The sequence below is a fragment of the Zingiber officinale genome, chromosome 9A, assembly GCF_018446385.1.
Source record: "Zingiber officinale cultivar Zhangliang chromosome 9A, Zo_v1.1, whole genome shotgun sequence".
Taxonomy (NCBI): Eukaryota; Viridiplantae; Streptophyta; class Magnoliopsida; order Zingiberales; family Zingiberaceae; genus Zingiber; species Zingiber officinale.
Genome location: NC_056002.1, coordinates 116,521,044 through 116,665,222, shown reverse-complemented (window position 1 = coordinate 116,665,222; position 144,179 = coordinate 116,521,044). Strand labels below are relative to the sequence as shown.

The following is a 144,179-nucleotide window of genomic DNA, read 5'->3' as shown; positions in this document are numbered from 1 at the left end:
TGACTTCACGTAGCGTTGACTTCCCTCAGAGGGGGGTCCCTATTCTTACTGCCAGATCACATATCATTTGTTTTGAGTGTAGGGAACATGGACACTATAAGAGCAAGTGTCCAAAATTAGCCAAGAAGAAGGGCCAAGTAGTACACAAGGGCAAGGAGAAGCTCAAGGAGATTGGTCCCGTAGAACGCAAGAGCAAGGAGCACATTGTGTGCTTCTCATGCAATCAAAATGGGCATTATCGAAGTCAATGTCCTAAAGGGAAGAAGCCAATCAAAGTTAAAGGAGAAAGCACAAATCAAGGGGGAGCTTCTAAAAGCAAACCCAAGGTAACCTTTAATAGTGCAATTCCTTTTAGTCATGATGAAATGCATGTTAGAAATAACACTCATCATTTTAATGTAAATTATCATGAAAGTAGGAAGCATGATAGTGTTAAGGGAAAATATATTCCTCCTCATGCTAGAACTACCACACCTAAGTTTAGGAAGGTGGATAGTAACTTAGGCAATAATACTAAGGACTTTAGATATAAGCCTAAGGCTAGCAATGCTCATAGGAGTCAAGAAAAATCCAAATTTATAGATTTAATGACGGAGAACCAAGTCTTGAGGTCAAGACTTGATAACTTAGAAAGGACTCTAGCAAGAATGAAAAATATTCTTAAGGGTCAAAATGGGCAAACTCTAGGGAGAACTAGGCAAGAGCCATCCAATGGCTATAGAGGTTTAGGATACAAACCTAAAACCAAGAAGGATGTGACTTCCTTTCATAGGGTTTCATATAGTTATGAGACCAACCCTAGGATTAGAGGTCAAGTCAAGGATACTAGGGAAGGAATCCCTAAAGGTCCTTTTGGCAAGACTAATGTGACTAAGACTTCTAATAAGTCTAACAAAGTCACAAAGAAGGTCACAAGGGAGGTCATACCTAGAGTTGACCTAGTAAAGGTGACTAAGGCTCCAAAGAGGCCAAACAAAGTTACAAATAAGGTTACAAGGGGAGTTAGCCCTAGGAGTGACCTAGTAGAAGTGACCAAGGCTTCTAAGAAGCCTAGAAAGGTCCTTAGGAAGGTGTCTAGGGAAGTTATCCCTAGTGAGTACCTAGAACATCCAAGGAGCACCAATAGATTTTGGGTTCCTAGGAGCATATTCTCTACACCCTAGATGAGTTTAGAGAGTGTCAACTCAAATTGGAAGGGTAGTTAACCCAACCTTATTAAAGTTGACACTTAAGAGCATTTTCAAGGTTATTGTTAACCTTTGAAAATGAAAAGAATTGTAGGGTTACTCTTTGAAAGAGTAATATATGTGCCAAAATTTGAAGAGTTGAACTTAATCTAACTTGGCACACTTAAGAAAAGTATAAGAAAAATTAAGTTAGAACTTTGATACTTTCTTAAGGAATTAAGAGAAAATTCATGCTTTAATCAAATGTGATTAAAGCCTTGAAGAGCAAAAATGTGTCAAAGTTTGAGAAATTAAATCTAATTTAAATTGACACACTAGAGAGAAGCAAAAGTAATGTCAAATTTAGAATTCGACATTTTCTTATGGAATTAAGGGAAATATAAACCTTAATCCAAAATGTTCACTCTTTGGAAGAGTAAAATGTGTCAAACTTTGAGGACTTGAACTTAAGTTAAATGGACACATTTAGAAAAGGATAAGAAATGCTAAGTTGGGGGGTTTTGGCATTTTTCTTAGAAGGCTAAAGGTGAATCTAAGCCTTAATTTGATTTCATTTACTCTTTGAAAGAGTAAAATGTGTCATACTTTGAGAAATTTGTTTAATTTAAAATGGTACAAATTTAGAAAGGGAAAAAGAAATGTCAAAATTGGTTTTGACATTCTCTTAAGGAAGGCATAGGCAATCTAGGATTAAGTTTAAGGCTTAGCTAAGGTTTAAGGATTCTTAGATAGATTATCTAGGTATATGTTATTTATGCTAAAATGCCATGATTGCTTGCTCTTCACAGGTCATGACATCATGTGTTGCATTCATGTTTATTATGAAAAATATAAAAATACCATGTCATGCTATACATACATCATGTAGTTATAGCATGTTTTTCTTTTGAAAATTGCTTATTTTGATGTATGTCATGTAGCATCATGCATTAAGTTAATTTCTTTGTGATTAAGGACAAAGACATTTATTATGAATGGTGAATATCCCAACAAGTGGAATTCTACTAAAATGACATCCTAGGTGGATGATCATAAGTCTCATAATGCCTAGATAAATATGCATGATCCCTTAGTTTAGGACAAAACCAAATTTACATCTCACAAAGAATCATAAGGTGACTTGTATGTGTTTTAGTACACATTAGATATAGTGAGATGTTAGGATGGTGAACAAAACTCAAGATGTTGATTTAGTGCATCTTGTTGAGTTTTAGGTTCATCAAAACACATAGTTATGTGTTTTCCAATCATTGGGAAAGCTAATGTACAAGTTATGTGCATTGAGCCCAAAGAATATGATTGAATATTGGTTTTGAAAATGATTTTAAATGTACTTTGGAAAACCTTGATGAAGGCTATCTTTTGATAGTAATCATCATTGAATAGTTAAGCACAAACTTGGAAGAAAATACTAGAGTTTTTACAAGTTTCAAAGTTTGTGTCAATCTTTGAAAATAGGAAGTATTTTCATAGAAAACTATTTTTCCTTGATAATATATACCCTAAGTAGTGTCTACATGAATTTTCATGTTTTTTTAGATTTTTTTAGAATTTTTGGGGAGTTTCTGAAGTTCGCTGAAATTGAATTTCAGGAAATCAGAAACCCAATCGATCAGCCGATCGATTGGATTGGGTTCAATCGATCAGCCGATCAATTGGAAGTCATTTCCCGTGAACAGAAGAGTATTGAATTGATCAGCCGATCGATTGACCCGGTCTGGATCGATCAGTGGATCGATTCAGAGGGTATTTCTATGAGCAGTAGCTTGTGGAATCGATCAATGGATCGATTGAAGTGATTTCAATCGATTGAGTCCCAACTTCAATCGATTGGAAAGTCTGATTTTGGCCTGAAAAGCTTGATTTCAGCACTTCAAGTCACTTCGAGTTCCAATAACCATTCCAAACCCCTTGAAATACATTTATAGACATTTAGGGGGAGTTTTCATGATGAAAACAAGACTGGATTGGTTAAAAGAAACCAAAGTAAAGTTTAAGATAATGTTTAGTTTCAATTCTGAATTTTGGAACCTTAAAACTTCAATTTTTGATTTTCAAGGGTCATTAACCATTCCTAACCCTTTGGCATACACTTGTATCCATTTAGGGGGAGTTTTCATGTTGAAAGTAAGTATGGATTGGTTAAGGTAGACTTAGGTGAAGTTTAGGTTGAGGTTTAGCTTCTTTATTGAATTTTGAACCTCAAAACTTCGAGTTTTGATTTTCCTAATTATTTAGGAACCCCAAGTCATTGTTGGTGCAATGATAGAAATTTGACCATATTTTTAGGGGGAGTTACTCTTTGAAAACATAAAAATATTTTCAAAGACCTTGGAAGGTGGGCCAAACCTTCGTGATGAATTAATACTCAGGGTCGAGTATTGGAGAGCAATGGAACGTTGGTTATCTTCATTGCTAGGATGTTAAATAATGCTCTTGGATGAGCATTTTGGAGTAGATGTTTGCTCAAGGGGGAACATTGGGTTCAATGATGGGGATCAGACCTTCATTGGTAAAGTAGAAAATTCTCTTGGATGAGCATTGAGAAGAAGATTACTGCTCAAGGGGGAGCATTGGATATAATGAATGGGATTTTCATTGGTCAAATGGTGAATGCTCTAGGTTGAGCATTGTGGAGTCAAGTAGAGCTCAAGGGGGAGCTTTGGAGACAATGAAGGGTAAGTGATCTTCATTGTGAGGTTCACTCTTATGGGGAAGAGTTATGTTCTATTTTTGATGTGTGACAAAGGGGGAGAATTGAAGGTTAAGTTAGGCCTTCATTCATACATTGTCATGGAAAGGTTAAGACTATGATATTTAGCCTTGTGATAAAGAAGAAGTTAAGGCTATGGGATTTAGCCTAACTTAGAGGTATTAGCTAAGAAGGATTGTTAAATATCAAAAATGGGGAGATTGTTGGGGCAATTTTCCTAGGTCAAGTTTGACCAGTTTGACTAAGCTTGAGTTGAGTCAAGCTTGAGTCAAGATTTGAGTTTTGATGTTTGACAATATATGGAGATTGCTAGGGCAATCGTCCGGTTGTGGAGATGGTCAAAGAGGTGACTAGGTTGAGAAAAAGACAAGTCAAGTAGGTCAGGGATGACAGGAGACTTGACTGGGTAAGTCCTAACTGGAGGTTAGGTGTCTGGAAGTCCTAACTAGAGGTTAGGCAGTGGAGAAGTCCTAACTGGAGGTTAGACAGTGGTGAAGTCCTAACTGGAGATTAGACAATGGTGAAGTCCTAACTAGAGGTTAGGCAATGGTGAAGTCCTAACTAGAGGTTAGGCAGTGGTGAAGTCCTAACTGGAGGTTAGGCAGTGGAAAAGTCCTAACTGGAGTTTAGGTATCTGGGAAAGTCCTAACTGGAGGTTAAGCAAGAGAGAAGTCAAGTAGGTCAAGGTTGACAGGAGACTTGACTGGGAAAGTCCTAATTGGAGATTAGGCAAAGGTAAGTCCAACAGGAAGGTTGGCAAGAGTGAAAATCCAAGTAGGTCAGTGTTGACTAGACTTGGTGGTGAAAGTCCTGATAAGTGAGATCAGGCAATTGAAAAGTCCTAGTATAGCTAGGCAAAGGGAAAGTCCTGGTAAGGAGTCAGGCAATTGGAAAGTCCAAGTGTGATCTTGGTAAAAGAAAAGTCCTGGTGAGGAGTCAGACAATTGGAAAGTCCAAGTGTGATCTTGGCAAAAGGAAAGTCCTGGTGAGGAGTCAGGCAATTGGAAAGTCCAAGTGTGATCTTGGTAAAGGTTGTAAGTCCAAGCATGTGATTTTGGCAAGATAAGTCCTAGTGTGACTTGGCGAAGAGAACCCGACAACTAGGATGAGGCCGATGGAAGCTCCAGAAGGCAAGACATGAAGGATGGGGAGATATCCGAGGGACGCAAGGCTGATGGAGGAGGCTAGAAGGCTAGTTCGAGGTTGGTCGGGAGTAGCCAAATGCTAGGCATGCAAACTAATAGGTCACGGTTAACCGGGAGTTAGGTTTGGGAAGCTGGACTTGAGTTTGAGTCAAGTCCAGGATGTTCAATCGATCGGGCGATCGATTGAATAGGCTCCAATCGATCAGCCGATCGATTGGAGTGTGCGCGATTGTTGGAATGACCCAATCGATCAGCCGATCAATTGGGGTCAGGAAATCATGAGCACATAAGCTCTCCCAATCGATCGAGTGATCGATTGGGAGCTGCCAATCGATTGGTCAATCGATTGGGAAGGGGTGTTCTCGCGCGATCGCTAGAAGCACAGAATGCTTCTGGATCGATCCACCGATGATCCAGATGTTTCCCAATCAATCGGTCAATCGATTGGGATTCAACCGTTGTGCAGGATGCAGGTGGTGGACGGCTGGGATTGTCCGGATGTGACGTGGCGATCGATTGGGGATGAATTCAATCGATTTGAGCTACTGTATAAAGCCCAGACGAAGCTTTTTCTCAGCAGAACTCTTGCGATCTTTTGCGGCGTTCTTCAACGATTAATAGCGAGCTTCTTCGATCTACTCACGCCAGTCCTTGAAGGCATTTGGGGAGTTTCTCTAAGGTTCAAGAGGCGACGACAAGCACAAGTAAGCAAGAAGAGGAGTGTGTTGCGTTGTATTTTTGTTTCCTCTTGTTGTATTTGTGTTGTGTTGTGTGTGAGTGTTGTACGAGGCTTCTCCGCCTCCGGCTGTGACCGAGAAGGAGGTTTTCATAGTGGAGTGAGCATGTAGTGTGGATCCTTGGATTAGTCACCTCATCTTGAGGTGGATACCAAGTAAACCGTAAGTGTTAGCATTGGTTGTTTTTGTCTTTGTATTCCGCTGCATATCATCAAGACGCAACCGACGAACACGCGACGAGACGCTATTCACCCCTCCTCTAGCGGACATCAAGGTCCTAACATTTGATTTGCGATGAAAATTTTTGTATTTTTAGAACACTCTCAACAGACCTTTTAATTAATCAAACACTTTGAACACTCAACAAGTGTTGGACCGTTGCGGACCGGTTTGAAGGGGGGTTGAATAGCATGAAAATACAAAAATAAAAACCAATCCTTCTCGAACTCTCAACAGAACACTTACATAAATAAATTAAATAAATAAACTAAAAGTAAGAGACAAAAGAGATTTACTTCGTTACAACCGGGGAGGTTGTTAATCCAATGAAGATGAAGCGCACTAGAATATTTTCTTCAGGCGGAGAAGCCTCTTACAACGTTTAAGCACAGAAATAGAAGCTCAACTCTAAAATTAAAGCACACAAGCGTTGGAATTACAATTCTTGAGTTCTGATTGTTGAAAAAGCTTCTGTACCAAAGCTATATTTATAGCCTTGGTCGGGGGGCCCTGAGGGTTCCGAGCTCCTTGGGGTGTAAACTTTATCTCCCAACGTTTAGATCGAGTCAAAACTCAATCCGGTCAAAAAGTCAATTCCGGGCGCTCAAAAGGTTCCGGGCGCCCCAAAGGGCTCCGGGTGCCCCGTACTGTTTCGGGCGCCCCGGAGGGAAAAGTCAACCTCATTGACTTTTTCCAACCCGGGTCTTCTGCTCCGGCTCCATTCGCCTCAGACCGAGTCTTCTACTCGCTTGGGTGATCTCTGTTATCCGGAATAGGGCTCACTCGAACCCAACTTCCGGTCTTCTTGAGCAGGCTTCTGCTCCGGCTTCTGGTCCCTCGGAATCGCCGCGTGCTTCCTTCTCGTCCGCTAGCGTACTCATCCGCAGTCTTCGTCCCTCGGTCGCACCCCGTGCCGACCGTCTCGCTAGCTGCGTCTCTTCCTCCTCGAGCAGTCTTCCGTTCCAGCTTCTCGTCCCTCAGAACCACCGCATGCTTCCTTCTCGTTCACCGGTGTACTCTTCCGCAGCGCCTCGTCCCTCGGACGTACCACGTGCCATCCTTCTCGCTAGCTGTGTCTTCCGCTCGACTACCTGTGCTCTTAAGCTCCTGCACACTTAGACACAAGGTTAGAAACACACAGGGCCTAAATTAACTTGTTGATCACACCAAAATAACCTTGGAGTTCCAACAATCTCCCCCTTTTTGATGTGAGCAACCCAAGTTAAGCTAGGGTAAAAATAGACATAAAAATAAACTAAGTAATTTTGCAATTAAGTGTTAGAAGAAAAAAAATTTGTCTACCTCCCCCTAGACTTATACTTTCCTTCTCCCCCTTTGATCATATAAAAAAAATGGGGTTATAAGAAAAAATCTAAGGGTTAAGACTTAGAAAATTTTGAGAACTTTGAAAATTTTTGCAATAATTTTCACAGAAGCAGTCTCAAAAAAATTTTCTAAGTATCACTTTAAGTAAAAACAATTCTGAATTAGGTAATTTTGTAAAAATATTTTTGAAAATTCTAAGTTAAAAATTTAAACAGAAATTTTTAATTTCAAAAAAACTTTTAACTTCGGAAAAAATATTTATTTATTTATTTTAAACAAAATTCGTTCTCAAGTTATTGTCATTTCTTTAATATCATTATGATATCTAAATTTTCATTTTAGTCTATCATAATTTCTCAAATCATAATTTTCCAGATTTAAAACAAACAATATTAAGCATGCAAAAAATTCTTTCGACAACATAATTGGTAAAAAATCTTTCGGCAATGTTTCTAATTTGCAAGATTCGTTCGACAAAGTATTTTGTAACTTACAAGAATCTTTTGGCAATGCTTTTAATTTGCTAAATTCTTTCAACAAAAGATTTTCTAATCTGAAAAACTCTTTCGACGATTTAATTTTGAATTTGCAAAAATCTTCAGGCAACTTTTCAATTGATTTAATCAATTGTTCAGAAGGTAGAGACCATACCTGACTTACCTTGTCAGCTGTTGATTCTCCCCCTGCTATGTTGCTTTCTTTCGAAGTCTCTCTCCTTTCATTGATGCTCATCTGGGATGAGCTTTCTGTGTCCTCAGAATGGAGTTCAGCTGTCTTGGCAGTTTCCTCATTCTCGGACTGTTCTGATGGTGACTTGGTGTCCATTGAAGAGTTGGATTCGACTTCAGCTGGTTCTTCATAGATCTTTAAGAACTTTTCCCAAAGTTCTTTTGCGCTTTTGTATTCTCCGACTCTGTCGATATCTTCATCTGGTATTACGCTTAGAAGTTGAAATTCAGCCCGAGCGTTTGCCATCGATTCTTTACGTTGCTTACCACTTGTTGGACCGTTGTTGACCGGCTTGAAGGGGGGTTGAATAGCCTGAAAATACGGAAACAAAAACCAACCCTTCTCAAACTCTCAACAGAACACTTGCATAAATAAATTAAACAAATTAACTAAAAGTAAGAGACAAAAGAGATTTACTTGGTTACAACCGGGGAGGTTGTTAATCCAAGGAAGATGAAGCGCACTAGAATATCTCCTTCAGGCGGAGAAGCCTCTTACAGCGTTTAAGCACAGAAATAGAAGCTCAACTCTAAACTTAAAGCACACAAGCGTTGGAATTATAATTCTTGAGTTCTGATTGTTGAAAAAGCTTCTGAACCAAAGCTACATTTATAGCCTTGGTCGGGTGCCCTGAGGGTTTCAGGCGCCCTGGAGGGATAAACTTTATCCTCCAATGTTCAGATCGAGTCAAAACTCGATCCAGTCAAAAAGTCAACTCCAAGCGCCCAGAAGGGTTCCGGGCGCCCCGGAGGGAAAAGTTAACCCTGTTGACTTTTTCCAACCTGGGTCTTCTGTTCTGGTTCCGTTCGCCTCAGACCGAGTCTTCCGCTCACTTGGGTGATCTCTATCATCCAGAATAGGGCTCACCCGAACCCAACTTTCGGTCTTCTCGAGCAGACTTCCGCTCCCGCTTCTCGTCCCTCGGAATCACCGCGTGCTTCCAGCGTACTCATCCGCAGTCTTCGTCCCTCGGTCGCACCCCATGCTGACCTTCTTGCTAGTTGCGTCTCTTTCTCCTCGAGCAGTCTTCCGCTCGGGCTTCTCGTCCCTCGGAACCACCGCACGCTTCCTTCTCGTTCGTTGGTGTACTCTTCCGTAGTGCCTCGTCCCTCAGACGCACCGCGTGCCGTCTTTCTTGCTAGCCGCGTCTTCCGCTCAACTACCTGTGCTCTTAAGCTCCTGCACACTTAGACACAAGGTTACAAACACGCAGGACCTAACTTAACTTGTTGATCACACCAAAATAACCTTGGGGTTCGAACCCTATTCTGGATGACAGAGATCACCCAAGCGAGCGGAAGACTCGGTCTGAGGCGAACGGAGCCGGAGCGGAAGACACGGGCTGGAAAAAGTCAACGGAGTTGACTTTTCCCTCCGGGGCGCCTGGAGCTGTCCGGGGCGCTCGGACCCCTCCTGGGCGCCCGGACCCCTCCGTGGCGCCCGGAACCCTTCCGAGCGCCCAGAGTTGACTTTTTCACAAGATCGAGTTTTGACTCGATCTGAATGTTGGGAGATAAAATTTATCCCCCCTAGGGCGCTCAGAACCCTCAGGGTGCCCCGAACAAGGCTATAAATATAGTCTTGGTCCATAAGCTTTTACAATAATCAGAACTCAAGCAATTCTTTCAACACTTGTGTACTTCGTCTATAGTTTAACTTCTTTTTGTACGCTTCATCGTTGTACGAGGCTTCTCCGCTCGAAGGAGTTTTTAGTACGATAATCTTCCTTGTATTAACAACATCTCCAGTTGTAACCAAGTCAATCCCGGTGTGCCTTGTCTTTTCTGATTTATTTTCTTTTAGCTAATTTATGCAAGTATTAGTTTAAGAGTTCGAGAAGAGTTTTTTTATTTTTTTATTTTTAGGCTATTCAACCCCCCTTCTAGACGGCCGCCGTGATCCAACAAGCTGTCTTTTGACAGTAATCATCATTGAAAAGTTAAACATAAACTTGGAAGAAACATTGAAGTTTTTGCAAGTTTTCAAGTTTGTGTCAATCTTTGAAAATAAGATGTATTTTCTTAGAAAATTATTTTTCCATGATAGTATATGCCCTAAATAGTGTCTACAAGAGTTTTCATGATTTCTAAAATTTTGTAGAATTTTTAGGGCATTTCTAAAATTCGATTGAAATTGGATTTCAGAATTTCAGAAACTCAATCGATCAGCTGATCGATTGGGAAGCCTCAATCAATCGTTCGATCGATTGAGAAGAGATTTTCCGTGAACAGAGTGTTGTGGAATCGATCAACTGATCGATTGACCCAAGCCTAGATCGATCAGTGGATCGATTCACATAGATTTTCTGCGAGCAGAAGCTTGTGAAATCGATTAGTGGATCAATTAAAATGGTTTCAATCGATTGAGACCCAACTTCAATCGATTGAGAAGGATGTTTTCGACTATAAATGTATGATTTCAACACTTTAAATCATTTTTAGTCTAGGTAACCATTCCTAATCTCTTGAAACACATTTGTATACATTTAGGGAAAGTTTTCATGATGAAAATAAGGATGGATTGGTTAAGTACCACTAGATTGAAGTTAGGTTGAGGTTTACCTTCAAATATTGATATTTGAACCTCAAAACTTCAAATTTTGGATTTTCTAATGGTTTAGGGATGCCAAGTCATTGTCGGTGTAATGACAGAAGTTTGGAGCATGTCTTTAGGGGTAGTTACTCTTTAAAGACATGAAAACTAATTTTTCATGCACCTTGGAAGGTGGTTAACCTTCTTTAGAGTAAATGCTCAAGGTTAAGCATTAAAAAATAATGGAGAGTGGATATCTTCATTGTTGAGTTGTAGATGCTCTAAGATGAGCATGTTGAAGTGGATTAATGCTCAAGGATGGACATTTGATACATTGAAGGGTATGAGACCTTCACTGTTGGAATGATGAATGCTCTTGGATGTGCATGGTGAAGTGGTTAATTCTCAAGGGTGAGCATTGGATACAATGAAGGGTATGAGACCTTCATTGTGGCATTGTGAACAACATGATAAGTTGTGAACAATGTTGAGCAACTCTTCAGAGGGAGAATTTTTGATGTGTGCCAATAGGGGGAGAATGTAGGATTTAAGTTAGGTCTTTGCCCCTCTAGAAAAGTTAGGAGGAGAATGCAAGGTCTAAACTATGCCTTCATTATCCAAATGGGAAGTTTGCCCTCTAGGAAAGAGAGAGAGTGAAGGAAACCTTCATTCATGCATTGGCATGAAGAAGAAGTTGAGGCTATGGGATTAGCCTAATTTGAAGGTATTGTCAAATATCAAAAAGCTGGAGATTGTTGGTGCAATATCCCTAGGTCAAGGTTGACCAGGTTGACTAAGCTTGAGTTGGCTCAAGCTTGAGTCTTGATGTTTGGATTTCGATGTTTGACAATACATGAAGATTGCAGATGCAATCGTTTGATTAAGGAGATTGTTGATATAATTCCCCTTTGGTCAAGAACTGACCAGTTTGATGTGAAGAAGAGTCAAGTAGATCAAAGTTGACTGAATATTTGACTGGAAAAGTCCTAATTGGATGTTAGGTAAGAGAATATCCTGGTGAGTGAAGTCAGGTGAAAGACCTAGTGAGTGAAGCTAGACAGTTGGAAAATTCTGGTGAGTGAAGCTAGGCAGGTGAAAGTCTAGATGAGTGAAGTCGGACAGTGGGAAAATCTGTTGGTGCAATCGACCTAGGATTGATCGGGGTTCGATCATTGTTTTGATTTGTGTGTCAAAGAGTTTAAATTATATTTCATATTTGTTTGATATGTGTTTGAGTCATGCAGGACTTGGTGAAACACACATGAGGAGGTTGGTGCGGTTAAGCTTGGGAAGCTCATCCTATGGCTTCCATGAGATCGATGAAGGATGTACATTCGAGGGACCGTGAACGAGGAGCAACGGAGTGAAGCCGAAGGAAGCGGACTTCAAGGCAACATGAAGGATGGCACAGAGAGGAGCCGTAGACTCAGGTGCATCTGAGGGATGAAGGCCGAGGAAGAGGGGCTTCAAGGGGGACTTTGGAGAGGATGAGTGTGAGTGTGTAACCGGGACCACTCGACTGCTGGAAGTGACAGTCGACTGGTCCAGTCAACTATCGACTGGAAGCGAACAGAAGCATTCTGTTCGCTCAGCCAGCAGTGACCAGTCGACTAATACTTTTACTAGTCGATTGGTAAGTAACCGTTGGTGCTGCGAAGTAGCCATTGGCTATCTCTAACGGTAGCACCAGTCGACTGATGGGAGTGCCAGTTGACTGGTGCCGAGATTAGTTGATATGATGATCAACTCTCTCTTCTTATTTATAGGAAGCTTTGGGGCATGAAGGAGGGTTCTGATACTTGTTGAAGAACTCCTTAGTCATTGCTCAAAGCTTCCAAAGCCTACTCTCTTCCTCCCAAGCCTAAACTTCATCTTGTAAAAAGGGAGAGGTCTTTTGTGAGAAGTTTGATCCACTGAGAAGGAGAAAGCTCTACCCGGAGATTGCCGGGGGCTGATCCACCGAAGGATCAAGGGTTCATCCACCTCAAGGACACATCGTAAAGTAGGAGCAAGCAATCTCCGAACCACGTAAAGGAATTGTGTTAGCATTTGTATTCTTGTTTGCCTTTATTGCTTTAGTTTTTGTATTTCCGCTTACGCACTAACATTTTATAGAGAAGCAATCGACTTGGGGGTGACCTAGCTATTCAACCCCCCTTCTAGCCGGCTACTGATCTCCTACAAAATCTTGGTGAGTGAAGCTAAGTGAAAATCCTAGTCAGTGAAGCTAGGTGAAAGTCCTGGTGAGTGAAGCCAGGCAGATGAAAAACCCTAGTGAGTGAAGCTAGGCAGAAGGAAAGTCCTAGTGAGTGAAGCTAAGCAGATGGAAAGACCTGGTGAGTGAAGCCAGGCACGTGGAAATCCAAGTGGGTTAAGGTTGACCAGATACCTGGTGCTGGGAATCCCAAGTAGGTCAAAGGATTGACTGGATACTTGGCACGAGGAAATCCAAATGGATCAAGGGTGACCAGACATCTGGTGGAAGTCCAAGTGGGTCATGGAGGACTAGACACTTGGCACGAGATGATAAGTCCAAGTGGGTCAAGGTTGATCGAACACTTGAAACGAAGGAAAAAGTCCAAGTGGGTCAAAGAATTGACCGGACACTTGGCAAAGAAATCCCCGCAGGTCAAGGTTGACCGAATGCTAGGTACAAGGAGTCCCAACAGGTCACGATTGATCGGATGTTGGGCTTGGGGAACCTTAAACTTGATACGGGCAAGCTAGGGTTGGTCAATTTTACCAAGTGATCAAATTGAACCGAGCCCAATCGATCATCTGATTGATTGGGCACAGTGCTACGATAAATGCCAACCCAATCGATCAGTTGATCGATTGGGAGCAATTGTTGTGGGCATAGAAGCTTCTCTAATTGATTAGCTGATCGATTGGGCTCCCCAATCGATTGGTCAATCGATTGGGTCCAGGTTTCTCGCACAGATGTGAGAGAACAAAAGAAGGCTGAATCGATCAGCTGATTGATTCAGCCTTCCCAATTGATCAACCGATCGATTGGGAGACGATCATTGCGCAGGATGAAGCCGTTGGCGAGCATCTTCCTCTCCACTCCTTGCGATCATTCTCACAGGCACACACCAGATCTTGGAGGCTTAGAGAGGAGTGTTGATGCACTTCCAAGCAAGTCAAGAGGTGTATTCAAGCAAGCAGAAGCAAGCTAGGGTTTTGTAAATCTTGTAAGATTTGTATTGTATAAGCTTGTTTTTCTTTCTTCTTGTATTGTGAGTTTGTACAAGGCTTCTCCACCTTCGGTAGTTACCGTAAAGGAGTGTTTTCATAGTGGAAGAGTGAGTGAGGGTCGAATCCTTAGATTAGTCACATTTTTTTGAGATGGATACCAAGTAAATCCTAGCGTTAACATTGTGAGTGTGCTTTGTGTGTATTTCCGTTGCATATCATCATCATCAAAGCAATACAATGAAGCACGACGAGGTACTCACCCCCTCTAGCTACAAATCGACCCTAACAATTACCTTGTCGGAAATCGCCACAACGAAATCTCCTACATGCATCGCTGCCAACCAAGCAAAATTAGGGCAAAGGGGAAAAGGAATCGAGTGGATTAAAAACTTAGGGGTTTTTTTTGCGACGAAAGTAAATTCATTGTAAAATTCATCATAAATCTACAACAAATCCAAAAATTCGTCATAATTTTTTTAAATTTTTTTTTTTTGAAACTGGTTGAGGTACCTAAAGAGTCGGAATGAGATGAAATCAGTTCTTATGAGTTCTAATAAATACTCTGATCATATAGATGCCCTCAAATATTAATTTTTTTGAGCATTTGGATATTTTAAAATAAGTGTACCTTATTAAATTATAATTTCTTATAGAAATTTGACTAAGTCTTATGTGTGCACGTAATTGATTTAGCAATCGAAAAAAAATAATTTAAAATAACAAATTTTGAGATGAATTTTCTATTTCGATAAAAATAATTTAAAAATTAATTTTGAACTAAAAATAAAAAATAAAAATAACAATCTGTAATGAATTTTGAAATTTATCGCAGAATCTGCGACAAATTTCAAAATTTGTCGTATATTTGAGATTTTTTATATATAAAAATTTAAATTTTTTGAGGTACTTAGAGAGCTCGGAATGATATGAAATCAATTCCTATGAGTTCCTATAAATCCCCTAATTTTATAAATCTCTTCAACCACTAATTTTACCCAACCGGTGATATTTTTACCGTGAATGTGGCCAAAAATGGTAATCACATTCATAAAATCAATGATCTTAATATATTGGGTACAATTAATATTTGAGGACATCTGTATGATCAGAGAATTTATAGAAACTCATATAAACTGGTTTCATCTCATTCTGAGCTCTCTAAGTATCTCAATCGGTTTTGGAAAATTTATTTTTAAAAAAATACACTCTGCAACGAATTCATCGCAGATTTTGTAACGAATTTTGAAATCCGTCGCAGATTTGATATTTTTTTATATATAAATTTGAAATTTCTGAGGCTAGTTAAGGTATCTAAAGAGCTCAGAATTACATGAAACTAGTTCCTATGAGTTTTTATAAATCCCCTGATTTTATAAGTCTTCTCAACCACTAATTTTACCCAACCGATGATTTTTTTACAGCAAATGTAACCCAAAAATGTTAATCACCTTTATAAAATCAATGATCTTAATATATTGGGTAAAATTAATATTTGAGGGCATCTAAATGATCAAGGGATTTATAAAAATACATAGGAACTAGTTTCATCTCATTCCAAACTTTCTACGTACCTCGACCGTCTTCAAATACTTCAAAATAAGTGTGACATGATAAATTATAATTTCTTATAGAAATTTAACTAAGTCTTACATGTATGTAACTGATTTAGCAATTTAAGAAAAAATATAGTTGGTAAAATTATCTTTTAAGGACATTTTTATAAGTAGGGGATTTATAGAAACTCATATGAATTTGTTCATGTCATTCCGAGTCCTCTAGATATGTCAACCGACTTTGAAAAGTTTTTTTTTAAAAAAAAATAACAATCTGCAATGAATTTTGATATTCATCATAGAATCTGCGACAAATTTTAAAATTTGTTGCATATTTGAGATTTTTTTATATAAAAATTTAAACTTTCTGAGCCCGATTGAGGTAACTAGAGAGTTTGGAATGATATAAAACTAGTTCTTATGAGTTTCAATAAATCCCATGATTTTATAAATCTCCTCAATCACTAATTTTACCCAATCGGTGATTTTTACCATGAAGGTATCTAAAAAATATTATTCACCTTCATAAAATCAATGATCACAATATATTAGGTAAAATTGATATTTGAGGGCATTTATATGATCAGGGGATTTATAGAAACTCATAGAAATTAGTTTCATCTTATTCCGAGCTATTTAGGTACCTCAACCGACAATGAGAAGTTTATTTTTTAAAAAAAAAATTATAATCTGCAACGAATTTTGAAATTCGTCGTAGATTTTATATTTTTTTTATATATAATATTGAACTTTCTGAGGCCGGTTAAGGTATCTAAAGAGTTTGGAATGACATGAAATCAGTTTCTATAAATCCCTTGCTTTTATAATCTCCTCAGCCACTAATTTTACCTAATCGATGATTTTTTTACAATAAATGTAGCCGAAAAATATTAATCGTTTTCATAAAATCAATGATCTCAATATATTGGGTAAAATCAATGATGTTGACCATGTGGACTTTGACCTCCATGTCAGACGCTCTCCGGCTTTGACGCATCTTGGCCGAGTCCCCCTTTACTACTGTATCACAAGCCTTACCTTCAAGTCTAGTCGAAGGAGGTTGCAAGTCTAACTGACTGGAAAAATAGTTTACCATACCTTCACTGATCGGACTTGATTAGGTTTTACAGCCGCCGCTCGGCTTTAGTCTTCATTAATTAAGGGTTTATACTTGTCACTCAACTGTAGTCGTCGTTACTCTAGGGTTTATAGTCGCTGCTCGACTTTACTGGGATTTAACGATGCCACTCGACTTTCTTCTTACTGCGCAAGGGTTTAGAGCCGCCGCTCGACTTTACTGGGATTTAGAGCTATCGCTCGACTTTCTTCTAATTGCACAAGGGTCTAAAGTCGTCGCTCGGCTTTGAGGCGGGCGATGCTTAATTAGTCTCCCATAAGTCCCTTCCTGACCTTGTTTTCGATTGATCGATTCTCAATTGGAGATCACTACTGATCCGGATGCTTGTGGACAACACTTAGCTATTTTTGAACTTCTGCCATCTTTCCTGAGTGCTCACCCTCACTTATGGTCTTTTAATGGCTGTCGATGTCATTTTGATTTCTTGGAGACCGTGCAAATCTTCAGTCATTAATGCCAATAGTGCTACCTATGCCTTTTGATTATATTTCACTAATGCACCCTGCAACGAGATGCACGTGTCCACCTTTCTACTGTCGCACGTTTGATGTGACAATTGGATTTTCGAGATTGACGCAACAACTACTTTTTGAAATTAACGGCTGAGATTACTCCTCATTTTTTGAAGCCCTCGATTGGACGGTCTCGTTCAGCCATCCTCAAGGTTTTTATACCCTTAAGTTTTTCGTTTCGATACCCACAGCTTGCTAATCTCCTTTGACTCTCCTTCTTCTTCTTTGTTCATCGTCGGTGAAGTTCCTCTCTTCGTAAGTTCTTATCCGTGTTCTTCTTCCGATCTTTGCTTTCCATATGCTTCTCTATGGTACGCTCTCTCTCTCCTCCTCCATCTGTCATCGAACTGTGGTATACTTCCATAGGATCCAATTTTAACAGCGATGAGATTGTGCAAATGCAAATGACCTACCAAATCCCTAAGGACTATTAAATACTCATCCCCTCGACTTATGCTCGACCCCACATGCCGTCGGATGGCTTTCTCACTTTTTTTCAAAGATCAATTCTTAGCCGGCCTGCGTTTTCCGATCCATTCCTTTTTTTCTGATGTATGTAGATACTTCCATATTTCATTACTACAACTAGTGCCAAATTCGTTTAGGCTACTATGCGCGGTGGTAATACTATTCCACTTATACAGAATTCCCCTTTTGCCCTGCATCTTTCATTATTTTTACTATCCCAAGTTGTCCGAGGTGGACACCTTTCTCCTTCAAGCCCAAGTGGGCTCTATGTTTTTTGATAAAATACTTTCTTCCAACAAGCATTGGAAGGAGCATTAATTTTTTGTCCGTCTTCATGAGCAGCCAACCTTCCCGACTGGCTGGCAGATAGAGTTAATGAAACCTCCCTCTCTACACAAGTACCATTGGGAGCCAACCTACCTTCAAGTTACTGGTCAGCCAGTCGGTCAGAAATATCATATCCACAAGCTGCTGACAGAAGGTGTTCAATATATTTTTGGACTGAATCCTATCCGATCACGACTGCTCGACTCATTAGGTAAACTTTTTTCCTTTTTGTTGCCTTAGAATTTAACTGATTTTAATTCCATTTTTACAGCCTAAGTCATGCTGGAATCCTTGCTGAGTGGCAAGAGCGACCTTTCTGATGTTGAGATCAATGCTAGCAGAGCGATCGAGTTGGAAAACCACGGACTTTCGCCGGTCAACAACTTGGCTGATCAAACTGGCGAAGTGAGCCAAGTGGCAATGAGCAACGTCACCGCTTCCACAGAGGAGATTCCTCTCGCATGATCCACCATGATTCCGGTGGTCATGCCCTCTGAATCAGTCTTGACAGAGTCAACCGGCTCTGGCGAGCCGCTATCTCAGCCCCAGCAAGAAAGAGACTCTGCTTGGAGGGCACCTCCCGCTCGGGAGCATCAACACCGGCACCAACTGATGTGCCTTCCCGACCCCCTTCCAAGAGGGGTGAAAGCTCTTCTTCCGCTGTCCCTGACAGGATGGTTGGTTTATCGACGCCACCTTCATTTGACCGGACTCCCTCTGTGCTCGAGCTATCGACTGACACAGTATTGGCGCCACCCATCTCCTTCCTTCCATCGTCGGCCGATCCAACGGCCTCGATGTCTATCATCTGTTGTTCTCCAAGGTTCAAATCTAAAGGAAAAGCTACCTTGGAGCCCTCGGAGCCCTCGGAGCCCTTGGATCTAGCGGTCCCAGTCATATCACGACCATCCTCAGGCTACCGACGAACGAGTGGCACAATTCGGAAGACAATGTGTCGCGCTTGCTAGAGCACCAAATAAAGATATTGGGCCCTCTAGCCCATACCTGAGCCAATGCGAGGTCTCAAGTGGCTACTATCTCGCCCGGGGAACTAGCCAATGGCTTCTGCCATAAGTCTATGGGGGTAAGTTTATCCTTTCCATTACTTTTCTTGGGCGGCTGAAATTGATATTTTTTCTTTTTGTAGTTCTGGGTAGAAAGTCTGACCCTGTGTCAGAGGTTGGCCTTACTTGAGCATGAAAATAAACAACTGTGGGCCTCGGTCGAAGAGTAAAGTGCTTCTTGAGCGACCCTTAAAATGCTGACTACTGAGGTTGCTTGGCTAAAAGAAGACTTGGAGAAATCCTCCAAGCAGCTTGTTGACTCCAAGCGGGCGATGACGCTTGAGAAGAGTAAGAGCCAAGATCAGGCCAAATAGCTCAAGCAGCTCAACAAACGGGCCCAAGACTTCGACTCCAAGGTCAAGTTGGTGAATGCCTGAAAGCTATAGAGGACTTGGACAAAAAGAACGAGAAATATCGGGCCTTAGCCAAGAAACTCAAAGAGACAGAAGCAACTTTGGCTCAAGAACAATCAAGCTGATCAGCGGAGCAATAGAAAATCATCACCCAAGACGTGGCGTACAGTCTCTCAAGGGCGAGCTGGAGACATCCAAGGTCTAGACAACTAAGTTCCAAGAAGATGAGCCTGTTCAGCTAGAGGACTTCTGGGTCAGCAGCTGAAGGAGGGTGATCACCTGTCCGCCAATGTTTTGATCTCGTCCATTCGGAAGGAGCAGCTTGTGGACTCACTCCAGAGGACGTCGTTGCTGACTAGGCGTAGCTTTCCCTTACCTTCCTCCTATAATGTCGTTGAAGCTTTTGTAAATGTCTAAGTATTAATGAATATGCTCTCGGTCACCCTTTCAGATTTATTCCCCCCGCCCCCCTCCTTCGCCCCATACTTAGGCTTTTATCACCTTCGAGCGATAGTTTTAATTGATCGAGCGACCTTAGAATCGCGAGAGCATAGCTCGCTTTCAGCTAGGTCGATCAGGTCAAACATCTTCGGCACTTAGCATTTTTACCGCCACGTTTTATAGAGTTTACTATCGTCGCTCAGCTCAAGTTACTTTGCTTTATCGAAGATGTTGGTGTTTATAGCCACTACTCGGTTGTTGACTTGCATTCTCCCTAAGTTTATAGCCGTCACTCAACTTTTAATAATTTCGTAATGAGAGTTTATAGTCGCCGCTCGACTTTTGATAATTTCATAACGAGAGTTTATAGCCGTCACTCGGCTGTTATTTTCGTCATCTCCCGGGGTTATAGCCGCCGCTCGACTTTTGATAACTAACAGGTTAGAATTTATAGCTGCTCCTCGACTATTATTTTTATCACCTCCTTAGTTTATAGACACCGCTTAGCTTTTGATAACTAATAGGTTAGGGTTTATAGTCACCGCTCGACTGTTATTTTTGTCACCTTCTGGGTTTATAGTCGTCGCTCGACTTTTGATAACTAACAGGTTAGGATTTATAGCCGCCGCTCGACTGTTATTTATGTCACCTCCTAGGTTTATACCCGCCGCTCGGTTGTTGATTCTTTGTTGGTCCAGGATTTATAGTCATCATTCGCTTGTTGATTTTTTGTTGGCCCAGGGTTTATAGTCGTAGCTCGACTATTAATTTTTTGTTAGCCCAGGGTTTATAGTCGCCACTCGACTATTGATTTTTTGTATGAAATCGGGGTTTATAGCCGCCGCTCGGCTATTAATAATTTCATATCATGAGTTTATAGCCGCCATTTAGCTTTCTTAAGTTATTTGACGCGAAGGCTCTACTTGCTCATAACTTGGTCGAATGGCTCAAGAATCTAGGACACTTGGTAAATTTTCATTCATATTCTCCTAGATTCACGGAACAAATGTTTCTACAAATTTATCCTAATCTAACCATGAACCTCTCACCCAGCCCTATAGGGATGGAGATGGTTCGTACTCCAAGGCAGCTTGAGATTTTTCCCATTTTTAACTTATAAATAATAAGCTCTCGAACGGAGCTTCTGAATAACTTTGTATGATCCTCCCCACGGGGCCTCCAGCTTAGTGATGTCTCCGACTGATTTTACTCTCTTCCATACTAAGTTGCTGACCTGGAAGGACCTAGGGATCATCCTTCGATTGTAGCTTTGCTTTCTTCTCTGTCGGTACGCCATTATCCAGACGACGACCTTATCCATGACTTTGTCTATTAAGTCGAGCTCCATGAGGCACTCATAGGGGTTCTCCTCATTGTAGAGATGCACCTGATTGGATTCCACTCCTACTTCAACCGATACCACTGCTTCACCCCCGTACACAAGATGGAACAGGGTTATGCCAGTTGCTTCCTGAAGCATAGTGTTGTATGCCCATAACACACTCGAGAGTTTATTGACCCAGCTGCATCCAGCATGGCCAAGCCGAGTCCGTAGCCCTTTGAGGATTTCCTTATTGGTGACCTTCGCTTGGTCGTTGCTCTACGGATAAGCTACTGAAGTAAAAGTCTGCAAGATTCCATAGGCAACACACCATTCTCTGAGCATTCTCCCTTGAAACTGTCTTTCGTTATCCGAGAAGAGCTTGCGGGGGATGTTGAACCGACATAAGATATTTTGCTATATAAATTTGATAACCATCTGCTTGATTATTTAGGTGAGCGATTCGGCCTCCACCCATTTCGAGAATTTGGGACACTTGATGAATTTTCATTCATATTCTCTTATATTCATGGAGCAAATGTTTCTATAAATTTATCCAAATCTAACCACGAACCAAGAACCTAGCCTTGTAGGGCTGGAGATGGTTCAACCTCCAAGGTTGCTCGAGAATTTTCCCATTTGCATCTTGTAAATAGTAAGCTCCTGAATAGAGCTTTTGAATAACTTTGTATGGTCCTCCCCATGGGGCCTCCAGCTTGGTGATGTCTCCGACTGACTTTACTCTTTTTCATACTAAGTCGTCGACCTGGATGGACCTAAGGATCACCCTTCTGTTGTAATTTTGCTTCATCCTCTGTCGGTACGCCATTAGCTAGACGACGGCCTTATCCCTGACTTCATCTATCAAGTTGAGCTCTATGAGCCACCGATCGGGGTTTTCCTCATTGTAGAGCTACACCCGATTAAAATCCACTCCTACTTTGACCAACACCACTGCTTCACTCCCGTACACAAGGTGGAACGGGGTTATGTCGGTTGCTTCTCGGAGCATAGTGTGCTACGCACATAACACACTTGGGAGTTCATTAACCCAGCTGCATCCGACATGGTAGAGCCGAGTCCGGAGCCCTCTGAGGATTTCCCTGTTGGTGACCTCCGCTTAGCCGTTGCTCTGTGGATAGACTAATGAAGTGAAAGTCTACAGGATGTCATAGCCAACACACCATTCTCTGAACTTCCGTCCTTGAAACTATCTTCTGTTATCTGAGACGAGCTTGTGGGGATGCCAAACTGACACAAGATATTTTGTCATATAAATTTGATAACTATCTGTTTGATTATTTGGGTGAGCAGTTTGACCTCCACCCATTTAAAGAAATAATCAACCGTTATAAGTAAAAATCTTCTCTGTCTTATCACCATGGAAAATGGTCCAACGATGTCCTTGCCCTACTGGTCGGACAACTAGGATACCATAGATGTCTTCAGCTCTTCAGTGGGTCGATGCGATATGCTTTGATATTTTTAGCAAGACATGCAAGCGACCATCGTCCAAGCGACATTGTCTTGCAGAGTGGGCCAGAAATACTCGGTTAGTAGGATCTTGCGAGCCAATGACCGACCGCCCAGATGACTACTATAGGAGCATTAGTGAACTTCTTGTAGGATGTACTGAATGTCATCCGATCTGATACACTTGAGCAGCGGTCTAGAGAAAGCTCTCTTGTACAAATGGTCTCTGATTAGCGTGAACTGCCCTACTCTCTTTTTTAACAATCGAGCTTCCTCTTGATTAGCCGGTGTAGTGCCCGATAGAAGGAACTCAACTAGTGTGGTCCTTCAGTCGCTCGATATTCATATTCCAGTCGTCCTATCTATATAAGCCACCACAAAACTTGCTCAACCGGCTTATCTAAAACCACCGGACTTAAGGAACTCGCTAACTTAGCCAGCTCGTCCGCATACTGGTTGTCCACCCAGGGCACTTTCTGCACAGTCACCTCTTGGACACCTGTCTTTAACTTCTTGAAAGCTTCAGCATATAACTTTAGTGGCATTATTTATCTCGAACGTTCCTAACAGTTGCTAAGCAGCCAACTGAGAGTCGAAGTGGATAAGGACTCTCGTGGCTCCCACATGTCAGGCTGCTTGCAAGGCAGCTATCAAGGAGGGCCTCATACTCCGCCTTATTATTTGTGGCCTAATAGTCTAGCCACATAAACAGCCGCATCCTGTCCTCGCACGACAATATCAAAAGGATGTCTATTCTACTTCCCTGTTGTGTAGACGAGCCATCCACGTAGATTTTGCAAGTCATATTTGGCTCAGTGTTTTGCACCTCTGTAACGAAATCGACTAAGGTTTGATCCTTGATTGCTGTTAGGGCATGATATTGTATATCAAACTCATTCAGCTTGTTGTCCATTTGATAAGCCGCCCGAATGTTTTAGGGTTGAGAAGGGCTCTTCCAAGTACAACCTCTGAGCGGCGAGTACTAGCCCGTATGCCAATTTCTCAAGACAGGTGTAGCGACATTCTGCATCTTTCAATATATAAGTTAAGAAATACACCGGCTGCTGTTGAGCACCATTCTACTCACTAACGCCAAGTCGACCGCTCGCTTTATGGATGACAAGTATATCTAGAGTGGCTCGTCGGCGATTGGCTTTGTCAGTATAGGTAAGGAGGTTAAGTATTTCTTAAGCTCTTCCAATACCTTATCGCATTCCGCGTTCCATTGAAACTTTGTCGCTCGACCCAGAATCTTGAAGAACGAGTGGCTTCGATTGGACGGTTTGGAGATGAATCTTGATAAAGCTGTGATCCACCCGGTCAAGCACTGAGTTTCCTTTAAGTTATGAGGCGGGGGCATGACCTTTAGCGCCTTCACTTTGTTCAGATTTGCCTCTATCCCCCGCTCGATCACAATGTACCCGAGGAAATGTCCACTCTTAGCCCTAAACAGGCATTTGCTTAGATTAAACTTGATTCCATACGCTCTCAAGGTCTGACAGGTCTCTTCTACATCTGCAAACGAGGTCAGCATCTCCGAAAGATTTTATTAATATGCCATCAACATATACCTCCATATTTCAGTCGAGTTGGCATCGAAACACTTTGTTCATCAACCTTTGATAGGTAGCTCTAGCGTTCTTCAGTCTGAATGATATGAAATTGTAGCAGTGAGTTCTGTCGGCCATGATGAAGCTGACATTCTCTTGATCCTCTTTGGCAAGCAGGAGCTAATGGTAGAATTGGTATGCATTGAGCATGCAAATTAGCTCACAGCCTGTTGTGGAGTCCACCATTTGATCAATGCATGGCAAGGGACAGAAGTTCTTTGGGCATGCCTTATTTAAATCATGGAAGTCAATGCTGACCCGCCACTTGTTGCTCGACTTAGAGATCAGCACAACGTTGGCTAGCCAACTCAGAAATTGAACTTCGAAATGTGGTCGTCTCTAGTAGTTTTCTACTTTCTCTTGGATGATCTGGTTCTGCTCTGAGCTAAAATCCCTCTTCCTTTGTTTCACTGGACGGGCATCCGGTTAGACGTGCAACTCGTGCTATACCATGCTCAGTGAGATGCCAGGGAGCTCATGGGTTGACCAGGCAAAGACATCATGGTTTTGCCTGAGACATGCCACCAGTTCAGCCATCCTTTCCTCGAGCAGATCGACCGCAATGAACGTGGTGGTTTCTGGCCGAGTGGAGTGCACTTGGACCTCCTCCTTTTCATCGTAGATCAGCGCGGGAGGTTCTTCCATAATCACTTTGACCTTCAACCACTGAGTCTTCTGAGCAGCTCTCGCTTTAGTCTAACCATCTTAACGTAACACCGTCGAGCCGCCAGCTAGTCCCCCTTGACTTCGCCAACCACGTTGTCGATAGGGAACTTGATCTTCTGACAGAAAGTGGACATGACTACTTGAAACTCATTTAGAGCCGGTCGACCCAATATAACGTTGTAGGCGGGCGACGCATCGACCAAGATGAAGTTTGCGATCCTCGTCCACTTGAGTGGCTCCTCCCCGAGCGATATGGCTAGTCGAGCCTGGCCGATTGACAACACCTCGTTGCTAGTAAACCCATACAGAGGAGTCGTCATAGGCTGCAACTCGCTCCAATCGATTTACAATTAATCGAATGCCTTCTTGAATATAATGTTCACCGAGTTACCTGTACCTACAAAAGTCTGATGAATATTATAATTAGCGATTACCACCTTGATGATCTGGGCGTCATCATGAGGGACCTCCATCCCCGCTAAATCTCGAGCACTGAAACTAATCTTCGATCCCTCGGCCTTTTCCCTACTGCACGCGACGATGTGTATTTCCAATCGTCGCGCGTGTGACTTCCTCACCCTATTGGAATCACAGTCGGTTGGCCCCCCGGTGATCATATCGATGTTACCTCAAGTGGCATTACTTCGATTTTCCTCCTCCCATGCTGATGGGCGAGCCCGCTTGGCGGAAGCACAAGAGGGACTTGCGTTGCTTCTACGTTGAGGTTGATGTTGAGACTGCTCGATCGTTGGCTTTTCATCTTCTCGTCATCCACCCGATAGACACTGATGATGATGATTAGGAGATGGAGACCGATGGTAGTATCTTTAAGAGACTGATCGACTTGATCCTGGCTTCAGGTCGTAGTAGTCCCTGGTATTGTGCGTCGCCGAGCGATGGTACGAGAAAAACAATGGCGTCTATGGTCAGGCCTTTGCAACTCTTGGTTGCTCTACTTCCATATGCTGCACAACATGGGTTCAGGTTTCTTGGTGTTGCTAGCTCATTTCCAATCGGGGCCTATTTGGCGGCTCGTTGGTGTTGGCCGGATGACGCTTCGAGGTCAGCTCGGACATCACTTCCTTTCTTCATGCTGCTTCGGCCTCCTCCACGTTAATGTACTTGTTGGTCTGCCCGAGCAACTGGTCAAAATCTTTTGGCGGACTCCGGATGAGTAAGCAAAAGAATTCACCCTCTGTAAGTCCCTGTAAAAAGGCACTTACCAAGATCTCCGGGGTGGCTGATGGGATGCCCATGACCACTTGGTTGAACCTCTTGATGTAGGCCCTCAATGCTTCCTTGGGCTCTTGTTTCACTACGAACAAGTTAACGTTCATCTTTTGGTATCGACGGCTGCTAGCAAAATTTGCAGGAATACTGTTTGAAAGTCCTTAAAGTTGTGGATTGATCTAATCGGCACGCATCTGAACCACCTCTGCGTCTATCCAAAGAGGGTGGTGAGAAAAACTCAGCACTTCACTCCGTCAGTGTATTGGTGGAGTGTGGCTATGTTATCGAACTTGATCAGGTGATCTTCAGGGTTGGTTGGCCTAGTGTACTCCCCGATTGTCAGTGGTCTATAGTGTGGCGACAATTGATCGTCAAGGATTTCTTGGGAGAATTGTCGGTTGATCATCTTGGGCGAGTCGTTGAGTCAGAGTGTCTTGCCTTTTCTCCCATCCCAAGCGGGCACGCTCTCTGAGGAGGATCCTTGTGTCCTCTCTGTTGGTGCAACATCCCTCAGGTCAAGGTTGACCTAGTTGACCAAGCTTGAGTCTTGGTTTGAGTTTCGATGTTTGACAATACAAGGTTGATTGAAGAAGAGTCAAGTAGGTCAAGGATGACCGGATACTTGACTGGGAAGTCCTAACTGGGATGTCAGGCAGAAGAAAGACTTGGTGAGTGAAGCCAGGCAGAAGAAAGTCTTGGTGAGTGAAGCCAGGCAGAAGAAAATCCTGGTGAGTGAAGCCAGGTGAAAATCCTAGTGAGTGAAGCTAGGTGAAAGACCTGGTGAGTGAAGCCAGGCAGAAGAAAGTCCTGGTGAGTGAAGCCAGACAGAAGAAAATCCTGGTGAGTGAAGCCAGGTGAAAATCCTAGTGAGTGAAGCTAGGTAAAAGACCTGGTGAGTGAAGCCAGGCAAAAGAAAATCCTGGTGAGTGAAGCCAGGCAGAAGAAAATCCTGGTGAGTGAAGCCAGGTGAAAATCCTAGTGAGTGAAGCTAGGTGAAAGACCTGGTGAGTAAAGTCAGGCAGAAGAAAGTCCTGGTGAGTGAAGCCAGGCAGAAGAAAATCCTAGTGAGTGAAGCCAGGTGAAAATCCTAGTGAGTGAAGCTATGTGAAAGACCTGGTGAGTGAAGCCAGGCAGAAGAAAGTCCTGGTGAGTGAAGCTAGGCAGATTGGAAGTCCTGGTGAGTGAAGCCAGGCACAGGGAAAATCCAGATGGATCAAGGATGATCGGACATCTGGTGTTGGGAAGTCTAAGTAGGTCAAAGGATTGACTGGATACTTGACATGAGGAAATCCAGATGGGTCAAGGTTGACCAGACATCTGGTGGAAGTCCAAGTAGGTCAAGGGAGTGACCGGATACTTGGCACGAAGAGAAAAGTCCAAGTGGGTCAAAGGGATTGACCGGACACTTGGTGGGGAGACTTGGCAGGTCAAGGGAGTGACCAGATGCTAGGCATGATGTCCCAACAGGTCAAGGTTGACCGAATGTTGGTTTGAGAGGCTTGGGACTTGGTTTTGGGCAAAAACCAAGAGCTGGATCGATCAGTGGATCGATCTAGGAGCTGGATCGATCAGTGGATCGATCTAGGCTTTTCCCCAGCGAACAAAAAGCCTCTGGATCGATCAGTGGATCGATCCAGGCCTTTCCCAGCGAACAGAGAGCCTCTGGATCGATCAGTGGATCGATCCAGAGGTCCCAATCGATCAGCCGATCGATTGTGACGCTATTGGTTCGTGCGATAAGCGCTGGATCGATTCGTGGATCAATCCAGGCGTTTTCCCAGAGCATAGAGGCGCTCTGGATAGATCCGTGGATCGATCCAAAGCCTCCCCGATCGATTGGGAGCTTTCGAATCGATCGGGATCCGACCGTTGTGTCGTATTTGAGCTGCAGGCGTGCGATGGCTGCGGAAGAACTTCACCGATTCATCTCAGATCACTTCAGTGCTTCCACAGCTCCTCCACAAAGATCAGCTCGCCAATTCTTGAAGGTTCTTGGAGGTTTTCCAAGTCAAGAGGTGGATCTACAGCTGAAGAAGAAAGCTAGGGTTATGGTTTCTATACTCATTGTAAGCTTTTGCTTATATTTGTGTATCCTTTCCCTTTCTTCTTGTAGTGTGAACTTGTAGGGCTTCTCCGCCTTCGGTAGTTACCGAAAAGGAGTGTTTATTAGTGGAGGTGTGTGTGTGCGTGGATCCTTGGGCTAATCACCTCTTGTGAGGTGGATACCAAGTAAAATCTCAAGTGTTAGCGTTGTATGTTTTTGTTTTTTATATTTCCGCTGCATATCTCTGAAGAAACGAGCAACGCCGCCGACGAGCACGCGAAGAGCTATTCACCCCCCCCCTCTAGCTACTTTTTGGTCCCAACAAGTGGTATCAGAGCGAGGTTGCTTTTCACCGGAATCATCGCCGGAAGGGGAAAACAAAACAAGCAAAGCTAGAGGGTGAAGAAGTTGAAGCAAATTCATCAAAAGTCAAAGATTTCAAGAAGCTCAACTTCAAGATGCAATTCCAAGTTGGACTTGGATTTGACACAAGGGTGGCTCCACCGTACACATCCACAAGCTTCAATTCTTGGAAATCAAGAATCGAAAATTTTCTTATGATGGAGATAGAGCAATGGTTTGCTCTCATGGAAGGATTTGAAGCTCCAACAAACTCCAAGGGCAAGCCTCTCAAGAAAAGCAAATGGAGTCAAGAGCAAGTTCAAAGGAGCAAGGCAAACGATAAAGTGACCAAGCTTTTGGTCAACTTATTGCCAAGCAATATTTTGGCTCAAGTTGGGGAATTCAAGGATGCCAAGGAGCTTTGGAGCAAGTTGGCATCAATTCATGAGATCCCCTCCACTTTACCGAATCAAGAAGAATCCAGAGAGGGTGACTCATTGGAGCAAGACCAAGAGGAGGACTCCGAAGTTGAGAGATGCTCAACTTCCGAAGAAGAAGAAGTCCAAGAAGAAGCTTCATCTTCAAGGGAGTGCAATGAAGAGAACAAGGAGGGAGCATACTTCTTGTTCCATGTACAAGATGATGAAGCCTCCACCTCTAGGATTGAGGGGGAGTGTAGATCAATGAACCCGGAGCAAAAAGAGGCCTCCACATCCGAGTCAAGTGAAGAAGAAGAAGATGGTGCCACCTCCAAAATTCAAGAAATATCAAATGGAGGAGCAAGTGTCATCCCTACACAAGAAGGTATAAATGTTTCAATTAAAAATAAAAATCATATAATATGTTTTGAGTGTAGGGAAAGTGGGCACTACAAGAGCAAGTGTCCCAACTTGGCCAAGAAGAAGGGTAAAGTGACACAAAAGGGCAAGGAGAAGCCCAAGGAGACCACCCCCGGGACAAAGAAGAGCAAGGAGCACATTGTGTGTTTCATGTGTCAACAAAAAGGGCATTACCGAAGTCAATGCCCCAAGGGGAAGAAGATGATCAAGGCTCAAGGAGGCACTATTCAAGGGGGAGCCTCCAAGGTAAAGAAGAAGGTAACATTTATTGAGCCTACCCCGTTACGTTATGGTAAAAAGCATGATAGTTCTAATTTTTATCATTTTAATGCAATTTACCATAAGAATAGAAAACATGAGGGCATTAAGGAAAAGCATGTGGCCCTACATGCCAAGACTACCCAACCTAAGGTTAGGAAGATAGATAGACATTTGGGCAAGAACACTAAGGATAATAGATACAAGCCCAAGAATAAAAAAGCTCATGGATCAAATGAAAAATCAAATACTAAGGACTTAGTAAGGGAAAATCAAGTCTTGAGGTCAAGATTTGATAAATTAGAAAAGACCCTAAAAAGATTGGAAAATATCCTATTAGGGCAAAATGAGCATAACCTAGGTTTAGGGGTACAAAAGCCATCCAATGACCATAGAGGGTTGGGATACAAACCCAAAGCTAAAAAGGATGTGCCTAGTTATCATAGGGTTCCATATAGGTATGGAACAAACCCTAAGTCTAGAGGTCAAGTCAAGGATACAAGAGAAGATATCCCTAGAAGTATCTTTGCAACCAAAGTGACTAAGACTTCTAAGAAGTCTAAGAAAGTCACTAACAAGGTCACAAGGGAGGCTATCCCTAGAGTTGACCTAGAAAATGTGACCAAGGCTTCTAAGAAGCCCAACAAGGTCACTAGGAAGGTATCTAAGGAAGTTATCCCTAGTGAGTACCTAAAGCATCCAAGGAGCACCAATAGGTGTTGAGTTCCTAGAAGCATCTTCTCTACCCCATAAATGGGTTAGAGAGTGTCAACTCCGATTAGAAGGGTAGTTAACCCAACTTTGAGGAAATTGACACTCAAGGAGCATTTTCAAGGTTTTTGTTAACCTTTGAAAATGAAATGGAATTATTATTTACTCCTTGAAAGAGTAAAATGTGCCTAATTGTGGAAATTGATTTTATCTTAAAATGGCATAAATTGGGAAAACCTAGAGAAACACCAAGTTGGGATTTTGGTATTCTCTTAGAAATTTAAGGCAATCCGGGCCTTGATTTATGTGATTATTCTTGAGGAAAAATGGAATATGCCAATATTTGAGGATATGCTTAATTTTTAAGTGGCATAAACAAATCAAGAGAAATATAAATGTCAATTTAGGTTTTGACATTTCTTTGAAGCATTTAGGGCAATCTAGGTTTAACGTTTTAAGTTAAAACAAGTTGTATATTTTGAGTTAGCTAAGTGGTTAAGGATACTTAGATAGGTAATCTAGGTATATTTTATTTATGCTAAACCTTGCCATGATTATTTGCCCATCATATGCCATGACATCATGCCTATTTTTTCATTCATGACTTATTATGAAAAATACAAAAATACCATGTCATGTCATACATACATCATGTAATTATAGGAATCTTTCTTTTGAAAGCTATTTCATTTTGATGTATGCCATAATATTATCATGCATTATGTTTAATTCCTTAAAAGCAAGGACAAATGACATTTATCAACAAGTGTTTTCAACAAGTGTTGTCAACAAGTGGTATTAACAAGTAACATCCTAAGTGGATGTTCAATATTCACAAAATGCCTAGATAGATATGCATGATCCCTAGATTAGGGCAAAAATCAAACTTTATATCTCACAAAGACCAATAAGATGACTTGTATGTGTTTTAGTGCACATTAGATACAAGTGAGATGTTAGGATGATGAACAAAACTCAAGATGTTGATTTAGTGTATTCTTTTGAGTTTTAAGTTCATCAAAACATATAGTTATGTGTTTTCCCATCATTGGGAAAGCTAATGTACAAGTAATGTGCATTAAGCCCAAGGAAAATGGTGGGATATTGGTTTTGAAAATGTTGTTAAACTAATTTTGAAAAACCTTGGTGAAGGCTATCTTTTGATAGTAATCACCATTGAATAGTTAGACACAAACTTGAAGAAAACACTAAAGTTTTTACAAGTTCTCAAGTTTGTGTCAATCTTTGAAAATATGATGTATTTTCATAGAAAACTATTTTTCCATGATAAATTATACCCTAAATAATGTCTACATAAATTTTTACGATTTTTGGAATTTTGTAGAATTTTCTAGGGGTTTCTGAAATTGGCTGAAATTGAATTTCAGCAATTTCAGGCCTTCAATCGATCAGTGGATCGATTGGAGTGCCTCAATCGATCAGCCGATCGTTTGAGAAGACATTTCTCGCGAGCAGAAGCTTGCTGGATCGATCAGCCGATCGATCCAAGAAGACTGAATCAATCAGTGGATCGATTCAGCAGGGTTCAATCAATTGGAACCCAACTCTAATCGATCAAAGATGCTGATTTTGGCTGGGAAGGTCTGATTTCAGCATCTTTGAACCTATTTTAGTCTAGGTAACCATTCCAAACCCCTGAAAATACATTTGTATACATAAAAAAGGTGTTTTCGTGTAGAAAACAAGGATGGATTGGTTAAGGAAGGCTAAGTTGAAGTTTAGGTTGAGGTTTGTTTCAAATTTTGAATATTTGAACCTCAAAACTTTTAAAATTGGGTTTCCTAAAGTTTTAGGGATTCCAAGTCATTGTTGGTGCAATGACAGAAGTTACCACCATGTTTAGAGGGAGGGACTCTTTAAAGACATGAAAATTATTTTTCATGAACCTTGGAAGGTGGTTAACCTTCCGTTAAGAACATGCTCAAGGTTGAGCGTTTGAACTTTAATGGGGAGTGGATATCCTCATTGTTCAAGTGGTTTCAAGTGGATAATGCTCAAGGATGGGCATTTGCCTACATTGAGGGAGAATGTAGGGTTAAGGATAATGAAGGGTATGGGATCTTCATTATCGTGTTGATCACAACGAGTGAAGTTGTGAACAACGATGAGCAACTCTTCAGGGGGAGAGTTTTCAACAAGTGAATTTGTTGATGTGTGCCCAAAAATGAGGCATGGTTTGATGTGTGCCAATAGGGGGAGAATGAAAGGGAGTAAGTTAGGCTTTCATTACCTAGAGGGAGTTTGCCCTCTTAGGGGGAAAATGAAGGGCTTAACTTATATATTCATTACCTAGTGGCATGAAGAAGGTTTAGGCTATGGGATTAGCCTAACTTACATGTGGTATTGTAAGTGATAGTGTTGGTATTGTAAAACATCAAAAAGGGGGAGATTGTTGGTGCAATATCCCTCAGGTCAAGGTTGACCTAGTTGACCAAGCTTGAGTCTTGGATTGGGTTTCGATGTTTGACAATACAAGGTTGATTGAAGAAGAGTCAAGTAGGTCAAGGATGACCGGATACTTGACTGGGAAGTCCTAACTGGGATGTCAGGCAGAAGAAAGACCTGGTGAGTGAAGCCAGGCATAAGAAAGTCCTGGTGAGTGAAGCCAGGCAGAAGAAAATCCTGGTGAGTGAAGCCAGGTGAAAATCCTAGTGAGTGAAGCTAGGTGAAAGACCTGGTGAGTGAAGCCAGGCAGAAGAAAGTCCTAGTGAGTGAAGCCAGGCAGAAGAAAATCCTGGTGAGTGAAGCCAGGTGAAAATCCTAGTGAGTGAAGCTAGGTGAAAGACCTGGTGAGTGAAGCCAGGCAAAAGAAAGTCCTGGTGAGTGAAGCTAGGCAGAAGAAAATCTTGGTGAGTGAAGGCAGGTGAAAATCCTAGTGAGTGAAGCTAGGTGAAAGACCTGGTGAGTGAAGCCAGGCAGAAGAAAGTCCTGGTGAGTGAAGCCAGGCAGAAGAAAGTCCTGGTGAGTGAAGCCAGGCAGAAGAAAATCCTGGTGAGTGAAGCCAGGTGAAAATCCTAGTGAGTGAAGCTAGGTGAAAGACCTGGTGAGTGAAGCCAGGCACAGCAGAAGAAAGTCCTGGTGAGTGAAGCTAGACAGATTGGAAGTCCTGGTGAGTGAAGTCAGGCACAGGGAAAATCCAGATGGATCAAGGATGATCGGACATCTGGTGTTGGGAAGTCCAAGTAGGTCAAAGGATTGACTGGATACTTGGCATGAGGAAATCCAGATGGGTCAAGGTTGACCAGACATCTGGTGAAAGTCCAAGTAGGTCAAGGGAGTGACCGGATACTTTGCACGAAGAGAAAAGTCCAAGTGGGTCAAAGGGATTGACCGGACACTTGGTGGGGAGACCTGGCAGGTCAAGGGAGTGACCAGATGCTAGGCATGATGTACCAACAGGTCAAGGTTGATCGAATGTTGGTTTGAGAGGCTTGGGACTTGATTTTGGGCAAAAACCAAGAGCTGGATCGATCAATGGATCGATCCAGGCTTTTCCCCAGCGAACAGAAAGCCTCTGGATCGATCAGTGGATCGATCCAGGCCTTTCCCAGCGAACAGAGAGCCTCTGGATCGATCCAGAGGTCCCAATCGATCAGCCGATCGATTGGGACGCTACTGGTTCGCACGATAAGCGCTGGATCCATCCGTGGATCGATCCAGGCGTTTTCCCATAGCACAGAGGCGCTCTGGATCGATCCGTGGATCGATCCAAAGCCTCCCCGATCGATTGGGAGCTTTCGAATCGATCGAGATCCGACCGTTGCGTCGTATTTGAGCTGCAGGCGTGCGATGGCTGCGGAAGAATTTCACCGATTCATCTCAGATCACTTCAGTGCTTCCACAGCTCCTCCACAAAGATCAGCTCGCCAGTTCTTGAAGGTTCTTGGAGGTTTTCCAAGTCAAGAGGCGGATCTACAGCTGAAGAAGAAAGCTAGGGTTAGGGTTTCTATACTCATTGTAAGCTTTTGCTTATATTTGTGTATCCTTTCCCTTTCTTCTTGTAGTGTGAACTTGTAGGGCTTCTCCGCCTTCGGTAGTTACCGAAAAGGAGTGTTTATTAGTGGAGGTGTGTGTGTGTGCATGGATCCATGAACTAGTCACCTCTTGTGAGGTGGATACCAAGTAAAATCCCAAGTGTTAGCGTTGTATGTTTTTGTTTCTTATATTTCCGCTGCATATCTCTGAAGAAACGAGCAACGCCGACAACGAGCATGCGAAGAGCTATTCACCCCCCCTCTAGCTACTTTTCGGTCCCAACACTCTCCGCTCGGCCCCGCTCCTCGGATGGTGTACGGAATAACACCCGATGATATGGAATTGGCGCATTCGACGCTTCACGGGAGACACCCGTCGGCTTATGGTTCGACCGTCAACCGTCATGGTCTTCCGCTCAACCCATTTAGTTTTCTCATTGGCCAGTCATTAATGTTGTGAGGTCGTTTGCTCAGCGATTGACCGCTACTTGTTGCTGCTCCAGTTTCTTTGCAGATCGCGCTTGGACCAGCATGTCCAACTCTTCTGGTGTCAACGTCACTGTGGTGAGTCATTCAGCGTCCTCCATCTTCTCACTTCGGATGCATGTAACCTTCTCACAAATGACGCCAAATATGATTATGTCCGGAAGTAATGAAGATAGCTGGCTGGGGATGTGGCTCCACGGTTGACTATGTGAAGACTTCACTCCACTTTGCAAAACCAAGAACGTAAGTGTTGGGCCAGGGAAGGGGGTCTTTGGTATTAATTCTCCGACGCTCAAGTCAGTCACTGACAATAGTGAAGAACAAAGAGAACTATAACAACAACAAGAGCATAATCACAAATAATGCATACCTCCATCAGTGTATGTACCCTCCCTTTATATAGTACTGTAGCATGCGTGCATGCTTTCCAATGCACGTGCTCACTTTCCTAGGCATCCAAGGAAAAGACCAGTCAAAAAATGTTCCTGACACTTTTCCTTAACAGGACATGCAAATCCCTCATGTGACAGTGAAAAGCTTCCACCGTACGATTTGCCTACTAGACTTGTTCTGCTATCAGCAACGCTTACTCCCAAAAGGATATGTTGACGTAGACTGTGTGCCCCACTTAAGGCCGAGTGGTTTTCGCTCGGCCTGGGCGACCCTCTCGGCCACTTGGGCCACCCCCTTTTTGTTGGCGTGATGTAAGAAGATCACCTCCCGCCCGACCGGAGGGGCGATCCTATCGACTGAACCTCTGACTGTGATCGCAGCTGCAAACACCTGCTTTCCTTCTCTTGGTCGTCCAATTGGCGAGGCCTTGCTTTGGCCTCGTCGGACGGGCGGTCCGCTCGGACGAGCTCCTCAATGGATTTAGCCTGGCCAGACAAGTAGTCTGCTCGGACAAGCTCTCCTCGATGGCCTTGGCCTGTTCGGCTGACCTCGACCAATCGACAATTCTATGATTTTGATCGTGTTGACTTTGTGATGTTGACCATGTGAACTTTGATCTCCACGTCAACCGCTCTTCTGACTTTGACTCATCTTGGCTGGGTCCCTTTTTATCGCCGTATCACAATTCTATGATGTTGATTGTGTTGACTTTGTACTGTTGATCATGTGGACTTTGACCTCCATATTAGCTACTCTTCTAGCTTTGACCTATCTTGACTGGGTCCTTTTATCGCTGTATAGTTTTATTAGTTAATTTATAAAATTTTAATTTTAAAATATAATAATAATTTTATATCACGACGAACGTCGTATGAAAATCGATAATTTTAAACCATGAATCCTTTGGACGGTTAAGGTTATCATCAACTATTCTAAATCATCCAACCGTTGAATCGTCATCGGATTAAGTTCAGGCCAACTCTGAGGAGGGCAGATCCTTTGGACCGCTTTTTGCGGTCCAAGGGATGGTCCCTTGGCATGAATTGGTGAAATGAATGGTCTCCATTCATAAAATAGGCGGGGACCATGTTGGGTGATCGGCCGGCCGGTTTGAAGGCGGGTTGGATAGACGACACCCCCAAATCGTTCGCTTCCTACGTTGTTAGCTTGCACAACGAAATAATACAAAAATAAACAAGCTAAACAAAATACAAGACAAGAAATTTAAACCAAGCTACACGATCATTTACGTGGTTCGGAGATAAAGCTCCTACTCCACGGCGTGTCCGTAAGGTGGACGATCCCTATCCGTCGGTGGATTACTCCCCAGAAGATCTCCAGCTAGCTCAAACCTCCTTGTGGGTGGAGAAACCTCACCACAAACTCACCAAGACCTCTTGGACACAAGGGCAACTCTTGAGCACTTGTAGACTACTAATTAGACCTTAACCAAGTCTAATTTCGTCAGCCTCAACCAAGCTTCCAATGCTTGGTTATATAGGCCACGGGTTGGAAAACCCCGCCTACCAGTCGACTGCCAAAACATGCAGTCAACTGCCCTCTGTGAAAATTCGACCGTTACATCTCAATAGCTCGATACCAGTCGATTGCTAAAACTAGCAGTCGACTGCTCCACACTGACCAAACGAACAGAACCATTATGTTCGCACCCAGTCGACTGCGCCAGTCGACTGCTAAAACATGCAGTCGACTGCTACATTACTACTACAGTAACGCTGCAGTACGCTACATTACCCTAAAACTAGGATTTTACTCCGAGTACAATCTCTCATGCACTCGTACCCTCACCCTTACGACTCATTTGACGCTTCCTTTGCAGCTTTGACCTCTTGCCTTCAAGCCTACTTCCTTTGGCTCTCGTCCCTCGGATGCATACAAGCCCGTGGCTTGTCCCCAATGCCATCCTTTGTGTATGCCTTGAAGTCGCTTCCCTCGGCCCTTGTCCTCGCTATCTTGTCCACGGTCCCTCGGATGCTCCATCCTTCACCGGACCCGAAGCCATCAACCTGAGTCACATATGTATCCTGCAGTCCTGCACAACTCAAGTACACATATCAAATACAAGGGTGAACCTAACTTAAACCTTTGCCCAAACACCAAAACACATAGTCCCGCGGACCATTGGGATTGCTCCAACAATCTCCCCCTTTTTGGTGTTTGGCAATACGTTTAAGTTAGGGAAAACATATAGCAAATAAACATACTAAAACAAATGGACTTACGTTGCCAAGGCTATACACTTGGACTTACATCGCCGAATGGACTTACGTTGCCAAGGCTACACACTTGGACTTACACTGCCGATTGGACTTACGTTGCCAAGGTTACACACTTGGCAACCGCCGTAACAATGTATCATGCATTGGAACCTATCCTAAGGCTCCCCCTACATCTATGCTCCCCATTGAGCTAGAATTTTACCACAGGCTTTTTAAGGACCTATTCCAAGGCTCCCCCTTTACCTAAGCTCTCAATTGAGCTAGGATTTTACCACAGGGCTTTTTAAGAACCTACAAGGCTCCCCCTACGCAAAGGCATTAAGGTTTTCCCAACTTAACCTTCTCCCCCTTTGCCTAACATCCAAAAAGTTCTCCAACAATATCCCAATTGTTGAAAACTTGTCATCCAAATTTACCCTAAACTCATATATTAATTCCTCATGGATTTCATACACCTGTATGAGTTGACTTGGTCAAAATCTAATGCTGAAAACAATTTTAGACTGGTATTAGTCGACTATAAGAAGTACCAGTCGACTGCCCTTATCGAAACAACACATAGAAACATTCTGTGCTCAATTTTCATTCCTGCCAGTCGACTGCTAAAACATGCAGTTGACTGGTGCAGTCGACTGCTAAAACTAGCAGTCGACTGGCACAGTTTTTCAGCCTTTTTCAACATTTCTGACTCAATTTCAGAAATGCACAAATAATTCCACAGACCTCCAAAAATCCTCAAATTTTGTGGAGAGGTCTGTTTTACCCATGTATACTTGGGAAAAATACATTCAAAAATGTATCTATCACCAATCCCAAGATTGACACAAAATCCAAAACTAGCTTAAATGGTTCAATAGAACCTTGACCTAAAGTCCTAGTTTTGGCTTCCTCTTGATGTATTTGCCCATGTCAACCCACAATGCATCCCTAGCATTGATTTATATGGCATCTATACATCCAAAATCAATTATCATGTTATATGACCCCAATGTCATATTTCTTGCATGAAACACAATCCAATTGTGTCAAATCCCTAGATTTGAGACTCAAGTCCGTCTCCAAACCACTTGACACAATCCATGACCCAACCTAAACTCCCAAGTAAAACCCACCTGAGATCCATTGGACATGGGTCCCAAATTGACTCTTAGAGCTCCCCCTAGAGCTCTTAGCCTTAGCCACCTCCCTAGGTGACTCATCCACAATGGCTAGGCCACATCGGTCCACCCCCGGTGACACTTGGCCTACAAGCGTAACTTTCTTAACCTTGGACACCTTGTCCTTGGTTAATTTCTTCTTACCATTAAATGACTTTCCCTTGCCATTTATTGACTTCTCCTTGCTATAGTCATATGCAACCCTAGCATAAGACTTTCCCTTAGCCTTGGAGACCTCTCCATTGCCATGATCATTTGCCACCCTAGCATATTAACTCTCATTGGCCTTGGAGGGACTAGATCGGTATCCCAAGCCCGATCTATCATTGTTGGGTCTTTGGCTACCCAACATCATCCTTAATTCCTTAGATCCAACATTGAATCTCTTAAGGAATTGTTCTAACTTATCAAGCTTTCCCCTTAAAGCTTGATTCTCCTTCTCTAGGTTTCTAACCCTAGAGTTAATTTGTCCAAATTGGACATTCCTAGACTGACCCTTCCTAGGCATGTGTCTCCCCTTCTTGGGATTAATGCCTTGGGTCTCCCTAGGTCTATTGTTTCTAGATTTTTCATGCATAGATTTCCTAGGATTTTGATCGATAATTACCCTACTTCTATCATGATATCTAAATCCAAAATTTTTCATTGTTACATAATAACAATTATTCCTAGCATGCATGGAGGAATTTAAATTTGATTTCAAATTTAAATTTGGATTTACCTTACCCTTTACCTTTGGAGCTCCCCCTTGACATGAGCCTCCATTCTTCCTCCACTTCTTCTCCTCCTTCTTCAAATGTGCCAACCTTTTGATCTCTTTCTTCTTTGGGCATTTGGTGTGGTAATGACCCCGCTCACCACACGTGAAGCACACTATGTGCTTTTTCTCCTTCTTCTTCCTACAACTCAAATTAGATTCAAAATGAATTGAATTGAGTTTAGGAGCTACGTTCTTCTTACCCATAGGACATCTACTCTTGTAGTGTCCCTTCTCATTGCACCCGAAGCAAGTGATATGATCCTTTGACTTCACTTCGGTGGAGGTGCTTGCTAGGTTGACCACTTCCAAGACCTCTTCTTCATCCTCTTCACTTGTCTTGGATTCTTCTTCAATTCTTGAGGATGTTGATGATGACTCATCTTCCTCATCCACACTTGTGGATGGCCTTTCTTCATCCTTCTTCTCCTCGGATGTTGAGTGCTCGTCACCTTCCGGTTGCTCCTCCTCTACTCGAGCTTCTTCATCCGTTTCTTCATATTTTTCTTCTTCTTGTGTAGGCAAAAGTTCTTCCCATTGAACCTTCTTTATCTTGCTCCACAAATCGTGAGCATTCTCGTATTTTCCTACACAGCTCATCACGTCATTAGACACAATGTCAATCAAAATGGATATTACCTTATCATTTGCCTTTGATAGTGTGGTTTGCTCCTCCGTCCAATGTCGTGATCGAAGCTTCTTCCCTTTCTTGTCTTTAGGGACTTCAAACGGTTCTTTGACCACCATCATGGTGTCCCAATCCGTGTTGAAGAAGACCTCCATCTTCATCATCCAATACGTGATGTCCCACAAGCCTCTACCTTCAAGCTTTGGCGGTTCAATTAAGCCGGTCATCTTTGCTTCCTTGGCGGTTAGTCCAATGGAGAGCGGTCTCGCTCTGATACCACTTGTTGGGTGATCGGACGACCGACTTGAAGGGGGTTGGATAGACGGCGCCCCCAAATCGTTCGCTTCCTACGTTGTTAGCTTGCGCAGCGGAATAATACAAAAATAAACAAGCTAAACAAAATACAAGACAAGAAATGCAAACCAAGCTATACGATCATTTACGTGGTTCGGAGATAAAGCTCCTACTCCACGGCGTGTCCGTAAGGTGGACGATCCCTATCCATCGGTGGATTACTCCCCGGAAGATCTCCGGCTAGCTCAAACCTCCTTGTGGGTGGAGAAACCTCACCACAAACTCACCAAGACATCTTGGACACAAGGGAAACTCTTGAGCACTTGTAGACTACTAATTAAACCTTAACCAAGTCTAATTTCGTCAGCCTCAACCAAACTTCCAATGCTTGGTTATATAGGCTACGGGTTGGAAAACCCCGCCTGCCAGTCGACTGCCAAAATATGCAGTCGACTGCCCTCTGTGAAAATTCGACCGTTACATCCCAACGGTTCGATACCAGTCGACTGCTAAAACTAGCAGTCGACTGCTCCATACTAACCGAACGAACAGAACCATTTTGTTCGCACCTAGTCCAGTCGACTACACAAGTCGACTGCACCAGTCGACTGCTAAAACATGCAGTCGACTGCTACAGTACTACTACAGTAACGCTACAGTAAAATTCTAAAACTAGGATTTTACTCCGAGTACAATCTCTCATGTACTCGTACCCTCACCCTTACGACTCATTTGACGCTTCCTTTGCAGCTTTGACCTCTTGCCTTCAAGCCTACTCCCTTTGGCTCTCGTCCCTCGGATGCATACAAGCCCGCGGCTCGTCCCCAATGCCATTCTTCGCGTATGCCTTGAAGTCGCTTCCCTCGGCCCTTGTCTTCGCTGCGTTGTCCACGGTCCCTCGGATGCTCCATCCTTCACCGGACCCGAAGCTATCAACCTGAGTCACATGTGTATCCTGCAGTCCTGCACAACTCAAGTACACATATCAAATACAAGGGTGAACCTAACTTAAACCTTTGCCCAAATATCAAAACACATGGTCCCACGGACTATTGGGATTGCTCCAATAGATCATTCATCTTCATCAATCCATTTCAAAGGACCATCCCCGGGAAAAAAAAAAAAGCGGTAAAGACTGAGCCTGAACAATAACAAGCTGTTGATCCGTTTTGACACGTGGACTTGTGTCTTCTACTCATTTCCCCAAGTGGTTAGGCACCCTGATGAAATACCTAATGTCGAGGGATTGATCCATTTAGACCTGAAGAACTGTTTAACATGTCTGATTAGTTGATAACTGCTCCTGCAACTGCATGCATTGGAATCTATCTTGCTCTCCTGCATCAAGTAATAATTTTCAAAAGGTCACCTGCTTTTGTCTTTCCTTATCAGATTTATGGCTACATCCCAAATGTATGACCCAAATTGAACTCCGTTTTTTTTTAATTTTATCTAAAAGATTTCTTTGTCCTAGAAGTGTTGCATCTTGGAACATCTTGGGAAATATTGGCAAAAAAATTAGTACAGTCATGATGAAAGGTCTCCTTCATAACAAAGGGTTGTAGTATGCAGGAGATCTTGCACAACAATGCTCGAATCAGAAAAGTGCGGATACTGCAAACCATACAAGTAGTATCAAGGTATTGGAAAGCTCGAATTGTTGGGACCTTGCACATTCTTGCTCATGCAAGTTGTGTGTACCATCCTTAACCTAGAGTGCAAGTCTTCAAGTTGTTTACTTTAGGAATCACCAATCGCTGGCTTAGGTATGAAATTTTTAGGTACACGAGCTTGCTATTGTGGACCCACAAGGGTTGTGCAGATATTTGGTCATCTGTATAATTCTTCTACTTATGTTGATTATTGGCTCATTGGATAAAGTGAGAATTTACTGGCCTGACATCTAATACTCAGTTTTTGGGGAAGTTGATATTTCTTCCTTCTTCCTAATGCCTAGTGTGATGTGCTCTATGTATTAGAAAAAGATAGATCCGTTATCTTAACGATCCCCTAGTGCTGGTGCTCTATGTATTAGAGTTACCATTTTATTTGGCTACATCTATTATATAGCTTCTTCTACTGGATCTACTCTGTAACAACTACATTTCCTTCATCCAGGGATGGATTCAGGACTTAGAAGTGGGTTGGGCTGATCTTGAGTTGGTCTAGTCCACCATAGAAGAGGCCCAAGTTCACTTCACGCGAGCACGTTACCAACTCGTTTTCACCTATATTTTCACCAAATTTTAATTTTTTTAATTTATCAATAATGATATCTAATTTGCAGATGTTGAAAATTTAGGGACTATGACAGAAGTCTTGGTTGCCGATTTTAGAGCACACCGTCGATGGTGAGGTAGAAGTAGTCAATCCATGAGCTTGGCGTGAGACCATGCTCGAGCATCTCGTGCAACACTTCAATCTATAGCTGCTTGCCTCCTGCATTGGCGTGACTATAAGGGTACGCTAATGTAAAGGACAAGTCGGTCTGATCCTGGCAACTACAACTGAGGACGGCCATGTCGACGACTATGCCTCCGAGGGCGAGGGCGAGGGCGAGGGCGAGGGCTTGGCCATGAAGAGAGTGGTCATAACCACGAGCGGTGACAGGACAAAAACATGGGGATGAGTAAGTAAGGCAAACGTTAGAAGTAATATCGTCGAGGAAGGACGGATGGAGGAGCAAGGCTAGTCAGGAGGTTAAAGTTAGAAGAAAATCAAAGTATAATCTTAGAGTCAAATAACAAGGGCTATCATTCATGGCCGGAGCTGGATAATAGCTGAGGAAATAACATATATAAAAGGTGGTAAGTTAATGGTCCGTATTTATAATTAAAATAAAATAGAAAGTTAATTAAACAAATATATAATTAAATTAAAAATAAAAGTATTGGGTGATATCTTGTCAAATATATGGAGATAAGATAAATATATGTGTCTTCAATAACTAACCTCTTGATTAAAAGATTTTGAATTTTAAAAAAAAGACGGGCACTCCGTCTATTTTTGTTTCTTTGACTTGGCACTCCGTCTAATTTCTATTTTTTATCACAGCAACAGGCCTTGCTTCAACCTAACTCTAATATGTATATTTAACAATAATAAAAGGGGTTGGGCTACAACACAGCACAACCCTTTAATAGATCTGTCCATGCCTGCATCCATTATGTTCGCTAGATAATCACATGTACACTAGAGTTCACTTTACTCAGTATATAACCACTGCATCTACTATGTGACCACTATGCTGTTGGAATTATAATCCGCCGGAGATATTTGAAAATTAATCGAATTTAAATTACACTGAATTAAATTCAACTTATGTGTCGAAATAACCTAAACGGATAATCTCAGACTGTCAGTGGGGACTTGTTTTTGTCAAATGCCGAGTGCAGGTTAGTTGAGAATGCAGAGAGGCAGAACGGACAGATCAGACGAGCGGGTTGAGAAGCTGAGCACTCTGAGAGGCTGAGCGAACGTGTGATCGGACGAGCGTGCAGCTGAACGGACGAAGAGGCTGAGCGAATGAGCGGCTGAGCGAATGAGCGGCTGAGCGAATGAAGAGGCTGACTGAGTGAATGACCAAGCAAATGAAGAGGTCGATCACGTGAACAAAGAGGTCGACCAAGTGAACGGCCGAGCGAATGAAGAAGTCGGCTGAGTGAACAACCGAGTGAGTATTCGGCCGACCGGGCAGAAAAATTGAGCGGCAGGGTGAGCAAGCGGCTGGGCGAGCGTGCGGCCGGACGAGCAAAGCAGGCAAGTGGTCGGTCAGGCAGAACAACAGAACGAGCAAAAGATGCACGACAGACGAAAAAAGGAATGAAGGTGAAGAGCTTATGCTTTTTGTGTGCATAACCTTTTATATATAGGAGCTCAGAGCAATGTGTAACGTCAATGTTTCACTCGACCTGTTCGACATTCGGCGTGCGCAAGTCATGTTCATACACCAGTCAACTTAGTTAAGTACTGCAATCCGAGCCCTAGATTTACACACCCTGCAGCTCCTATGCACCCATGCGTGAGAGAAAGTTTCTCCCTATGTATTTGTTCACATTTTCAATGCATGTGAATTAATATAAATCAACCAATATACCTTGATACTCCCAATGTGGGATTCAAATCCCATTCACAATGGAGCTTCATGCCTCTTCCACCTCTTCTCCATTCACATATATTCAACATATGCCACTAAGATCCCTGACATATATCTATCTATATATATATATAAGGTAGTCTGGTGCATGATTCTCTAGTCATGCGGTCCTGGGGAATGATTCATTGTACGTAACTTTACCTTACTTTTTGCAAGAGACTATTTTCAGGATTTAACCTCGTGACTTTTTGCTCACAAAATAATAACTTTATTGTTACACTAAGGCTCCCCGTCATCCTGACATATATGTTTTGAAAAAACTGTGATGATCTTTCAAGTAGTTTTTGAAGTGTTTCAGTGAAATATTAGTATGATGTGTAGGCTTATATGCATTTTCCACAAGTCACTTCTCTGAAATTAGGATTTGTGTCTGCTGTCAATTTCTTATATTAACATCATGTGGTATTACTTCTCGTCTAGGATTACTACAAGATATTGGAAGTTGATTATGATGCTACTGAAGAAGCAATTCGCTCCAACTTCATCCGTATGGCATTGGTTGGCATTTTTAAATAAAATGTTGTAGATTTCCTTGGACATTTTGTGCAGATCTGAACTGCCATTAGTTAAAGCATGATCACTGTCAGATGAGGTCCCATTTATTATTTTTCCCATTTTGATCTCTATTAGAAATCAAAATGTAAAACCGTTTTGGAAATCTAGTTTGATATATTGTTTTCTGATTTCTGCACAAGTTTGTTAACTTCTCATTATCATTATTTGAAAACATCTGGTTTAAGAAATCACGAAACCTAGACAATGAACCTTTAAGCCTTAGATTGCAGCCTTCTGTAGCCATTTACGTCCTTTATCTTCTGCTTCTTTGCGCTTTATTATTCATCCAATATCTTTCCAATATTTACACCCTTTCTCCTCTGTTTTTTCCAAGACCTCCCTTTTCTTTCATCGAGAAGAATTTGATTTTTTTTTCTAATTAAAACCGTGGCGAAAAGAAAAAAAAAATCCTTAAGTTAAACTTGCATCCCACTTTAAAATTTCCATGTTAGTTGCCTTATCGTTCTCATGTGGCAAATTTAAATGCTTAAACCGAAAAGTTTCAAAAAACAATCTTCATGCAAGGAAATAAAATGAATATAAGGTGATTAACTTTATTTCTGATTTTGTTAATTTGATTACCATGTCCTAATTAGGGATTAGAGTAAAGATTTTGGTTTTGTAATTGTCAAATGGAAGACACATCATCAAGGGTATATAAGCAACCAAATCTTATTCTTTGTATTGTCATTATCAGTCCCCAGGGCCATGGTGTCGTGGTAGGATATTCAGGTTGTCTCCCAAGCACCCGCGGTTCGAACTCCAGCTACGACGTATTTGTCGGTAGTTTTGAGAGCATGAAAACTAAAACGAATCAATTGAATAAATGATGCGAAAACCATAAACACTCACATTGATCTCCCGAAGAACCGCAACCAAAGACGTCGGTTGATGAAGTTGCTGATGAACCGTCGGAGACGTCGCTGCTGCTGTGCCGAGAAGATCACCACACAGAACCTTCTCGAACTCTTCCACAAACCAAATCCCACTCTGGATGTTCTTCCTTTGATCGACCAAATCACCTCACAGCTCTCTTCTCTGAACACCTTCACAATCCCCCTGCTCACCTTGATCACACACCCTTTTGATTGCCTTGGACGCCACCATTTATATCAAGCAAGACATCAGTTACCAACCGATGCCTTGATGACAGCTTTCAATGGAGGAAGATGAAGGATCGACACCCCTTCATCTTCCCGACATTGCAACTGATGCAACGCCTAACATCTCCCACTCGTCTAAGTCAATCCATATGGTCACATAGACTACAAGGTGATCAAGTCACGAAGACCGGAGTGAAATTAGTCACAAAGACCAAATAAGTCACGAAGACTTTATGAGGATTAAGTCACGAGGACCAGAGCAAAATTTAGTCACAAAGACCAAATAAGTCACGAAGACTTTATGAGGATCAAGTCACGAAAACCAGAGCAAAATTTAGTCACAAAGACCAAATAAGTCACACAGACTTTATGAGAATCAAGTCACAAAGACCAGATCAGAACATCCATTCCATACATTAGGGAAAATGATTCGTGCAACAGTAAGCACAGTGAGCATTCAATTGCTGAGAAAATTGTCACACCTTACTTAGCTGCTCCATAGAACAAATTAGAGACATAAATGTCCACAAAACGAATCATAGACATAAATGGCTTGCCTTTACCCCAGATTAAATTATTTACATCATCTGAACATCTCTAATTCCTCATATTGACCATATGTCAAGAGCATGTTCAACACCTCCAATCAAACAAATTATTCACAATTACATTTTATGTACTGAACTAAAAATGTAACCGGTACCAGTGAATAAATGTCGCAGATGTAAATCAATCTTAGTCTTCCTTTTTAGCTAGAATCCATTCATTCTAATCAATTGCTTTCCTAGTTATGCTCCATAGACCGAATCATCCATAGCCAATAGGAAACATGCTAAAGTAGCAAACACTGATCAAAACTTCAAGTAGACAGCTAAATAGTCACTTAGGGTAAAATCGAGATTAACTTATAATCTCAAGGGTCTCACATAGTAGAGAAGCAGGGATCCATTCTCCTACAACCCTTCTTGTCGCCATAGCACATGTGGTATGAATCACATGCTACGATGTTATTCTCTTTACCAAAAAGTGCGCATGTTTTTTTTTTCAATTTTAACATCGTACAGATTTCGATCTAGACATTCCCAATGTCTAATCCTGAATTCAACATATGAATTCTAATCTGGCTTCAAGCAGATTCAGTAAATGGTGGGTGCATTTACTCCAATCATTACACAAATGATCTCATCTTGACACAAATATCAAGACGACCTTAATTTATGGGTATGTCTCTCTTCACAGCTACAAAAGCTTTCCCATAAGCAACGGTCTTACCTCTATTCGTACTTAACAAATAGAGATCATTGTCCATGTGAGTGGACCAATCCCAATCTGCCAACATGCTTATCGAGACTTTTATTCGAATGTAACCAAGACATATACACTGAATAGATCATGGAATTTTTCATTTATCAAAATGTCTTTATAATTGTTACATTCTCCGAAGTCCCAAAGACTTCATATGCCCATGAAATGACTCTTTAGTCAATGGCTTAGTAAAAGGATCAGCAAGCATTTTTCGTGTAGGGATGTACTCAAGAATAATCTTTTTCTTGTCAACAATATCCCTTACAAAATTATACTTAATTTCTATATGCTTGCCTTTGCTGTGATATTTGGGATCCTTGGAAAAAGCTATCGCAGCTTGACTGTCACAGTACACAGTAACAGGACTCCCACTATCCTCAAATGCTTCAGGAGCTGCTGCACAAGCCACATACTCAGCTTCCATTGTCGACAAGGCTACACAAGCCTGCTTCTTGCTATTCCATGAGTTGGCGCCATCATTCAGCAAGAAGACATAGCCAGATGTGGATTTTCTGTCATCAAGGTCCCCTGCCCAATCTGCATCTGAGTAGCCACTTAGGCTCATATCTGATCCTTGGAAACAGAGGCAATAATCAGCTGTTCCTTTAAGATATCTGAATATCCTCTTCACCGCTTTCCAGTGTCTCGATCCTAGGTTTGACTGGAAACGACTAACTAAGCCAACAACATAACTTATATCGGGACGAGTACACAACATAGTGTACATTAAACTACCAATAGCACTGGCATATGGTTTCTTCTTCATTTCGGCTATTTCCTCAGGAGTCTTGGGATACATACTTTTGCTCAAGACAGTACCTTTCGCAATAGGCGTCTGTTCAATGTTGCAATCTGACATATTGAAGTGTTGTAGCATCTTAGTGATATAAGCTTCTTGAGACAAACCCAAATGTAACAACCCACCCTTCTTACTACTACTACCCTCTAAGGATGACCGTTACTTAACTACTAACTCTACTTAACCGGTATGATTAAAAATCACATGGAAACCCTACCGAAAAATTTCGGCAAAGTCTCCCGTGTACCGGTGACCAAATCTATAATACACAAGATATACGCAGCCATAGGCGGCTGGAACACATTTTATTCATAACCACGCAGTAATAAATCAACAGTAAAAGAAAGAAACTACTCTAGCAAGCAACCAACTACATCACTCCACCAATAATACAAGTGAACTACTTACAAGTGCGGAATAACTTAAATACAGTCTCAACTCAAAATAACACTTAAGGCAATCTAAAAGAATTAAATAGAAGGTCTTAACAGGTTTGTCAGCTAATCCTGGATCTCTCCATAGTCCAGACATCACACACCTTCATCACCACCACCATCCTGTCGCCTCTCTTTCATATCTTAGTTTTTTTTTTCCTTTATCTGCAGTAGGAGGAAAGAAAATAGATCTATAAGCGAAACGCTTAGTAAGTACTAATCTATCTCACAAAAACTCGAAGTGCATAAAAAAGTAATGCAATAATACTGAAACTGAAATGTTAAAGCAAATTTGCATGTGCTCATGGTATACAGAAAATGAAACTGGATACTAAACATGCTCACTATCTAACAGGATAATAAGAAATTAACACTGTAAGCTTAGAATTAAAGAAACTAACTTTTATTTATTCTAAGCATAAAACTTGTTTCAATTTCCTATATCCTTGTAATAGAAATTAATCTTTTAATTTCTATTTTACTTTCTTCTTCTTGTTCTTTTCTTTCTTCTTTACTTTTCTTTTTCTTTGGGCCCAGGCTTAGTACCATCTTTGTTTTGCGCGCTCTCTAATAGTGACTGGGGTAGCGAGCCTCCAGCCCTATGAGAATAAAGACCTAGGTCTTACCAGGGCCAAGACCTCGGAATTGGTCACCTGGATTTGTTTAACGACAACCTCGGAAGTCGGGTACTAGCCTCTTACTTTAATTTACTAGTTATCTCTTTTTAACTAGACTCTAGTCTTTTCTTTACTTATACTTCTCATACTCCTTTATTAGAACTTATTAGAATCCTGTAAATATTTCTAACAAGTATGAGATTACAACTAACCAAGCATGCTATATGAAAATACACAAGGGAAGAAGATCTGAACTCTCTAAGCATGTTATTAAACAAAGCGAAGGAGAGCGACTTTGAACTTACTAATCATGCTATAAAATAGAACAAAAGAGAGTTAATTCAAACTTGCTAATCATGCTATAAAATAGAGCAAAAGAAAGCTAATTTAGACTTTCTACACATGCTGTAAAATAGAGCAAAAGAAAGCTAACTTGGACTTACTAAACATGCTATAAAATAGAGCAAAAGAAAGCTAACTTGGACTTACTAAACATGCTGTGATAAGAGCAAAAGAAAACTAATCTAATCTTACTAATCATGCTACAAAATAAAGCAAAAGAGAGCAACTTTGAGCTTACTAATCATGCCATAAAATAGAGCAAAGGAAATAACTTTAAGCTTACTAATCATGCCATAAAATAGAGCTAAAAAAGCAACTTTAAGCTTACTAATCATGCCATAAAATACAGCAAAGGAAAGTGATTTTAGGCTTTCTAAACATGCTGTAAAAACAGATTTAACTACTAGGCACGCAATGGAATCAAGTTATGCATACTGTGAAGATCAAGCTGTGAAAGTAAAACAAATTCAACTACTGCTCATGCTTAAATCTATAGCAAAAGGAAAAACTAGACAATACTGCTCAAGTTTTACTAATAGCATAATTAGAAATCTGCTCATTGAAATAAAACTATACTGCTGTGAAAAGAAGCTTTCATGCCCGGTTACTGGAAACAAACAAGTTTAGGGCTGCATATTAAAAAAAATACCATTCCTACTTAGTAAACCAACAAGAAGAAGAGTCTAAAGATGATCTGAAATCTATGGGCTGTTCTTATTCGGATCTTAACAGGAAATCTGCAGCTGAAATGCTAAACTAAGCCACAAAAATATCTAACTATTTCATGCTCATGGCTTGGAAACAAAACTAAATTCCGAGGCTATTTATATATAATCCGAAAATGGCATCTCAACACAGCAAGGAAGAATTGAAGAATTCAACCTACCTAGCACTACACGGCACATAACATTTCATGTTCATTGTGATAGCAAGGAGAGGAAATTGAGCAACAATACTAACTATGGCAAATCAACACAACAGGAACAAAACTTAAGAAATCTCCTCCTTCTATTTCCCCAACCCTTCTCCTTACGGCAGTATCATCAAACAAAAACCCCAATCCTTTCTCAAAGAGCTCACGGCAGCAATCAAAAGACTTCAAAATCCATACAACTTCAATTCCGAAAGCCAAGACATCAAAGCAATACTCGGAACTACTCCTACTACAGGTGAGTAGTACTTACTGAGGGTTCTTGGACTTACAACCAAGGGAAAGAGGCGGCTAGGGTTCCGGATGGAGCTCGAACTCGGCGGCTCCTTTATGCTTCCGAGCTCCCTTCGTCGGGATGGCCACCCACGGATGAAGGCTGGCCGGAAGAAAGCTTCGCCGGTGCCGGAGGCGTGCCCTAAATTCGCTGTGTTTCTGCCCGAGAGAGGAGAAGGATCGCGCGGCGTCGAGAGGGTGTCGGCTCGGGAGAAAAGAAACCTAGGTCTTTTAATAACTAGGATTTTATTTACTAACTATACTATATCCTTAATTCTTTCTACATAGAGTTAACAAAAATCTCCTAGCTCAGTTGGTCAAGCCGGTTTTGGCTTGGGTCATTCCGACCCGAGGTCGTGGGTTCGAACCTCGCCTTCAACAATTTTTGCCTAAACTTCTTTTATTTTGTAAAAATACTAAACGACCTCCAAAAATTACGTAAAAATACTCTAAAAATTTCTAAAAATCTCTAGAATATTTTAAAAGCATTTCCAAATGTTTTTATGGACATTTGGAACTCAAAATAGGAAAAATTGGGTCGTTACACCAAAAGCCTCTTTGATCGGTCTCCAACGATCTTCACTCCTAAGATGTACTCTGCTTCTCCCATATCTATTATGTCAAATTGTGATGAAAGCCAACTTTTGTCTTCTATCACACTCTTTATGTCACTTCCAGCTATTAGCATATCATCAACATATAATGATAAAATGACAAGCTTTCCTTTTTTCCTTTCTTAGGTAGACACAATGATCCTCATTGATCACTTCGAAACCATAAGATAATATTACTTCATTAAATCTTATGTTCCATTGTCTTGATGCTTGCTTTAGCCCATATATAGACTTTCGAAGTCTACATACTCTTTTCTCTTGGCCTTCAGCAACATAACCTTCTGGTTGTACCATATAGATTTCTTCATTAAGATTATCATTAAGGAAAGCCATTTTTACATCCATATGATGTAATTCCATGTCATAGTGTGCTACTATAGCTAGGATGACACGTATTGATACAAACTTTACAACTGGGGAGAATGTCTCTTCAAAGTCAATACCCTCCATTTGGGTATATCCTTTTGCAACTAATCGAGCTTTGTATCGGTTAATCGATCCATATGCTTTCCTCTTTACTTTGAGAATCCACTTATCCCAATAGCCCTTCGGCCCGGAGGAAGATCGACTAAATCCCAAACTTGATTCTTCCTCATTGACTCCATTTCTTCATCCATTGCAATTTTCCATTCTTTTCTAACTGAGCTTCTCAAAGCTTCCTCGACTGTTCGAGGTTCCTCATCATCAACTGGGAGAACTCTCAATATCAAACCTTCTCCGAGGAATAATCTGACGACTACTTCTTCGAAGGTTAGACTGTTGAGAAACTGACTCATTCAGTGGCAAATTACTCCCACTCGGTTGACTAGATTCAGGCATCTCCTGATTTGTTGATAAAGGAACATTATCCTCCTCCTCTATCTCATATAGAGGAATTGTCTTATCAACTTCACCTCGTGTTGGGAACTCAGTTTCTAGAAAAGTAGCATCTCTTGACTCTATTTCAGAGATGATTCCATCTTGTCGCTCACCAATAAAAACATAACCCTTAGAGGTCTCAGAGTACCTTATAAAGATACACTTCTTACCTCTGGGTCCTAGTTTTCCATATTCGTGAGTCTTATCATGAACGTAGGCAGTTGACCCCCAAGGTCTCAGATTATTCAAATCCAGTTTTCTGCCTGTCCAACGTTCATGTGGGGTAGATGGAACTGACTTTGAAGGCACTTTGTTAAGTATATAGGTCGCTACTAGTAATGCATCTCCCCAATAGGAGATTGGCAAATTAGCTTGCGCCATCATAGACCTAACCATTTCAAGAAGAGTCTTATTTCTTCTTTCAGCAACCCCATTTTGCTGTGGAGTTCCAGGAATAGTTAGCTGTCTAATAATCCCTTTCTCATTACACATTGTCTTGAACTGATCAGACAAATATTCTCCTCCACGGTCAGTGCGCAAGGTTTTAACCTTACGTTCTAATTGATTCTCAACTTCGTTCAAGTAACAAATAAAGTAATCCAATGCTTCAGATTTGTGAGAAATCAAATACACATGACCAAAACGTGTGAAATCATCGATAAATGTAATGAAATAAGAACTCCCATTTCTAGCCTTCACATTCATTGGACCACAAATATCCGAATGAATTAATTGCAATGGTGATTCAGCCCTAATAGCCTTACCAAATGGTTTTCTAGTCGTCTTTCCAGCAAGACAATGCTCACATATAGACAAGTTAATCTTAGCATGAGTGCCTAATAGGCCCTCCTTAGCTAATTTATTCATTCGTTCTTGTCCTATATGTCCTAATCTAGCATGTCAAATTTCATCATTAACATCAGCATTACTAGTAAGGGCAATGTTTGAAAAACAACTATTATTATTTGGTTCTACATCAAGAACCATAAAACCATTTGTTACATAACCATATCTAATTAACACAGAGTTAATTCGAAGTTTGACACAACGGCTATAAAAATTTATATTGTAACCTAAATCAAGAAGACAAATAACGGAAACTAGATTCCGTCGAATCTCAGGAGCATACAGGACATCATGTAGAAACAAGGTGCCTCCACCACGTAGGTTGAGCTTGCAAGTGTCAATTCCTTTGACTTCAATTCTTGCATTGTTTCCTACATATATCCATTTGTTGCCAGCTGGTACCCGACGATACTCCACATATGTAGCTCGATCACGAGCTACGTGGTTCGTTACTCCTGAATCTACATTCCACAAAGGATACGAATCATCTAACAACACTGTACTTACAACATATTGCTCATGGAAAGAAGACAAAAATGGATCTACCTTTTTAGGCTCAGTACAATCCCGACCAAAATGACCCTTCTTGCCACAGTTGAAGCAGGTCAACTTGATCCTAGGTTTTTGTCCATATTTCTTTCCTTTCTTCTTGATTTGGTTTTTCGCAGCAACAGCATTAGCCTCCTTTCCTTTCCCCTTTCCTTTCTTGAACCACTTGTTCTATTCTTGGAACCAGAACCTTCAGCTACAAAAGCTTGACCCAAAATTCTTGCGGATTCAATCCTCTCCGCCTCAAGTTCCACATGGCGTGAGACATCAGTGAAAGTCTTGATACTCTCACTATGGGTCAGGTTCTGTTTCATCGTTTCCCAAGAATCAGGAAGGGAACGGATAACTGTTTGAACTTGTTGTTCATCGGTCAACGTATAACCTGCAGTCTTAAGCTCTCGAATCATGTTACCCATCTCCCTGAGATGTTGAGCCATGGTAACATTCGAGCGCTTCTTACAACTATCAAACTTGATAGTTAGCTGACGGAGCTTACTCAGACTGACTCCACTGTACTTCTCTCTAAGGGCTACCCAGACAGCATGAGCCGATGGTAATGGCTCATACTCAAATACCAGGTCATCCACCATTGAACTAATCAATATACCCTTAGCAATAGAGTCCTTCCTTTTCGATGCCTTATAGGCATCAAGGTCACGTCTGTGCTGTGTTGTGGAACCCTCAACCGGTTCCTCCATGATTTGGTTTACAGCCTGCAGAACTTCTTGTTCCTCAAGAACATATTGTATCTTGAGGTGCCAGATTTTGTAGTTATCCCCATATAATTTATCACCCTTATTGAGTTCAGCTATGATGTTTTTAGTTGCCATGATCTACATAAATAAACAAATTATTTATTATTTCAGTGTAATTCATATATGTGCAACTATTTATTGACTCAGTGTAAATTAGAGTTAGTTTACAAAATCAAGTGATAACATTGTTTCCACTCATCATTTGTATGTTCTAATCTAATCAACACTGATCAATTATATTACACATATCCCAACTAATGAACAAATCATTTTATATGAACGAATCATATTTATATGAACTAATCATATCATGAAATGAACTAATCATTTCCAAGTTAGTTAACATATAACTTAACTTTTATAATATAATTATGTTCGTACAAAACAACAGAAATTATTACATGACTCAAAAACTAGATGAGCTTACACTGTTCGTACATAACGACAGTAACAGAACACTAATAAACTAGATAAGCTAGCACTACTCCCACTAGGATAAATGCTAGAGCAGTGGGTAATTACATCCCGTTTATCCCAGATTCTATGATAGGTGGATCAGCCTCAGATGTATCCATCAGATCCATCTCTGGATCTTCTACACACTCCTGAGGATCCTTCTCTAATCCTTCGGGATCCATCTCTAGATCCTCCTCAGGATCCATCTCTGGATCGTCCTCAGAATCCATCTCTGGATCTTCCTTAGAATCTTCAGGATCCATTTCTGGATCCTCTTCAAATTCTTCAAGGTTCATTTCAGGATCATCTTCAGATTCTACAGGATTTGGATCCTCCTCTAAATCTTCATACTCCATTTCTGGATCCTCTTCAGATTCATCAGGACCCCATTGTAGATGAAATAGTTGTCTGCACATCTCTGAGTATGAGATGTGCCCATCAGAATCATCCCAAAGTTGGAATGCTATCTGCCTCAGATGTTCCGATAATGAATAAACCAGAGAAAATCTTTTTTCTGTTTCCTGAACTGGATACCCTTCTTGCTCGAGATTCTAGAACAACCAATCGAGCTGACCAATAAGCCTACCGACTCCGTGATCCGGGTCATATTCCAGTTTCTTAATCTCCTCCCACAGCTCATGTTGTCGTTCATAGCGACCAGTCATCGTGTATATCGTTCTTTGTATCTGGAATTGAAAAACATGATGTCAGTACAAAACCGACTGACCAGTACAAAATCAATCAAATTCAATTCCCACATATAGAACAAAATATACAGTATACACAAGCAATTAAGAAAAACAAATTTCCTTATTTTGGGGAGTCTCATGTGACTGACACATTAGATTGGTCGATTAGGAATCTGAATCTTAAGCTTAATCTATTGTCCTCATTAGAACTAATCTAATTGGACCTATGTTCTGTTATTGTTTAAGCCCAATTGAGTCAATCTCAGACTTATTGATCAAACTTAGGTCCATTTGATTCATCCAATTCCCCATTGGATTAAGCCTGACTCATTAGAACAAATCTAATGTTTTTGATCAAATCTGACACAACGGAACTAATTCGGTCATATTTGATCAGCCCAACTACTATAATCAAGATCACCCTTATTAATTCAATAATAAACTGAGCTGATTAAACCAACAAACAATTTGAACCAGCTTTAGATATCATTGAATCAAATTGGTCTGCTTAAATTAACTAATAATTTAAATCAGACCTGGGTTTAATTGGACAAGTTGGTCTGGTTCAATTTTTAGTAAATTGAACCATAAATTAATTAAATATCTATTTATTAATTAATAATACATTTTCTTATGTATTTAATTAATTAATAAATATATTTAATTAAAGTTTAACTCATGCACTTGTTTATTCATCAGATTAATAATAATAATTAATTAAATCTTTAAAACAGTGCTGCATGCAACGAACACGATTTTATTATTTTTTTTAAAACAAAACACACTGTTCACTACAGCGTTTTCGAATCGATCAAAAAACTCATTCAATCGATTCAAAAATAGCTTCATCAAAAGAAAACGATCGCGTTTTTTTTTTCTCTAATCAATCCATGAATCGATTCATTCACTGTCCCGTGAATCTATTCGATTCATTTTCCTTCTCAATCGATTCAAAATGCATAAATCGATTGAGTAATCGATTAAAATAACAAAATATGCACTGTTCGTGTTCTTTAATTCCTGTTCAATCGATTCATGAATCGATCAAGCAATCTGTGTAATTTTTTGATCGATTGGTAAATCGATTCAATTGCACTGTTTATCTTCTTCTTCGCGACAGAAGAAGAAAAAACGCGAGCTTTTTCGCGTCGATTTCCATGCTTTCAAAAACATACACGCTCTGATACCATTGTCGGTAGTTTTGAGAGCATGAAAACTAAAACGAATCAATTGAATAAATGATGCGGAAACTATAAACACTCACATTGATCTCTCGAAGAACCGCAACCAAAGACGCCGGTCGATGAAGTTGCTGATGAACCGCCGGAGACGTCGCTGCTGCTGTCGCCGAGAAGACCACCACACGGAACCTTCTCGGACTCTTCCACAAACCAAATCCCACTCTGGATGTTCTTCCTTTGCTCGACCAAATCACCTCACAGCTCTCTTCTCTGAACACCTTCACAATCCCCCTGCTCACCTTGATCGCACACCCTTTTGATTGCCTTGGACGCCACCATTTATATCAAGCAAGACATCGGTTACCAACCGATGCCTTGATGACAGCTTTCAATGGAGGAAGATGAAGGATCGACACCCCTTCATCTTCCCGACGTTGCAACTGATGTAACGTCTAATAGTATTTTGTAGGAATTTTTCCTTCAAATGGGGGGCGTAATCAAAGGATGCTAAGTTTCTGGGCTGGCTGGTGGTCGATGGGATCGGACCGGTCATCCCAGACTCGATGTTACCTAGCCTGACTAATCTTTTTTTTTTTATTTTTTTATTGTCATTATCATCATTATCAAGTAGGTCTATTTCAATTATTTGGGGTTAGCTATGTGAATCTTATGTCTCCATTGAGCTCTATGCAACGCTGTGTTTGTAGTAATATTCAGAATAATTACACCTTATTCTTTATATACACAGTATTTAATCTTTTGAGGAATGGCTTCATAGGCCATAGTTGTGTAAAGAAAAAAAAACTCTTACTTTGATTGGTTCTCTGAGATGCAACGCATGAGATGCAAATTGCTTTATTTATTATTATTTTTTGTCAATATTTTAGTAACCAATGCCTTTAATTTTTAGGGTCATCAAGGAGATGACTACATTTTTTCCATGTGTCTTAGCTACTCCTTGCGCTTGCTCATGGGTCATGGCTTCCTTTGTTTCAATTTTGAGCTAGTTTTGTTGATGAAAATATCATTAGTTTTCCTAGTAATTCATATGGCCCTTGGTTGAATCTTGATAATGACTTGATCAATTTCGACTTTATTCATGGGTAGTCTGTGCCTGCTCATAAGCCATCTAAACTAACCCCAAATTTCACTGTCCTTGTTTCTAAGATATGGACAGGTTGCTCACATTTAATTGGATGCTCATAGATGAATTGAAAGCTAACCAATGGCCATATGTGTCTCTTTTCCATCATGCGAATCATACTGATGTTGTTCCCTCCACTCCCAGTTTGTGTTTCTTACTTATGAATATGTTTGACAGTTTTAAGTGATCCTGTCAAAAGGCGAGAGTATGATGAAAAGGGAGTTCTTATAATCCAAGACTTCAATGCCATCGTAAGCGTGTCATTCTTATGTTTAAGTGCCTATTAGATGTAGAACGTTTAGTTTGCTCTTCCTTTTTTACGGTTGCTAGTGGTAGATTGTTTGCATCTACTGTCAAGTTTGCTAGTACTAGTGTTCCAAACTGATCGAGCCTTTCTCTAATTGCATAACTGTAACTTCTCGAAATTTTTGGCGCATGGATTTGAGTTGCTCGCAGTTTGCAAAAAGTTTCTGCTTGTGCTTAACATCTATGCAGAGACTTGTACAATATGCATCCTTTTTATTCGGCCGAGAGATTTTAGTTATGCTTTAGAATAGATATTGGAAGCCAATACTGAATTGCCAAGGTCCCTGTCGAATGGATATTGAATGATGAAAATTTATTATCGGAGTGAAGGTCGATTGATGTGTGATGCGGTGACGAAAAGAGACCCCATCCTGTGGAGGATAGCGGTCATGTTGGAGGTTAAAATCAAAATGATCAACGCACAGATAGTATCGGCCTATTGGGCAAGTATGCCCCGACCGGGGGCAAAAGATTCCAGTCTGATCCCACCTTCGACACGGGGAGATCAAATGGCCGACGCTTAATGGAGTATTGGGCGCCGGACGGAGGAAGAGATGATGTGCAGAAGCCGGGCCGAGCGGCTACCCCGCTCCGCTAGGCAGCAGAGCTCGACATTGGCAGAGCGGAACTTCGGCCGAGCAGACGAGATGGACGAACAACGAAGTTACGGCCGAGCAGACGGGATACGAGGGCAGCGAGATTCCGGTCGAGCGGCCAACATGTTCGGCCTAGCAGTACACTCCCTCTGATATCCATCGACATCCTTTTGTAAGTTGGTGTCACTGACACCGAACATGGATAGCCAGAAGATCGTACGACGGAAGCTTCCACTGTTACTTCAGAGATATGCTCGACCCGTTAAGGTACTGTGTCAGAGACACTTTACTGATAAGTCTTTTCAGGGAAAACTTTGGGAAGCGTGCTCGCCTTGGGGAGCATACACGCGCACTACAGGAACTATATATAAAGGGGTCCAAGAATTGACGGAGGTACGCAATACGCGATAGACACTGTTCTCGCTACTGTTCATTTTGCTCTGCCTTCTACTTCATCGCCGGTGACTAACTTGAGCGTTGGAGGGCCAACGCCGGGGACCCCTTCCCTGGCTCGGCATTGACGTAATCTGTGTTGCAGGTCCGAGTGGAGTATACAAGCGGTCAGCAGGAGAGCCACATCCCTAGCTTTCTATCTCATCGACTTTCGGACAAAATTATATTTGGCAACGTCTGTGAAAACTTAACCTGCATCCGAGTTGAGAAGATGGAGGATGTTGGACGACTCACCACTATGACACTCACCAAAGAGGAGTTCGACATGCTCGTACAAGCCCGAGCAGCGAAGATGTTCAAGCAGCAATAGCAGGCACTAACCGATCAGCTAGTACAACAGCCAGCGACGTCGGCAGTAGAAGGGCGAGCGGGATTGGAAGACCGACCGGAATCTATTTCCATTTGGGGGTAGAATAGAGGTCCAATTGGCACGCAGGAAGCGCCGCCCGTGCCCATCCCATTTTATCGCGCATTGTTCTAAACTCCCTCAGAAATAGCTCAGACGAACCAGGAAAGGGGGTCATCTTCGAACGACGCTCTTGTTCGGGATACGCGAAAAGGAAAGGCACCTAGAAGTCACGCTTCACCAGAGCGGATCAATCTGTAGTTCTCCCAGGCGATCTTGTGTGACCCTCTACCCAAGCACTACACTCATTGGCGATCGGGGAATACAATGGAACAACCAATACAGATGATCATCTGGATAAGTTTGATAATGTGGTCACGCTGCACCAGTACACAGATGGAGTGAAGTGTCGAGTCTTTCTCACTACTCTATCCTGCTCGGTGCAGCGCTGGTTCCGAAGACTGTCGGACGGCTCAATACGTAGCTTCAAGGACTTCCAAGCAGCGTTCCAGCACCATTTCGCCAGCAGCCGATACTATCAAAAGACAAGCGTCAACCTCTTTGCCCAAAAGCAGGGGCCCAAGGAAGCGCTCCGAGCGTTCATAAGGCATTTCAATCAAGTAGCCATGCATATCCCCTTGGTCTCATCCGAGACGATGATGAATGCCTTCACTTAAGGGTTGGTTGAAAGAGAGTTCTTCCGATCGCTCATCCGGAAGCCGCCCAAGGACTTCGACCACCTGCTCAGGAAAGCCAATGAGTACATAAATATGGAAGAAGCCCAGGCAGCAAGGAAGAAGGAAATGCCGGTCGAGCCCGCGCCGACACCCGAGCGGCGACCGTCAAATAGCCACCAGCGGCCCAAAGGGCCAAGAGCAGAGGGAGCTCGGCTGCACCAAGAGGCTAGGACACATGCCGTGCAACATGTGGCCTCCAGTCAGCAGAAGATGACAAGAGGCAAGGTGTGGACGCCAATGTTCTGGTCCTTCCACCAGTCGACGATGTACAACACGTGTGATTGCTACGATCTGACACCGATCGATAGTCGATCGACATCGAGAGGATACCAGCGCTATCTCCAACTCCCGATCGGCGACATAGACAACGATCGGGCGGGCGATGAGAGGACAAAAGGAGAGTGCCTGAATGGCCCAATCGGCATCATGGGAGGGATAATGCTGATCCTGCTCGAGTCCTGGCTGAGCAAAATAGACTCTCCGCTCGGGAAGAAGAAAACAGAAGCAACGCCGCCTAGGAGAAATAGGCATGATCGTCGATGGGTCGACCGACGGCGACTCCAACAGAGCCAGGAAGTCATACGCTTGGCGACTGGAGATCCACGTTGTGGAATGTAGCAGGGAGAAAGCCAAAGGGCCAGAGATCAGCTTCGACCCCAGCGATTTGGAGGGAGTGTAATTGCTAATTACACTATTCACCAAACATTCGTTGATACAGGGAGTTCGGTGAACATCATCTTCAAGAAGACATTTGATCAATTACAAATCAAGCGAAATGAGTTGCTCCCCATGACGACCCCACTATACGACTTCACGAGCAACGAGGTACTGCCGCTCGGATAAGCCCGATTGTCCATCTTACTCGAGAAAGAGCCACTGAGGAGAACCAGGACCACCAACTTCATCGTGGTGGACGTACCGTTGGCCTACAATGTCATCTTAGGCCGATCGACCCTCAATGAATTCTGGGCGGTGGTGTCTACCTATTGCCAAAAGATCAAGTTCTCAGTAGACGATCGAGTGGGTGAAGTTAAAGGCGATCAGCCGGCCACTCGGTGATGCTACGTCGAGATGGTCAAATCTGAAGCAAGAAGTGCTCAGAAGAATCCGCGCTTGGAGGTGAACACAATCACTGAGAAACCTCCTACATTGGTGTATGAAGAGAAGGAGGAGGTTTAAATCTACCCCAGCTGAACGGAAACAACCACCTTTATCGCGGCCGACCTGGAGGTGGAAAAGAAGGCAGAGTTGGTCGCCTGCCTTAGACAAAATCATGATGTGTTTGCTGTTGGTGCAACCTTAGGTCAAGGTTGACCTGGTTGACCAGACTCGAGTAGACTTGACTCGAGTTGTGTTTTGATATTTGACGAGTTATGTTTGACAATGTTTGACGTGAACATAAAAGTTGTACCTTGATGTTTTATAAGGATACAAGCTTGGGAGATTGTGGGTGCAACCCGTGGTCAAGGTTGACCTGGTTGACCCGAGGTGAGTTGACCTGACTCGGAAAAGTCCAAGCAGAGAGCTTGGCACGGGAAAAGTCCAAGTATGGAGACTTGGCACGGAGAAGTCCAAGTATGGAAGCTTGGCACATGGGAAGTCGGAGAGAGCTCAGTAGCTCGTTCTCCGGACTGTGGTCAGAGAGGGCTCGGGAGCTCGTTCTCTGGACCGGATGGAAGTTAGAGAGGGCTCGGTAGCTCGTTCTCCGGACTGTGGTCAGAGAGGGCTCGGGAGCTCGTTCTCTGGACCGGATGGAAGTCGGAGAGGGCTCGGTAGCTCGTTCTCCGAACTGTGGTCAGAGAGGGCTCGGTAGCTCGTTCTCTGGACCAGATGTGGAAAGTCCTGGTGAGTGAAGCCAGGCAGACGGATAAGTCCTGGTGAGTGAAGCCAGGTAGTGGGAAAGTCTTGGTGAGTGAAGCCGGGCAGATTGGAAATCCTGGTGAGTGAAGCCAGGTGAAAACCCTAGTGAGTGAAGCTAGGTGAAAGTCCTGGTGAGTGAAGCCGGGCAAGGGAAAATCCAGATGGATCAAGGGTGATCGGACATCTGGTGTTGAGAAGGTCAAGTAGGTCAAGGGAGTGACCGGATACTTGGCACGAAGAAAAAAAAGTCCGAGTGGGTCAAAGGAATTGACCGGACACTCGGTGGGGAGTCTTAGCAGGTCAAGGGAGTGACCGGATGCTAAGCATGATGTACCAACAGGTCAAGGTTGACCGGATATTGGTTTGGAAGGCTTGGGACTTGGTTTGGGCAAAAACCAAGCTCTGGATCGATCAGTGGATCGATCCAGTGATACACTGGGTATCTGGATCGGTCTGGTGACCGATCAGTAACCAAACAGTAGCCTACTGAGTGTTATCTGATCGGTCTACAGACCGATCATGAAACAACGATCAGAAGGCAAGAAGCTCGGGAGAAAAGGAAGAGGATCGGTCCCTGGACCGATCAGAGAAAGATCTGATCGGTCCCCAGGACCGATCAGGATGAAGCTGGACCGATCAGGAGCATGCCTGATCGGTCCAGACCTAAGCAGGCTTAGCCTGATCGGTCCCCATGACTGATCAGGAGCTCTGTGAACCGATCAGGATGAAGCCTGATCGGTCCACATCCTAGCCGTTGTGTAGCAACGGCTAGTTTCTTCTGTGTCTTCTTCACAGGTTATAAAAGGGATTGAGGAGCTACTGTTACTCTTCTTCCTCTTCTTTCTACTGAGCTGCTGGTGTGCTCTTGAGCTTTGCTGAGTTCCGAAGCTTCGCGTGAGCTTCTTCGACTGGGTTCCTGCTGTTGTAGGCGTCTCGTGAAGTTGCTGCTTCAACCAGTCGATAAGAAGGCAAGCTAGGGTTATTACATTTGTGTATTGTACTTAGTTTCTTGCTGTATTCTTGTACTCCTGTTCATCTTGCTGTTGCAAGATATTGTGGCGAGGTTTCTCCACCCAGAAGGAGTGATTATTAGCCGGGTTTCCGGGGGCTCATCCACCGACGGATTGATAGGCTTCGTCCACCTTATGGACACGCCGAGGAGTAGGAGTTTCATCTCCGAACCTCGTTACATCGCTGTGTGTTGAGGTTTGTCTTCTTCCTTTTCGTTTCTACGGTTTCATTTCCGCTGCGCTAACCCTAATCGTAGGAAGAAAAACGAAGATTTGGGGTCGGCTATTCACACCCCCCTCTCTAGCCGAGTACATCGATCCTAACATTTGCATGGTCGACACATGAGCTTCTCGGTATCTCCCCGAGTGTGGCTCAGCATGAGCTTCATGCCCTACCGGACGCTCGGCCGGTGAAGGAAAGAAAGAGGGACTTTAGTGCGGAGCAAAATTTGATCATCTAGGGAGAGATAGATAAGTTGCTGGAGGCCGGCCATATTAGGGAAGTTTAATTCCCAAGTTGGTTAGCCAATGTCGTTTTAGCCTCCAAGCCAGGCAATAAATGGCGGGTCTGCATCGACTTTCCTGATTTGAATAAGGCGTGCCCAAAAGACTTCTATTCGTTGCCCAGGATGACTAGATCGTGGACTCGACGGTGGGTTGCGAGCTGATCTGCATGCTCGACGCATACCAAGGGTATCACCAAGTGTCGCCTGCCCGAGAGGACTAGGAGAAGGTCAGATTTATTACGACCGATGGAATGTACTACTAGAACGTTATGCCATTCAGACTCAAGAATGCCGAAGCCACCTACCAGAGGCTGATGAAAAAGGTGTTCCGATGGCAGATCGGCCATAACATGGAGGTATATGTTGATAATATATTAATAAAATCCCTCCGAACTACTGACCTATGCACAGATATCGAGGAGACCTGTCGAATGTTAAGGGCTTATGGAATAAAGCTGAACCCCGACAAGTGTCTGTTTGGCATAAAGAGTGGTCTCTTCCTAGGTTACATCGTCACTGAGGGGGGCATTGAAGTCAATCCAAGCAAAGTCAAAGTGTTGCAAGGCATGCTGCTGCCTCGAAACGTGAAGGAAGCTCAACGGCTGACAGGTCGAATCACAGCATTATCCATATTCATATCCAAGTCATCCAATTAGAGTCTACCTTTCTTCAAAGTGCTTTGCCGAGCTACAAAATTCCAATGGGACGCCGAATGCGATCGGGCATTGGAAGAGCTTAAGGAATATCTTAACTCCTTGCCTGTATTAGCCAAGCTAATTGTTGGTGAGCCGCTTTGGATCTATTTATTATCCAAAGAGTATGTGGTTGGGTCGACTCTAGTTAGGCAGAACGACCAAGAGCAACAGTCTGTATACTTTTTAAGCCATATATTGATGGATGCAGAGTCTCGCTACATCGATCTGGAAAAACTAGCATATGCTTTGATTCTCACCGCTCGGAGGCTTCGTCCATATTTCCTCGCACACTTGATCATCGTGCTGATTAATAGCTCCTTGGAATGAGTTCTTCTCAACCTCGAGGCATTAGGAACACTGATCAAATAGACGACCGAGCTGAGCGAATTCGACATACAATATTAACCCCGAGCGGCAATCAAGGCTCAGGCCTTAGCAGATTTCATCATAGAGGTCCAGAGTGATGAGCCGAAGGCAACGTGGAGAATATATGTTGACGGCTCATCCACTTGGCAAGGTAACAAAATCAACATATTCCTCATCTCATCACGGGAAGACCGGATGCAGCTATCCATTCGGTTGAACTATAGAACCACCAATAATGAAGCAAAATATAAGGCATTGATAGTCGACCTACAGGTAGTCCGGCATGTGGGAGCCGTTAAAGTCCTCATCCACTCGGACTCTCAGTTGGCTACTCAGCAGCTATCCGGAATGTTTGAGATAAGCAATGCCTGACTCAGGCTCTATGCGGAGGCTTTCGAGAAGCTGAAGATCACCTTTCAAGAGGCCATTATATAGAAAATCCCCTGATCGGAGAATCAGGTAGCAGATAAGTTGGCAAAATTAGCCAGTTCGTTATCGTTGATCGTCATAGGGTAGCTAATCGAGCAGGTCTCATTAGTGGTGCATATTGACCGAATGGAAGGAATAACCTTCCAGAACGATTGGAGGACAGCTCTGACAGAATTTCTACGATCGGGAGTAACACCTGCCGATAAGGAAGAAGCTCACCTACTGAAGAAGAGGCTCAGACGGTTCACTTTGATCGGGGACCAGCTTTATAAGAGAGCCTTCTCCAAGCCCCTACTCAAATGCATCGGATCGGAAGATGTCGAATACATTCTGCGGGAGGTGTACCAAGGTTCTTGCGGAGGCCATCTGGGTGGCCGTGCGTTAGCTCGTAAGATACTACTCGCCGGATATTTTTGGTCGACCCTCCAAGAAGATGTTGCTCGGACGGTGGCCACCTACTTGTCCTGCCAAAAGTATTACAACCTTCTGCACCGACTGACCGAGAAAATGAAGGCATCCACAATATCTCGCTCGTTCAACCAATGGGGCATGGATATCATTGGGTCATTCTCCATGGCGACCGGTCAGCGAAAATTTCTACTAATCACGGTCGACTACTTCTCGAAGTGGGTAGAAGCCGAACCGCTTGCAAGAATAACTGAGCATATGGCCATTAAGTTTGTTTAGAAGAACATCATATGTCAGTTCGTCATCCCATGTCGGCTCGTATCAGAAATAGGAGGCAATTCATCGGTCAGGGGATCAAAGAGTGATGCGAGGGCTATGACATCCAATAGACCTTCACCTCTGTGGCCTACCCCCCAGGGCAATGGATAAGCCGAAGTCGCCAATCGGGATATTCTCAAAGTTCTACGTGCTCGGCTCGACCACGTCGGAGGCAGCTGGGTCGATAAGTTCTCCAGTGTGTTGTGGGCCCTTCGCAAGAACCCGAAGGAGGCGATTGGCGTAACCCCCTTCCACTTGGTATACGACGGTGAAGCTGTCGTCCCCGTGGAGGTTAGAGTAGAATCCGATCAGGTACAGTACTACGATGAGGGAAACGCCAAATGGAGGCTCATGGAGCTCAACTTGGAGGATGAAACGCGGACGAAAGCAACTGTTCAACTAATGACATATCGGCAACAGATGAAGCAGAACTATAACCGGAGGGTGATCCCGAGATCCTTCTAGGTCGGCGATCTCGTATGAAAGAAAATGAAGCTGGTCGACGACATCACAAAGCTCGAAGCACCATGGGTGGGATCTTTCAAGATCATCCAAAAGTTCCGTTCGGATGCTTACTACTTGGAGGATGAGGGGGGAAGGCAACTCGAGAGGTCATGGAGCGTGAATCATCTCCAACTCTACAGGGCCGAATAAGAGGTGTGTGAGTGAATACATGTATTTTTGTTTGTTTCTTGAACGCAGAGCAAATATGAATAAAAGGGAAGAATGTCACTCTTGAGATGCGTCTTCCCCAACGGTGGAGCGACGACCTTAAATCCTAGTATAGATCAACGGTCGAGCGACGACCTTAAACCCTGGTCCACATCAATGGTCAAGCGGCGACCTTAAACCCTAGTCTACGTCAACGGTCGAGCGGCAACTTTAAACCCTAGTCTACGTCAACGATCGAGTGACGACCTTAAACCCTTGTCGACATCAGCAATCGAGCGGTGACCTTAAACCCCAGTCTCACCTAGTCTACATCAACGGTCGAGCGACGACCTTAAACCCTGGTCTACATCAACGGTAGAGCAGCGACCTTAAACCCTAGTCTACATCAACGGTCGAGCGACGACCTTAAACCCTTGTCTACATCAATTGTCGAGCGACAACCTTAGACCCTAGTCTATACCAACGGTCGAGCGACAACCTTAAATCCTAGTCTACACCAACAGTCGAGCAACGACCTTAAACCCTCGTCTTCCCCAATAGTTGAGTGATGACCTTAAACCCTAGTCTACACCAACGGTCGAGCGATGAACTTAAACCCTCATCTTCCCCAACGGTCGAGCGGCGACCTTAAACCCTTGGCCCAATGAGCGAGCAGGCGACGATCTTAACTCAAGAAAAATGAACGATCGACTAGGAAACACAGTGACCATTTGGGATTATTCTTCAGAATAGTTGCGTCACCAATCGAAAGGTCACTGAATCATAATGAGCAACTTAAAAAATGTAACGGTTCGATCAGCCAGATAGAATAGGCACTGCCGATTGGAGGAGTCACGAGGCCACGAGTTTATGCAATGTTTGAAAGACGAGTGCAAAAAATAAATACTAGCAGAAGATAGAAGACTGCCGAACGGACGATCATTCGTTAATACTTCAAAAGATTACAAATATCGTGTAGGAGGGTTACAAATGCTCACTCGAGGGAGGCTCACTCTAGATAGTCCAGGGCATCATCGGGTAGCGATTCGGTCAGCTTGTCCCGACTGATAACCTTGCTTGATAAAGCAGCAGAGATATAGCCGTCTGCCTAGAGTTGTCCGAACATCCCTTCGATTGCCAGATCGAACAAGCGAAGGGTCCGATCAGTGACCTTGTCGTTGAAGGCGTCTGAGCGGATGTAGTTCCTCTTCATAGCCTCGAACCAGCTAGACTCAGCATCTTGATAGGTCTTCAAAGCCGTTCGGGAGGCCTCCAGCTCATCCTTCTCATTGGCCAGCTCATTATTCTTCGCGGTGAGTTGACCTCGAAGGGCGGTTTCTTCAGCCGACTGGCTGTTCTGTTCAGTAACCAAAAAATCTTCAGCTTCTTTGAGATTCTTGGCGAGAGCTAGAGCCTCTTTATTCCTCAGGTCAAGGTCTTCGATGGCCCGGAGCTTCCTTGCATTGGCCGATTCGATCTTGGCGTCGAAGGTGGTGACTTTCTTGTTAAGCCGAGCCAATAGAGTGGCCTGCTCTACACTCTTTCCCTATTCGGCCTCGAGCAATGCAGTGCTCTTCCCCAGGTCGGCCTTCAGCTTCGCCACCTTGACATTTGTCTGCTCTTGAGAGGCAGAGGATTGACCGCTCGACACCTTCATCTTCTTGACTTCCTCCACCAAAAAGGTGAGCCTCTGGCACATGGCCTGGCTCTCTACCCAATACTGCGAATAACTAGGAAAGTATTAGCGTCGACGGGGAATAGATTGAGAAAGTACAATAAAATACAACACTTACCCCAGTAGACATCTGGGTGTGGTTGTCCGCAAGTTCCCCAGGAGGCATCACTGTCGCATGGGCTCAGGTGTCCTGTTAGCATGTATACTAAAAGCCTAGTTTTTTGTATGAACATTTATTTTTAAATGAGAATCACATTGGTCAAATGTCTGCATTTAGTTAAATGCAGTTGTCCATTTAATTTATATTGTAGATAACATGGTGTGTGGTGTCACACAGAAGATCATGTTATCAGTTCCTTATAAATTATAAATAGTAGCTCGCAACCAAGATGGATTGGGGCATACCATTGGAATGGTTGTAGTGTAATTTGGTATTAGTTTATCTTGATTATAAAATAACACTAGTGCACTATGTGTGTATTGAGCAGGACCATTTGAGGTTGTTCCTTTTATACTGACTGCATAAAAAAATAGAACCTCTGTTATTATGGATGTGCGCACTCTTAATCTCGATATAATAACAAGTACATGTACTTAGTATTTATTGTTGGGACCGAAATGTAGCTAGAGGGGAGGGGGGTGAATAGCTCGTTGCGTGCTCGTGTGCTTCGTTGCTTGTTTCTTCAAGGATGTGCAGCGGAAATACAAAGAAATAAATGCATACAAAGCTAACAAATGGATTTTACTTGGTATCCACCTCACAAGAGGTGACTAGTCCAAGGATCCACGCACACACATACACACCTCTACTAATAAACACTCCTTTTCGGTAACTACCGAAGGTGGAGAAGCCCTACAAGACTCTCAATACAGAAAGAAAGGAAAGGAAACAAAAGTATAAGCAAAGCTTACAATGAATACAAGAAACCCTAACCCTAGCTTTCTTCTTCTTGCTTTTGATCCGCCTCTTGACTTGGAAGAACCTCCAAGAACCTTCAAGAACTGGCGATCTGGAGCTTAGAGAGAGCTGTGGAGTTGCTGTCGAGGATCTGAGAAGAATCAGTGAAGCGCTCAGAAGAACTACCGAAGAAGAAGCACGCCAACTGCCTTTATCTACGCCAACGGTCGGATCCCGATCGATTGGATTGCTCCCAATCGATCGGGGAGGCTTTGGATCGATCGGCTGATCGATCCAGAGCACCTCTGTGCTCTCAGGAATTGCCTGGATCGATCGACTGATCGATCCAGGGCTTATCGCGCAACATCGCTATCTCCCAATCGATCCATTGATCGATTGGGAGCTCTGGATCGATCGGTCGATCGATCCAGAGGCGTTCTGTGCGCTCTGCGACTTGCCTACTCTAGGCTTGCCGTGGGGACCTTCCCAATCGATCGACCGATCTATTGGGCATCAGCCAATCGATCGGCTGATCGATCCAGAGGTTGGTTTTTGCCCAAAACCAAGTCCCAAGCCCCCAAACCAACATCCGGTCTATCCATGACCTGTTGGTTCATCATGCCTAGCATCCGGTCACCCTTGACCTGCTAGGACTCCCTCACCAAGTGTCTAGTCAATCCCTTTGACCCACTTGGACTTTTCTCCTTTTGCCAAGTATCCGGTCAATCCCTTTGACCTACTTGGACTTTTCTCCTCGTGTCAAGTATCCGGTTAATCCCTTTGACCTACTTAGACTTTCCAACACCAGATGTCTGATCAGCCTTGATCCATCTGGATTTCTCCCGTGCCTGGCTTCACTCACCAAGACTTCCCTTCTGCCTAGCTTCACTCACTAGGACTTCTCTTCTGCCTGGCTTCACTCACCAGGTCTTTCACCTAGCTTCACTCACTAGGATTTTCACCTGGCTTTACACACCAGGATTTTCACCTGGCTTCACTCACCAGGATTTTCCTCTGTCTGGCTTCACTCACCAAGACTTTCACCTAGCTTCACTCACTAGGATTTCCTCACTGCCTAGCTTCACTCACTAGGTCTTTCACCTGGCTTCACTCACCAGGATTTTCCTTCCGCCTGACATCCCAGTTAGGACTTCCGAATCAAGTATCTGGTCAACCTTGACCTACTTGACTCTTCTTCAACCAACCTGATCAGACCCTGATCAGAGGGGAATTGCACCAAACAATCTCCCCAAATGAACAACTGCACCTGCACTTGTCTACATCATCGAAGTCTTGTATTGTCAAACATTGAAACCCAAACCAAGACTCAAGCTTGGTCAACCAGGTCAACCTTGACCTGAGGGATATTGCACCAACAATCTCCCCCTTTTTGATGTTTGACAATACCTCATTTAAGTTAGGCTAATTCCTATAGCCTCAACTTCCTTCATGCCACTAGGTAATGAAAGCGTAAGTTAAACCCTACATTCTCCCACTAAGAAGGCAAACTCTCTCTTAGATAATGAAGGCATAACTTAAACCTTACATTCTCCCCCTATTGGCACACATCACAAACATTCCCCATCTCTGGGCACACATCAAAACAAACTCTCCCCCTAAAGAGTTACTCACTGTTGTTCACAACTTCACTCGTTGTGATCAACTCGATAATGAAAGTCCCATACCTTTCATTTTCCTTTAACCCTACATTCTTCCCCCAATGTAGGAAAATGCCCAACCTTGAGCATTTTTAACTTAAACAATGGAGATATCCACTCTCCATTGTAAACAAATGCTCAACCTTGAGCATTTCTACGACAGAAGGTTAACCACCTTCCAAGGTCTATGAAAAATAATTTTCATGTCGTTAAAGAATAACTCCCCCTAAAGACATGGTCGTACCTTCTGTCATTGCACCAACAATGACTTGGAATCCCTAAACCTTTAGGAAACTCAAATTTAGAAGTTTTGAGGTTTAAAAATTCAATATTGAAACCAAACCTCAACCTAAACTTCAATTTAGTCTTCCTCAACCAATCCATTCTTGTTTTCAACATGAAAACACCCTTTTTATGTATACAAATGCATTTTGATGGGTTTGGAATGGTTACCTAGACTAACCATGATTCAAAAATGCTGAAATCAGGCTTTCCCAGCCAAAATCAGCAGCTTCGATCGATTAGAGTTTGGTCCCAATCGATCGAACCATGCTGAATCGATCCACTAATTGATTCAGGAGGGTTGGATCGATCAGTGGATCGATCCAAGAAGCTTCTGTTCGCGAGAAGCTTGCTCTCAATCGATCACCTGATCGATTGAGACCCTTCAATCGATCGGGTGATCGATTGAGGTCTGATAGTTGCTGAAATTTCATTTCAGTCAACTTCAGAAACCCCTAGAAAATTCTACAAAATTCTAAAAATCATAAAAATTCATGTAGACATTTCTTAGGGTATATACTATCAAGGAAAAATAGTTTTCTATGAAAATACATCATATTTTCAAAGATTGACACAAACTTGAAAACTTGCAAACACTTTAGTATTTTCTTCAAGTTTGTGTTTAATTATTCAATGGTGATTACTATCAAAAGATAGCCTTCACCAAGGTTTTCAAAAGTAATTTTAAAAACATTTTCAAAACCAATATCCCACCATGTTCCTTAGGCTTAATGCACATGACTTGTACATTAGCTTTCCCAATTATGGGAAAACACATAACTATGTGTTTTGATAAACTTAAAACTCAAGGAAATGCACTAAATCAGCATGTTGAGTTTTGTTCATCATCCTAACATCTCACTTGTATCTACTATGAACAAAACACATACAAGTCATCTTATAGGTCTTTGTAAGATGTAAAGTTTGGTTTTGCCCTAATCTAGGGATCATGCATATCTATCTAGGCATTTTGTGGATATTGAACATCCACCTAGGATGTCACTTGTTGATACTTGTTGATAAATGTCATTTGTCCTTAATTTTAAGGAATTAAAATCATGCATGATATGTTATGGCATACATCAAAAAGAAATAATTTTCAAAAGAAAATTTCCTATAACTACATGATGTATGTATGTCATGACATGGTATTTTTGTGTTTTTTCATCATAAGGTATGAATGCAAAAATAATCATGATGTCATGGCATGTAATGGAAAAATAAAGCATGGTAAATTATCATGAATAAAATACCTAGATTACCTATCTAAGTATCCTTAACCCTTAGCTAAGTTAAAAATTAAACCTAGATTGCCCTCTAAACTCTCCAAGAAAATGTCAAAACCTAAATTGGCATTTCTAGTTCTCTTGATTAACTTATGCCAATTTAAATTAAGCTTATTCCTCAAATGTTGGCATATTTCGTTCTTCCACAAGAGTAACACTAAGAAAATACCAAAATCCCAACTTGGTATTTCCTTATGTTTTCCCAATATGTGCCATTTTTAAAATAAAATCAATACTTCTCAAATTTGGCACATTTTACTCTTTCAAAGAGTAAATCATAAATCTATTTCATTTTCAAAGGTTAATAATAACTTTGAAAATACTCCTTGAGTGTCAATTTCTTCAAAGTTGGGTTAACTACCCTTCTTCTTAGAGTTGACACTCTCTAACCCATCTATGTATTAGAGAAAATGCTCCTAGGAACCCAAAACCTATTGGTGCTCCTTGGATGCTCTAGGTATTCACTAGGGATAACTTCCCTAGATACCTTCCTAGTGACCTTGTTTGGCTTCTTAAAAGCCTTGGTCACACTTTCTAGGTCAACCCTAGGGATTTCTTCCCTTGTGACCTTTTTAGTGACTTTGTTAGACTTCTTAGAAGTCTTAGTCACTTTAGTTGCAAAAATACTCCTAGGGATAACTTTCCTTGTACTCTTGACTTGACTCTTAGACCTAGGGTTGGTTCCATAACTATATGGAACCCTATGGTAAGAAATTTCATCCTTCTTAGCCTTAGGTTTGTATCCCAAACTTTTATGGCCATTGGATGACTTTTGTTGTCCTAAACCTAGGTTTTTACCCTTAGACCCTTGTGTTCCATTTGTGATTTTTCTAAGGGTCTTCTCTAATTTATCAAGTCTTGACCTCAAGACTTGATTTTCCTTCCATAATTCCTCAACCTTAGATTTTTCACTAAAATCTTGATTTTTCTTTTTCTTAAGCAAAAACCTAGAATCCTTAGGGTTCTTGCCTAAATTCCTATCTACCCTTTTAAACCTAGGTTGATAGGATTTAGCATGAAAAGCTACATGATTTTCCTTAACCTTATCATGCCTCCTATTTTCATGGTAAATAGCATTGAAGTGATATAAATTAGAACTATCATGCTTTTTACCATAATTTAAAGGGGTAGGCTCAATAAAAGTTACCTTTCTTTTTACCTTGGAGGCTCCCCCTTGAATTGAGCTTCCTCCTTGAGCCTTGAGCGTCTTTTTCCCCTTAGGGCATTGACTTTGGTAATGCCCCTTTTGATTGCAAGAGAAGCACACAATGTGCTCCTTGCTCTTCTTTGTATTAGGGATGGTCTCCTTGGGCTTCTCCTTGCCTTTTTGTGCCACTTGGCCCTTCTTCTTGGCCAATTTGGGGCACTTGCTCTTGTAGTGCCCATTCTCCCTACACTCAAAACATATAATATGATTTTTATTTTTAAGTGAACTATTTATACCTTCTTGTGTAGGGGTGACACTTGGTCCTCCATGTGATGTGGATGTAGAGGCTTCCTCTTGATCCGATAGTGATGCTCCTCCATTAGATTTGACCTGACTTGTGGAGGTGGAAGCTATTTCATCCTCTTCTTCTTAGGATTTCAAATGTCTTTCAATCATTTTACTATTATATTGAAAGAAAACAAACTTACTGGTCCCAATTACATTGATTGGAAACGAAACTTAAACATTGTCTTAACTGCTGAGAGATATAAGTTTGTACTTCTTGAGGTCTGTCCTAGCATGCCTGATAAGGATTCTAGTGAAGAGAAGATAGAGAGACATAGGAAATGGGTCAAGGAAGATGAGATGACACGGTGTTACATTTTGACTTCTATGTCAAATGTGCTGCAACATCAGCATCAGGCCATACCCACTGCCTATGACATGATGCTTAAGGAACTCTTCGGACACCAGAATCGGGCTACCAGGCAGGAGGCCATGAGAAATTTAATGACGACCACCATGACTGAGGGGACAATGAAGGCAGATAAGATGGCGCTCCTGTATCATATCTTCAAGATGATGGCTCATTTGACGAACTGTCCTCACAAAAACGAGAATAATGAAGGTGTATCTTATTTATTAGTCGTCGAAACATGTTTAGCGGTGTTATCTACTGGTACCTAGTGTGTAGATACAGGAGCCACTGATCATGTCTGCAGTTCATTGTAGGGTTCCAGGAAACTCGACGACTACATGAGGGGGAAATCACCGTCTACATGGGCAATGCTACGAAAGTGACGACTGTTGCAGTGGGAGATGTTTATTTATCTTTTGGTAGAAATAAAATATTGATTTTGAAAAATTATCTTTACGTACCATGTTTTAGAAAGAACTTGATTTCAGTTTCAAAACTATTTATGGATGGATATTCTATTTCTTTTGATGACAAAGTAGTTGTCAAGAAAAATAGAGTAGTTATCTGTTCTGGTACGTTGGTTGGTAATTTATATACTCTAAAATCCAATAACACTCACGATACAACAAATAAAAATTAATAATACATCTTCTAATTCTAATAAGAGAAAGCAACCTTCGGAAATAAACTAAACATATCTTTGGCATCTAAGGCTTGGTCATATTAACTTGAGTAGGATTCAAAGGCTAATAGCTAATGGACCTTTGGGTTCATTAGTGGTGGAAAATTTTTCAACCTGCGAATCTTGCTTGGAAGAAAAAATGACCAAGAGACCCTTTAAGACCAAGGGGTATAGAGCCAAAGATGTGTTGGAATTGGTTCATTCTGATTTGTGTGAACCTATGACTATCTAGGCAAGAGGTAGTTTTGAATATTTTGTCTCTTTTATAGATAACTATTCAAGATACAAGTACATTTACTTGATGCATCGCAAGTCTGAGTACTTTGATAAGTTCAAAGAATACAAGACTGATGTGGAGAAATGTCATGGTAAAGGTATCAAGACACTACAGTCTGATCGTGGTGGCGAGTACCTCTTAGGAGAGTTTAGGAGTTTCTTATCAGAGGTCGGGATTCAATCCCAACTGTCTGCACCTGGTACACCCCAACAGAATGGTGTGGCAGAACGAAGGAATAGGACTCTTATGGAAATGGTTAGATCAATGATGAGTTATTCAGAATTACCAAATTCATTTTGGGGATATGCTTTGGAAACGACAGTATACATTCTGAACTTGGTACCTTCTAAGTCAGTAACCTCTACTCCCACAGAATTGTGGAATGAGTGTAAGCCTAGTCTGAAATATATTCGGATTTGGAGTAGTCCAGCACATGTGCTGAAGGGAGACGCTGATAAGTTGTAATCACGTATAGAAGTTCGCTTGTTTATGGGTTATCGTAAAGGAACGAAAGGTGATTTATTTTATAGTCCTAAAGATCAGAAGATCATTGTTAGCACCAATGCCCGATTTTTAGAAGAGGACTATATAATGAACCACAAGCCCATAAGTAAAATTATTCTTGAGGAAATAAGACAAGACATGTCTATTTTAGTACCAACGGTACAAGATGAGATACCACAAGAAACTGTAACACGTGTCACAAATGATGCACAATTACAAGTAGTGTCTCATCGTAGTGGGAGGGTTGTTAGGCAACCTGATAGATTCATGTTTTTGGGAGAATCTTCAGACTTGATCCCTGGTGAACATGAACTTGATCCTTGGACATATGATGAAGCGCTCCAAGATAAAGATGCAGCATCTTGGCAAAATGCAATGAACTCTGAAATAGAATCTATATACTCTAATTAGATCTGGGAGCTTGTAGAACCACCAAATGGTGTAAAATGCATTGGATATAAATGGGTCTACAAAAGAAAAAGAGGGACAAACAGGAAGGTGGAAACCTTCAAAGTAAGGCTTGTTGCAAAAGAGTATACTCAGAAAGAGGGAATCGATTACGAGGAAACCTTTTCATCGATAGCCATGCTTAAGTCTATCCAGATTCTTTTATCTATAGTCGCTCATATGAATTATGAGATTTGGCAAATGGATGTCAAGACAGCATTTCTTAATGGAAGTTTTGAAGAAAATATCCATATGAAGCAACAAAAGGGATTCATTGTGAAGGGCAAAGAGCATCTTGTATGTAAGCTCAATCGGTCTATCTATGGACTGAAGCAAGCTTTGAGATCTTGGAACATCCAGTTTAATGAAGTGATCTAGTCTTATGGATTTATTCAGTGTCCAGATGAGTCTTGTGTATACAAGAAGAGTGACGGAAACATGGTGGTATTTCTTGTACTATACGTAGATGACATTTTGCTCATTGGCAATAATGTCAAAGTGTTGTCAGACGTAAGGGTATGGTTGTCCAAGCAGTTTGATATGAAGGATTTGGGAGAATGTGGCCATATTCTTGGGATCAAAGTAATAAGGGATCACAAAAAAAGAATGTTGTGCTTATCCCAAGCTTTATACGTCGATACTATTCTAGCTCATTTTAGCATGCAAAACTCCAAGAAAGGTTTTCTACCTTTTAAGCATGGAGTACCTTTATCTAAAGAGATGTGCCCTAAAACATTAAAGGAGATAGAGGATATGAAGGCAGTTCCTTATGCTTCGGCTGTAGGAAGCCTAATGTATGCGATGCTATGTACGAGACCGGATATCTATTTTGTCATGGGCCTGGTTAGCAGATATCAAAGTAACCCAGGACAAGGACATTGGACTGTCGTAAAACATATATTGAAGTACCTGAAAAGGACTAGACATTATATGCTAGTTTACCAGGTAGATGATTTACTTCCTGTGGGTTACACGGATTCAGACTTCCAATCAGATAGGGACAATAGTGTTGGGATTTTCGAGCCGTGAAAATCGCTTTTTTGCATCGCAGAAACCCTGAATCACCCATGCCACTGGATCTCGTGCGAAGAAAAATTTCTAAAACTACGAATACGAGTTTCACACTCCAGATCTACAGTAGATAAGAGTTATACCTTGAAGCGTGCCCTCGCAAATCCTGCTCGTCCAACGGTACGCCGGATCTCGAAGTTGTCAACGTAGACAACTCTCTAGTGATATCCACACGAATAAGAAGTGTTCTCTAACACTCAAGGATGGAGAAGAAAGCACCACAAGTGTGCTAGCACTTCTTGGGCTCTCGGGTAGGATTTAAAAGAGAGAAAAGAGAGAAAGCAAAAAGGAATCTTATACACTCACTAGTAGTATCCTCCCTTTGTGACCTTCACTTTCCCTTATTCTCTTGGAACACAACTCACACCTTCTCCTTCCATGAAAGCTCACAGCAACAGCAAGCAAAGAGAAGGAAGAAGCTAGGAAGAAGGAGAAGCAATTTACCACACATAAATGCCACAAAAATGAAAACTCCCTTTTCTTTATGTGGCCGGCCACACATGAGTAACTCCTCATTTAATGTGGCCGGCCACATTAAATGGAGGAGTGTAACCTCTTGATCTCCCTTGATGATGTGGAGATGATGTGGCAAGATTAGTCATGCCATGTAGGATGAGTCAACCTTCATGATGTGGCAATACATCAAGTCAAACTTGATGTTTCAACTTTCATTTGGTCAAGTCAAAATTGACCAATTCTCTTCCTTTGTGAGTTAAATCCAACTTTTGATTCAAGTCAACTTTAATTTAATGAATCTTAATTCATTAATATAAATTGACTCAATGAATCAAATTTAAATTAGACTCATTCAACAATTGAATCTAATTGAGTCTAACTCAATAAGTTTAATTTGAATTAATCCAAATCCAATCTTTGGTGCATCATATGAACCTAATCCAATTGGTTCATCATATGAACCTAATCTCCATCCACTTGTTCTTTGTGTGTGACCCAATAGGTTCTTGTAATGTTGGCAATGTTTCTAAACTCCTTTAGAAACATAAACAATGAGCGGCATCTAGCAATACATCATTGCTACCCAAGTTACAAGAATGTTGAGATCCAACATCACCTTGTGACTACTAATTGTGACTCCTCACAATATGTGACATTGTCCTTCTATCCTAGACATTTAGATTGATCAATGTGAGGCATAGATCGTGTCATCCTCTAATCAATCTAAATCTTGAACTCCAAGTAGACTCACTCGATCAAATGAGCTCAACATCTCATGTTGACTCATTTGGGCATGGTCATGCACTTCGTGGTCTAACTCTATCAAGAATACCGATGTCGCTCCCGTCATATGGGAGGGATAGATCTCATCTACATCACTCACATCCCTCTGCATAATTCGTTATATACCCAGTAATCGCCTTTATAGTCCACCCAGTTACGGGTGACGTTTGACGAAACCAAAGTACATAACTCCTTATGTAGGGAACCATGGTGACTTCAGGTCTAAGGACCAATAGTCATACTAATAGTCACATGAGAAAGTATATGACACTCATATAACGATCCATGATACTTTCTCATGGCAGGTCATTCAGTATACATTCTCCAATGCATACCCATGTGTCAACTTGATATCTTCATATCCATGACTTGTGAGATCAAGTCATCGAGTTGACCAACATGCTAGTCTTATTGCATTAACATTGTCCCTGAATGTTAATACTCGACTAGGAATGATTAAGAGTAGTGTTCCCTATATCATCTCACTATTGATTCAACCAATCGATTGATATAGGTAAGAACCTTTTACTCAAGGACGTTATTATACTTAGTTTATTTGGCACCAATACAAGTAAGTATAATAACCAAAAACCAAATGTCTTTATTTATATAGAATATGATACAACAAGTCCAAAATATAATCATCAAATGATTGGCTCTAGGGCTCTAGCTAACAATCTCCCACTAGCACTAGTGCCAATCAGTGTAGGCTCTAAGCCCCAATGACCTAGTGTGACCATCATGCTTCCTCTGTGCCAAAGCCTTGGTCAAGGGATCTACGATGTTAGCCTCTGTAGGCACTCTATAAATCTTCACATCTCCTCTCTCGATGATCTCTCGAATGAGATGGAAGCGCCGTAGTATGTGTTTGGTCCGCTGGTGTGAGCGAGGTTCCTTCGCATGTGCTATAGCTCCATTGTTGTCACAATAGAGCTCAATGGGGTCAGCAATGCTAGGAACCACCCCAAGTTCAGTGATGAACTTGCGGATCCAAACTGTCTCCTTTGCTGCCTCTGATGCAGCAATGTACTCGGCTTCTGTTATAGAATCAGCTACTGTATCCTGCTTCGAACTCTTCCAGCTGACATCACCACCGTTAATGCAAAATACGAACCCCGACTGCGATCTATAGTCATCCTGATCGGTCTGGAAGCTAGCATCACTGTAACCCTTTACAGCTAGCTCATCATCGCCTCCATATATCAAGAAATATTCTTTAGTCCTTCTTAAGTACTTAAGAATATTCTTGACCGCTATCCAGTGACTTTCACCTGGATCTGACTGGTATCTACTCGTCATGCTCAAAGCATACGAAACATCAGGTCGAGTACATAGCATGGAGTACATGATCGATCCTATGGCTGAGGCATAAGGGATCTGATCCAAGCGGTCTCTCTCCTCTCTAGAAGAGGGACCTTGAGTCTTCGAAAGACTCACGCCATGTAACATCAGCAGAAATCCCTTCTTGGAGTTCTGCATGGCAAACCGTAGGAGTACCTTGTCAATGTATGTACTCTGACTTAGGCCAAGCAATCTCTTAGATCTATCTCTATAGATCTGAATCCCTAGAATGCGGGATGCCTCACCTAAGTCCTTCATTGAGAAGTAACTCCCTAGCCAGGTCTTGACAGACTGAAGCATAGGGATGTCCTTCCCAATGAGTAGTATGTCATCCACATACAATATGAGGAAGACAACTATATCCCCTACAACCTTCTTGTAGACACAAGGCTCATCTTCATTCTTGATGAAACCAAACTGTTTGATCGCATCATCGAATCGAAGATTCCAGCTTCGAGAAGCTTGCTTTAGTCCATAAATGGACCTATGCAGCTTGCATACTCTTGGATCTACAAAACCCTCAGGTTGTGTCATGTACACATCCTCGAGTAGGTTTCCATTCAGAAACGCGGTTTTGACGTCCATCTGCCAGATCTCGTAATCGTGGTAAGCTGCAATAGCAAGCATGATCAGAATGGACTTAAACATCGCTACTGGAGAAAAGGTTTCATCATAGTCAATACCATGAATCTGCTTGAAACCTTTAGCTACCAAGCGACCCTTATAGATACGTCCATCCATGTCAGTCTTTCTCTTAAAGACCCACTTGTACCCAATGGGTTTTACCCCTTCAGGTGGATCAACCAAAGTCCATACTTGGTTGGTGTACATGGATTCCATCTCGGATCTCATGGCCTCTAGCCATTTCTCGGAATCTGGTCTCATCACAGCTTCCTGATAGGTGGTAGACTCATCATCTATGAGCACAACGTCATTATGGTCAGACAAGAGAAATGAGTATCTCTCAGGCTGACGACGTACACTATCAGACCTGCGAAGAGGTATGTCTACTTGAACTGGTTGTTATTCCTCAACTCTTTGTGGAACAACATCATCCACAACACTTTGTGGTTCCAGTTCAATTTCCATCGAGGCATCAGTGCTATTGTTAGCATCTTGAACTTCTTCAAGATCGAACGCGCTCCCACTAGTCTTTCTAGAAACAAAGTCCCTTTCTAGAAAGACCCCAGTCTTTGCCACAACTACCTTATGCTGACTGGGAATGTAGAAGTAATATCCCTTAGTTTCCTTGGGATATCCAATAAAGTAGCACTTGTCGGATTTGGGTCCTAACTTGTCTGAGACTTGACGTCGAACGTAAGCCTCACAACCCCAAATCCTCATGAAAGACACCTGGGCATCTCTCCCAATCCATATCCTATATGGTGTCTTTATCACGGCCTTTGATGGAACTCAATTGAGTATAAAAGTTGCCGTGTCTAGAGCATAGCCCCAAAAGAATGTCGGGAGATCTGTGTGACTCATCATAGATCGTACCATATCTAATAGGGTACGATTCCTCCTTTCGGATACACCATTCCACTGTGGTGTTCCAGGAGGAGTGAGTTGGGATAGGATCCCACACTCTGCTAAATAGTCACGAAACTCATGGCTAATGTATTCTACACCTCGATCGGATCGAAGTATTTTAATACTCTTGCCTAGCTGGTTCTGTACTTCATTCTTGAATTCTTTGAACTTTTCAAAGGATTTTGACTTATGTGTCATCAAGTACACATAACCATATCTACTGAAGTCATCAGTAAATGTGATGAAGTACCTATAACCACCTCTAGCAGCGACATTGAAAGGGCCACATACATCACTATGTATGAGTCCTAACAAATCAGTCGCTCTCTCGCTGTGCCCACTAAAGGGAGTCTTGGTCATCTTGCCTCGTAGGCATGACTCGCATATCTCATATGATTCTAAATCAAATGAGTCCAGCAAACCATCCTTATGGAGCTGGGATAAGCGCTTGTCATTTATATGACCTAAGCGACAGTGCCAGAGGTAGGTTTGGTTCATGTCATTTGACTTGAAACTCTTGGTTTTTATGTTATAGATAGGGCTCTCAAGGTCTAGAATATAGAGTCCGTTCATCAGAGGTGCACTACAATAGAACATATCGTTTAAATAGACAGAACAACATTTGTTCTTTATTGTAAACAAAAATCATTTCTTGTCCAAACAAGAAAATGAAATTATGTTCTTAGTCAAAGCAGGCACATAACAACAATCATCTAATTCTAGTACAATCCCAGATGGTAGAGATAGATAGTAAGTTCCTACAGCAATAGCAGCAACCCGTGCTCCATTTCTTACTCGTAGGTCTACCTCACCCTTCGTCAATGCCCTGCTATTTCTCAGTACTTGTACATTAGTACAAATGTGCGAAGCACATCTGGTATCTAATACCCACGATGAAGAAATAGAGAGGTTGACTTCTATAACATGTATACCTGAAGTAGAAATCTTATTTCTCTTCTTCTTAAGGTATTCCAGGTATTCTTTGGAGTTCCTCTTCCCGTGCCTTGCTTGTCCTTGATATAGGTGACAAAGATGTTCAACCATATCGTAAGCGCCCATCAACTCATGTTGCTTCTGAAGCTCAGAGTTCATGGTCGCGAGCATAAGACATGACACATCTAATGCATCATCTTGATGCTTCTTGTAAGCATCTCGGTCTGCTCGCGAGGCAGTGGCAGGAGGAGCCTCCGGAATGGGCTGCTCCAGAACGTACAGTTTACGTTCTTGGGTGAGAACTATTCTCAGGTTCCTGTACCAGTCCAGGAAATTTGCTCCGTTGAGCTTGTCCTTCTTAAGGACAGACCGCAGAGAGAAGGTGTTCGTATTCGACGTCATGGTAATCTACAACAGAAATAAATGCATAAATAAATATCATATTCTTAATCATTTAATTAGGCCTTTAACTAAATGATGCTCCCACTGAATTCTATAATTCATGTGGGACAAGATCCACATCATACTAACCCTTGAGTTAGCTTTGGCTAATACGCCCAAGACTTAGTATGATCAGTAGGTAACGATTACCAATTACATCTCTATGCAACTCTTGTTTATAGGATCAATATCCGCATTTATATTAAAACTCGAGTTAGCTTTGGCTAATACGCCCGAGAGTTAATATATATGTGATTTTGACCTATCTTTCGAACCATTGGAAGAATGCCTATAGTTATACTCGATCCAACCGAGTTAACTAGGAATACTTAATCTAATTGAGTTGTACTCACCCATGCGTTGATAGGCGGGACCAAGATTGTCCCTCCATACTCTACCAAGATAGTATGTGTTGCTCTGCTTTGGCAGATTCAACAACAACATGCGATCGAGGTAGTGGTAGGTATCACGGCATGGTAGGCATTACAAGTTGACGTGATTTAGATCTAATCTAAACGATGATGCATATCATATACTCGATAGATCTAATCTAATCGAAGGGTGCATCATGTGCACGACTTAGATCTAATCTAATCGTAAGGCACTAATTAATTACTTAATTAACTAGCATGCATCACATACACACAAACCATTAATTAAATAATTAATCAAATAATTTTTGTGATTATGTCATGGACCTACTACGATCTTCTCAAGCTAATGAGAAGATCGGATGGTCAACCTAAGGTCAACAGCTTCTCAAGTTCCTTCCTTTGACTACCTCGTGTTGCTCGCGCCCTCCTCGTAACTCCGTCTCGAGTGGACCTTCCACCGCTTCAAAATTTACATTATATTTTGAAACTCGAGTTACATTCGAGTCTAAATCTAATTTACAACAAGAATAAAGATGAAAGGCACGACGCGCAGGTCGCGAAAAATAAAAACATACAACACGCACATCACATCACGGCACGCAGACCGTATTATGAATTACAACACGAATTATCCAATCAAATTGGGTCATTGGGCCATGACTATCACAAAAATAATATATAATTCAAAATTATATATTTCTATAATTTTCTGTAATTTTTCTATAATTTTTACAATTTTTACGAGTACAATTTCCCGGCGGTTCCGTTTAGTGGTTTTCGGGCGCAATCGCGGAACGAATCCCCTTGCGGGGCCAGGGGCAGCGTCCCTACCCGCGATCTAACCATCGCGAGGGTTCCATTGCGATCTAACAGCACCTTAGCCCGCTGTCCCAAAAAGTTTTGGGGCGAAACTTGGCTGTTTTGGAAAAATCTTCCCGGTAGCGGAAGCCTACAAGCGCCAAAACACTTGTGCTTCGCTTCTACGAGAAAATTACCCATAAAAACTATAAAAACATGAATTTACAGAAAGTTTACAGATCTATATTTTTCATAAAATATGAATCTAAACTCGTACTCGCTTCGCACGTGGCTCTGATACCACTATTGGGTTTTTCGGGCCGCGAAAGCCGCTTTTTCGCGTCGCAGAAACCCCGAATCACCCATGCCACTGGATCTCGTGCGAAGAAAAATTTCTAAAACTACGAATACGAGTTTCACACTCCAGATCTACAGTAGATAAGAGTTATACCTTGAAGCGTGCCCTCGCAAATCCCGCTCGTCCAACGGTACGCCGGATCTCGAAGTTGTCAACGTAGACAACTCTCTAGTGATATCCACACGAACAAGAAGTGTTCTCTAACACTCAAGGATGGAGAAGAGAGCACCACAAGTGTGCTAGCACTTCTTGGGCTCTCGGGTAGGATTTAAAAGAGAGAAAAGAGAGAAAGCAAAAAGGAATCTTATACACTCACTAGTAGTATCCTCCCTTTGTGACCTTCACTTTCCCTTATTCTCTTGGAACACAACTCACACACCTTCTCCTTCCATGAAAGCTCACAGCAACAGCAAGCAAAGAGAAGGAAGAAGCTAGGAAGAAGGAGAAGCAATTTACCACACATAAATGCCACAAAAATGAAAACTCCCTTTTCTTTATGTGGCCGGCCACACATGAGTAACTCCTCATTTAATGTGGCCGGCCACATTAAATGGAGGAGTGTAACCTCTTGATCTCCCTTGATGATGTGGAGATGATGTGGCAAGATTAGTCATGCCATGTAGGATGAGTCAACCTTCATGATGTGGCAATACATCAAGTCAAACTTGATGTTTCAACTTCCATTTGATCAAGTCAAAATTGACCAATTCTCTTCCTTTGTGAGTTAAATCTAACCTTTGATTCAAGTCAACTTTAATTTAATGAATCTCAATTCATTAATATAAATTGACTCAATGAATCAAATTTAAATTAGACTCATTCAACAATTGAATCTAATTGAGTCTAACTCAATAAGTTTAATTTGAATTAATCCAAATCCAATCTTTGGTGCAACATATGAACCTAATCCAATTGGTTCATCATATGAACCTAATCTCCATCCACTTGTTCTTTGTGTGTGACCCAATAGGTTCTTGTAACGTTGGCAATGTTTCTAAACTCCTTTAGAAACATAAACAATGATCGGCATCTAGCAATACATCATTGCTACCCAAGTTACAAGAATGTTGAGATCCAACATCACCTTGTGACTACTAATTGTGACTCCTCACAATATGTGACATTGTCCTTCTATCCTAGACATCTAGATTGATTAATGTGAGGCATAGACCGTGTCATCCTCTAATCAATCTAAATCTTGAACTCCAAGTATACTCACTCGATCAAATGAGCTCAACATCTCATGTTGACTCATTTGGGCATGGTCATGCACTTCGTGGTCTAACTCTATCAAGAATACCGATGTCGCTCCCGTCATATGGGAGGGATAGATCCCATCTACATCACTCACATCCCTCTGCATAATTTGTTATATACCCAGTAATCACCTTTATAGTCCACCCAGTTACGGGTGACGTTTGACGAAACCAAAGTACATAACTCCTTATGTAGGGAACCATGGTGACTTCAGGTCTAAGGACCAATAGTCATACTAATAGTCACATGAGAAAGTATATGACACTCATATAACGATCCATGATACTTTCTCATGGCGGGTCATTCAGTATACATTCTCCAATGCATACCCATGTGTCAACTTGATATCTCCATATCCATGACTTGTGAGATCAAGTCATCGAGTTGACCTACATGCTAGTCTTATTGCATTAACATTGTCCCTGAATGTTAATACTCGACTAGGAATGATTAAGAGTAGTATTCCCTATATCATCTCACTATCGATTCAACCAATCGATTGATATAGGTAAGAACCTTCTACTCAAGGACGTTATTATACTTAGTTTATTTGGCACCAATACAAGTAAGTATAATAACCAAAAACCAAATGTCTTTATTTATATAGAATATGATACAACAAGTCTAAAATATAATCATCAAATGATTGGCTCTAGGGCTCTAGCTAACAAATAGTAAGTCGACCTCAAGGTATGTGTTTACTTTGGGAGGTGGATCTATAGCATGGAGGAGTGTTAAGTAGAAATGTGTTTCAGACTCCGCCATGGAAGCTGAGTATGTGGCAGCCTCTAAGGCAGCCAAAGAAGTTGTATGGCTCAGAAACTTCTTGATGGACTTAGATGTGATTCCTAGTTTGCCCAAAATTATCACAATTTATTGTGATAATAGTGGTGCAGTAGCAAACTCGAAGGAACCACAAGCCCATAAGGCAAGTAAACACATTGAGCACAAGTACCACCTGATACGAGACATCATAAAGCGAGAAGAAGTTATTGTTGCCAAGATTGCATCAGAAGATAACCTGGCAGATCCTTTCACTAAGGCTCTTTCGGTGAGAGCTTTTGATAGGCATGTTGAGGGGATGGGGATCAGATGTATGGTAGCATATATGGCAATATAGTCTTTTAGTATAAGTGGGAGATTGTTAGAATGTATACTAAAAGCCTAGCTTTTTGTATGAACATATATTTTGAAATGAGAATCACATTGGTCAAATGTCTGCATTTAGTTAAATACAGTTGCCCATTTAATTTATATTATAGATAACATGGTGTGTGGTGTCACACAGAAGATCATGTTATCAGTTACTTATAAATTATAAATAGTATCTCACAACCAAGATGAACTGGGACAAACCATTGGAATGGTTGTAGTGTAATTTGGTATCAGTTTATCTTGACTATAAAATTACACTAGTACACTATGTGTGTATTGAGCAGCACCATTTGAGGTTTTTCCTTTTATACTGACTTCATAAAAGAACAGAACCTCTATTATTAAAGATGTGCGTACTCTTAATCCCGATATAATAACAATCACATGTACTTAGTATTTATTTCTTTAATTTATCAAAGGGTGAGGTTTATTCGTTAAATCAATAGGCCTGATAAGTTGGGAAATAATATTATTTATATGGTGTGTTGTTGATTATAGAAGGAAACTGTCCTATTTATTAGGATGATGATGCCCTCTTGTGGAGCTCATAAGGATTTTCATGTAAACCCTGCAGGTGGACTCAGTTCCGACATGATAATGAAGTTGAGTGGTACTACTTTTGGAGCTAGATGTTAATTAAGTGAGTTGTTAGTAACTCATTTAATTAATGGACATTCGATATCTTAAACATAGGGAGATTAACGCACTCATGATAAGAAGGAGCCCATAATGTAATATGGGATTGGTGTGGTAGTTCAATAATAACTCTTTAGTGGTATGAGTTATTATTGATGAACTTGAGTTGGTGTTCGGGTTGAACACGGGAAGCTCAAGCTCATCAGGAGGCCAAAGCCAATTCCTCCTCTAGGTCCCTGTTGTATCCTCTATGTATAAAGTCTCGTATCGAACCAAGTCCATTTCTTACTCAAGTAATGGGTCGGCCACATCCTTACTTGGTGCCCAAGCAAGGGCCGACTAAGCTTTGCTTGGAGCCCAAGAGGTGGTCGGCCAAGCCTTACTTGGTACCCAAGCAAGGGGTTGACCACAAGGGATTTAAAAGAGATATTTTAAGTTTTAAATATTTTCTTTTATAGTCATCCTCCAAGGGATTTAAAAGAGAGATTTTAATTTTTAAAACTTTTCTTTTATAACCATCCACAAAGGGATTTAAAAGAGATATTTTAATTTTAAAATCTTTTCTTTTTTGTAGCCATCCACAATAGTTTTAAAAAGAGATTTTAATTTAAATTTTTTCCTTAATTGTTGCTCAAATAAGGGTCGGCCACACATAATAGGAAAGTTTTAATTTTAAATATTTCTTTTTTTGCATTCACCAAGGATTATAAAAGAGAGGTAGATGGTGCCTTATGACAGAACACAACCTAAGTCTCTTCTTTTAATCCTTGTTGTGGTCGGCCCTCTTCCTTTTCAATTCTCCCCTTGATTCCTTTACCAAGGGCCAGCGACATCAAGAGGCTCCATCTTCTTGTGGCCGGTTACTTGGAGGAGGAGAAGAAGAGAAGGAGGCTCCCTATTCTAGTATCCCTTAGTGTCCGAAAGTCTTAGAGGCAAAGAAGTGGTTCGGATGGTGTTGTCTTGGTAGATCGTTGCCCACACGACGTTCAAGAGGAGGAGAGGAATACAACAGAAGATCGAGAGCTCTTTAAGATACAAAGAAAGGTATAACTAGCTAATTGTTTGTGCTGTGTACTAGTTTAGTTTTTCTTTGTATGGATCCTGAAATACCAACACAAGAGGCTAGAGATTTTGTGCTTCGATTGAGATCTCTGTAGTTAAACCTAGGTGATCCGGTAGTAAGAGCGGGCCCCCCCTTCTTGCAAAGTCAACGCCAAGTGAAAGCCACCGGAGCAGCCGCCCATCCGAGGAGAGTGTGGTCCGACCGGACGAACGACCGTAGACGGCCAGCCCGACCGGACTGCCGGCCGGCCGATGGTATCGAATACCCGGATGGGCCCGACCGGACTGCCGACCGGCCGATGGAATCGAATACCCGGATGGGTCCGGCCGGCTCGCACTTATGGTTGGAAGACACCCTGTCAAATCGGGGTTCCGACGCTCAGTTAAAAAGGTCACGGACCGAGCTGACCTTTTGACCGGCCACAGTCATAAAGAGCCCCTGTTTATTAGTCTCCACAAAGCACAGGTAAACCACTGCGTATGTCCGGTCGGATGTTGAGGGAGCTGTCCGCTCGGACGACAAGTTTGGAGCAAGGAAAAAGACCCGAGGATTTCTCCTCTGACAACCTGTAGGTTTCACGTGTATGTCATGCTCCAAATCTTGTGACAGGGGATTCTGCTGTCCCATCGAGGGCATGCTTTGACTGTAGCGATATGGGTCAGGTAAGTTTTCTGACAGCCACATACCTAGGAAAGGACAGGTAAGCTTTTTGACAGCCGCATACCTAGGAAAGGACAGAAGACACGTATGCACCTAGGTACGCGTGCCCAGACCCTTCATAGCTCTATATAAAGAACCTCAGGTTTCGCCGGTAAAGGAGGTATTCTGAGATTTTGGAAGCCACTTTGTTCATCGTAGCTTACCTGACTTGAGCGTCGGAGGGCCGTCGCCGGGACACCCCTCCCGGCTCGGTTTTGCTGCAGGTTCACCGGAGCACTCGAGGATCCAGCAGGGAGCGCCGCATCCCCAGCGTTCGTTGACTCTTGGTTCGAACAGGATCAATTTGGCGCCGTCTGTGGGAACGCTCCTGCATTCGAACAAGAACAATGGACGAGGCTGGACGACAACACACGGTGGCACTTTCAACAGAAGAACTCGACGCTCTGGTCGAAATGAGGGCCGCCAAACTTGTGGAGCTGGATATGGTTGACGAAGAGCGTGCCAAAGCATCCGTTCGGCTGATGGCGTACCGTCAACGGATGAAGCAAAACTACAACCGGCGCGTCATTCCCCGATCATTCCAGGTCGGCGACCTTGTCTGGAAGAAAGTCAAGCCGGTAGACGACGTCAGCAAGCTTGAAGCTCCGTGGGCGGGTCCCTTCAAAATCATCGAAAAGCTCCGCTCGGGCGCGTATTATTTGGAAGATGAGGACGGTTGGCAGCTAGATAGGCCATGGAGCGCAAACCACCTCCAGCCTTACCGGGCGGGGTGAAAGGTGTGCCTATGTAAATCATCCTATGTACGTCTTTCGACTGAATACTTGAAATGCAGAAATGAAAAGTCAAAAGAACGAATATAAGGCATCGTCATCAAGGAAAGAAGGCCCCGCGCCGCTCGGCCGGAGGTAAAAGGGTCGAACCGAGCGCGCGAGTATCGAAGGCCCCGTACCGTCTGGACGGAGGGAAATTAGCCGAGCCAAAGTGCTCGACGAAGCAGATCCTGAGCCGTTCGGCTAAGCGTACGTTCTCCAAGTCGGGCGAAAGGTGCGCTAAATACAAATTTATATACTTTTTGGTCGCCTATGTACTTGCGATGCAGGAAGTAGAAAGAGGAAAGCACATTGAGTATTATCTGCTGAAAGGAAGGCCAAGGTCGCTCGACCTGGCAAGGAGTTAGCCTTAAAGCCGTCTAGCCCAGACGTTAAACCGTAGAGCCGCGCCGACCGGCTATAAATATCCGCACCGACGAGCTCCGTCGTTAAAGATCAAGAGACGAGCCGGCGTCTATAAACCCTCCGAGCGGAAGACCGACGAGCTCCGTCGTTAAAGATCGAGAGCCGCACCGACCGGCTATAAATATCCGCGCCGACGAGCTCCGTCGTTAAAGATCGAGAGCCGCACCGACCGGCTATAAATATCCGCGCCGACGAGGTCCGTCGTTAAAGATCGAGAGCCACGCCGACCGGCTATAAATATCCGCGCCGACGAGCTCCGTCGTTAAAGATCGAGAGCCGCGCCGACCGGCTATAAATATTCGCGCCGACGAGCTCCGTCGTTAAAGATCAAGAGACGAGCCGGCGTCTATAAACCCTCCGAGCGGAAGACCGACGAGCTCCGTCGTTAAAGATCGAGAGCCGCGCCGACCGACTATAAATATCTGCGCCGACGAGCTCCGCTGCTAAAGATCAAGAGACGCAGCTGCCTATAAACCCTCCGAAGCGAAGACCGACGAGCCCGTCGTTAAAGATCGAGAGCCGCGCCGACCGGCTATAAATATCCGCGCCGACGAGCCCGTCGTTAAAGATCGAGAGCCGCGCCGACCGCTATAAATATCCGCGCCGCGAGCTCCGTGTTAAAGATCGAGAGCCGCGCCGACGAACTATCCGCTACCGACGAGCTCCGTCGTTAAAGATCAAGAGACGAGCCGGCGTCTATAAACCCTCCGAGCGGAAGACCGACGAGCTCCGTCGTTAAAGATCGAGAGCCGCGCCGACCGGCAATAAATATCCGCGCCGACGAGCTCCGTCGTTAAAGATCAAGAGACGAGCCGGCGTCTATAAACCCTCCGGGCGGAAGACCGACCGATCTGTTAAAGATCGAGAGCCGCAACCGACGGCTATAAATATCCGGCCGACAGCTCCGTCGTTAAAGATCGAGAGCCGCGCCGACCGGCTATAAATATCCGCGCCGACGAGCTCCGTCGTTAAAGATCGAGAGCCGGCCGACCAGCTATAAATATCCGCGCCGACGAGCTCCGTCGTTAAAGATCGAGAGCCGCGCCGACTGGCTATAAATATCCGCGCCGACGAGCTCCGTCGTTAAAGATCAAGAGACGAGCCGGCGTCTATAAATTCTCCGAGCGGAAGACCGACGAGCTCCGTCGTTAAAGATCGAGAGCCGCACCGACCGGCTATAAATATCCGCGCCGACGAGCTCCGTCGTTAAAGATCAAGAGACGAGCCGGCGTCTATAAACCCTCCGAGCGGAGGCCGACGAGCTCCGTCGTTAAAGATCGAAAGTCTCGCCGACCGGCTATAAATATTCGTGCCGACAAGCTCCGATGTTAAACATCAAGAGACGCGTCGGCGTCTAAAAATAATCCGAGAGGAATATCGTCGACACGGCAATTACCCGCAGCCGATATTGCTAGACCGACGCTAAGTTCCGCTCAGACTCGAGGTATAAAAGGTTCTGGTCGGCCTATAACGAGCGAGTCTTGCTAGCAACACAGAATGATATTCGGCCGCACGGAAGGGCTGGGGAAAACACTTGCAAGAATGCACCTCGAATGCCAAAGGGGTGATAGCGGACGAGCGGACAGCACAGGTATTAGTAAGTGGACAGTGCAATAAGATAGAGTACACGAAAGGAAAACATTTCATTAAAATTAAAAACCTTAGGCCGAGTGGCCTAAGTACAAAAAGATTCATGTTCAGCCGAGCGGCGAAATTACAAGAATTACTCGATGTAGTCGTAGAGGTCCCTCGGAATGTTGCTCAAGAGCTCCACTTGATCGCCGGCCGGAATATTGGTGGACTCCGGAAGAATGCCTTTCGACTTCAGATAGGTCAAGTAGCCGTAATGGCCAAGTCGAAAGCCGAGTACATCCGCTCGCAAATTTTCTCCGAGAACTCGGGCGATCGGATGTGGCTTTGTCGGAGAGCGGCGACTCGGCTCGGCTCAGCATCCTGGTATTCTTTGAAGGTCGCCTGGGAGCTTGTGATGGCCTCATTCAGACTTTCAATCTTCTCCGCATCGGCCGAGCGGCTTGCCTTCTCCCGGTCGAGCTGCTCCGTCAACTCCTTTATCTTCAACTCCAGGCCCCGGGCCTCCACGTTTTTCTTCTCCAGATCGGAGATGGCTGTGTTCTTCCGAGTGGTGACCAGAGTTATCTTCGTGTCAAGCGACTTGACTTGTTGCTCGGACTCGGCTAGGGCGTGGGCCTGGTCAGCTGTTTTCTTTTGCTCAGCAGCCAGCAGAGTTTGAGCTTTCTTCAGCTCTTTTTGCAGCTCGGAGTAGGAAGGGCCTTGGGAGCCGCTGGACCGCCCGCCGCCCGCGTTGCCTTATCTCCTCGTCCGCCATAGCCAGGCGGCTGGAAATCGCTATCTCTTCCACCCATCTCAAGCAAGACGATTTGTTAAAAGCCATGGAAATATTCGGACAAAACTTCAAAGCAACAACTTACCCCGTAGCAGATATGGTCAGGCTAAGTTCGAGAGGGATCATCTACTCGGCCGAGCCGGCCCACATCTCGCGAGGGCCCTTTCAAAGTAATGGTGTGCTCGGGCGCGGGGCTTCTGGTAGCAACTCTTCATTGGAAGATGAAGAGTAACTCAGATTGTGCGGCCGTGACTGTGGGCCCGACCGGGATCAGTGGCGCAGAAAATCGCGAATGAATGGTCGAGCTTGGACCGAACGGGCGAGGGGAGAGTGTCGACCGAGTGACCTCAACCGAGTAGGCACTCGTCCAAGGCGTCCGATCGGACGAGATGGTCTCGCAACCGCGCCTTGCCTTTAGCGACGCAGCGCTTGGCCGGGGTTGGACCATGAGGTAGCCGAGCGCAATGGAGTCTCCACCCTCTTTTGCAAAGGGTCGCTCCTCCCGAACGGATCCTTCCTCGGTGGTCGTTGGTTCCTGGAGGGGTAGCCCCGCTGGCTGAGCGGCCGATTCAGCCTGGGTGTTGCTCTCTCCTTCGTGAGAACCGACCGGTGAATGCCCAGCGCCTCATTTCCTTGGCCGCCGCGGCCTCCAGCGCCGCCATCACCGAGTCCATGACGATTTCAGCTGCATGAAAAGAAGAAGAAATCAGTTAGCAATTAAAGCAAGTGCCCAAGCAAAATTCTTACCGAAGCCGGTCGGAAGTGGGGTCCGTATAGGACTCAGCCCAAAAATGTACATCACTCCCTCGTGAAGAAGTTTGTTGATGTCAAGCCGCAGACCGGCTAGTACATTTGCGGCGTGAAGATAATCCGGTCGGGTCTTGAATTTCTTCAACTCGGGAGTAGGAGGTAGACTGACCTGCCACTGGGTCGGAAAGTTTGGCTGACTGGGCATGCGGATGTAGAAATAATAGTCCTTCCAATGTTTATTGGAAGTGGGTAGTTTATTGAAGAAGACCAGACCGGGCCGAGCTTGGAACATAAAGGTGCCCGGCTCGGCTTGCTTAGGATAATAGAAATAAAAGAAGACCTCCGGTCGGAGGGGAATGTTGTGAATCTTAAACAAAACGACAACGCCGCAGAGGAGACGGAAGGTATTTGGTACTAAACTTCCGAGCGGCACGCCAAAATAATTACAGACGTCTGCTATAAAGGGATGCACGGGAAACCGCAGACCGGCGGTAAATTGGTCGCGGAAGACACAGAAACCACCGCGCGGCGGTCTGTGTGGCCGAGCGGCGGGACCCGCTAGACGAACTTCGATATCCTCGGGTATTTCGAAATTGTCAGCCAAAATATCAAAATCCCGTTGTTCGAAACGGGACCGCATGGTAGTATACCATGGGCCTAGGGATTGTTCTTCGGGATGAGAGGAACTGGCCATGATCCGGATAGGAGAAATCACAAAAGGAAGTTCCAAAGACGAAGAAATGGAATTTCAAAGACTGGAGCTAGGGGAAGAAAGGCGAATTCGATACCGAAAAGGAAGGAGGAAAGCTCTAAAACCTTACTGAAGGGAGATGGATCGAGGAGAGGCGCCGGAGAGCGTCAGAGGGCAGCAACAAGATCGCCGGAGCTCCAAAGCGCAGAGAGCAGCAGTAGAGGTAATGGAGGCGTGTGAAGGTGAAAAGGAAACGAAGAATTTATAGGGTGAGGGCCGGGCGGCCTCCACCGTCGGATCCAGGTCACGGGAATCAAAGCACACATCTAGCCGTTTATTTCGAATTGCTTCGATCACATCACAATATCATGCAACCGCCTCCGTACTCTGGTGGCCTTGCTCCACGTGGCAGTCAATCATTCGGAGCATTTAATGAAGGTATGATCGGCCTTGATGGCGAAGATTGGCGCAGAACGCGAGGAGATCCGGTGAAGGCCATCGTTGATTCATTCAAGGATATTTCTACGGCTGACCGAGTGGAGAGTATTAGCATTGAGGAGCCGTTCAGCTAGACTCACAGTCCAGTCAGTCGGACTATTCACCTCCTTCGACTAGACTTGAAGGGGAGGCAAGTGATCCGGTAGTAAGAGCGGGCCCCCCCTTCTTGCAAAGTCAACGCCAAGTGAAAGTCACCGGAGCAGCCGCCCATCCGAGGAGAGTGTGGTCTGACCGGACGGACGACCGTAGACGGCCGGCCCGACTGGACTGCCGGCCGGCCGATGGTATCGAATACCCGGATGGGCCCGACCGGACTGCCGATCGGCCGATGGAATCGAATACCCGGATGGGTCCGGCCGGCTCGCACTTATGGTTGGAAGACACCCTGTCAAATCGGGGTTCCGACGCTCAGTTAAAAAGGTCACGGACCGAGCTGACCTTTTGACCGGCCACAGTCATAAAGCGCCCCTGTTTATTAGTCTCCACAAAGCACAGGTAAACAACTGCGTATGTCCGGTCGGATGTTGAGGGAGCTGTCCGCTCGGACGACAAGTTTGGAGCAAGGAAAAAGGCCCGAGGATTTCTCCTCTGACAACCGGTAGGTTTCACGTGTATGTCATGCTCCAAATCTTGTGACAAGGGATTCTGCTGTCCCATCGAGGGCATGCTTTGACTGTAGCGATATGGGTCAGGTAAGTTTTCTGACAGCCACATACCTAGGAAAGGACAGGTAAGCTTTTTGACAGCCGCATACCTAGGAAAGGACAGAAGACACGTATGCACCTAGGTACACGTGCCCAGACCCTTCATAGCTCTATATAAAGAACCTCAGGTTTCGCCGGTAAAGGAGGTATTCTGAGATTTTGGAAGCCACTTTGTTCATCGTAGCTTACCTGACTTGAGCGTCGGAGGGCCGTCGCCGGGACACCCCTCCCGGCTCGGTTTTGCTGCAGGTTCACCGGAGCACTCGAGGATCCAGCAGGGAGCGCCGCATCCCCAGCGTTCGTTGACTCTTGGTTCGAACAGGATCACTAGGGTTTACTATAAGGAGTTGCTTTGTCTAGGAAGTGGTGGATGATCTCATACCCAAGAAGGCCGCATGCCTCGCCAACGACCTGGAAGTCAATCCTTGAAATAAATATTTAATTAACTTCTATAATATGGTTTAACTTCTAATGAATATATGGGTTGAACTTGGATTAATAATGTTAAGTTTCATTTGCAATCCAAGTTTAACTTCTGAAAAACACATGGGTTGTTAGGAAAAGTTTTGTGCTTGTATAATTTTTTGTACAGGGAAAACAGAACGGAATTTCGAGTAGCGCCAACACGTCCGCCCATATCTATGCGAGTGACCCATGGATAATTATTTGATGCTTGGGGCTCAGGATGCTGCGCCAGCCAACTCGCGTCATTCTTTGATCGGCAGGTGAAGAACCGTCGTAATATGGCGGTGGCCGCTCGGGGCTGGTTGGGCAGAGGTCGCTCGTCCGAACGGCCGGGATGAAGACGCCGGACGAATGCCTGACTTTTTGACCTTGGATGGTGGTGGCATAAAGGCCACTGGCGGTGTGCAGACAGTCCCTTGCGGCAGACCAGACAATGATGGCATCCAGCCAGACGATGTGGGGGCAACAATCTCTTGAGCGGAAGCGGGGGTCGAAGTTTCAACTCGCTCAACAGACCGCACCACCGAAGATGTGGAACGTGATGAAGGCTCCGCCCGACGCCTCTTGCGCTTGATTAGTGGATCTCTTGAGGAGACCGATCTCGACGCCCCCTTGACTTGAACGACCGGATGTCATTCGGATATAGGATGTGATGCACTAGCCGCTCCGCCACTGGGCGTCTAGCTGGTCGCCCCCGCGCTCGCCAAGCCTAGAGTCACCTCGCTCTCGTCTTGGGGGTCTTCTTGGGAGCCGATCAGCTGTAGGCCACGACTCTCGAACTCCTCCGCAGTCGCCACATTGATCGCAACATCCGCAAGTTTAGTCTTGTCGGCCAGACGTGTATGAAACATGACTTCGGCTGCAAAATAGGAAGAAAAATCAGTTAGAATCAAAGAAAGGAGTGAAGAAGTCGTATACATAGGTTGGACGGAAGCTGGGTGCGGATCGGACTCAAATCGAAGATATACAGGACACCCTCTAGCAGCAACTTGTGGATATCGTACTTTTGACGGGCTAACATTGAAGCTGCGTTGAGGTAGTCTGATCGGCTCTTGTACTATTTCAAGAGAGACTGACTTGCCACTTCGAGCTGTCAATGGGTCGGGAAGTTTGGCCACTCGGGAAGGCGTACAAAAAAGAAGTATTCCCTCCAATTTTTATTGTAGGTCGGTATTTTGTCGAAGAAAATTAAGCTCACTCGGGCTTGGAAAAGAAAAGTCTCTGGCTCGGATAATTTTGGGTAATAAAAGTAATGAAAGATCCGGGGAGTGAGAGGAATGTCGTGCAGGCGGAACAGAACAACTACCCCATACAACAGTCGAAAGGAATTCGACACTAGATGATGAAGGGAGATACGAAAGTATTTACAAACGGCGGGAAAAAAGGGATGAATAAGAAACCGCAGACCGACGGTAAATTGATCTCTAAAGAAGATAAGACAGCTGGGCGGGTGAAGAGTTTGGCCAATCGAAAGGAGAAGGAAGAACAACTTTGTAGCCACGAGGAAACTCAAAGGCGGTTGTCAGACTCTTAGCGTCGCCAGCATCAAACCTGAACTCAGTAGATGTGTACCAGAGCCCAGGGACATCGATAGGTGGCTGTGAGGAACTCGCCATCATAAAAAACACAAAGGATGTGCGAGGGGAAGGATGGCCACTGGAATATCGCCAGAATACAAAGAAATGCCGAAAAACTCGAAGATGGGTGCGATTAGAAGGAAGCTTACTGGAAAAAGGTCGCCGGAGGAGTAGGAAGGGAGAAATGTCGCTGGAGCACAGATGAGTTAGCGCCGAAGAGCTCGAAGACGAAGATGCGAAGGAGGTAGCGGCGATGCACACGAGATTATAAGCCTGGGGGCCGGCCGACCAGAGCCGTCGGATCTAGGTCGTGAAAACCCAAGCAAAGATCGGGTCGTTGAATTTAAAGCGTCAAACGTTACATCGCCAGTAGATATCCGCTTGTCACGTCAAGCGTGCGGCGGAAGCAGATGGGACATGTGGTGCCTTGCCACGGGCCGACATTTAATGAGGGCAATTAAGGAGGCATGGGATCACATTCAACCATGATGCGAGGGATTTTGCACGATCTCCCATAAATATAGCTGACGTAAGCCTGGATCGCGCTCGTCTAGACAGTCCAAGAAAAGATTTCATAAGTATAGATGTTCGTTGTGTCGATCGGCTTAAGGGAGCAGACCTACGGCCGAACGACAAGCTTCAACAGGGTGACCGACAGAGAGCGGTCACATATCCAACCGTTGCGCCACGTTATCCTAATAAAAAACCAAGGAATGTCGAAGCCGATCGGGTGGCACGCTTCACAGACAATTTTGTCTAGTAAGTCGGATTTGCAATCTCTTTCGACTAGACTTGAGGGGGAGGCATGTGATGCGGTGATGATGAGAGGCCCCACCCCGTGGAGGATAGCGGCCACGGTGGAGGTTAAAGTCAAGGCGGTTAACGTGCAGATAGCACCGGTCGGTCGGGCGAGCATGCCCTAACTGGGGGCAGAAGGTCCCGGTCTGATCCCGCCTTCGACACGGGGAGGTCAAATGACCAACGCTTAATGGAGTGTCCAACGCCGGACAGAGGAAGAGGCGATGTGCAGAAGCCGGGCCGAGCAGCTACCCCGCTTGGCCAGACAACAGAGCTCGACATTGGCAGAGCGGAGCTTCGGTCAAGCAGACGAGACGCACGAACAGCAAAGTTACAGCCGAGTGGACGGGATACGAGGGCAGCGAGATTTCGGCCGAGCTGCCAACCCGCTCAACCTAGTAGTACACTCCCTCTAATATCCATCGACATCCTTTTGGGAGTTGGTGCCGCCGACACCAGGCATGGACAGCCAGAAGATCGTACGACGGAAGCTTCTACTGTCACTTCAGAGATATGCTCGGCCTATTAAGGTATTGTGTCAGGGACACTTTACTGATAAGTCTATTCAGAGAAAACTTTAGGAAGTGTGCTCATCTTGGGGAGCGCGCACACACGCTACAAGAATTCTATATAAAAGGGGGGGTCCAAGTATCGACGGAGGTACGTAATACGCGATATACACTGTTCTCGTTACTATTCATTTTGCTCCGTCTTCTACTTCATCACCGGTGACTGACTTGAGTGTCGGAGGACCAATATCGGGACTCTTTTCCTGACTCGATGTTGACATAATCCGTGTTGTAAATCTGAACAGAATCTACGTCCCGTCAATAGTTACATTAAATCTTCAATTTTCTATCTCATCAATTTTTGAACATGATGAATGTGTATGACATGTATATGTGTGTCTTTCCTACTGCTGTCTTACACCAGCATAGGTATATGTACCAGCACATCGATAAATACATCTTTCAGCCCTACTGTTATTTTAAGATACAAAGTGATTTTCTTTCATTTATTTCGCATGTGCGCGCGCGTGCATTCGAAATTCTTTCATTTATTTCGCATGTGCGCGCGCGTGCATTCGAAATCTAGCTCTACTCTTGTCTTCATCAGTATACATCGTCGATAACTTTCTTGCTCGGTGCTAAATTTCAGGAATACCTGAAGAGACACAAGGGCTTGATATTAACATGCAATGGCCCGGGCATTAGATCTCCATTACGGTGAATCCATCGCAAGAGTTGCTCCTTGCTACAATCTATGATACATACTATCGAATGAGTATACAACTTGTAGTCTGTTTGTATATGTTCGGTATCTGCCCTCGATTGTATTGATGCTCGGGCAAGCTTCAGAACTGTCATCTGTAAACTTCTTCTAGTTTTTCTTTTTCACTCAATTCTGCACCGATCGAATTAGTCGGGCACTCTCGACGGAGGTTATCTGAGTCGGTCCCAGCTCGACTGGCCCCCAACAAACATGAACCTAAAAAAACGTGTAGATTCTTGAAGGCTTCCGAGTCTTTTTTTTTTTCCTCACAAATCTAAACAGAACATTCACATTGCTTTGGATTGCAGAAACCGATTGACAGACACTCTTCCTGGAAACATCCATATCGTCTCCTTTCTTTTTTCCGTTGACCCATTAAGAAGAAGACGACGACTCAGACGCGGAAGTCAACCCTTCTTATCTCATGCACCACATTGAGGTCCCTTGCACGTCAATCAATCAATCAGTTCCACCAACTCCGGCGAAGGCATTTGATAAATTCCTCTCTCTCTCTTTGTTGTCCATGCATCAAGATCTTCTCATGGAGTCAATGAACACGCTTATGCATACTTCTTCTACCTCGCTCCTCTGTTGCATGTGTGGCGATCTGGGCATCTCGGAGCAGCTTTTTCAATGCAGCGTCTGCCGAGTTCGACTTCAGCACCAGTAAGATTTGTTCCTCCTCCCTGTCTCTTCTTCTTCTCTGTTTCTTCGATCAGAATCGATGGCCCTTTTCCTCTTTGAAGTTCAGATACTGCAGCAATCTGTACCCCAAGCTGGAGAGGTACAGCACCTGCAACTGGTGCTTAAGGAAGCACGTTAATGGCGGCTCGAAGGATGGAGGAACTAGGAAACGAGGAAGAGTAGCAGCTGAGGACGAGCTTAAACCATGCTCGAGATCGAGGCAAAAGCAGAGTTTTACGAGTAGAGTCAGAGCGAGGAAGTTTAAGCTCTTGCAAGAGGTTTACAAGTAGAGATGGAGAGATTCAATAGGACAAATAAATTATTTATATTCATTTATAAATTATGTTCATCAATAATCTTGTAAATAAATTTTTAAAAACTCATTTTAAACTCAAACTTATTAAGGAAATTAATCCCGATTTTTTATTTTTTTATATTTAAATATCTATAATTTTTACGAGTCTATATCATTTATAATATATTATTTTAACTGAATTTTAAGTACATGTATATTGACATGTTGAGTTCAATAAAAGTTTTAATAGATAAGTTTAGTATACATGTTGAGTTCAATAAAAGTTTTAATAGATAAGTTTAGTATACATGTTGAGTTCAATAAAAGTTTTAATAGATAAGTTTGAATTAGTATATATATATATATATATATATATATATATATATATATAATTTTGATATCCTGAGTGCAGTATTTGTTTGGTATGCGATTGTACTCGCTCGAGGAGCTTGGATTTAGGCGCCTGGGTTGATATATTTTTCTTTTTAATTATTTTTAACTCTTTACTCCTAGGGTTCAAATTTCTTAATTAGGTTATAGTGATCAAGTTAAAAAAATTTAAGATTTTATCCCTAGAGTTTAAACTTTCCAATTGGATTATAGTATTCAATCTAAATTTTTTAAAGATTTTATCTTAGGGTAAGTGTTTACGGAATATAATAATGTATTTGGGGTTTATATGTGAGGAAATATGGATTTTTAAAAAATTACAAAAAAAAATATAATCGAAGCGTCTGGATTTAATCTAGACGGCCTGACTAGGGAGTATCCAGGTACTTGGATTGAATCCAGGCGCCCCGATTAGTGTCGTGGACAGTCACATAAGTTATTGTCGTGCAAGGTATATATATATAGAGAGAGAGAGAGGGAGGGAGAGAGAGGGGGGTGAATAGCGCGTTTTGTTTTTTCACTTTTCACAAATCATTCTCGAGATGGCAGCAGAATAAAGAAAGAGAAACACTAAAGTATTAGTGCAATCGACCTCTAGGGTTTCGATATTTGACAATGTACCTAAGTTTGATCAATTTGATCAAGGGTTGATCCAAACAAGACTTGGTGTTTGGAAGAGAGAAGTTTAGTCAGGACTAGATGACTAGCAACGGTAAGTCCTAACCAAAGGATAGACAGGTGAGAAGTCTACTTAGTGACTAGTCCTAACTGGAGGTTAGGTAAAGGGAAGTCCTGGTGAATGAAGTCAGACCCTAGTGAGTGAAGCTAGGTAATGGAAGTCTTGGTGAGTGAAGCCGAGCCTTAGTGACTGAAGCTAGGTAGTGGAAGTCTTGGTGAGTGAAGCCGTCCCTCTAGGTAATGAAAGTCCTGGTGAGTGAAACCGGGCTCTAGTGAGTGAAGTTAGGTGGTGGAAGTCTTGGTAAATGAAGCCGGATCCTAATGAGTGAAGCTAGATAATGGAAGTCCTGGTGAGTGAAGTCCGACCCTAGTGAGTGAAGCTAGATAATGGAAGTCCTAATAAGTGAAACTAGGCAACCCTATGGGAGGTAACCCTAGGTAATGTGCGATCGACTGGTTTTCGATCGGTCGCGCGCCGTTAATCGGACCAGCGAATTATTAATAATGCTAACACTATTTTTCTTTACCATTTTATATCTAATTGTGATAACTCAGTGTTTAGGCAAATCTTAGTAGATCAGCTTAGTCAGATACTAAGTAAGGCCAAAGAAAGTCCAAACAAGTCTAAAGATCCAAATGTTTGGCAGGTAAATGAAGGTAAGTCATAGGAGGAGAGTGACTTAGTGAGGATGCGTTACCGGTTGAGGGAACAGTAGACGTCGATCTAGCTTAGGTCCATTTGGGAAACCTAAGTTGAGACCTTGACTAGATCTTGGTCTTGAGAAGGCATGATCTAATTACTACTTCTATTTTACTATATTGTGTTAACTTTATTTTATAGGATAAATATATTTTTGTTGCCTAGGACTAACTCTTTTTTGCAAGGAAGGAGGCTGGAAAAAAAGGGTGTCCAAGCTCCCGGACCAGCTTCGCCCGAGCTACCTGACCAAGTGCCCGGACAGTCTAGGTGCCCGGAGTTGGTCCATGCACTCAAACTAGAAATATCATCTAGAAGTTGAGTTAAAGCGCGACGATTGATTGAACCCACGCAACGGTTCAAGCACTTAGAGGTGGATGAACTTTATTGATGAAGTTTAGACAAGAGATTGCCACGTCAACAATGGTCTAGGAACCTAGAGGGGTTCCAGGTGCCCGAAATAGACATATATAAAGGCATTCGACTAGCAGCTTCAGTACAACATCTGCTATAACTTTCGTTCCTACGTGTTACTTCAAAAAATTTTTTATGACACTGTAATGCTCCACCGACGACTGCACATCAAGCCCTACTTAGTTTTCTCTATTGTCGGTAATCTTTCATTATAGTTCTTATACTTCATTATTGGAACTTTTATAACTATTAGTGAATTGCCCAACGAAAGTACTCGACAAGTGTAGGCCTTAAAGTAGGAGTCGTCGAAGGCACCGAACCAAGTAAAAAATTACTTATATTAGCACGTGCTTATCTTCTTCCTTCTAGCTTCTTTCTTGTTATCTTTTTATCAGCTGCTTACTCTCTGTTTTATGAAAATCCGATGATCACTATTCACCCCCCTCCCTTCTAGTTTCTTTCCGATCCAACATAAAGAAGACACGTTTATTTTTACTTGGTTATAGCCTAGCGGCCGCTAGTCCAAAGTCATCGTCATTGATCACTTTCGATTGACAATTACTAAAAAGTCTCTTTCTCTAAGTAGACAATCGAAGATAGATATTTGTCTTTTTACAAAAATAGAACGGTAATAGGTTTACCGAACCTTAAGAAATTCGTATGACAAGACGAATACAATAACTAAATTATACCTTACTTGAAGTAAGATATGAAGTAGAGTGTCGATGTAAAATACCGAAAAATAGGCGAATATTAATAAAAGAATTTTCTAGAATTTTTGAAAATTTTTCGGGAATTTTTCGGAGCTCGTATGGACGAGTTAACGGGGATAAAAATAGGGCCCGGGAAAAGCCTGTTTGGATTACCCATTTAAGCGAGGAAATGTTTATTTCTTAAATTCCTTTTTCTTTTTATTTTGTTTTCTCTTTTTCCTTATTTTCTCCGTTTCCCTCCCGCGAGCCCGAGCTATCCCCGACGCCTTCCCCTCGGACCCGACGGCAGTGCCCTAACCGCTCGGCGCCGGTTATCTCCTTCCCTTGCGTACAAAACTGCCGGCTAAGAGGAATTTCGCCGATCTCTTCGTCCTCCTTGTCCAAGCGGCGACGACGCACGAGCACCAGCCGAACCAAGCTCAGATCTGCCCCAGTGTCGTTGTCACCTTTGCCCTAGCGCCGCCGTCGAGCCTCGCATCTCCACCGACGCCGAGCAGAGCTGGCGACCCATCCTCTGCCCTAGATCATCGGGATTCGAAAGCCGGGAGCGTGCGTCGATGACAGAGGAAGGTTTCTGGAGTTTTTCCTCTCTTCCGATTACATCACCGATGTCTTTTGCTTCCTTCCACACGACGACAGGCTGTGCCCTAGGTGTGATGTGAAGGTAAGGGATCTTGTTGGTTGATTGTTGAGGGTTTTGTGTGCCAATTCTTGATCCTTCTTCACTAATTCTCTTCAAACCGTGCCCTAGGTCCGTTGTCGGTGCTAGGTCTTGGCAAATGTTGTCTGATTGGGGGGTTAGTGGTATCTTCGATACTCTGCTTCATGGTTTGGATTAGGTGACTTCTGACTGGAGACAACCGAATGAAGGTAAGGGTTGATTTTAGGTATTAGGTCATTGATTTAATTTGGAATGCTTGGTTGATCTGTAACCTCATCTTGATCTGATTCTAGTGAGGTTGAGTGCTATGGATCGATAAGCATGGTGGTGAGGCGAGGTTCGGTGTACTATGGGATTCCAGTTGGTGCACAACGACTTTGATCAAAGCAGAGAGGTGGATTTCAGTAGTTTATCTTGGTTCGGCAGGACCTATTTCCACTAACAATCTTGATGGCTGAGCTTGAGGACTTTGACGCGTGACGGGTATCTCGATGTCGGATTTGGACTGGATACGATTCTTCTATATCTGAGGCGGGTACCTCTTGACTTATCTTTTATGATATTGTCATTGGATATGCATAGTATTTTATAACTACAAGCAATGAATATGTTTGCCTTTGGTATGTCACTGTTTGATATCCATAGCATGTTAGATTTGTCACCTGTGAAGTATCCGTACTTATATCTCGTGATTTGTTACCATGAGTATCTTGTTGCCATGAGTACCTTATTGCCATGAGTATCTTAGTTTCTAGAGTGACATACCATGCTTTACTGAGGTTAGGGTTAGACTCTAGATTTTTGTTTCTGACATGTATATCCAAATTATCTGATACTTAGGTTTTTATGCCATGCTTGGATTGTGTATTTCTATTGGTATATCATATATGATTCGTGTACCTAGATCTTGTGGTTTTGATCTGTGCATATTGTAGGTACATATGCTATGGAAGGGGGATATGTTTAGGATCTAGGTTGTTATATCATAGAGGACCAGTATACCCTAGATCCGTGGATTTGACATACTGATACTGTGGTACCCATATTATGTATATATGGATTTTTCTTTATGCTGATGCTGATCGCGACATTCCATACTTATTATGTTCAGGACATAGGTTTTTGATATTCTATCTGACCTGTGTACTCTAGATCTTGGTATGTGACCATCGATTTTTACCGTACTCATTTTATACATATGGATATGGTTATGTTGATCAGTTTATGACCACCATGCTTAGTGTCATGCATCATGATTGCATGCTGCGCGATTGTCGGCTCTACTATGGTTGAGCACATCGCCAGTTACATATTACACACCACCACTGCAGTGGATATCGTTGATGTGTTCGTTCGAGCAGGCGGGAAGAGCAAGGCCTACCACAAGGACTTAGTGACGGCGATCTCGCCGAAGGTGGACTCGCTTTGGCTCCAGTTGGGACCCGATTCGCTGGCGAGCGGATCGGGCGGCGACGCCCTCCTCAACGGCGTTGAGATCTTTATGCTGGGCAGGAACGGGATTCTGGCTCACTCTCACCATCGAATCAGAGCAACTCAGAGCAGCAGAGTCGCTCAAAAGCCGTCGCAAAAGACTTTATGGGCAGCCGTCGCCGCCGCTGCCTTCGCTTTCGGACTAATGGTGGTCGGTTTGTCGGTTTATGTTGGTTTATTACATCGCCGGAATAAAACGCCACCGGAGAAGAAGAATCCTGAAAGCAAAAAAAATGCGGTGACAATGAAGACTTCGTTCAGCTCGAAGAATATGAACAGGGTTGGGAGAAGATTCACCATGGCGTATATTAGAATTGCGACCAGGAACTTCTACTAGTCGTTGGTATTGGAAGTTGTTGAACTCACCCCCGTTGATACTATCTTTTTCAGGTACTAGGTTGGTTTTGGTGTCGCTTGGAATATCCTGTCTGCTGGTCCCCACGTCACATCAGAAGACTTATCGGTTTCACGTATGTATTGTTTGTTTATGTATCAGTTTGTTTAGCTCTGTACTCCGGTTTTGTTTTTGGAGTGTTGATGTTGTTATGTGGTATTTTGTATTTGTTGTTGGTTGTGTAAGCCTAGCCGGCTAGCAGTTTTGTGTTTGGTTTGTATATGGTTTCTGTCGTTTTCCGTTGTGTTTTTTTTTGTATCAGCCGAGTAGGCTGTATCATATAACTGCGTGGTTGTGTGTATATTCCAGCCGCCTGTGGCTGATGTATATTGTGTATGTAGAAAGTTTCAAATTGTCCGCCGTATAGGGGAGGTGTTGCCGAAATTTCTTCGGACAGGGACTCCTCCGGGGCGTGACAATTTAGTGGTATCAGAGCAGGTATACGATACTTGCTATGTGTTCTGGATTTTCGAGATTTATCTGATATCAATTTATTTGGTATCAGAGATCGACTTACGTGTCTTATTTTTCCGGTGTTCGGATTTCGTGTTTTGGTCTTCTCGATGTGACTTTGTGGGTTTTGGGACCTGGCAGCAGCAGGACATCTCCAAGCTATAGGAGGTATGTTGGTATACTGTTATCCTACTATTTAATTAGAGTATGCATTGTTGAATGTGATAGTTATGACACTTTGTATCTGGTATCTGTCTGATGTTGTAGCCATATTACATGTGAGGGATTACAGTTTCTGGTGATTTTTCATATCATACACCAGTAGTTTTAGTTTCTGTTATTACTAGTTGGATAATGGATTGAGGTACATACCAGTCTCTGCTATTATTAGTTGGATAATGGATAGTATCTATATATTCATGTTGACTTAGCCGTAGAATACCATGTTATCTTAGTTAATTTTATCAGCAGATAATTAGTTTACTTTTGTTAGATCGGTCAGTAGAAGACTGATCTACGTTTGTTGACTTGGGTAGTCGTGATCGATTTACCTTAGATGCTTGTAGAGGCTTTATTTATTCTTGATTAGTTAGTAGATGATCGATTAGTTTTGTTGACCCGAATAGTAGGGGATTGACCTACTTTACTTCTAGATGTTTGAATCTTGAGTTATTCGTGGTTAGTTGGATATCTTGAGCACATCGAGTATCTAGCTTATCCTGACGTGGGAAAGGATTGGATTAGCCATATACTATTGATGATTTGGTCAGTCGATAGAGGATCGAAGTATCCTATTCCATGGGTACTGTAATTTTAGACTGTTTGTACCTAATTGGATAACTTAGAAAATGACATAGGGTTTGTGTGATAGATTGGATTAAATATGCTGATTATGCATATCTATGAAGTGTACATATGATTGTTATGATTTGAAGGAGTTCTATGATGGATAATTCATTTGTGGATAGTGTGGGTATTCCCATCTAGATATGGTTATTGTAGGTATCTTGTGGATTATAGCTATTTAGTTAGCTGTACGTGCCTGATTGACGTGTTGGAGGTATCTTATCGATTTAAATCTGTGTCGTGGTATGTGCACATGGGTGTGAATGTCATGTTGAAAGTATCTTGTCGACTACATCGGTGTTGTGGTATGTACATATGTGTTTGGTGTGGTATTTGAGGTATCTTGTTGATTATGTGTGATTTGTGAATGCACCTGGGTTTAAGTATGCCTTATTGGAAGTATATGTTGATTATACTCTTGGTATATGTGTATATTTGTCATGTGAGTATTGTTTGAGGGGTATTGTTGATTTTACCTACGATGATATATGCACACGGGTTCGGTATGTATTGTTGGAGATATCATGGTGATTTACACCTATATTGTGAGTATGTTGGGTGTGCACTAATTAGAGGATTATGTTGATCATACCTATGTTGTGTGTGCACGTGTGTTAGGTGTATGGTTGGTAGCATCATGATGAGTCTACTTATGTGGAATGTAGAATGTTAAATGTCTATATTATGACATTAGTTGTATTATCCTGTCAACTAATTCTCCTATTAGTGGGTGACCGACCCACTAGGATGATGATATAGTGGACTATGAATTTGATTTGATTACTGGATTATGATACCCTAGGCTAACCACAGTGATCTGTGGTAGAGAGATCTTGTGAAGTCTCTAGCTAGATAGTTAGGTGCCTTGGACACACATGTTATGGATTGTCTGTGGTGGAGCGTTACTCCCACCTATTGCGGATTGCTTATAGCGGAGCATTGCTCCCATATCTATTGCAGATACATTTTCGGATTATTTGTGGTGGAGCGTTGCTCCCACATATGGAGGATTTCTTGTGGTAGAGCGTTGCTCCCACATTTGTGGTATTTCGTGTGATGGAGCGTTGCTCTCACACTAGAGGATCTTTTCCTTGGTGATTTATGTTATTAGTGGGTGATCAGATCTGTTTATTGTTGAGGATCTTATGGTTAGGAATGTCTGTGATACAGACATGATGTGTCTTGGCTTTACCATTAGAGCTTACGGAGCCCTAGATGTTATCATGGACTCGATGATTTTAGTATTCCCAGGATGTTTGGATCTGTGCCCATTGTCTTTGTTGACGATGTTGTGATTTATTACGGATCCGAGGTGAGACACGTGCATCACCTTTGCATAGATCTAGAGATGTTTCGACGAGAACATCTATATGCGAAGATCAGTAGTGCGTGTTTTGGGTGTCTTCTGTGAGATATTTGAGACACACGGTCACCAGTAGGAGTATACCGTGGTTACACAGGAAATAGAGGATGTTACTGTTGGGAGTAGACGGAGTCTATAGAAGAGGATCGCAACTTCCTTTGTTTGGCTGATATTTCCGGAGATGCGTTGAGGATTTCTCACGGATTGTTATGCTATTGACACACTTGACCAGGAAAAGCGTGAAGTTTACGTGGTTCGAGGACTACAAGACCAGCTTCTAGGAGCTAAAGCGGAGACCAGTGTTGGCTCCGATTTTGGTTTTATCTTCGGGAGAGGACGGATATGTCCTCTACACCGACGCATCTACTCAGGGTTTGAGCGCTGTTCTGATGCAGCACGATAGAGTAGTCTCCTATGCTTCTCGGCAGTTGAAGGAGCATAAGGAGAACTACCCAGTACATAACTTGTGGCTGACCGCCATTATTTTTCCTTGAAGATTTGGCAGCAGCATCTGTTCGGTATTACATTTGAGATTCTCACTGGTCATAAGAGTCTCAAATAGTTGTTCACTTAGAAAGAAACTTAATCTCTGACTGAAGAGAAGGATGAAATTCTTGAAAGATTACGAATTGTACCATTAGCTATCACCCAGAGAGAGCTAATGTGGTTGCCGATGCACTTAGCCGGAAGTATAGAGGGACTGTAGCTTACCACCGAGTTGTGGTCACAGACTTGATTCAGGGTTTCTCCGAGTTAGACCTTGAGGAGCAGGGACAGACAGAATAGAGTATTCTTGTTACCATGGTTGCTTAGTCGTCGATCAGGACGAGGATCCGAGAGCCCTGTGCTGCTGATCAGTATTGGCAGTTTATTTGCAGCAAGATAGCTTCCGGGTAGCAGACCGAGTTCACACAAGACGAGGGGGGTGTTATACACTTCCGAGGCAGATTATGCGTACTTCAGTCTCATCCGGTCTTATAGGAGTTACTTACGGAGGCTCATCGCTCATGATTTGCTTTCCACCAGGCGGTACCCATATGTGCCAAGATTTGAGGTGTTTCCATTGGTGGAACGACATGAATGACGACATGAAGGAAGACATCACGGATTTTGTAGCTAGATGTCTTGTTTGTCAGCAAGTGAAGGCCGAGCACCAGAGACCTGCTGGATTACTTTAGCGGATTCCTATTTCCGAGTGGAAATGGGAACATATTACTATGGACCTGGTGGTGAGTTTGTCGAGGACATGACAAGACCAAGACGCGAATTGGGTAATCGTTGATCAATTAACCAAATCCGCGCACTTTTTAGCTATTCGGAGGACAGATTTCCTGGATCGATTGGTAGATCTGTTTTGCCGGGAGATCATTAGATCACGTGGTGTCCCGTTGACTATTATTTCTGATAAAGACGCCCGGTTCACGTCTCGTTTTTGACAGAGTCTGCAGCAGGCCTTGGGCATGCAGCTCTGTTTCAGTACAGCTTTCCATCCACAGACAGATGGACAGTCAGAGCGGACCATTCAGACTTTAGAGGATCTGCCGAGGTCATGAGTTATGGAATTCGGAGGCAATTGGGGGGGACCATCTGCCGTTAGTGGAGTTTGCTTACAACAACAGCTTTCATTCGGCTATCCAGATGGCACCGTTTGAGGCGTTGTATGATAGACCTTGTCGGGCACCCGTCCTCTGGGATGAGGTTGAAGAGGCCCAGTTGTTGGGACCTCATGGAGTTCAGTAGGATGCAGTGTTGGTCCGTACTATCAGACGGAGGATGTCAGAGGCGCAAGACCGTTAGAAGAGTTATGCTGATCGGATACGCAGACCACTAGAGTTCTCTGTTGGCGACCATGTATTTCTGCGAAGAGATTTGGCCTCAGAGGTAAGCTAGCTCCGCGGTATATTGGCCCTTTCGAGATCTTAGAAGGTATCGGAGGGGTAGCTTACCGGTTAGCACTACTATCGTCCCTGGCAGGCGTCCACGATGTATTCCACGTATCGATGCTGAGGAGATACGTGCATGACCCGACACATGTGCTGGCAGATATCCCAGTTTTAGATCAGCCTAACATTACATATGAGGAGGTTCCGGTACGGATAATCAACCGGAAAGAGCGTCAGTTGCGAAACAAGACTATCCGGCTGGTTAAAGTCTGATGGCAGCATCATTCGAACGAGGAGGCTACTTGGGAGCTCGAGGATACTATCCGAGCTCGATATCCCCATCTTTTCACTTGAGGTGTGTGATTTAGTTTACCATTCAGCATTTATACTATATATCTGTTGTTAGTACTTGCTGATGGTAGATAACGAAATTTGGGGACCAAATTTCTATTAGTGGGGGAGAATGTAAAATACCGAAAAATAGGCGAATATTAATAAAAGAATTTTCTGGAATTTTTGAAAATTTTCCGGGAATTTTTCGGAGCTCGTATGGACGAGTTAACGGGGATAAAAATAGGGCCCGGGAAAAGCCTGTTTGGATTACCCATTTAAGCGAGGAAATGTTTATTTCTTAAATTCCTTTTTCTTTTTATTTTGTTTTCTCTTTTTCCTTATTTCCTCCGTTTCCCTCCCGCGAGCCCGAGCTATCCCCGACGCCTTCCCCTCGGACCCGACGGCAGTGCCCTAACCGCTCGGCGCCGGTTATCTCCTTCCCTTGCGTACAAAACTGCCAGCTAAGAGGAATTTCGCCGATCTCTTCGTCCTCCCTGTCCAAGCGGCGGCGACGCACGAGCACCAGCCGAACCAAGCTCAGATCTGCCCCAGTGTCGTTGTCACCTTTGCCCTAGCGCCGCCGTCGAGCCTCGCATCTCCACCGACGCCGAGCAGAGCTGGCGACCCATCCTCTGCCCTAGATCATCGGGATTCGAAAGCCGGGAGCGTGCGTCGATGACAAAGGAAGGTTTCTGGAGTTTTTCCTCTCTTCCGATTACATCACCGATGTCTTTTGCTTCCTTCCACACGACGACAGGCTGTGCCCTAGGTGTGATGTGAAGGTAAGGGATCTTGTTGGTTGATTGTTGAGGGTTTTGTGTGCCAATTCTTGATCCTTCTTCACTGATTCTCTTCAAACCGTGCCCTAGGTCCGTTGTCGGTGCTAGGTCTTGGCAAATGTTGTCTGATTGGGGGGTTAGTGGTATCTTCGATACTCTGCTTCATGGTTTGGATTAGGTGACTTCTGACTGGAGACAACCGAATGAAGGTAAGGGTTGATTTTAGGTATTAGGTCATTGATTTAATTTGGAATGCTTGGTTGATCTGTAACCTCATCTTGATCTGATTCTAGTGAGGTTGAGTGCTATGGATCGATAAGCATGGTGGTGAGGCGAGGTTCGGTGTACTATGGGATTCCAGTTGGTGCACAACGGCTTTGATCAAAGCAGAGAGGTGGATTTCAGTAGTTTATCTTGGTTCGGCAGGACCTATTTCCACTAACAATCTTGATGGCTGAGCTTGAGGACTTTGACGCGTGACGGGTATCTCGATGTCGGATTTGGATTGGATACGATTCTTCTATATCTGAGGCGGGTATCTCTTGACTTATCTTTTATGATATTGTCATTGGATATGCATAGTATTTTATAACTACAAGCAATGAATATGTTTGCCTTTGGTATGTCACTGTTTGATATCCATAGCATGTTAGATTTGTCACCTGTGAAGTATCCGTACTTATATCTCGTGATTTGTTACCATGAGTATCTTGTTGCCATGAGTACCTTATTGCCATGAGTATCTTAGTTTCTAGAGTGACATACCATGCTTTACTGAGGTTAGGGTTAGACTCTAGATTTTTGTTTCTGACATGTATATCCAAATTATCTGATACTTAGGTTTTTATACCATGCTTGGATTGTGTATTTCTATTGGTATATCATATATGATTCGTGTACCTAGATCTTGTGGCTTTGATCTGTGCATATTGTAGGTACATATGCTATGGAAGGGGGATATGTTTAGGATCTAGGTTGTTATACCATAGAGGACCAGTATACCCTAGATCCGTGGATTTGACATACTGATACTGTGGTACCCATATTATGTATATATGGATTTTTCTTTATGCTGATCGGGACATTCCATACTTATTATGTTCAGGACATAGGTTTTGATATTCTATCCGACTGTGTACTCTAGATCTTGGTATGTGACCATCGATTTTACCGTACTCATTTTATACATATGGATATGGTTATGTTGATCAGTTTATGACCATGCTTAGTGTCATGCATCATGATTGCATGTCGCGATTATCGGCTCTACTATGGTTGAGCACATCGCCATTTATATCCGCACACACCACCACTCATGGATTAGTGGTATATCGAGTGTGTGTGGCGGTTCTCTGTTTAGCTCCGCTGGTCATGGGACTCGGTGGTAGCCGTGATCGATTCCGCTCTGTTTGGCTCACCGGCATTTAGTGTAGCAACAGTAGCCGTGAGACGGTGGACTCTTTTGGCTCGCTGGTCGTGACTCGCGTGGTAGCCGGCAGAGATACCTCCCCGTCATCGTACCGGAGATGAGAGCATTGAGCTCCCCATTTATGATTTGGGGTCACAGGACAGCGGTACTCCGACAGATCCCGTCCACTAGGTCACTCATCGGGAGTAGTGACGAAGTGCACGGTTGTCACAACCTACCCACTTGGTCTCACCATTTGTGTGAGATGACCGACTGGCGTCGGGGGACGCATCATTAGCATCATATGCATTGATGCATTTATATTTTATGATTGTGTTTGACTGCATTTTGGTTGGATACATACTTTTGACCTGCATACAGGATTATTGACACTTTCGGTTTGACGACCCTTTTGTCTGGATAGGAGTTCCTGGTGAGTACAGTTTCCTCAGTTACCTTTCAATTTTGCGTATTCCCTATATATGATTAGGAAGCTGTATTCCATGTTTGTTGCTGTTAGATATATCTTACTACTCATGTCCATTGGTATTCGCTGAGTTGTTGAACTCACCCCCGTTGATACTATCTTTTTCAGGTACTAGGTTGGTTTTGGTGTCGCTTGGAATATCCTGTCTGCTGGTCCCCACGTCACATCAGAAGACTTATCGGTTTCACGTATGTATTGTTTGTTTATGTATCAGTTTGTTTAGCTCTGTACTCCGGTTTTGTTTTTGGAGTGTTGATGTTGTTATGTGGTATTTTGTATTTGTTGTTGGTTGTGTAAGCCTAACCGGCTAGCTGTTTTGTGTTTGGTTTGTATATGGTTTCTGTCGTTTTCCGTTGTGTTTTTTTTGTATCAGCCGAGTAGGCTGTATCATATAACTGCGTGGTTGTGTGTATATTCCAGCCGCCTGTGGCTGATGTATATTGTGTATGTAGAAAGTTTCAGATTGTCCGCCGTACAGGGGAGGTGTTGCCGAAATTTCTTCGGACAGGGACTCCTCCGGGGCGTGACAGTCGATGTCGAAGCAGTATTTCGGCGCCGTAATGATATTTTCTAAGCATGGAGAACTTGAAAGAAGAGTAGAATTGATGTTTTGAAGATGTTGTTCGAAGTTGCTTATAAAGAAAATTCCAAGCGTCTGTACCTGTTGGTGCAGTTAGCACTAACGATTTAACCCAGGTTTTGATGAATGACAAAAATATTAAGTTAGGTTTATTGTTGTTTGACACTTTAATCGAGTGTGCAGGATAAGTCCAGACAGGTCGACGGACTGACCGGATGTCTGGCAAGAAGTCCAAGCGGGTCGACGGGCTGACCGGACGCTTGGCAAGAAGTCCAGCTAGGTCGACGGGCTGACCGGATAGCTGGCAAGAAGTCCAGACGGGTCGAAGGGCTGACCGGACGTCTGGCAGGTAAGTGAGGTAAGTCACTAGAGGGGAGTGACTGCGAGGACGCGTTCCCGGGAAGGGAACATTAGGCGTCGATCCGGCTTAGATCCATTTCGGATGTCTAAGTCGAGATCGTGACTAGATTCCGGTCTCGAAAAGACGGAATCTAAGTCATACTATTTGTGCTAATTCATAAATGTGCTAACAATCTATTTTGTAGGATATATATTGCCTCGGACTAACTTTGTTTTGCAGGAAAAGGGAGTTTTCTAGAACAAGGTGGTTCGGGCGCCCGGAGGGGATCCGGGCGCCCGGAGGGGATCCGGGCGCCCGGAAGGGATCCGAGCGCCCGGAAAGCAAATTATATCCAGGCCAAGTCGTCACCACGTGGAGCATCTCGGTTTGAGCAGCTACGTCACATTCCAGACGCCCAGAGCAACATATAAAAGAAGCCCCAGGCAGGAGCTTCAGAATCATCTTTCACATCTGAGAACTCTGAGATTACTCGCTCTGCGGCTCTACGCTCCAACGACGCTCACAAAGCTCCGACGACACGTTCCCGCTCTTTTAAATTCCTTGTCTGTCGGTACAGCTTTATTTTTCCTTTCATTAGCATCTTTTTGTACTTAAATTGTAATTATCCGAATTGCTAGTGAATTGCCCAACGAAAGTACTCAAGGAGTACGGGCCTTCGAGTAGGAGTCGTCACAGGCTCCGAACGAAATAAAAAACTCTGTGTCTACTTTACTATTCCTCTGCGCTTATACTCGATATTTTCGAATCGATATTCACCCCCCCCCCCTCTATCGAATCTAACGGTCCTACAAGTGGTATTAGAGCAGGTACTGCTCTGATTTGGTGCAACCACCAATCAGACAGGGGGTGAAATTTTTTTTTTTTCGGTTTTCAGTTTTACAAATCTTTTTCTCCGTTGCAATTAAATCTAAATTGGTGCAACACCGATTTAGATACTTCTATATTTTTTTCTTCCGCACTACTGATCCAAGACCAAGTTTTGGAATTTTGTTTTTCTTTTCTTTCTTCTGTGCGCAGGACTAAAATGTCTCAGACAGAAGGATTCAGCACAGTACGACCTCCACTCTTCAACGGGGACGATTTTTCGTACTGGAAGAAGCGCATGGAGGTCTACCTCAAAACAGACTTCGACCAGTGGATGAGCGTTATGAAACCCTATAAAATTCTAGCGGACAACTCCGGGAATATACTGGATCCTGAAGACTGGACAGCAGATCTGAAGAAAAAGGCGTCAACAGAAAATAAAGCGATCAACACTCTACAGTGCGGATTAACAAGAGAAGAACTAAACAGAGTCGGTCCACACAAAAATGCTAAAGAGCTGTGGGACAAATTGATCGAGCTGCACGAGGGAACGAGCGACGTCAAGGTAACCAAATGAGACCTGCTCTTAAATAAAATTCTTAATATAAAAATGTAGGAAGGTGAAACGACAAATCAGCTCCACGCGAGGATCAAGGACATCCTCAACAGGCTTCATGCGATAGGCCACCAGATGGAAAACAGAGACTTAATAAGGTATGCATTAAATGCTTTTCCTCGTAATAGTTTGTGGGCATCAATCGTAGATGCCTACAAGATTTCTAAAAATCTTTCTAAGTTAAAATTAGACGAGCTTTTCTGTGAATTAGAATTACATGAACAAACTAATGCTGGAGCCGAGAAAGGTATAGCTTTATTTGCAGGTTCGTCTAAGGAAAAGAAGAGCAAGCCTGAATATGAAGAAGATTCCGACCAAGACTCCGAAGACGAAGAACACCTGGTGAACTTGATAAGAAAAATGTTCACCAGGAGAAAAAGGAGCTTCAGCAAAAAGGATCTTCAAAAGATCAGCTCTCCCTCAGAACAAAAGAACGTGAATTGCTTTGGCTGCAATAAAAAGGGGCACTACAAGAACGAATGCCCAAAACAAAAGTTCGATAAACCGAAGTCAATCAAAAAGAAGGCCCTCAAAGCAACATGGGACGACTCCTCGGACGAATCGGAGGAAGAAGAGCAGAAAAATCAGAGCCACCTCGCACTGATGGCCCACGAAGCTGAAACAGAAGACGAGTCGGAAGATGAAGACGGGTCTGAACCCGAAACAAGCCACGAGTCCGTACTCGTTTCCGAAGGCCCGAATGAGGTAGATTTTAATTTAAACAAAATTTTTTTTAGAATTATTTCATGTTTAAATAGTAAATTGATTAAACTAGAAAATGAAAACAAATCACTTCTTGAGGAAAATCAAAACCTCAAGGAACAAAAAGAAAATACAAATCCAACTCAAGATCTAACACTTGAGGAAGAAAATTTATCATTAAAAAATGAGATTAACAATTTAAAAGAAATGTTAGAAAAATTCACAACAAGATCAAAAAATCTAGACTTAATCCTAAATAATCAAAAAGCATGCTATAATAAAACCGGACTAGGATATAAGTCGAATTCAAATAAAACCTTCAAATTATTAATAACCCAATACAAATCAACCAATCTAGCTTGGGTTCGGAAAGCGTGCTTAACCACGCAAATAGGACTTAATCAATATTATATACCTAAAGAAAAAATACATTATATAAAATCGAATAAACCAAACCAAAATCCAAAATACAAACCTAAATCAAATTCAAAATCTAAACACTTTAAAAATCAACAAAATTATCACCAAGTTAACCATAACTATAAAAGGAATCGACACAAACCTAAAACCAAAATTAATGGCCAATAATTCAGGGGGAGGCTCCAGAATAGCTGGCACCTCCAAAACTAACTTACCCGACAGGGTAACCTAAAACAAACTAACCCGGCAGGGTAATTAGGATTAGAGACCAAGTTTAACTTGAATCATGGTACTGGTGAAATTTTTGGATGATAGTACGTTAGGGAAACTTGGGCATCGCATGTCTAGAAAGATATGGTTTCGATCTGGTGCATTTGGCCAAGTGGAACTGACCGAAGCTACCCTTAAATGAATCATAACCAGTTACACCAAGATTTAGTATTAAGCTCCGTGGATAGGACTATTCGGAAAACCTCGAAAGGTTGGTTACTTCTAATGACGTCCATGTGACTCACCAAGCTTAGAAGTTTATCCGAAGATTGCCTATTTGTGGAGACCAAAGCTAAATCTGAATCTAACACAAGTTAAACCAAAACTCCATAATTAAAAATTAATTTCAAAACTTTAATTTTAAACATAAAAATTAATTTCAAAATTTTAATTTTAAACTTAAAAATTAATTTCAAAATTTTAATTTTAAACTTAAAAATTAATTTCAAAATTTTAATTTTAAACTAAAAAATTAATTTCAAAATTTTAATTTTAAACTAAAAAATTAATTTCAAAATTTTAATTTTAAACTTAAAAATTAATTTCAAAATTTTAATTTTAAACTTAAAAAATTAATTTCAAAATTTTAATTTTAAACATAAAAATTAATTTCAAAATTTTAATTTTAAACATAAAAATTAATTTCAAAATTTTAATTTTAAACTTAAAAACTAATTTCAAAAATTTTAATTTTAAAACTTAATTTCAAACCTAATCTTAAAAAAAAAAAAAAACCAGGGGCGGGCGCCCCTGGTATTCCCCTCCGGGGCGCCCGGAAGGGGATTCGAGCGCCCCGCCCAAAATCAACCCCGGGCGCTCGGAGCTCCCTATAAATAGGGGGCAGCAGGCGCCCCCAACACTTGCCACAAACTCCTTCACTTTTGCCAAGGTTCACTCCGAACCTCAGTGCGAAAGTATTTTAAATCAAAATTTTCTTGGGGTGAAGACGCTGCTGCGATTCAACCGAGGTCGTCAGATCTATATTTTTCGATGGCTCCTCGGTAAATCTTCTTCACATATCTGAAAATTTATTTGAATTTGTCCTTTAAGTCTTTCTTAGAATATTGTTTTATATACAGTAGGAAACGAACAAACACTGGTGCTGGACCCTCTAATGCTAGCACTGACCCTAGGTTTCCCACAGATGAACTAAGGATTAAGTTTGAGTCAACCGTTTACAAGGCCATTAGGACTGCCTGCATAGATAGATCGTTCTTTCTAGGTTCATGTCCCTCCGTTATAGAGGTTGTAAACCACTATAACTTAAAGAACCTTGTCAAATGTACCAGTCCAGTAAACATAAGTCTGTGTGCTGAATTTTGCAATAACCTAGTGAAAGTAGACGATCTCACCTATACCACTAGGGCAGCGGGTACTGATATCATATTTTCCCCCACGACTATCCGAGAGTTTTTAGAGTTACGTCCATCTACTTGTTCCTTTTTTTGCTATCCTCCCAGGGATCTACCATTCCGAGATCCCTATTCACATATTACTCTCGATACGATCTATTTATATTTTTTTGGGGGAGAGCGAGATCCCACTGTGACCTAGTTTAGGTCGGTAGAACTTCGAGTCCAGGACTACGCTCTTTATAGGGTCTTAGTCCTTTGCATTTTACCACTGACTACTTGGGACATCGCTGTGATGCGCTCATTCCATTCATTTTTACTCTATGCCCTGATTCATAGGTTAGATATTGACATCAGCCTACATATCTTCTCCACCATTATCTACTCGGCTAGATACGTGACTGATAGATGAGTCCACATGCCATTTTGTCACATTCTGACAGCCTATATGTCCTCGTTGCACATTGATGTCACTAGAGGAGACATTGCCTATATGACCGAGTTCGATGTTATAGCAGCTCGGAACTTCTCCTTAGCTGGTATCCACGTAGATAGGGATGACGGGACTATGTCTTGGCGGAGGGGGGCACAGCACCAGCACGACCCAGGCGCACAGGGGGAGGCCGAGCAAGATGAGTTCATGCTTGCACTGTTTCCGGAGGAGGCTGTTCCACCTCCACCACCAGCTCGAGCACCACGTCACGCTCCCCGCACTCTAGCCGACTGTATGACCGGACTAGAGAGAGCTATGGCGAGTCTCCAGCAGGAGAACTCTGGTTTTCATCGGGACATACGGCGAGAGGTTGCTGAGTTACGAGTTGTCGGGGAGACCCGACACACTGAGCTGATTGCGCTTCTCCGATCCTTGGGATCTGGACCACCCCCTTCATCATCTCAGTAGCTCTAGTTATGACTGACTTCTGTAGCTACACTATCTGTAAAATATTTTGGATCTAACTAGTGATATTTCAGACTTGCATTGATTATGTTCAATCTTGGTAGACTAGGATTTTTCAAAAATATTTTCAAACATGTTTTATTTCAAATTATAAGTTAAACTTGTCTGTTTTCAAAACTTTTCATTTTTAGATTTTCAAAAACAATTTTGGCCTTAGACTAGTTTTGAATCCCTAGAAAGCATGTACCCATAGGACTAGTTTTTGAGCATCTCACCAACACCTTAGGTTTACCATGCTTGTGTTTGACAAACATAGAAAGGGGTGAGATGCGTAGGCCAACTGTCTGGACTTAAGATGCTTATTTCAGTGCATCAGTATAAGTCTGGACGTTAAATACAAATCAGACAGTAATCAGATTAAGATCATCAGTCAAGTCAAACACTGATTGCTTATAATCACCTTAATCTGACTAACCAAGTGAAAGCTACTATCTTCTGATAGTTAGTTAGTACCTAATTGGTTAAACAGCTGTTTAATTTTACGTATCAAGTTCAGCGGGAGAAATTAACTAAAATTTTGTGTGTTTAAAAATGCTTTTTAAAACTAACTTATTTTTAAACACCAGTTTTCAAAAAGTTAAAATTAACTAAGTGTTTGAAAAACTTGGAAGTTTAATCCCACCTAATTTTTAAACATGATTTTAAAAGTTAAATAGTACAAATTTAAACTTATTCAGTTTTGTAACATATGCTCGAAAATTAAACTTTCCAAAAGTTAAACCTGATGTTACTTGTTTAATTCTTGCTTTGTTTTGAAAAATCGAATTTTAAACTTAAACTTTTGTTTTTTTTTTAACTTGACTCTCCCAAGTCAACTTGACTTTTTTTAACTTGGTGTTAAAAATTTGTACTTTTATCAGTATCTTTTGAATCAAACTTAGATATTTTCTAAAATTAGCTATTTCTTACAGTAACTCTATACTATGCTTGTTTACCCTTGTCTATTTTTGATGAATGCCAAAGGGGGAGGGTTAGGTGATTAAGTTAGCTAAACCAAATTGAAAACACTAAAACCAACCTAAAAACCTTCACATAATGATGTTATCTGTTTTTTTCTTGCAAATGTCTTCACTAACTTAACCAGGTTGTCATTCCATCAAAAAGGGGGAGATTGTTGGTGCAGTTAGCACTAACGATTTAACCCAGGTTTTGATGAATGACAAAAAGGTTAAGTTAGGTTTATTGTTGTCTGACACTTTGATCGAGTGTGCAGGATAAGTCCAGACAGGTCGACGGACTGACCGGATGTCTAGCAAGAAGTCCAAGCGGGTCGACGGGCTAACCGGACGCTTGGCAAGAAGTCCAGCTAGGTCGACGGGCTGACCGGACAGCTGGCAAGAAGTCCAGACGGGTCGAAGGGCTGACCGGACGTCTGGCAGGTAAGTGAGGTAAGTCACTAGAGGGGAGTGACTGCGAGGACGCGTTCCCGGGAAGGGAACATTAGGCGTCGATCCGGCTTAGATCCATTTCGGATGTCTAAGTCAAGATCGTGACTAGATTCTGGTCTCGGAAAGACGGAATCTAAGTCATACTATTTGTGCTAATTCATAAATGTGCTAACAATTTATTTTGCAGGATATATATTGCCTCGGACTAACTTTGTTTTGCAGGAAAAGGGAGTTTTCTGGAACAAGGTGGTCCGAGCGCCCGGAGGTCCGAGCGCCCGGAAAGCAAATTATATCCAGGCCAAGTCGTCACCACGTGGAGCATCTCGGTTTGAGCATCTACGTCACATTCCAGGCGCCCGGAAGGAATCCAGGCGCCCGGAGCAACATATAAAAGAAGCCCCAGGCAGGAGCTTCAGAATCATCTTTCACATCTGAGAACTCTGAGATTACTCGCTCTGCTGCTCTACGCTCCAACGACGCTCACAAAGCTCCGACGACACGTTCCCGCTCTTTTAAATTCCTTGTTTGTCGGTACAGCTTTGTTTTTCCTTTCATTAGCATCTTTTTGTACTTAAATTGTAATTATCCGAATTGCTAGTGAATTGCCCAACGAAAGTACTCAAGGAGTACGGGCCTTCGAGTAGGAGTCGTCATAAGCTCCGAACGAAGTAAAAAACCCTGTGTCTACTTTACTTTTCCGCTGCGCTTATACTCGATATTTTCGAATCGATATTCACCCCTCCTCTATCGAATCTAACGGTCCTACAGTACCAACTCCAAGTGCCTCCAGCTTGACCTATCTGATCTGACTCCTTTGGTGACTAGCTATCTTCAGGCGCCTAGATCCCTTCTGGGCGCCTGGACTACTGATGTGACAAGACCAGAGCGAAGCCTTATTTGACTCCTTCGGTCGAGACTTTATTCTCATTTGGGTGCATGGTTGTTGACATGTGTCGCCCAATCAAAGCCTACCTCATCATCTAGACGCAGTGCTGATTTTTGAGCCATCCGAGTGCCTAGATCCTTTTAGGCATCTAGATCTCTAATCGCCTAGGACCATTCAGGCACTAAAATTCAGTTGATTCTGGCCAACTTTCAAAATCAAGTCCCTTCATCACAATGTTAGCACAATAATACTATAATAATTATTTTTGACAGTTACAACTGTCCCGATCTCTTCTTTAGGATTTTCAGTGAAACCCTTCAATCGAATCGATGTCTACTATTCTCTCAACTGGAACACATCTCCACTATTCTTATTTTCAAAAGAATCTCTCCAATCAGAAGAGTTTATCTGAATTGTCAACATCTAGTCTTACATACATGTTTGGACATCCTGCTCGACATCTAATTCTTTGACCCGAGGACTTCCTTTTATGTCCGATCCTCATTAATCCATCGACCTGCTAGACATCTGGTTCGCTGACCTATATAGACTTCTCGCTTGGTTTCCTTAATCTTCCAAGTCTTCTGCTTAGTATCCGATTTAGCTGACTTATTAGGGTTTCCACTTGTTAGTATCTAGTCAGCTTGATCTACTAGGTCTTTCTTGGTTGAGCTACCTACACACTTAGTCAACTTTATTATATCACAACACAATTTAACTTTGAATATTTGTCAATATCAAAATTAGCCATCAAAATCAATGTTTAAGGGATTTTTCTAACATATTCTTTAAATTTGCAAAATACTTAACTTTAATCACTATGCTCTCATATATCAAACAATTAAGTTCAATAGTATGAAATTTTGGAAAAGAACTTCGAGACAAAGAATTTAAAAAGAAATTTTAAAATAGGGTTCATGTTAGAGAGGAAAAAATTTTAAAAGGGAATTTTGAAAAAGAATAGAAACCTTTTAGCAGGAAAATTTGAAAAGGAATTTTAAGATAGAAAGATTTTAAAAGGAATAGAAAAAAAATTTTAAGGAAAATTTTTAAAAGGAAATTTCAAAAAAAATAAATAATTATGATTTTTAACTTTTGTCAAATTAACGTTGAGTGAAAATTTTTATTTCTTGCAATTGAAATAATAGGCATTTAAGCTAACAAATCCTAAATCCAAACATGCATGCATGATTTAATCATAACATTTTATTAAGACTCTATTTGATTAAGTTAAGAATAGTCAACTACATTAGTCAATACTACAAGAAACTTGTTAAACATAGTCAAATATAGAACAAGTCAAAAGGACAGTACTAAGTACAAAAAGTGTGAATCTACATGCTAAGAGCTACTAGTCTATCGAGGAGGTGGAGTAGCGTGACCCTTGTTTCAAGATCTGGATAAGATAAGATGTCGAGTTTACTAAACTCCTCCTGTCTCTGGAACTCACTAACCATAGTCTAATGAAAATTGATGACTGATCTCTAAAGATTGGTAATTGATCTCTCAAGGCTGATCACTATATCTGCTAGGGTAGTGCATATATATATATATATATATATATATATATATATATATATATATATATATATAGTCTCTAACAAATATAACAAATATGAATGGAATGATCACATCATCGTGACATCCCTAATGGTCAAGAAAAAAATGCATGTCACTAACACCCTATATAAGACAGTCCTATATTTTGAGTCTAACATAATGGAATTGACTCTCAGTAGGTATCCTCTGATGATTCTCATAAAACCTAAGCCGCATGAATTCTAGACAATCATAGTAAGAATTTGAATAGCAAAAACAAAAACATATGAGCATGGATCTTCGTTTCATCGAGAACATGACATAAGGAAATAAATACTGTAATTACAAAGAACCAGAATGCAGCGGAATCGTCATGGTTCTTCGTGCAGAGCTTGTCGATCCAACAATCCTGCGGAAGAAGAAGGAGGAGAAGAAGGTTGGCCTTCCGGAGGAATTAGGGTTGACAGTGCCGGATTCTCTTCGTCAATGGGGAACGAAGAGACGTCTCAAGATTACCCTAATCCTCTGGGGGTCAACCCATTATATAGTGCACATCTATTATCAGTCCATCGATGATAATAGATGTGGGACTATAAATCCATATATACTAAACATATATTATCAGTAAATAGATGATAATAGATGCGGGACTATAGATTCTACACATATGAGATCCACATCCAATTACCCGAAACCCACTAGACATAAGTTAGATCACTTTAAGGGTTCGGATCGTATTCACGTGTGCAACTTACAAATAAGCCCACCAAATAGGGATAATTTTATCCAACAATCTCCCACTTGGGCTATATGTGAGTTGTATGTGAAATACAAGTAAAACTTTAGTTGATATCAAACTTTATTGGTATAAAATACCCCTGTAAACAATCTGGTCCATTAATTTTATTGGTATAGGACTAAAGAAGTCATAGCTACTGTATATGATCGTAACAAGCCCCAACAGTAATCACAATATCAATATCATTAATGACATAAATCAAGATGTGGATGTGTAGAGTAGAAATTACATGAAATGTGATCAATACATGTCAATTTCCAACTGATCCTAAGATGACTTCAAAAGAGGTCAGATCATATTTGCAAAATACTTTATGCTAAACTGCAATAGTAAATCATGATCAACTTTATGATTCCAAAAGGAATCTTTATCATATTTACAAACATCAAATGCTAAACAGCAGTAGTAAATGATGATATCACAGTCAGAGTGTCAAACAAACATATAAATTCCCATTAGTATTTTGAACTTTAAGTACGTACAATAATCAAAACAAAATGTACGTGTTTGTCTTTATTATCAAATATAGAGCAATAAGATAAATACAAACTTCCACTAGATGAGTTCTTTTTCCATAAGAAGGACTCACATATCCACAACATGCACATGAAACACCTTAGGCACCAAGCCTTTGGTGAGTGGATCGGCAAACATGGAATCTGTGCTGATGTGCTCTACCATAATTTGACAACTTTTAACTCTTTCTTTAACCGCTAGACACTTGATGTCGATGTGCTTGGACTTCGATGAACTGCAGTTGTTTTTGGCATAAAGTTCTGCGGCCTTGTTATCACAGTAGATCCTCAGTGGCCTGTCAATACCATCAACAATCTGTAATGTTGTGATGAAGTTCCGCAACTAAATTCCGTGATTGGATGCTTCGTAGCATGCTACTAACTCTGCCTCCATAGTAGAAGTGGCTACTAACGTCTGTTTGACGCTCCTCCAAGATATAACCCCTCCAGCAAGCATGAAGATATAACCTGAAGTAGATTTTCTGCTATCCAAGCATCCAGCAAAATCGGAGTCTAAATATCCAATCACCTCCAGATGATCTGATCTCCGATACGTGAGCATATGTCCTTTGGTTTTTTACAAATACCGCATCACTCTCTTTACCGCTTTTCAGTGTGACGATCTTGGGTTACTAACAAATCTGCCTAACATCCCCACTATAAATGCTATATCTGGTCGAGTACAAACTTGTGCATACATGAGACTTCCCACTGCTGACGCATATGGGAATTGCTTCATCTCCTTTATTTCAAGTTCAAGCCGTGGACACTGCTACAAGCTGAACTTGTCACCTCTTGACACAGGTGTATCACTGGGTGTACAATTCTGCATACCATACCTTATAAGCACCATTTTAATATAGACCTATTGTGAAAGTCCAAGAATACCTCTTGAACGATCACGATATATCTGTATGCCTAAAACAAAGGATGCTTCACCAAGATCTTTCATTTCAAAATTACCAGATAAAAATGACTTGGTTTGATGCAGCATACCCTTATTATTGCTCGCAAGTAATATATCGTCCACATACAAAAACAAGTATAACAAACTTGCTCCCACTGAACTTGACATATATGCACTAATCAACAGGGTTCTCTTTAAATCCAAATGAGGTAACCACTTGATCAAATTTCAGGTACCACTGACGGGATGCATGTTTTAAACCATAAATGGATTTCTTTAATCTATATACTAGGTGTTTTGAGTCGTTAGACTCAAAGTTCTCTGGTTGCACCATATATATAGACTCCTCTATGTCTCAAATGAGGAATGCAGTCTTTATATCCATTTGATGTAGCTCCAAATCATAATGAGCTACAAGTGTCATGATTACCCTAAGGGAGTCTTTCGTCGGTACAGGTGAGAAAGTCTCCTTGTAATTAATGTCTTCTTTCTGAGTGAATCCCTTGGCAACAAGACGAGCCTTATACTTTTCGACATTACCCCTTGAATCCCGCTTGGTTTTAAATATCCATTTACAACCAACGGGCTTCTTTCCTTCAGGCAATTCGACAAGTTCCCAAACGTCATTTACTTCAACTCTTCTTGCATGGCGTTAATCCACTTTTTAGGATTAGAGCATTGTTTGACTTCTTGGAGAGATGTAGGATCACCTTCTAACCCTATGTCAAAGTCATGTTCTTAGAGATAAACATAATCACGAGAATTCGTGCTTCTCTGTTCCCTTGTGGATCGCCTTAAAGGCACTTGTATTTGAGGTGGTTGAGGTATTTGCTCATCAATATGAGGCAATACTTCAATTTCAGTAGCAGGTTCCTCCAATTGCATTGGAGATGTCATGGGAATATCTTGGTTCACTACGCTTACTGGATGTGTGATACCCATAATGTGCGGTATAGTAACCATACCGCTACTGATCGCACTAGTAGTAACCACAGGAGGATTGTCATCGCATTCCTCAAAAGATATTTCCCTAATTTTATCACTCCCACTGTCCTCAATGAACTTGGCATTTCTCGTTTCGAAGAAGGATCTATTAGAGGGATCATAAAATTTATATCCTCTTGACTTTTCAGAGTATCCTACAAAATTACAGCTAACCGTTCTTGCATCCAGTTTTCTTTCATTAGACTTGTAAGGCCTAGTTTCAGTTGGACAACCCCATACGTGTAAGTGCCTAATGCTAGGCTTCTTACCCGTCCACATCTCGAATAGGGTTTTAGTTACTGCTTTACTAGGTACTCTATTGAGTAGGTAAACTGCAGTTTTGAGTGCTTCACCCCACAAGGACTCTGGTAGAGAAGTGAAAGTCATCATACTTCTTACCATGTCTTTTAGGATTCGATTGCGACGCTCAGCTACACCATTCTGACTGGGTATACCAGGCATGGTATATTGAGGCACAATTCCACACTCAGCAAGGTAATTCACAAAAGGTCCTGGACGTTGTTCACCTGATCCATCATATCGATCGTAATATTCACTTCCACGGTCGGATCGGACAGCTTTAATTTTCTTACTAGTTGAAGTTCAACTTCGGCTTTGAAAATTTTGAACATGTCCAAAGATTGCGATTTCTCATGAATAAGGTATAGATAGCCAAATCTGGAATAGTCATCTATGAAGCTAATAAAATATGTGTGTCCATTCCAAGATGCTTTAGAGAATGACCCACAAATATCCGTATGTATTAGCTCCAAAATATCACTACAACGGCTAGCCCCCTTATTCCTTTTGTTAGTGGTATTCCCCTTGATACACTCTATGCAGACATCGAAGAATGACATATCAAGGGAATCGAGAATTCCATGTGACATTAACCTTTCTAGGCGTTGTTTGGATATATGTCCTAAACGCCTATGCCACAACATGGAAGAATTCTCGTTAGTCAATTTACATTTTGTACCTATACTATGCATTATCACGTTGTCAACTGTATGAGTAAAGGTGTTCAATTTATAAAGCTTATCAACCAAGGAACCATTGTCAACCAACACTGAATTAAAGATAATACTGAAAATTCCATTTCTGAATGAACAAGAATAACCTGATTTGTCCAAACAAGAAATTGAAATTAAATTCCGTCGAAAAGACGGTACAATAAATGTATTTTCTAAATACAGAAAGACATTGGTTCCTAAACAAAGCCTAAAAACACCAATCGACTCGACTTTAGCCTTCTTTCCATTTCCTGTATAGATGTATCTTTCACCATCAAGCGGAAGTCGGCTCCTGAGACAACCTTGTATAGTGACACTTATGTGAGTAGTAGCACCGGTATCTATCCACCAAGTGTCAGTGGGTACAATTGCTAGATTGACTTCTGAACTAACAAAATTGAGAAAACTCTCAGAATCTGCAGTTTGTTTTCCTTTTCCATTATTGATCATCTTTCTCTTCTTGCTTGAACCTTGAGATCTAGATGCTAGGTGAGCACTTTTAGGTGTCTCCCTTATGCTTCCTTTTCCAGTATACCGCATGGTTACCAACTTCGTAACAAGTGTGGTAGTGTCGACCTTTTCATTTGAGGTGAATTGGTCTGCTAATTAGTCTAGGAAACTCCTAGCATCTTCTCTCTCAGTTATCGAGCCCTTTATTGGTGCCGGTATGGAAAGCTTCATGATACTCAGACACATGCGATTTGATTTCTCCCACAGCTGAAATTCAGCCCTTTGCTCTATAGTGCTGGCACTGGTCAAAGGTGTGGGGTGATCATTCCTTAATGCATAGTCCAAGTCCATGCAGCCTAAGATTACGGTTACGTATTCTTTCCATTCAGCAAAATTCGAACCAGTTAGTATTGGGATGTTATTAATGCTGGCAGTTACAGATTGCACTGAAATTAAAGAGAGAAATTTATTTAAACTCATGATTTTATTAAAGCCAAGAACATATTAAGTAATATAAAATTATGCAAATAAAATAAAATTTTAAATACATATAAATGAGCTCTTTACGAGATACCAAGTACAACATAATATGTCTTCCTTTGGGTCGACACATTATTTGTTAGCGATACTCTCCAATATAACACAAACTTTAATTGGCCCCACAATGTGCCTTCCTTTGGGCCGACCCATTGTGCGTATAATATGATACTTTATATGAGTTATATTTTGATCCATAGCTTACAACGACCTTAATCGGCCACATAATATGTCTTCCTTTGGGCTGACATATTGTGTGCACGATCTGAACAAAATAATATTTTGTTCTATAGTTGTAAGCTACCTTATGCATATATCTGGCATAAAAGTAACCTTCCTTTGGACCAATTACTTTTAGCATAGATATACGTCTACCAACACAAAATGCACTAAACCTACCTAAGGTGCCTTCCTTTGGGCCGACACATTAGTTCAACTTAGTAGCACGTTGTGCAGATAGACCCAAGAAAATACTAGGAACCTAATTCGAACAGAAATTATTTAATCAGCCTTAACAATATGAAATTAGGTTTATTAATCAATTGATACCTTATGGTAGTCGATTGATAGATCCAATCAATTATCCCAATCGATTTGAAAACCTACCATATGCGACTATGTGATTGTATATAGAATCTTCCATAAGAAATTAAAAAATTTCTTTAGCTCTATAATTAAATAGCATTATTTCATGCTATTTAATCTTTTAATTATCCATGCATAAAAAGAATATTTAATGTATTCCTTTTATTACATGAAATAATAATAATAATAATTATTATTATTATTTAAAAAAATATATTATTTTTAATGAAACAGTTTGTTACTGTTTCACGAAATCGTATTTCATAAAAACCGATTTTTTTTTCGATACTATTTTGTTGAAACAACAACCTTAATGGAAAGAAAAAAAAACTTAATAAAAAATAATAATAATAATAATAACCTCAATCGATTAAAAAATAATTCTAATCGATTAATGATTGACGTAGTCACGAATTTAAAGGGGAAATAAATTAAGAAAAATTCTTAATCAATTTCCATCAATTCTGTTTGATGTTTTAGACTTGATAAAATATTGGTCGACCAAACCAATCTATTAAACCATTACTACATGAAATATCAAGTCTTTTCCTAGATTTTCTATAAAAAAGATTTCGACGATCAAATAATTGTATTATACTAGGAAAACTTAATCCAGCATACAAATAATAAATCAACGAAAAACTCAAACTTTATAGCCAATGAAAACGATGAAACAAAAAATTGGCTCTGATACCAATTGATGGTTCTCGTAAAACCTAAGCTACATGAATTCTAGACAATCATAGTAAGAATTCGAATAGGAAAAACAAGAACATATGAGCATGGATCTTCGTTTCATCGAGAACACGACATAGGGAAATAAATACTGTAATTACAAAGAACCTGAATGCAGCGGAATCGTCATGGTTCTTCGTGCAGAGCTCGTCGATCCAACAATCCTGCGGAAGAAGGAGGAGAAGAAGGTTGGCCTTCCAGAGGAGTTAGGGTTGACAGCGCCGGATTCTCTTCATCAATGGGGAACGAAGAGACGTCTCAAGATTACCCTAATCTTTTGGGGACCAACCCATTATATAGTGCACATCTATTATCAGCCCATCGATGATAATAGTGTTGGGATCTTAGATGGCTAGAGGGAGGGTGAATAGCCTCTTAAAAACTTAAACACAAATTTCTACAAAGAAACTTGTTAGCACAGCGGAATTAAGAAACTAAAACAAAGAGGAAACAAGCACACTAACACACGGATTTACGAGGTTCGGGGATAACTTGCCCCTACTCCTCGGCGTGTCCGTAAGGTGGACGACCCCTTGATCTTCGGTAGATCACACCCCGGATAAATTCCGGCTAAAGATCCTCCTTCTCGGTAGAGTAACCTCTCCACAAAGTCTCAAGAAATATATATGTTAAAGCACAAGACTTACAGAGCTCGGTGGCAAAGAAGAGTGAACTAACGCTTACAACCACGCGAGGATCAGTGGAAACAGAGAACCCACATATAGCAGTATCTCACCCGAGAGCTCAAGAACTTAGCACACCTCAACGATCAACAGAACGTTTTGTTTTCTTTTTTTCACTTTCTTGCTTTCTTGTTCTTCTTTCCTCTCGCTTTTTACTGCTTCTTAAGCCCCTGTTCTCTGCTGTCACGGATCGTGGTCAAACTGCACAGAATCATCGCTGCAGCCAATCCCTCTTCCTGAACTCACACCAATGAAATCACAGTCTTCACTGGTGTCTTCTGAGCTCGAACCAATCACCAGGAGTCAAGCGGATCGCAGCCAGATCACACCAGTAGCCGTTGATGCTTCAAATGCACCATGCGCCGCGAATCACAGCAGAAAGGCCATTTGTCGTATTCCTCTTATGGACTTAATTTGAAATTAGGTTTGGAATGATACCTGTGATCCTGCAAACTCAAAAGCTAACAGCACAGAGGGTTATATCACATGAATCAGCAGATCAAATGCAGTGGAATCGCAAAGAGAACAAGGCAGGGATCGGTCGTGGACCGATCGATCCATGGACCGATCAGACATATCCTGATCGGTCCGCAGCTTGTCCGATCGGCCGTGGAGACCGATCAGGGAGACCGATCCCCGCCTTCTTCTCTTCACAATACCATCTCCGATCGGTCTCCAAGACCGATCGATTGCACTCAAGTGCATCGAGTGTTTCTGATCGGTCACCGCACGATCCATGGAAACTTAGTTTCACCGGATCGGTCTGCCGACCGATCCAGCATTAGATCCTGGATCGGTCTGCCGACCGATCCAATGTACCATGGAATGTCCACTTAGGTCCCTCTCTGACCTAGTCCGGAGAACGAGCTACCGAGGCCTCTCTGACCTAGTCCAGAGAACGAGCTACCGAGCCCTCTCTGACCTAGTCCGGAGAACGAGCTACCGAGCCCTCTCCGACTTCGTCCGGTCCAGAGAACGAGCTACCGAGCCCTCTCTGACCTAGTCCGGAGAACGAGCTACCGAGCCCTCTCCGACTTCGTCCGGTCCAGAGAACGAGCTACCAAGCCCTCTCTGACCTAGTCCGGAGAACGAGCTACCGAGCCCTCTCCGACTTCGTCAGGTCCAGAGAACGAGCTACCGAGCCCTCTCTGACCTAGTCCGGAGAACGAGCTCTCTCCGACTTCGCGTGCCAAGTTTCCAACTTGGACTTTTCCCTTCCACTTGATCAACCTTGATCATTAATCAACCCGAGTTTAATTAACATCTGATACAAACTTAAATCTGTGTCAACATCAAAACAATAGCCAGGTCAGACTGTATCAACAATCTCCCCTTTTTTGTTGTTTGACAACACGATTTAAGTTTAGATCAGAAATGTTCTTATTTTCATAATTTTAGGGGAATCAAGATCCTCCCCCTAAGATGGATACACCACTAAGTCAATAACGGGAATCAAGATCCTTCCCGTTATCTTTTCCCTTAAAATCAAGCCTTCATACATCTCTAAACTTAGGTATCCTCTCCCCCTTTGTCAAACACCGAAAAGGTGCAAATGAGGTGACAAAACTCAAAAGGCTCCCCCTTAACCCATACTGTCTTTTTCTTAATGCACCTAGAGTTCCCTCTAAGTGTATTACATGACAGTAAGACAGAGAGAAGATACAATCAAGTCATGGCATAGGAACAGCATATTAATATGAACTGAAGCATAAGGAAAAGCAAGAAATAGACAAATGAATAGCAAAAATATATGAGTAGCATAAGTATCCAGGTCAGACAAAGATATCCAACAAATAGCATCCAAACACAGACAGTCAAAGTGACAAACAGAATGTATCAATCAATGTCCTCAACACGAGGATCATCATCATCTGTGGGAGGCACATAACCCTGAGGCGGCATGCTGGAGCTCGAAGGTGGATGGCCCGAGAAATGCTGCGGAGGTGGGTAGTTGGCCATCCAGCCCAGAAGCAGCTGCTGCGTCACCAACTGCTGACTGCGTAAGTCATCGTAGCGCTGGTCAATCCGAACCGGCTCTCTAGCTCAGCGATCTGCCAGCGCAGATCAGGATCGGCCTCATCAGCAGCAGGAGGAGGAGCAGCAACCTGTCGAGGAAGTGCCCGTGGTAACTCTCCCAGACCTCTCCCATCCTTCCACCGAACAGCCCCATTCTATCCCAAGATACCGGACTTGGAAAATGTCGTTTCCCAAGTCGGCAATCCTGTCTGACCATCTTCACTATCCTACCCTTAGACACATCTATCAGAAGGGTCTCGAGCCAATCTGTAATTATATGCCCATAAGGCATATAAATAGTGGAGGTGCTAGGCTGAATATATGAGATGATCGAAGAATAGATGCTCGACATGATATCAAAATCGAGACGCCGACGCAAACCATAAAGCATCAGGCAGTGGTATGGTCGGATCTCTGCTAGAGGTTTGGATGTGATTGGAAGAAGACAGTTTGTGACTATCTTAAAAAGAATATAGTCAGGAGGAGATAGTCTCAGAGCCGCAAAAGTAGGAAACTCGACATCCAACTCATCCAGTCCATCCGGTCTAGGGTGTCCAAAGAAATACTCATAGATAGTGTCAGATGATACATCAAGTGGAGGAGGTAATGGGTTTGGTAAATCAGGATAAATGGGAAAAGGATCTCCTGAACACATTCGGCAACCTAGATACCCAAAGAATTCTATGACGGAGAAATCGATAGTTCTCTTAGCGACTCTGGTTCTATAAGCACCATCACTGGCCTGATGAAGATTGTTGTAGAATTCAGATACTAGGTCATAGTTGATGTCCCTTTCTAGGTAGACTAATGAGTCAAGTTTATAATAAGCCAGGGTTTCAGATACAGAGGGACAAAACTCATCCATGTACTTTCGATCCACAGATCGACATGGGAGTAGCTTGAATGTCCTCTGTTGAAACGCTTGTTCAAACTGTCGGTTCGGGAATCTCGAAGAAGAAGAAGGTTGAGGTCGGGAGGGTGCCTGGGACTTGGATTTCTTAGCAGATAACTTAGACGTACCCTCACCAGCTGATTTCTTCCTAAATAGGTCAAAAATGGGACATGGTCGGGGTAAATGGGAGTCCACGGGAGCCACAGAGTCGAGAACCGAGACAACACACAGAGATACACTGTGAAAAGAAACTAAAATGCCAAAAATGAACAGATTTCGGAGAGAAAGGAAGTTACCTGGGCGCCATTTGAGGCTTTCGGAGAAGATGGAGAGAAGAGTCGGGACTGAGGAGTGGTTCGGCTAGGGTTTTCAGCGTGAAATGAGAGGACGAAGGATTGGGGGAAGTTAAAGAGGGTGATCAGATCATAAGATCAGGAGAAATCCTGACCGATCAGGGAACGTCCTGATCGGTCAGGGAGTGTCCTGATCGGTCGTGGAGACCGATCAGGGAACCTCCTGATCAGTCCCCGGACCGATCAGAGGTCGATCAGTAACTAGTGATACGTGCCAGAACCCCTGATCGGTCTGCAGACTGATCAGATATCGAACAGAGAGGTGGAACTCTCCTGATCGGTCATAGAGACCGATCAGATATCATCCTGATCGGTCCCTGGACCGATCAGTGTCTGATAATCAGTGATTTCAGTCTCTGAAATTCGTATCGAAGGCTCTGAAACTTGGTTCAACAACTTCCAAGTTCAGAACCTAGGATCTGAAGAGCCCACAGATTATATTCAGTGATACCAATGAATATTTTCTAATGATGAGCACTAATGATTTGGAATTATTTAGGGCTCGAAAGTTTTAGACACTTCATAACAAATGTGTTGAATCTCAAAGTTTCAAAACCAGAGAAGTTTGTTTTGTTTGTTTGCTGAAACTATGATCTATAGTGAACCAAGGTAATAAATCTGACTCAGGCTATCAGTTCAAAATATATCCTTGCTATGAGTAGTTACAAGTTTGTCAAAATATGTCAAAATTTCTTCACCAACTTGTCCTATTTTCAATCAAAATCAGGAAGGTATCAATCAAGGGTATCAATCAACACATCAACAAGGTTAGATGATTTCTAGACACAGGTCCAACCAAGATTCCTTGGTTGGAATATATGAGTAAGATCTAGGAGCCAAATACACATGAATTATGTAATGGCCTTCCCCATACTCAATTTATGTCTCTTCAACCTAATTATTCAAGGGATGCATGATACATTTTGAATAATTTGGTTGATCCTAGCATCTCACCCCATATTTAGCAAACAAAAACAATTTGTTAAACCTTATAGTTTGTGTGAGATGTCCCCAAGTTTCCCAAATTAATTTCCTAATTTCTCTTGTAGTTTTAGTTGTCCTTATTGATCATGATGAAATCCTAATGGCCTATTGAGCCAAACACATCCCCAATTCTCTCCTTAAATGACTAAATTCATTTTCCGGAAGGGGTTTGGTAAAAATGTCGGCTAAGTTTGACTTTGACTCAACATATGTGAGTGCAATGTCTCCCTAGCTACGTGATCTCTAATGAAGTGATGACGCACTTCAATGTGTTTGGTCCTTGAATGATGGACTGGATTTTTCGTTAGGTTTATTGTGCTAATGTTGACACACAACACTTGCACTCCTTTATATGAAAGTCCATAATCTTCTAGAGTGTGAATCATCCACAACAATTGTAATACACTCTCTCCCATGGCAATGTATTCAGCTTCGGTCGTGGAGAGAGCAACACAATGTTGCTTCCGACTTGACCAACTAATCAACGATGAACCTAAAAATTGGCAACCCCCACTAGTGCTTTTCCGATCCAATTTGCATCCAGCATAATCGGAATCGGTATAGCCTATCAAATCAAAAGACTCCGTACGAGAGTACCACAGTCCTACTCTAATTGTGCCCTTGAGATATCTTAGAATTCTCTTAACTGCAGTTAAATGAGATTCCTTGGCACAAACTTGATATATAGCGCACATGCCCACAGCAAAAAGTATGTCCGGTCGACTAGCTGTGAGATATAGAAGACTACCGATCATGCTTCTATATTGCGTTAGATCAACTGGTTTCCCACTCTCATCATTGTCAAGACGAGTGTTTGTCGCCATTGGAGTGGATACTTCCTTAGAGTCACTCATTTTGAATTTTTTGAGCATCTCTTGAGTGTATTTCGTCTGATGGACATAAATTCCATCTCGAGTTTGTTTGATTTCAAGTCCAAGGAAGAATGTCAATTCTCCTACTAGACTCATCTCAAACTCACTTTCCATGTGAGAAATAAATTCATTCAAATAGCCCTTGTTATTTGAGCCACAAATTATGTCATCGACATACACTTGGGCTACAAAAATGTTTTCACCATCTCTACGTAGAAATAGTGTTGGGTCTATTTGGCCTCTTACAAAACCCTTTTCTAGTAAATATGTTGACAACCTTTCGTACCAAGCTCGTGGTGCTTGTTTAAGCCCATAAAGTGCTTTCTTGAGCTTGTACACGTGGTTTGGAGCTTCGGTATTCACAAACCCCGGTGGTTGTTCAACATAGACTTCTTCTTTAATAAAGCCATTTAAGAAGGCAGATTTAACATCCATTTGATAGAGCTTGAAACCTCTATGTGCAGCAAAAGCTAGCATCAAACGAATGGACTCTAATCGGGCCACGGGAGCATAAGTCTCATCATAATCGAGACCTTCGACTTGACTATAGCCCTTGGCTACAAGTCTTACCTTGTTTCTTACAACTTCTCCCTTTTGATTTAACTTATTTTTGAAGACCCATTTAGTTCCAATAATGGTGATCTTCTTAGGTCTAGGAACTAAGTCCCACACTTGGCTCCTTTCAAATTGACCTAACTCATCTTGCATAGCTATGATCCAATCAGGATCGCGCAATGCCTCATCAACTAATTTTGGTTCAATCTCTGAAATCAATGCGACTTCATTAGACTCATTTCTAAAGAATGACCTAGTCCTAACCCCTTGTTGGATGTCTCCCACAATTTGGTCTTGGGGATGACTAGTGGCTATCCTACATTGTCTTGGTGTTGGTGGTGCCTCATGAATGGTCTCACTAGGCACAGGCAAGGACTCAATATCAGGCAAAGGATCAGATTGAGTTCTTTGTTACCTTTGCTCATCATCATCAGAGTCAACTTCGACTCTTTCTATGTTTCGATCATTCAAACTTAGCCTTCTAAGTTCAACTTGAATTTCTCCTACATCCCTTGATTGATCATTTAAGTTAGGGATTTCTTCAAAAGCTACATCAGAGGACTCTTCAATCAATTTAGTCCTATTGTTGTAGACTCGATAGGCTTTGCTGGTGAGCGAGTACCCGACCAGTATCCCTTCATCAGCCTTGGCCGAAAATTTTCCAAGATGGTCCTTGGTGTTCAAAATAAACACCTTACAACCAAACACCCTAAGATGTTTAATTGTAGGGGGTTTTCCAAACCAAAGTTCATGGGGAGTCTTTCCTAAAAACCTATGTATCAGGATTCAGTTTTGCACATAGCAAGCTGTATTTACAGCTTCAGCCCATAAGTAACTCGGTAGTGAGTACTCATTGAGCATACTTCGTGCAGCCTCTTGTAAGACTCGGTTCTTTCTCTCCACAACCCCATTTTGCTGTGGGGTCCTTGGAGTAGAGAACTCATGCATATATCCCTTTTCTTGACAGAATTCTAAAAACCTATGATTTTGAAATTCCCCACCATGATCACTTCTAATGGTTTTAATTGTTGTTGATTTTTCATTTTCAGTTCTTCTACAAAAGGAAATAAAAATATCTATGGTTTGATCCTTAGTTTTCAAAAAGAAGGTCCATGTATACCTAGTAAAATCATCAATAATCACTAAACAGTATCTACTTCCATTTAATGAAATAACACTACTGCAATCAAACAAATCCATATGTAATAAGTCTAAGGCAGTAGTTGTACTTACAGCGCTTTTACCTTTATGAGGCGCTTTAGTTTGCTTACCCTTCTGACATGCATCACACAATTTGGTCTTTTGGTACTTGATGCTTGGTAAGCCTCGCACTAACCCTTTGTTGACCAGCTTCCGGATATTCTTCATGTTCACATGAGCCAACCTCCTATGCCAAAGCTACGATTCTTCTTCTTTTGACATGAAACACTTAGCAAGAGCATTAGTAGCACTTTTAAAATAAACTTGATAAATGTTATCTACCCTTGTGCCTACTAGTACCGTGTCAAGTGTGTCAATGTTTTTGACTAGACATTGACTCGAATGAAACTCAATTGTGTAACCCGTATCACACAATTGACTGACACTTAGGAGATTAAAAGTCATCCCCTTGACTAGAAGGACATTCTTGATTTGGAGATATTCGGATATATGAATGTCTCCAACCCCTATAACCTTAAGGCTACCATTATTACCAAAGGACAGATTACCTCTATTTTTGTTTTGAATGGTAGAAAATAGTGACTTGTCCCTGGTCATGTGCTTGGAGCATCCACTATCAACAAACCAAGTTGATAGACGCTCCCCCTTTACCAATGCCTACAAGACACGAAAGATAGATGTTTTAGGTACCCAAATCTTGGGACCTAATGCATCTACAATGAAAGACTTAGGCACCCATGCCTTTGTTACCTTCTTCCTAGTCTCATGAACCCTAGAAACATGCGATCTATGAAATTGGGTTCTTGTCACTAAAGAAATAAAGCTAGACTCCTTAGGAGTTGACAGCTCCTTGGGTGTGTTTTGTTTCCCTTGGCCTAGTTCTTTGCCAACGCAGCCCCGACGATACTATTAGAACCCCGTGGTAGTTTTGGTATGATCAACCAAGTTAAATTAGGTCCTGTTGTGTTTTGATCCTTGTGTCTAAGTGTGCAGGAGCTTAGGAACACAAGAAGTCAAGCGGAAGACACAACTAGCGAGAAGGATGGCATGGGAAGGGAGCCGATAGGTTCGATGCATCTGAGAGACGAGGTGCTGCAGAAGAGTACACTAGTGGATGAGAAGGACGTGTGCGACATTCAAGGGATGAGAAGTCCGGGCGACTGCCTGCTCGAGGAAGAAGGCTGGAAATTGGGTTCGGATGAATCCTTTTCAGTTGGTCGAAATCACCCAGGAGATCGAAGTACTGGAAGAATCAAAATGGAGCTATAGAGCTGCTGGAGGCTCCTTCAACAAGAGGTGAAGGCGCCTCTGTGACCTTCAGGCGGAAGGCGCCTTCAGCAGGGCAAGACGCCTTCAACCAACCATGGAAGGCGCCTTCCAGCCCCATGGAAGGCGCCTTCGACCAGGAATTTAGCCAGTGGTAGTGGATAAATGTTTATCCACTACTGCCTCACTGGAGGCACCTTCCAGCCACGGATAACTTTTTTCAGAGGCTATAAAAAGACCCCTGAACCTAGGAAATAATCAATCGACTCTAGTTTTAATTTTCTAGCAACTTTCTAAGCTTTCAACGAGTGTAAGAGGCTTCTCCGCCTTCAACGAAGGAGATTTTCTTTTAGTGCTTTCATTGGTCTTGGATTAACAACCACCTTAGTTGTAACCAAGTAAATCTTGTGCCTCATCTTTTAAGTTGTTATTTTCATTTATTATTATAGTTACTTTTAATTAGAGTTGAAAGAACGGGAAAGGTGTTTGTCGGTGACCTAGAACTCCGACCATCTCTTATGACCGTGGGTCACCTCCGACCGTAAGCCATCAGCAGCTACCATTACATTTGGACTTTGATTCAGGACGAGCGTCTCGACGTGAGATTTATTTGACACGAGCTCCATATTAAAAGCGTGTACTTCTTGACTTGTTTCTATAGTAACTTTGACCTTAGTGCATGATTATGTTGTTTACATTTATTGTATAGTATTTACCTTGATATCTACTCTATGTTATTTCTTGAGCTTGATATTTTATTGTTTGATTCTTATATTTTAATCTACCGGATCTCTATAGAGTCTCCTTTGTCTTCGTGTATGTATTGTTAGGATATGTATGATAATACTAGATCATAGTATAATTACAGATTGATACTCGTGCATTTACATTATATCTAGTTATACACTTAGGCTTGTACCTATGAGTATACTCATGTGTACGTATGCAAGTGTACATATGTCAACGAGACTATTCCTACCTATATATGATGTATATCATATGTTAGTAGGATGGTAGAGTATTCCACTAGGTTATCTTTTTTTGACCGACATACATAACTACTTGATTCTTAACCCCATGGTTTACGGTATTCAGGATGATACCTGGGAGTTATATGAAATATTATGACTATATGACTATATGCTAGTGAGACCATACCATAGTGTAGTGTTAGTATTAATCCTAGTACCAATTATGAGATGATTGATAAGGGCACTTTTTGTATCATATTTCACTAATTAATAAAAGGCAAAGTCGGTTATTATATTACTTTAGTTCAATGTCGAATGAATAAATATAATAATGTCCTAAGGTAGTAGGTTCTAGTCTACAACATATCAATTGGTTGAATTGATATTGGGATATTATAGATATATAGAATGGTACTCTTAACTATTTCTAGTCAATCATTAATATACAAAGATAATATTAATGCGTTGAAACTAGCAAGTAGGTCAACGGATGACTTAATCTCACAAGCCATGGACATGATATATCAAGTTGACACATGAGTATATATTAGAGAATATGTACTAAATGACCCGTCATGAGATGTTTCATGGATCGTTATATGAGTGTCATAAACATTCTCATAGTAACTATTAGTATGAATAATTCTTAGACCTGAAGTCACTAAGGTTCCCTACAAAAGGAGTTGTGTACTTTTGGATCGACAAATATCACCTGTAAAAAGGTGGACTATAAAGTCGATCACTGGATATGCAATAAGTTATGCAGAGAGATATAGTGATGTAAATGTGATATATCCCTTCCATATGATGGAAGTGATATCTATGGACCCTTTGATTAGTAGAGCACAAGAATGTATGACCGTGCTCAAATGAGTCAATATGTGACATTGAACTTATTTGATTGAGTGTGTCTACTTAGAGATCAAGAAACACAAAGATTGATACGAGGATGACATGGTTTTATGCCTTATTGATCAATCTAGATATTAAGGATAGAAGGATTGAGTCATACAAAATAATAGACATGGAAAGGTTAAGTCGAATCTCTATATTCTCACCACTTGGATAACAATGATGTCTTGCTAGATGTCACTCATTGTTTATGTATTTAAAATAGTTTTAGAGACATTGTCAACGCTATGAGAGCCTATTGGATCACACACAAAGAACAAATTAATTTAGAGATGAGTTCATATGATGGATCATTGGATTAAGTCTAATCTAAATTAGACTCATTGAGTTCGACTCAATTGGATCCAATTATTGGATTGAGTCTAATTCATACTAGACGCATTGAGTCAATTTGAATTAATGAGATAGTAACTCATTGAATTTGAATTGCATGAAGGAAGATGAAAGGTCAATTTCAAAATTGACCTTTCACTCATGAAGAATTCAAATGTTGATTTGAATTCTTAAAGGAAGACTAAAAGGCTCTTGTCTTGATGGAGTGTTAATGCTCATTAAGTGTATTCATTGGATGAAGTATAAAAGGCTTTTTTCATCTCATTTTTGAGTAGTGCATCTTCTTCTTCTCTCTTCTTCCACCTTTAGCTGAGATCCTCCTTGTGGTTGCTAGCACAACTTTTGGTTGATTTTCTTCTCCACTTTATGAGTTTGTGAGACGGATAGAAGGCTTGTTCGTGTGGATATCTTTAGAGGCACGGACACGTGATCGTGCTGAAATCCTTACTGTTGGGAGTTCGTGTTTACGTAACCAAGGTATAACTCTCTTTTAACAAACTTTGTATATGGGTTTCTCCTTCGCATGGATCTTCTAGAAAGGATCTAATTAGTTTTTCTGTTGTGCTTTCTGCATGTTTAGCGCACTAGATCCTAACATGTAGCTACCAGAGCTTACTCTTGGATGTAATTATCATTGCTAACTTAATAGTTTTGGTTTGTACACTTATTTATTTTGTCTGCCCATTGGACTATCCGTGGTAGAGTGTTCTTCCGCAGACAGTAACTCTTTATATATCCTGTTGTCCACAAAACCATCCGTAGTAGAACGTTTATCCGCAGACAGTGACTGTTTACATACTCTGACTGTCCATAGGACCATCTATGGTAGGGCATTCTCCTGCAGTCAATGGCTGGGGAGCTAGATAGCTATCTCATCCTGTCCGCCCATGGGACCATCCGTGGTAGAGCGTGAGCTAGATAGCTATCTCATCCTGTCCGCCCATGGGACCATCCGTGGTAGAGCGTTCTCCCACATATAGTGACTAGTTATATATCCTGATTGCCCACGAGACTCATTCGTGTAACATGTTATACTAGTCAGGACTTGTTATATGTTTGTTATATGCTAATTATGCATTTGTTCGTGTAGATTTAGATGTACAGCATGTACTCTCAATTTATTAGTTACACTTGGTTAAGCAGGTTATAGGATTATCATATTGGTTATGGTTTGATTAGTAGATGATTAGTGTCACTCTTACTTTTGTAGTAAGTATTTTTCCTGAGACTATATTTCCTTTTATCTCCTTGCACTATATTAATCATGCACTATCTGTCTTATATCCACTGAGTGTTTTGTACTCACCACCCCTTTTACTGTTTTCCTTTCCCAAGTAGTAGATAGAGGGTTTATGGAGTCACTTAGAGGTCCTGTCCATCAGTGCCACGTCACCTCAGGATTTTTTGTTTTATTTTTTATTTGTGTTTACATGCGTTTTAACATTTGGACTTGTTAGCATAATAATTGGTCTTGTGGTGTCTTTTGGTCTTGGTTATGATACTTGTTGTGTTTAAGCCATGTCGATACATAATTAGTCATTTTATGATTTATATAGTTATTATACTTGTACATCCTTGTGGCAATATATTCAGGTTTCATATATTATCATAAAGGGGAAGATGCTTTCTATTTGTGAGGCATACCCTCGGGGTGTGATAATTTTATTGGTATCAAGTTGTGAGGCATATTTTTGTATTTTGGATTTAGTGGTTTGTTTTTCTCGATATGGCTTTTTTTTAATTTTGGGATCGGACAATGACATGACATCTCTGAGCTATAGAAAGTAAGGTATATCTCTAGTGCTGTTATACCTTTTGAATTCACTATTATGTTTAGGTTACTGTTAAACCAGTTGAATGTCATAGAATTTGAAGTATGGTTGATTAGACTTTCTCCCATTTTGTAGGATGGTGTAGCTATTTCTATATTTATCTATTATGACTCATGATTTATTTCTAGCACGATAACACTTAGTAAGCCAGCAAATTCTAGACTCATTTAGTGTTTCATTTTTTTCTTAGTGGCAAAAGACGGATACGCTCGTCCCCAGCGCCCCCGTCAACCCATCCCAGAGCCAACACGGAGGAGGTAAATCACGGGCGGCTACTAGCCTTTGGAATAGTGACTAGCACATAAGGGAGGCATTTACCTCGGGTTTGTCGAGATTCGAACCCAAGACCTCATTGGTGGCAACACCTCATATGCTAGCCACTAGACCCATATGAGGGGACGTGTTCTATTTTTTTCTTGCTGCATAACTAAAGGGATCTTTTGTCTTAAATTCTATTTAATTTATCTTCGCCTTATTGAATGTTCAGGTACTAGCTGAACTTTCTTCTGTATTTAAAAGTACAACCTAGCAATAACTGAAAGGGAGGCCTCTGCTTCTCTTACCCTCGCCAAGTAGTTGCATATCTGTGAATGATACAAATTGTACATTCAGACCATTGGTTTGCGAGCATGACCACCTAGGGGTTTCCCTTCTACCAGTAAAGTTAATTGCTAAGGTTACATATCTAGTACCAGAAGCTTTTCGAATCATTTTGGCAGATGACAATAATAATTCTCAAGGTATCATCCAAGTTTCTATGGACAATTAATTTGAGGGCTATACAATTGGTAACCCTGTAGATATATTTTGTACATATGTAGCATGCATAGTGCACCTGACTTTGTGTTTTACCTGGGGCAGTCTGTTTGTAGGTAAATAGGTTCCTTGAAGGCATTTCAATGCCCAAGTTGTTTGATTCGAGTTTGTCCTTTGTTGGTGTATGGCTTATTTTAAATTATTTGGGTTTAATAACAATGGTTGTCTGGTCTTGCCTAGTTCTAAGTATTTATCTTATTCTGTTTTTAATATATTGACTGATACATTAACTTATTCAAGCATCAACTACTGGACATCACTTTTTAATGTACATTCATAACTTAGTTTACATATTTCGTACTTTATTATCCTTTTAACCATTTTGCATTGATTGTTGCACTTGAAACATGACTACATTTATCTCATTCAACAAATTCATTATGCTTCACTATCATCATTGTTCGATGGGAACTTTCTTCCTAATTAGATTGGGTAAAATGTGGGAAGGATGTGTGATAACATTACCTAACTACATCTAGACCATTGGTAAGACTTGTTCTTGATCATATGATATAGGAGGTAACACCATCTTTATGACATATATATTGCCTTTGAATTGATCTTGTGTTTTTTTAGGATGAATTCGTGTAGCATATCATGGAGAGCTACTCGTACTCGAATGCTAGATGTATGTTGCACACATTGCAGGAATCAAGGAATTTGAAAGGATGGAGTTTGAGCTAAGCTTTGAAGGGAATGTTTATGGGTAAGTTTAACACATCTTAAGCACCGAGCTAATGCAATTCATTATGGGATAGGGGCTTTGGCGATCAGGGTTAAAGCATAAATAATACAATCATGATGGTGCACTTGTGATTATGATTAGAGATTGGAATTATTGAGTATGTGTGCTGTTAATTGGGAGAGAGATACCAGTCATCAAAATGGGTGATGTAATATCAAGAGTAGTTAGATCTTGTGGTAGTTGATGATGTGAGGGCATCAAAATTTTGGTTTCTGTTAATACCCTTGTTGTGACCATGCTTACTTGTAGATGTTTTGGGTCAGTGATGCTTATATACTAC

General features: G+C 42.2%; 2 protein-coding genes and 1 long non-coding RNA gene across 3 annotated transcripts; 2 read left to right on the top strand and 1 right to left on the bottom strand.

Annotated features, from left to right (window-relative positions):
- The first annotated feature begins 44,507 nt into the window (after positions 1–44,507).
- LOC122019502 (dnaJ-related protein SCJ1-like) lies at positions 44,508–99,096 on the top strand. Its single transcript, XM_042576963.1, has 5 exons — positions 44,508–44,519; positions 44,663–44,740; positions 57,657–57,726; positions 57,871–57,944; positions 99,025–99,096. Exons 1-5 carry the CDS (start codon positions 44,508–44,510, stop codon positions 99,094–99,096), a joined length of 306 nt encoding a protein of 101 aa, XP_042432897.1.
- On the bottom strand, positions 48,342–50,827 carry LOC122018705. Its single transcript, XR_006121874.1, has 2 exons — positions 50,582–50,827; positions 48,342–48,603 (listed from the first exon to the last, which is right to left on the bottom strand). It is a non-coding gene; the product is annotated as an uncharacterized LOC122018705 (long non-coding RNA).
- Positions 99,097–99,616: 520 nt separating the features above from the next.
- Positions 99,617–100,258, top strand: LOC122021277. Its single transcript, XM_042579379.1, has 2 exons — positions 99,617–99,804; positions 99,890–100,258. Exons 1-2 carry the CDS (start codon positions 99,662–99,664, stop codon positions 100,110–100,112), a joined length of 366 nt encoding a protein of 121 aa, XP_042435313.1. The 5' UTR covers positions 99,617–99,661; the 3' UTR covers positions 100,113–100,258.
- Positions 100,259–144,179: the final 43,921 nt, after the last annotated feature.

Excerpts from the sequence above, each read along its gene's own strand:
- LOC122019502 (XM_042576963.1), top strand. Across the intron at positions 44,741-57,656 it reads ACTTCATCCGTATGGCATTG|TCTGTGCCTGCTCATAAGCC; the intron begins GTTGGCATTTTT and ends ATTCATGGGTAG. Across the intron at positions 57,727-57,870 it reads TGTTTCTAAGATATGGACAG|TTTTAAGTGATCCTGTCAAA; the intron begins GTTGCTCACATT and ends TATGTTTGACAG.
- LOC122021277 (XM_042579379.1), top strand. The coding sequence starts at position 99,662 with ATGCATCAAGATCTTCTCATGGAGTCAATGAACACGCTTATGCATACT. Across the intron at positions 99,805-99,889 it reads CGAGTTCGACTTCAGCACCA|ATACTGCAGCAATCTGTACC; the intron begins GTAAGATTTGTT and ends TTTGAAGTTCAG.